This window comes from Zonotrichia leucophrys, chromosome 11, assembly GCF_028769735.1.
Source record: "Zonotrichia leucophrys gambelii isolate GWCS_2022_RI chromosome 11, RI_Zleu_2.0, whole genome shotgun sequence".
Classification (NCBI taxonomy): Eukaryota; Metazoa; Chordata; class Aves; order Passeriformes; family Passerellidae; genus Zonotrichia; species Zonotrichia leucophrys.
The window spans coordinates 4,431,603-4,563,187 of record NC_088181.1 but is presented as its reverse complement, the minus strand read 5'-3'; the positions used below and the strand labels follow the sequence as shown (position 1 = coordinate 4,563,187).

General features: G+C 43.6%; 6 protein-coding genes and 1 long non-coding RNA gene across 12 annotated transcripts; 6 read left to right on the top strand and 1 right to left on the bottom strand.

The window, feature by feature from the left end:
* Positions 1-12,281: 12,281 nt before the first annotated feature.
* On the top strand, positions 12,282-25,899 carry HSD17B2 (hydroxysteroid 17-beta dehydrogenase 2). 2 transcript variants are annotated; one of them, XM_064723148.1, is made up of 5 exons: positions 12,282-12,718; positions 18,868-19,080; positions 19,388-19,573; positions 22,086-22,223; positions 23,839-25,899. In XM_064723148.1, the coding sequence occupies exons 1-5, from the start codon at positions 12,637-12,639 to the stop codon at positions 24,195-24,197; spliced, it is 978 nt and encodes a 325-aa protein (XP_064579218.1). In that variant the 5' UTR covers positions 12,282-12,636; the 3' UTR covers positions 24,198-25,899. The 2 variants fall into 2 exon arrangements, with proteins under 2 accessions (XP_064579218.1, XP_064579217.1); XM_064723147.1 differs by lacking the exon at positions 12,282-12,718 and adding an exon at positions 12,879-13,159.
* Positions 25,900-35,598: 9,699 nt separating this feature from the next.
* LOC135452841 (uncharacterized) lies at positions 35,599-44,123 on the top strand. Its single transcript, XR_010441714.1, has 7 exons — positions 35,599-35,864; positions 37,076-37,282; positions 37,590-37,661; positions 40,389-40,443; positions 42,060-42,144; positions 42,558-42,611; positions 43,875-44,123. It is a non-coding gene; the product is annotated as an uncharacterized LOC135452841 (long non-coding RNA).
* Positions 44,124-55,320: 11,197 nt separating this feature from the next.
* LOC135452954 (arylamine N-acetyltransferase, pineal gland isozyme NAT-3-like) lies at positions 55,321-59,329 on the top strand. Its single transcript, XM_064723495.1, has 2 exons — positions 55,321-55,457; positions 57,299-59,329. The coding sequence occupies exon 2, from the start codon at positions 57,306-57,308 to the stop codon at positions 58,176-58,178; it is 873 nt and encodes a 290-aa protein (XP_064579565.1). The 5' UTR covers positions 55,321-55,457; positions 57,299-57,305; the 3' UTR covers positions 58,179-59,329.
* Positions 55,351-73,385, top strand: LOC135452956 (arylamine N-acetyltransferase, liver isozyme-like). Of its 4 annotated transcripts, none has more exons than XM_064723501.1 (2): positions 55,351-55,457; positions 70,968-71,866. In XM_064723501.1, exon 2 carries the CDS (start codon positions 70,973-70,975, stop codon positions 71,861-71,863), a length of 891 nt encoding a protein of 296 aa, XP_064579571.1. In that variant the 5' UTR covers positions 55,351-55,457; positions 70,968-70,972; the 3' UTR covers positions 71,864-71,866. The 4 variants fall into 4 exon arrangements, with proteins under 4 accessions (XP_064579571.1, XP_064579568.1, XP_064579569.1 ...); XM_064723498.1 differs by lacking the exon at positions 55,351-55,457 and adding an exon at positions 63,255-63,391; XM_064723499.1 differs by lacking the exon at positions 55,351-55,457 and adding an exon at positions 67,723-68,361 and having other exon boundaries at positions 70,968-73,385.
* On the top strand, positions 63,252-66,699 carry LOC135452955 (arylamine N-acetyltransferase, pineal gland isozyme NAT-3-like). The gene is made up of 2 exons (XM_064723497.1): positions 63,252-63,391; positions 64,709-66,699. Exon 2 carries the CDS (start codon positions 64,716-64,718, stop codon positions 65,577-65,579), a length of 864 nt encoding a protein of 287 aa, XP_064579567.1. The 5' UTR covers positions 63,252-63,391; positions 64,709-64,715; the 3' UTR covers positions 65,580-66,699.
* A 177-nt stretch (positions 73,386-73,562) lies between the features above and the next one.
* LOC135452957 (arylamine N-acetyltransferase, pineal gland isozyme NAT-10) lies at positions 73,563-77,149 on the top strand. Its single transcript, XM_064723502.1, has 2 exons — positions 73,563-73,699; positions 75,611-77,149. The coding sequence occupies exon 2, from the start codon at positions 75,616-75,618 to the stop codon at positions 76,486-76,488; it is 873 nt and encodes a 290-aa protein (XP_064579572.1). The 5' UTR covers positions 73,563-73,699; positions 75,611-75,615; the 3' UTR covers positions 76,489-77,149.
* A 4,837-nt stretch (positions 77,150-81,986) lies between these two features.
* Positions 81,987-89,635, bottom strand: MPHOSPH6 (M-phase phosphoprotein 6). 2 transcript variants are annotated; one of them, XM_064723503.1, is made up of 5 exons: positions 89,502-89,635; positions 86,093-86,205; positions 84,446-84,536; positions 83,412-83,509; positions 81,987-82,953 (listed from the first exon to the last, which is right to left on the bottom strand). In XM_064723503.1, the coding sequence occupies exons 1-5, from the start codon at positions 89,550-89,552 to the stop codon at positions 82,788-82,790; spliced, it is 519 nt and encodes a 172-aa protein (XP_064579573.1). In that variant the 5' UTR covers positions 89,553-89,635; the 3' UTR covers positions 81,987-82,787. The 2 variants fall into 2 exon arrangements, with proteins under 2 accessions (XP_064579573.1, XP_064579574.1); XM_064723504.1 differs by lacking the exon at positions 89,502-89,635 and adding an exon at positions 88,734-88,937.
* Positions 89,636-131,585: the final 41,950 nt, after the last annotated feature.

Below are 131,585 nucleotides of genomic sequence, written 5' to 3'. Positions count from 1 at the left end.
CATTAATCCAAATCTTGTACTGTGCTAATTTTCTGTGTGTGTGTAGGAAGTCTGCAGACACTGGTGGTGAGGATGAGATGTGTCAGCAGGAACACCGGGGCCTCAATTTGTTGGAGCTTTTCTGTGGGTTTCTCAGTGGAAAATGCACTTGATGAGGGGGAAAGGAAGCGTATTTGCTGAAGAAATGTTTTCTGTCTTCACACTCCTGGTGCTTTCATATTCCTGGTTCTGTGTTCAGGGTCTAGGCAGTGGTCTCCCATTTTCAGGCACTGAGAGCTGCATGAAATCAGGACACTGACTGTTATGTTACTGCCATTTAGTTCTGTGATGACCTTGAAAACATTCCAAAAATTACATAATTTTGCAGAGGAAAGATTAGGTAAGAGTAGGGGAAGTAGGGGAAAACAAACTCAAAAGAAGACAAAATCTCTTGCTTCAGCTGTGCTTGAGCAAGATAACCTCCATAAGGCTTCCTTAATGTCATATTTGTGTTTGCAAGAGCACCACACTCTTGTGGTGTATCTTTGATACTGATTTATTCTGTTCCACAAAACTGATGATTGCAGAATTCAGAAGCGTTTTATCATGGCCTGATGGGTGACTCTATTCTGAGCTATTTCAAGATAAGAGATTCTGACACAAGCCTGAGTTTTCCTTTAAAAGGGATTTGTTCTGAACCAAAAATTTTGAAGGTTCAAAGCACTTAGTCAAAACAAAATAAATCCAATAACTCTAAAAGAGGGAAAAATGACTGATGTTACAAAGATGAGATAGTTATAACATGCATTTTCTTCTGTTCAAAAGCCTTATTTGGACATGTTTTAACCTGGAATGATAACACAAGGAAGGTGGGATCTATTCAACTGGAGGTGTGCTATAACTTACAGTAATTTACTGCAAGTTATTCTTGCTCCTAATTTTCACTCCTTGTGGCAGAAGTTGTGGGTGCAGCATCTGGTTATAACTAATTTTGATTTTTTGCATCTTTTGAAGGAGAAGCAAGATCTGAATAATGAGGGAATTGAAATATCTGATTTTTTCTTTGATTCTTATGGTAAAACAGTTCTGAAGGAGCTTTGCATTTGAAGTGCTGCTTCAATGTCTTTCAGAGAGTATCCAGCCCATAGAAACAGAATTTGTGCCAGTGGAAAACACTGGATTAATTCCAGTCATACATCAGCTTAATTCTTCATTCATCATAGGATCATGGAAGAATCAAACATCAAACACATTATGGACAAACTGCATAAGCTGAAATGTTCTTCAAGATGACTTAGAGGAACAACATGTTCTAGTAATTGACTTTCTTGTATAATGAAGGTTTCTCAAGTTGAATACGTAATCTTCAAGTTACCAAAAAAGAAAAAAAAACAAAACAAAACAAGGAAAGCCTGGTTTAGCAGTTGTTGTTTTAACACTTTCCAAGAGAAAACATTATCTGGTGCAGTTCTTTCCCCAAGTGTTTGACTTTACATTGCCTGAACTCCTTTGCCCTTTTAAAAATTGCTCTGTGAAGGCCTGTGACAGCAGTTTGAGTGGCCACTGAGAATCCCTTCAGTGCCATGTTGTTAATGGCAAGCCAGCAGATTTCACCATTTGTGTTTCCTGTGGAGTTTTGGTCCTGGCTCCTTTCCCTTGTGCTCTAAATAAAGGTAATCTGTGCTAGGAACAGGCATCAGCTCAAGCAGGCAGTTAATCACCCTTCAGCAGCATGCACATTATTAGCTTATCAGGCACAACCATCCCACCTCCCATCATGTTTTATCTGTTTATGAAGAAAATGCTTTCCATAATTGTAATTGAGAAACCAAAGTGACTCAGAGTTTGGAGGTGTCAGTAAGAATATCCTGTGCAGCCAAACTCCCTGTGTCTTGTGTGCAAATGGGTCACTCTGCTTTTGCCATGGCAGCAAGGGTTTTGTTCATGATAGGCTGCCCCTGGTGTCCTGAAGTTTATTAGCTTGATGAAAATTTCAAATTTGGGATGTCCCTAGTGAGAACAGGCTACAGTCACTCTTCTTCTTTTGGAAACTCCCTCATTATCTCTGGTACAAAAAGAAGCAGTCCAAGCAGGGCTGAACAAGGAGGCAGGGCTCCATCTCCTGTAGATTACACTTTAACAAGGGCTCTCAGTTAACATCTGCTGCCACCAAATCCAGTTTTCCTAGATATTCCTGGTGCAATATTACATCATTATGGAGTTCCATAATTCAGACTTCTTCAAATTAGAATTATTAGATTATTTGGGTTACTGAATTTCTTGAACAAGTTGGCTCCTTGGTGCTTCTGGCCATACTAGCTGAAGTGATTATCAGCACTGATATCTTGGGGTGAAGGTGCTGTATGATACAAACTTTCAATTTACTTTCTTCCTTTATGGAATAAATAGGGAAATATTTAGAGTATAAATCAAGGCTAAATTAAACATATGTATGTGAGTACTACAGAGAATAGTTCACATGGAGTAGCTGGAGCTTGTTTTGTGCCTCATGTGGAATGCTTCACAACAGCACTCTAAGAAAAGTTGTCAGAGTAATTTTTTCCCCTCTGGTGTTCTGTGGCTGCATCTGCAGCCTTTGAGTTATGACTGTTGTATTTCAGCTGCACTCTCTGAAGTCTCTGGGTGATGGAGCTGTCCAATTTTGACTCTTTTAGTAGTCGAACTGTTCTCTTGCAGGTGAGGTATCAAATGTAAACCTTTAACACCATTCATCTACAGTCTTTAGAATCCTTTACTGTAAATAATGATTTTATAAAAGCTTTCTGTGCTCTCTGGCATTTTATAGATTTTAGAGATTACAGAAGGACATATTTATAGCAGCACAAATCCAAACATGTGATGACATTCAGAAGAATGGATGAAAATAATTGTTGCCACCTCCCCTTTTCATTAGAAGACTGTATTTCTCTCTTTATTTTTTGTCTTGCATTACTGTAAATTGAACTTTTACATTCATGGATAATTTGTTGAATGCATTCCTGTTTGTACAGGTGTGTACAAGGCTGGATTGTGCTTTAGCCTCATGAGGTTGCAGAAGCTGTTTAACATGCTCACAAAATTTCACAGAGTGTAAAGTTCCAGTTTTAAAGACTCCAGTGTTACCAATTTCTGTCACGAATCCAATGATCCTAGGGGGTCTTTTCCAACCTAAATGATTCTATGGTTCTTAGCCCTTAAAAATACTCATCTGAGACTCAGGTTTGTACTTTTTCCATCTGTGAGGTATCTCCACTCTGACCTCTGTTGGTTAAATCCAGAGTTTCTCATGGAACTCCCGTTCTCAGGAGGGACACGGTGGGTGGCTCCTTCCTGCTAGACTTGGAGCAATGCAGGTGTGTGAAAGGCGATGGGAGAGGTAAGAGTGGGGTGCAAAGAATCCTTCCAGAATTGTGAAACTGAGGCAGTGTTCAGGACAGAACCTGCAGCAATTCTGCAGAACAGCACTCTTAGGAGCCTTGCCTGGATTAGCATCTCACTGCTGCTTTGTCCATAAATTCCAGCTCAATGTGTCTCTGCTGCAATGCAGGTACAGTTTGTGCCTCACTGAAGATCTTGGATTTCACACTTGTTTTGTTGGCAAGTTGGTTCAAGTTTGAACTATCTGTGCCTTCAAAGGAGTAGGAAGAGCCTCACCTTCAGCATTTTAAAACTCCTGTAATTTTTAAAATTTAGTTTATTTATCTTCAGTAACTGTGCTTGGATTTATCAATGCTGAAATTTAGTTTCTGATAACAGACATGAACCAAGTGAGGATGATAACATCACTTAAGTAGATAGAAGAGGATTATCTTGTGTGGAAGAAACACTTTGTGAGTTACAACACTGAGGCCAGGTGTGTCATAGTTACAGTTGGCCATGGGCAGAATCTTCATACAATAACATTTGTATTCATGCTTTGGCATGATTCCGATGGATTAATAATATCTTCTTTCCTTGTCTTTCTTCTGAAAGCAAGTTTTCCCCCACCTGTATCTGCCCATTTGCATATGTAGACATTTCTTCCACTTCTCTCTGACACATTTCTGGTGAGCCCTTCCAGTCTCCACTGCCCACTTTGGATTTTCTCAGCTGGCCATCTTCTTGCTTTTTCTCATTCTCCAGAGAAATTCTGTATCAGCATCTCCAACAATGTAATTGTGGGGACAGAAGACTGAGGATGAATCAGTTATTAGCAGTTAAACATATGAAGGGAAAATCATACTCTTAAGGATACAAACATACTCCATATAAATTTTTTTATTTAGTTTGAATTTTGCTAGTTAAGTTTGATCAATATCTCCTGATTTGCCTCAGTACTTCCTGTGGTCCAGTTTTAAAAGCTGCTTGGAAAACCTCCCCACTGTCTCTGCTTCAGTCATTGAGTGGCTTTCTCTGGGACCATCTCTCATTATTTGGCACATCTCATTTTCAAGCTGCATTATTTTATCAAATGGAATGGTAACCAACTCTTCTTTGTAACCAGTTATAATGGTAAGAACTTTGAAACTTTGAACTTTTAAATGACATTGAAATTCTTATTTTATCAGCACGAAGATGTGTTTGATGTGATCTTTTACTTTCTTTAAAAACCCAGTTTGAAGGAAGCAAAAATTACTCCTAGGGTCTTTTAAATCCTAGCTTCAGTCCATAAATTTGACTGTAGACTTAAATTGAAAAAACATAATATTTAACAGGTAACATAAAATCCTTAAGAATTGGATATGCTCTCTGCTTTAAAATATTAGAAGTCAGAAAAAAGGAATGAAACCCACATAAGAGCTCATTGTTAAAAGTAATTGAAAACTAAAAGCCTCCTTGGATACTTGTGTGTATCCTTTTAAAGTTGATAGAAACTGTCTGAGAACTTTCCTGAAAGCACGTGCCTGGAATAGCTCTTGGGCACGAGCTATTTAATGATACTCCAGCCTGTTAGAATGGAGCTCCTGTAATCTGGAAGACCTTTATGTTGTTTCAGAACACTCCCAATGTGTTTACAGAATTTTTTTGCCCCTCAGTTAAAAGTGCTGAGCAAAAGTTTTTCCACCACAAAAGGTGCCCATTTGCATCCCATATTTCAGCTCAGTTCCATTTGCTCACTGCTGAGGTCCTATCCTGGCTTGCATCCCTAACAGAGAGAGAAAAACTCCACCACATTATAGAGAAGGGGTTAAGAATTGTAAAGGGTTATTAATTTTAATATCTGTGTTCTGAATCTGCCCATATATGTAGATATAAATATAAAAATCCCAGGGACAAGACACAGAACCTGTCTGCCATCTGACATTTTTGACAAGCTCTCCAGAATTAATCTGTCTAGGAGCCACAATGCTCAACTTAATTATGGAAAGGCTGCATCTGTGTTCAAAGCTGTTGAGAGAGAAAGAAGAAAGTAAAAATGTCCACTAGGTTTGATTAACTGCTTTCAGCCTGATGAATAAAGACAGATGGTTACTAGTTATTTTTCCTTAATGGATTTTGGAGCTCCATTTGGTGGATGAATTAATGTTATAGGTCCCAAATCTGCCTTTGAAGCTACGCCTGCCTAACCCTTAGTGATTCCAGCAGAGTTTCCATGCCTCCAAGAGAGACGTTTGCCCTCAGGCTGCCATATATATTGTTAAAAACAGTTTTGAAATTAAAAAATAAAAGTGAAGCGATAATTTACACTATTAATAAAACAAGTTACGAGCTCTGCACAGCTCAGGAAGGGATCTCTTACAAGGGATGATTATTTTGAAGTGTCTGTGCAGACTTATCCCCATAGAATCTGTGCCTGTTTGGGAATGACCTCCACCTGGAGCCTGACAATATTTTAATGTCAACTTTAAAAGTTGGAGAAGTTAATTTTAAAGTTGCACTTGCTAGTTGTGTCACCTGGAAAGTAGAAATCAATAGTTTTATGGTGTAGGTTCATTTGCATGAATCTGTTATCATATCTCAAATCCAGGTGGGGAAGGTTTTTAAGGCAGGCTCTAATTCTGCAGGTGTGCATGTTTAAAAACATAGCTGGGAATATTTCTTTCTTTACTTGCATGTGAATATCTCTGTTTATTTTTAAGAATGTGCATAAGTGTCTGTGAGTTTGGGCTCTTGGGGATCATTTAGGCCTAATTTAGTGTCTCAGGACTGTCATTCAGCAGCCTATTAAATCATCTGTATAGTTTTATGAGTGGATAGTCATGGTGATTTTAATGGGATTAAATTTGCTTACATCCAAACAGTTTTTGAGTCAGGGTAAAGGTTACTGCATGATAAAAAAATGTTTAAGATGGGCAATATAATAAAGGGAAGCAAACCAACAAAAAATTACATTGAATACACAGATTTTCCATAGTCAGTGGATTGCCCAGAGGAAAAACACCATTTAACTAAAATGCTGCCTGCCACAGAACCATCAAACCCCCCAGATCCTGAAAGGGACCTTGAGGGGTCCTTGCTCCTCCTGCCCCATGGCAGGATCATCTGTCACTGAGTCATTCCTGACAGTGTTTGAACACATTTGCAGCACAAAAACAGCTGAAAAACGCCAGGAATGGGAACGTCCTTCAGATCTCAGCACTGAAGGGGAAATCAGGGACATCCAGTGTACACAGCATTCAATCACAGCAGTAATGTAAGCCATTGCTTACACACAGAGTGAGGTCACAATTCCTCAGCAGGGAAAATCCATGGCTGCAGCCTGTGGAAGTGAGGGGCTTGTCCTTCAGGTGACAGCAGACAGAGAGCGCTGGGGGCAGGTGACACTTTGTCATGGCTGATTGCTTCATGCTTTTTGAGTCAGGGCTCGTTTTTCATTGCGAAGGCTGCCTGATGGAACTCTCAGGAAAATCTGAAAATAAGCAAATTCCACTGCTGGGAGGAGGAGATGTTTTTAAGGGTTTGCAGGTGGAGGGAAGGCACGTGGCAGATGTGCTCGGTTAATAACCCAAGTGACAACGGGGAGATGCTGCCACCCATTTCCTTTCATCCCTTTTGCAGAGCCAAAGCTCAGACATGTTCTGGGGCTCTCAGTTGTGTGAGATTAATTTTAAATGTTGTCACTGTCTACAGTGAATGACAAGTTATGCTGGTGATGTTGTAAATCCCCCCACTTCAAAGGGACTCTTTAAGAGAGTCTCTGTTTGTCCACACGTGCTTTCATCAAACTTTTGATTACCATGCTTGCCTAATTTTCTGGGTTTACCTGTATGTTTAAAATTGCTATTCATAAATTCAACTGCACCAAAGTTATGAGATTTTTGCGTAGATAATACCTAAATGTTTGAAAACATTTTGTGGTCTGATATTAAGATGGAATGGAAAAGGCTGGATGTAAACCAGATGTGTCTCCAACCTGCCAATGTTTGAAGGCATGCAGGAGGAACAGTTACAGAAATTATCTGATGTAGATATGGTTGGTATGACTTGTGGTTAGGGCAGAGCATCAGATGTAAGGCAGGCAAAACTGCATTTGCTTTTCAGGAAGCACCTGCAAAGAAATGATCAGGCTGTGGGCTATGAAAATGTGGAAATCCTTTGTGTTCTAAGCACAGAGATGCTGCCATTAACTTCAGAGAGGCAAAGCTGCAGAGAAGGGAAGGGAATAGGGAGATGTAATGAAAATCTGGTTGGAAAAACAAACTAAACTTCCTGTTGAGAGTACAGCTTATGTCTTTATTTCTCATTTATTGAGGCAGCACTGTCTGTGCTCTGTCCTAGGCAGGGCTGGGATGTTACTCTGAATATACCAGAGGAAATTTTAGGGAACAGTCTGTGCTGTCAGAGAAGTGCACTACAATAAAGTGGTATCTTTTCTTCTCTCACTGATGGTTTTCTGAAAATGGTTTCATGTTACTGGATGACAGAAAAAAGGCAAGCAAGTGTAATTTCTCATGAGGATAACCTGGAGATGATTCTTGGCTAACTTCCTAAAGAGTGCCTAATTGCCTTTAGGTTTTCTGATTCTATCTTCTTGGAAAATAATCACAGTTGGGTTGATAAAAATGACTTATTTTGGAAAGAGTGCAATCCCCTTTTAGCTCTTCCTGAAAGCCCAGAGATACATGGATGTCTGGAGAGTTCAGGGGGAAAACCTCCCTTGCACATACGAAGGAGTGCTCATAATTTTAATGATTTCTCTGATGTTTTGTCTATTGCAGGAAATTAACAAAGGGTGATTGGAGTTCTTGTAAAGGCTGAGGCAGAACTTACAGCCCTTGGCTTAATTTACAGGTCCAAATTTGCCATCAGTACAGACATTCTTCACTCTGAGGTTCTTTTTTCCATTTGAGAAAATAATGGGAGATTTAGCTGAGGAAATTGTTGTTATTGTTGCTGTTGTTATTATTATTGTCTTTTGCTGGTATTGAATTTGAGGAATGATGTGCTACAGTTTTTTGTTCACTGCCAAGAGATGATCTTCAGGATCTATTGTCTATCTCTGAATTTACAATATTTACCATTATTATATTTTTAAAAACAAAATCTCCACCAGCTTAGAGGTAAAAGATATTTCTTACTTTTCTTTAATAAGTATACACTTTATTTGACAGGAATTATTTTCCCTAAAGGTCTATTAAACAAACAGTTTGATGACAAAGGAGAGGTTGCACAGCTTCATTTTCACTTGTACATAATCCTTTTTTGCTTTAATTCAGTTTATGCCTGTGAGTTCAGAGACCTTAATTCACAAAGATACTTGGCTGCATTTCTAGCTTTAGGCAGAGTAATGGTTTTGTTGTCTTTACTGGGACAATTCTCGTGCTTCAAGTAGAGTGCATGAAGAGAGAACAGGCTGGAAGAAGAGGATTATCTTGACCTTTGTACAGGAGCTCTGCAGAATTTATAAGAGGAAAATCTGTTTGCCCAAATGAATTTTGTTTAAGCAAGTTCAACACTTTCTGCATCCACAAGTGACATCTTGACAAATGTTCATGTAGCCATTAAGTCCAAATGTATGACGGTGTTTACGTTCTCTCAGAAGCTGAGGCAATAAAAGTAAGTAATTTTTTTTCCCTACAGGTCCTATATGTCCTTAATCACTAGAATACTGTTTCTGTCTTGCTTAATGACTCATTTGTTGAAACAGATTCCGACCTGTTTTATGCTGAAATGATTTTCCAGGAAAAACCTCGTAGGGCAGAACCTCCCTACAGAACCTGAAACACAGAGCCCTGACCCAAGCCACAAAAGAACAAGAAGCACAGGGAGCAGGAGCTCTCAGGAGCCACAGCTGAAAAAGCCTGAATCAGCAGGCAAAACAAAACAGTAAATTGAAGAGTTCTGTGGGAAATTATGACCTGAAATGAAAAACAGATCTGTGACCAGCAGAGAAAGCTGAAACAGAAATTGGAAGTGTAGAAAAAGTGCTTCATGCTTCTAGACAGTGAAATTGATGTTCCACTTGGGACAGAAGGATATCACTTGTATCCAGTTGGGACAGCAGCTATTGGATGTGACACATGGCACTTCTGGCTGAAGGAAAGTGCTGAAAGGAAAAAATACTGACTAGTAAATTACTGGAAAGTGCAAAGAAAGCCCATGGGAAAAGTGCCAAAGAATTGAAAAACAATGCAGGCTGAGGTAACAGAGACATGCCTGAAAACCTCGTGGTAGAACTGGAAGCTTCTACTATGCTGGAAAGTCAGAGAGGCTTGAAAAAATTATAAACATCAGGAAAATCACTGAACTCCAAAGGGAGCCATGAAAAGCAATGACAAAAGAGATCTCATTACCAAGGAAAAACCAAGAAAGAGCTTGGTGGTGTATTTCAAAGAAATTGTGACCAGGCTCAGCTTCACCACATTTCAAAGGAACTGGGGAACCTGAACCTTTCTTCTGCCCTTTTTTTTTTGTGTTAAGAAAGCAATCCAAAGCACAGGCTGCATCCATCATGCTGAAAAACAGTATGAGAGGACAAAAGCTTCAAAAAGTAGGGAGGAAGTAAGAGAATGTCTGTGAAGAAGTGATTTTGCTCCAGAATGGGAGTGTGGAGCCAACAATTTGAGGTCTGTGATGAAGGTCCCACACACTGGAGGGATGTCCTTGCTGTGTCCTGGGAACAGGGACACTGCAGCAGGTGAAAGGTGCTGTGAGTGTAGGATTTGGAGGGAGATAAGCTGAATTTTTAGAGACTGGCTGTTCGTGTTGCTGATTACCATGGGGTCATTGTTCTCCAGGAGAGCCCTCTTCTTTTGCCATTGAATTTTGACTGTGCAGAGTCACCACGTATCATGAAGAGATTCAGGTGGTAGTGCACATGTGAGATCTGCAAAATCCCCAGGAGAAACATCAGGAACATCAGTGAGGGCCAGCAATGGCCCAGCTGCCAGGAGGATGCTCAGGATCATTTCTCTGTTGCTGTTTGCCACTGGCATGGGCTGACTCTGGAATCAGGGTCCACATTCAGTGCAGACTCTGTACTTGCCATGGAATAAAAGGACAGGGCACTGAGTTATTGTGAGGTGGCTCTGAAAAGCTATCCCTCTTCTCCTGGAAGAAAGAACTGTCCTGGCAAGGGTAGGGTGAGCTTAGCCCCGCATCAATTAACTTAATCCATTCTTGTTGGAACACAGATGTCATGGTGATGCAAAATCCTGACAGTTTGGAGGAGCCTTCCTTTTTCCAGGAAACTATAAGGAGAAGGTGAGATAATGGTGTATATTCACAGCATGAGTAAGCATGGCAGAGAGAAATAGCAAATAATGTAAACTCAATGGCAATCCTGGGTAACTGTACAGCTTTTAGAGCTGGAGACATCTCAAAAGTGTAAAGAGAAAAGTGGGTGTTTTTCAAGATGAGTAGTTGGCACAGGATGATAGAAGTTACCTTGTGGCAAAATTGTGCTGAAAAATCCTCAAGCAGCAATCTGTCATTGCGGGTGCCAGGGAAGTGCAGAGGCACTGTGAAGTGGGTACTCCATGCTAGCATTTTTAGATCAGAACCTCCTTTTTGGTGTGTATCATCTACACATTTACATGGAATTTTACTCACCCACCTGGGTGAACACATGGTCACCTTCTCATTAAAGGATGCTTCAGTAGTTGTATTTTATTTCAAAGTGATAAAGTGAGCATTGATTCAGGCAGAATCAGTCCCCACAGCTGTTCTGCAGGGGTGTGGGTGCAGACAGGTGCCGTGTCCCTGCACCACAGTGGGTGGGTGTATAAGGAATGCATGTGGCACCCTCAGCTTTCCAAATATTCCCCACCCTGCCAGCTGGGTCTGAGGGAGGGGCTGTGCATGAGCACAAAGCACATTTCAGTGGGACTGGAGCAGAGGGGGAATCTCACGGAGCTTGCTCTGCAGCCCCCAGCCATGGTGGCCACCCCTTGCCCAGCTCTGCCTCATCCCCACAGGCTGAGGGCAGCCAGGGCAAACATCAGGCTGGGGTGATCACTTCTGGCCCTCCTCACACTATGGAAAAGCTCCAGCTCTCTGTAGTGTGAGAGCTCATGCTCTAAATACCAGCACATTTGTGGTCATCTAAGTGTGACAAAGACCAATAAGGGAGAGAGCAAAATTCTCCAGGAAAATATTTAAGAAGATTCCTTAATGGACAGCAAGGTATAGCTGACCTCAAGAGCAACATGCTAATAAAAGCAGAAGTAAATGGCAAAGAGAAAAGAAAAATATTTTTCCTTTTGTGCACTGGTGGGAGGATGGGTGGGTGAGTGTCCACAAGAGTAATGAATGATGGGCAGACCTTCAGGGTGATGTTGCTTTAAGACATTGGTGTAATCTCTGGTGTAAACTACCTGCAGAGCTATGTAAACATTTTCACTGTCTGGAAAAGTGTATATTCAAGAGATCTGTAATCCCTTAAAGCCCCAAAGGCATAATGGAATGGGAATGTGCTCTGTTTCATGTCAGGTTTGCACCAGGCGCTTCCATTTCTCGTGTCTGAAATCAGATAGAGCAGCACCACGTTGTCTTAGCAAACCAGCTACATCATGTTAGCTGGGGCTGTGGAAGGCTTGTCTCCCGAATCACTCACCAGGGATTTTTAAACAGGGTTAAATATGCATGGCTAATTTGTATCTTAATCCCTTTGGCTGGCTGGCTTTTAATTTTTTATTTATTGTTTTAATAACTTCCAGAACACAGCACAGTAGGTATTAAATCTCTTTAATATATTTAATTGATTGCTTCCCCCCCCACACAAACTGCTGTGGCTATCAAGCCAGTGATTGCAGCCAAAACCAAGGTGAGTGTCATCACTGGAGATTAGCTGAAGACTCAATCTCAGGTGTGCCACCTTTGTTCACCTAACAAAGTGCCCCTCATGCAAACCAGCAATCATCTGCTCCCAGCACCCCCTGAATGTCAATTTATTGTGGGTACTTACTGAATGTGGAGTAGGTAAATAGGCAAAGGTGGGCACTAAAGCAGAGAAGGTAATTTGGGGCTTTTTGTTGAAAGAGGAGGGTTACCCATAAGTGATAAAGCCCCAGACAGTTTGTGTTCCAGAGATTAAATAACCCTGGCCTGACTCATTTTTGTCACTGCCCATCATAAACCAGTTCCACTGAAACTACACCCTAAGTTTTTTAAGCTGGAAAGCCCAACTATTCCTCATAAAAGAAACTGCTGCTTTTCTCACTGTCGAGGAAAGTGTACTTTAAAGATATATAAAAAAAAAGCAGTTAATCTTTTCCTGGAGCCAGTGCCTGCTACATCATGTCCATTCCTGGGGCTGTCAATCATTATCCAGGCAGCACATTGTTCAGAAGGTGGAGCTGTCAGGCAGGAAGAATGAAAGGTAAGGAAAGGAAGGCTCCTGCTCCTTGCTGATGCCAAGGGTAAGTGAGATTATGTCAAAGCTTTAAACAGAGTCCCCTTTCTCTGCCCCACCCCCTGCTCCTATATAACACACACTGCATTTAGCAATACCTGCTTCCACCCGGGCACGGTGGGCTGAGTGCTGCCTGCTCCCCCCTGCTGATGGATGCTGCAGCCAGCAGCCCCCTTGGCTGGCTCTGGGCAGGTGCCACCAGGCTTTTTGGGGTCACCATGGCCCACAGGAGCCCCCTGCACAAAGCCAAGGTGCTGCTCTGCAGCCTCCTGCCTGCCTTGCTGTGCGTGGCCACGCTGGGGGCTGCCCAGGGGCTGGGGGTGTTTGTGGCCATGTGCCTGCTCTGCTCCGTGTGCCTGGGGGACGGGGAGCTGCTGCCCGTGGGGGACAGAGCCGTGCTCATCACAGGTAAGCTGCTGCCAGGGCGCAGGAATGGGCAAAAACCTGCCTTTTCTCCCAGGAATGGGCAAAAACCTGCCTTTTCTCCCAGGAATGGGCAAACCCTGCCTTTTCTCCCAGGAATGGGCAAACCCTGCCTTTTCTCCCAGGAATGGGCAAAAACCTGCCTTTTCTCCTAGGAATGGGCAAAACCTGCCTTTTCTCCCAGGAATGGGCAAAACCCTGCCTTTTCTCACAGGAATGGGCAAAAACCTGCCTTTTCTCCCAGGAATGGGCAAAAACCTGCCTTTTCTCCCAGGAATGGGCAAAACCTGCCTTTTCTCACAAGTGAGCTGGAAAACTTCTTGTCCTCGGGTTAGTGCATGCTTGTGAGGGTTCCTTTTATCCTTTTATCTTTTGCTGCTTGTTTTATTTGTTTTGGCAGAGATGTTTTTTTTTTTTTCCAGGTAAATAAGTGCTCTGAAATTAAGTAGGAAAGCATCTTAATAGATGCTATTATTTTTTAGTGTCTCATTTAATCTTTACAAGTAGCTTTTTAGACATACTTGTGAAATTAACTGGTGCAAGAAGCATAGGAATACTTATGATGGTTTAATTTTTTAGGAGAGACAGTAATTCCCAGGAGCCCTCAGAACACTACATTCATTCATTGCTTTTGTTTACTTGAATTAATTGTGCTGGTTATGGATGCAGAGTTGTCTTTTGGGGATGTGTGTGTACATACTGCACACTGTGTCTATCATGCACATATTTCAATGCTGAGGTTTGGTGCCATCTCTTTGAAACCCTCTGTGAAATCATTTAGGAGGGAGTAATTCACCAGCAGAGAAAGTTCAGAGCTAATTAATTCAGTCTCTATCACCACTCTGATCTACTCAAACCCCACTTTTATTTTGCAGGCATGGCACTTTTGTAGTTTTATGGCTTTTCTCCTGCTTCCTCTAAAACTTTAGGTGTTGTTTATTTAGATGTTGCTTATTTGTGTTAATCAAACCTTTAAGCTGGAGTGCCTGCTGACTGCTTTTTGCACTCTAATTTGCTGGGTTTTGTTTTATTTTCTGTGTTTTTTGCCCCCTCTGGAATGCTGAATTAACTTGCTTTGGTTTATATATAGCAATTTCTAGCAGAATTTCATTTTGTTTTATAGGGACACCTGGAAATAATTTAGATTTGCCTAGCAAGCTTTAATACAGGGATTAAATCTAAAAGTTGAGAGAGGACCAGATCAGCAGCAAGTGCTCCCCTTGCAGTTTGTCTGCCAGCTGGGTTTCTCCCTGTGTCAGATGAGGATGGATGTTGGTGTGGGCAATAGGGAGCAATCCTTTCCCACCCCTGCAGGCTCAGGGGATGTGCTTGCACTTGGGCATCTCCTTGCTCTTTGTAAGACTGCAAATCTTCAGGAAAAAGCACTCTCTGGGAGCTTATCTGCTCTGGAATCTGAATTAGAGCAATATAAGGGAGTTAGGAACATTCTGGGCATAGTCCAGTCAGGGAATGTCCTTTCCTTGTACCTGTGCTGCAACTGTCCTGAAGAAATGCAAGTTGGGACATCTCTGACAGCTGCTTAATTTGAGGAGACTCTTTGTCTTTATTGGCGTCCTATGCAATCTATCAAACCCTCCAGCAACTGAAACAGAAGTTTTACTCAACCTATATTTTGGTAAAATTGCTCTGATTTTGGTATTTTCCCCATACCAACTACAGAATGTTTGTCCCTGTTCATTTGCAGGTGCAAGGTGCCTTTAAGTAGATTTTGGTGTCATTTTCTCCAGTTTAGACAAGACCTCAGGCAGGCACTTGGTGTAAACTGGTGACTTTAATTATTTTTTCATTTTCCCTCTGCCTTTCAGCCCCACAGGGCTGAGGAATGTGGCTGTGTCCTGAGCCAGGTGTTTGTTGAGAGCCTTTGGCCAGAGGCTGGAGCAAGCTCTGCTGCTCTCCCTGGATCCTGCCATGCGTTGTTCTGGTCCTTTTTGGATTTTCCTTCTACCAGTGCTGCTCTGCATTATTTATTTCATAAATACTCCAGCAGCTCACTGGAGTACCAGGATAAGGGGAAAACTGTGCCCAGTGGTCAAAATGCTTTTTCACATGGATGAGTGTGGGCATGTGAGCAAACTCAAAAAATTGCTGCAGCTCTGCTGTGGATCCTCTTGCTGGGAGCATGAAAGCACTTTAGTGGTGAATGCAACAGCCACCTTCCCTCAAAATTAAATTATTACCAAGATCTGAAGGAACAGGAGTTGTGAAATTCTGTCCCTGGTTAGTCTGTGTGCTTTGGGATGAATTTCTCCAGTTAATTTGGTCTTTCCATTCTTGGGGTGTGATTTGGTGCATGTTCAGCATGAGTTAATTGTAAATTCTCAGTAAAGGGTCAGTCACAGTCAGTGTGACTGCTTTCCTTAAAATAAGGCTTTTCATAACCCACAAATTATTTTTGGCATAGAAGCAGGAGTGGGATTAGGAGAGAATTATCTTTTTTTTTTTCCCTATGGAGACTCTTTGAATTCTAGGAGTTGGAAGAGTAAAGCTTCTCTGGACTTCAATAACAGGTCTGAAACTCAAATCATATTTGTTTTGGAATAAAAAAAGCAGGGACAAACCCAGCATCAGGCAATGATCAAAACAACTTTTATTGCTTTCTTGGAATTGCTGTGCCCATCCCAAGTTTGAGTTTCCTTTTATTCTGCCCATTTTCAAGTTAAAGCTGCATCATAAAAGTGAGGTAATATGTAGCTGTGGCTGTGTACTTTATGGGAATGGTGAAAGAGGAAAGATTTGATCTAAAAGTGTGGTTTTTCAGTAAGAGAAACAGAAGGAAAGTCACCCGACCCCCAAACTTAGAAATCTGTCGTGTCTGGGATATTTGCAGGCTTCTTCACGTCTGTCTGGGGAATTCAAAGAATGCAGGTTTATTTAGTCAGGTCAGGACTGGAGAAACTTCATGTGATATTTGTAGTGTTCTGGTGCATCTTCAGCAAATTGCAGACTTGTAAAATGCCAAAAAGCTGATTTTTTTTCTTCCTAGGAATTAAATAGAGCATGAGTAATTATTTTCTACTTTTTCAAGATGCACTGATTGATCCAGACATTTAGTACATGTTTTCTTCAGGCCACCTGGAATTAATATTTTTCACCAGTCAGAAATAAAGCCCCAGTTATAAGACAGAACCCAGAAAAGAGGATCTAACATGCTTATGATGAGTCTCTTTGGCAGCCTAATTCTATTGACCACATATTTTGGATGTAGGAGCAGACCTGTGAATAACTCCTATTTTTCTTGGTGTGCCAAAATTAGAGACTAACCCTCAGAAGTTTGTAGTAGGGTTAAGTAGGGAGTATTGCAGCTCTTCCACAAACAAGAAAATAGTGAAATATCTGGCAGGAGTTGCAGTCCTTTGTCTCACATTCAGATTTTCAAGGTTTGGGAACTGAACATTGATGTAGTGAATTGTTATTGCAGGAGATGCTGGATCCCAGTGCCCAGCAGCTTCCAGGAGCTCTCTCTGCTGTAGTTACAGTGGAGGATCTGGTGCAGTAATGTGGAACAGGCTGATGCTTTACAGTGTAAAAACTGTATTAATTTATTAAACTCCTAATTTTCCTCCTAATCTTGTCCTCTGCAAAGCCCCTGTGAACTCCTTCCCTGTCACTGCCTGTGTCACTTCACTGGGAGGCTTGGTGGGGACATGGGTGATGTGTTTCTTTCCTTAAGGAGTAAGTTTCACTGCAGGTGAGAAGAATGAAAAATAGAATTTAAAAATGGAGAGAAAACACTTAAAATTAACTTATAATACTTAAGGGTGTTGGTTGATGAGGAGCTGAATGTGCCCCAGCACCATGTCAGCCCAGACATCCAACTGTGTCCTGGGCTCCTTCCAAAAACACGGGGGCAGCAGAGGAGGGGGGATTCTGATGTGGACCTGCTCAAGTGAGTCCAGAGAAGGCTAAAAAATGATCCCTACACCTGTATTCACAGGAGAGGTGTTCCAAGAGGACTTGGAACACCTCTCCTGTGAATACAGATGTAGGGAGCTGGGATGGCTCTGGGGAGACCTTGGCTCCAAGAGAGCTGGTGACAAGGGCGTGAAAGTGACAGGACAAGGAGAACAGCTTCAAACTAAAAGAAAGCAGGTCTGGATCAGATATTAGGAAGAAATTCTTCCCTGTGAGGGTGGGCAGGCCCTGGCACAGGGTGCCCAGAGCAGCTGTGGCTGCCCCTGGATCCCTGGCAGTGCCCAAGGCCAGGTTGGATGGAGCTTGGAGCCACCTGGGATAGTGGAAATGTCCCTGCCCATGGCAGGGGGTTGGAATGAGATGATTTCCAGGTCCTTTCCAACCCAAACCATTCTGTCTTTTATTCTGTAGCAATAGCAAAATACTCTGTCACAGGGAGAGACTTGTAAATCAAATTATTTGTGAAATATCCCTCACTGGTAACTGAGGTAGAACTACACAATTGTGATCCCAAAGACCATTGTTTGTTTGCTCTAATAGTGCTTCCTGCAGCTGCTAGGTAATTCCTTTATATGGACAAAATTTGGGAATAGGTTTGGAAGAGGATAGAGAGGATAAGAGAAATTCTGATGCAAATTTACATGAGTGCAATAGCTGACTTAGCACAAAAATGTCATTTGGAAGCTTTCTTATGTTCTGAAAGCATTGGAATGCTTTGCAGGTAAAGCTACAGTTGCTCAGTTTTGGCTTGGTTACAGTCTGTAATAATTAGTGCTTATCTGAGGGATCTTGTGTGGTAGATGTGTAAATGACATAATGCTACTTTTTGGAAGGTAGAAATAGAATCCAAGAATTTGAATCTGAGAGCCCCATAATTGCTTTGCCCATTGGAGATTTCAAATTAAATCATTACTGTGGTGGTTTTTTTTGCTGTTTGTTTTTTTCTCTTATATACTTTTGTTTTCAGAGTTCAGCCTGAATATTTGTATAAAACCAAAGTAGGGCTTTATTTCTTCTCTATGTATAAAGTCAGAGAATCTGTCAGTGGCAGAGAGTGAGCTGATTCCACCAGCTCTGAGTCAGGAGAACATGACCTGTCAATCTTTGAGGAACATTTAAAGGCCCAGCTCCTCAATCTGAACCTTTCTTTCTACTAATATATGTATTTCAGGGACTTTGTCATCATATTTCTGCTTATATTTGCATGTCTTTCCAATGTGTGTATTTATTTTATTTATTTATTTTTTTAAATGATGGTGTAGTGTTGAAGTGAAGGGAGACGACCCATCTTCCTTGATCAGCATCGACTCCAATTTATTGATCAAACCAGGCACCTTTTATAACAGTGTTAATTCACTTCATGCATATTGCAAAATCTGAGCTCCCGATAGGCTGTAGAGAAAACTTCAGCTCCTCCTTTTGTTTTACAATACCTGAGGTTTGTTTATTGAAACCAAGATCAGTGTTCTCACCATGATATGAAAAGTTCTCTAAACCTTTATATCTGTTCCCAGAGCAGCCAAGGACAGAATATTTGCCTGTTTTTGAGAAAACGGTCTGAGAATCTTGTTGTTTATATAAAAGGTGGCTGAGAACCTTAATTATTTACAGAATCAAGCCTGGGAACTGCTGCTTTACAGTGGCCTTTTATTTTTCCCTTAGCTGAATACCTTCATGGCCTCTTTCTTTAAGCCATGCTTGAACCAGGCTCTCCACAGTGTAGGACAGACCTACTTTCCAAGTTTTTTTGATGTTTTCAGGTAGTGACACTGGGATTGGACATGCCCTGGCTAAGCACCTGGACAGCCTGGGGTTCGTTGTGTTTGCTGGGGTTTTGGACAAGGATGGCCCTGGGGCTGCGGAGCTGCGGCGCTCCTGCTCCCAGAGGCTCTGTGTCCTGCAGCTGGACATCACCAACACCACCCAGGTCAAGGAGGCCTACCTGACAGTCTCTGAGAAGGTGCAGAATGCAGGTACAGCTTTTTCTCCTCCCTTTACAATGGTGTAACAGCCTAACGGGTGCATGTCTTTGCTGTTGGCTGCGCCACGGCTTAGGTGTGTAGAACATTTCCAGGGTGAAGTCTGGGGCAGTCAGGGCATTTCCATCCATGACTTCTGTTTTCTGAGATATGGGAAGATATGGTAGTGACCAAGGAGTGGGGAATGTGGCTCTGCAGATGATCTCTGTTTTGGCCTGGAGTCACCATCCAGCTCACTGGTGTAATCCTTATGGATCCTTTTCCTGGTGTGTTGCAGCCTTGTGCTTTCTCCTCTTCCCAGGGCTCTGGGGTGTCGTGAACAACGCAGGAATCCTGGGCTTCCCTGCTGATGGGGAGCTGCTCCCCATGAGCACCTACAGGCACTGCATGGAGGTGAACTTCTTTGGGGCTGTGGAGGTGTCCAAGACCTTCTTGCCATTGCTGAGGAAATCGCAGGGGAGGCTGGTGAACATGTCCAGCATGGCAGGTGAGTGGGCTAAAGCACCAAATAAAGTCCTGGAGCAAATGCCAACCAAGGTGTCTGTCAGTCTGGGCTGTCAGTGCGACCAGGGAATAAATGTTAAGGTAATAAATCCAGGTTTTTCTTTAGTTTGGGACACTACGCCCAGAAAGCAGCATTAAACAAGAGTTTAATGTGGCTAAAAATATGCTCTGACAAAAAAAACCCAGTAAAATTCAGATAATGTGTTCCAGATGGCATGGGAGATAACCTTGTGAGCTAACATAAAGATGGGTGGTACATCACAGGTATTTCTATAACATGTTCAGGCAGAAGTCTGTGACCACCTCAGGTTGCGATATCTGCTGATAACTTGGGAGCTGTGTGTCTATATATCTCTAAAAATATTTTGGATGTCTTAGAAATACTTAGGCCTAACTTATTAGCAAAGTGGTATTTTGCCATGAAAAAAAAATTAAAAATGTTTTGGATTTTAACATATGTTTTTCATGTATTTCCCCATAAATTTATATATATATATATATATATATATATATATATGTCTTTATAACATGACCTTCTATTCCAGGAGAACAGCTGAGATGCTAAGATGTAGGAACTAATGTAATACAGTAATGCAGTATCTGGTAGCCAACAGCTGAGGGGCAAGAATGCTCCTTTGGAAATGAGACCTGCTAGAGGCAGGAGGTCATGCTGCTGGAAAGTATTTTGGAGTAAGAGCTCTTAGGGATTTGCTGGATCATGTGCTCCCCACATTTTCCTTTGCCCTTCTGCATAGCCAGAGTCCCCTTGCATGCTGCTGCATTGCTGGGGTGACTTGTGTAGGTGTTACCTGTGTTCCCCTTATGCTGAGGATGGGGCTCTGGAGCTGTTTTATCTTTATAATCCCAGATATGCTCTGTATCTGCATGTCTGTGTTCATGGTTTATTGCTGACACTCAGAAATCAGGACTGAATTGTCAGAACCTTTCTGCGGCTGCTCTGAGGCCAGAGTTTCCTCTGTGCACCCAAGTGAAGCTCTCACTGTGGGTGTTTTGGGGCAGATATCTCAATTCCTGGTGAGAATCCCTGAACTGCCTTTAAGGAATAAATGCATTTATCCCTGTGCTGAGTAGTTTGGCCTTACAGGAGCTGAAAATGACCCTGTTTAAACTCAGCTGTCTGCAGAGATGTTGCTGCACACAGGCTGGTGTGGGTGAAGAGTTTCCCCTTAGCTCAGGGTCTGGGGGTCCTTTGGTAAAACATTAGTGGAGAAGTTAGTGAGGTCTCATTGTGCTGAATCTGTTCCTGTCTGTGTAGGGCTCATTTAACTGGGCTCAGGTTAGCCTGACCTCAGAGGGAAAAGTCAGTGATTCAATTGGCTCAAACCAATCCAGCTTGTTCAGATGCATACAGAAGAATAATTAACATCTAATTGGCCTGACTTCTTCAAGGGAATGGCTCTGTGTAAACAGCTCCTGTCATACCTTGGTCATCCCAGTACCCAGCAGCACCAGTGGCTTCCCTGAAAATCCCCTGGATCTGAGCTATTTTCCTTTGAATACTCAAGCACATTGAAATGAGTGTGTGGCATGTGAAACAGAGGCAGGATGTGCCCAAGTGCCCATGCAGGCAGGAGAAGGAGGGATGTGCCCCAAGGAAAGGATTCTCCATTCTGTTCCTTCCTCACAACTTGTGGTGGCTGTGGTGATCTTAAACCTGTGTGGTGATAACACCAACCTTGTGGGGGAAATGGGAGGGCTGAAGAAGATAAATCAAAGCATGTTTGTATTTTTCCAGCATGGAAGAAGTGACAACCTGCCAGTTTTTGGGACAGAGGAAATCTCTGCATTTGGAAGATACTGTTTTCTGGAAGCTTGCTTTTGTAAATGTACTGGGTGTTCTCTTAGCTTTCCCCTCTGAACAAATGTTTCTGGGATTGGAAAAAATGGGATATAACTATAGGCAGGGGATCTGCTTCTATGCTGGGAAGTGGGAGTCCAGTCACTCATGGGATGTGATTCCAGCTTTAGGTTTTCCCCACTCTTGCATTATTATTTCTCTGGTTTTTCTGGAAAAAGCAGGAAAGAAAGTTGGCTTTATGAAGCTAGAATTGAGATGACTTACCTGGTTCTAACTGTGGTTTATTGTAGGGGCTTGAAATTTGTGTTACAGTGACAAGAACAGGAGTCTAAAACTACTGCTTCACTATTTATATGAACTAAATCATTCTGTGTTTCTCAAATCAACAGTCATAACTTTCAGCAGTTTTTACCCTTAAATGCAGTCCAGTTTATTTTTCCTGCCCTACAAGGTGTCTTACCAGGTGTTACTGAGCATAACTGCTGTAAGCAACTGTTCATTTACAACATTCACTCTTTTTTAACCTCTAACAAGAAGTGATTCCCTCACTGCCTTGTCTTTAACCACAGGGAGAGAGGCATAACTTTGGTTGTGCTATAATCTCCCTTCTAAATCATGGAAATAAAGGCTGGGAAGAGCCACTGTTGAGGTTTATCAGTTTCTATTGCTCCTGCAGGAGGCATTCCACTACCGAGGTACGCAGCGTACGGGGCATCCAAAGCAGCTCTGTCCATGTTTTCTGGAGTAATGAGGCAAGAGCTTTCCAAATGGGGCATTAAAGTCATGGCAATTCATCCATCAGGCTTCAGAACAGGTTGGTGCTTGGCATTTCGGGTTGTTCTTTCTGCCTCTCCTCTATCCCCATAGCTCAGCAGCCTCAAACAGAGCCCTGTGTGATTCTCAGGGGTTGGATGTTTCCCCCCATTATTTATGTGGGTTATGGAAATACGCTCAATGTTTTTTTGTGGAAGATGTTCCCTCCAGCTCTGCACACAGCCTGCCTGCCCTCTCCTGGGCAGAGCTGTCTTTGCTTTGAGGCGGGGCAGCGTTCAGGCAGTTGGTGCCTTCCCTTTGCCCCAGCTTTGATGGAGCTGATGAATGGAGCAGCACTGTGTGCCCAGTTTGAGTGCTGTGGCTCCCTTGTCCTGCTTGGGAGCTTCAGGTCCCCCATCTCTCCTCCCCTCCTCAATATCAGAGCTCTCTTTATTGGGCTGCTCTGGCATGGCAGTCTCTGCAGCTATACCTGTCACCCTGCTTGCTTGCTGTCAGTATCCTCTGGTCTTTCCTATCCACTCCTTCCCCCTGTGCTCCTGCTGCTTTCTGTTCCAAATTCTCCTCCTCCTTCAACTGAGCCTGTCCAGGTTCCAGACTCATCTCCTGCTGCACATGCCTGCCCAGAGAATTTTTTATGTCAGTGTAAATCAAGTTGGTCTTTTCCATAAAATGCTACTTCCCTGAATGCTTCCCCTCCTGGGAAGGGGCTCTGGGCTCTGACAGCTTTGTGTGGTCAGTGGAACCTGCCTGAGGCTTCACCTTCAGGGCCCTGCTTAGCTGTCCTCAGGTTTATGGGTAAAATTGAGTCCTGGGATTTGAGATTTAAATATTTTTAAAAGGATTTTTCTTTCTTGTAATGCTTAATTTTTGGTAGTTAGGCAATAATTCCATTGGAGAAGCCCCTGCTTTCATTCCTACATTATGCAGATGGGGTGGACAAATAGATTAAATTTCAGTTCTAAATCTGTCCTAATAGAATGCTAATCCTTCAGGAAACTGGTTATTGAAATACTAATGTCTCCTGTGAAAGGGCAGCTTAGCACTTGGCCAACCCAAGGGAATCCTGCTCATCTTAATTTGCCTGTCCTCAGTTGTTTATAATCAACACTGATTGGAAACCTCCACAAAATGAATCAGGACAGAATGGCAGAGTGGGGAGGAGGGGGAAAGAAAAAAATGCTGATTTGGCTGTGAGAGAGCATTTTTAGGTAGAGCAGGGAGCCAAATGGGGCATGAACTTTGTGCTTTTTGTGTAGCACAAAGCACTCGTGCTTTTCCTCCTCTTCCAGCTGAAAGCACTGGCTGCTGACCAGCTGTGGTGTTTGTTCTTCACTGCCCCATCTTGACATCTTCATTGTCATGCTTTTTATAAGCTACAAGAACGTAAAATTTGGTGGGTGGATGGTTGATGATTTATGATTATGGTTTGTATTTTTGTTTGGTTTTTTTGGGGGAGGGAAAGTTCTGGGGTTAATTCTGTGGTTTTTTGGGGGTGGTTATGGAGTGATGATGACAGTTGGTTATTGTTTTTGATATTAGGAAATATAGAGGAAGGTTAATTGAAAGTTTAGATCAACTCTGCCCATGAATTACAGATCCATTTCTTTAAATCCAGCCCCAAACCCACTTGCTGTGCTGTGCTGTTGCTCCTGCAGGTATCGAAGGCACAGCAGAGCAGTGGGACAGGCAGGAGAAGGAGCTGATGGAGAATCTCCCTGCAGACACCAGGCAGGCCTATGGCGAGGAATATCTCCTGGGGCTGAGGAATTACCTGCTCCACCTGCCCTCTCACTGTGCTCCCGACCTGTCCCCAGTGCTGGGCTCTGTCCTGCATGCTCTGCTGGCCAGGAGACCCCAGGGCCTCTACACCCCTGGCAAGGGAGCCTACGCCCCCCTCTGCATCTTCTGCTGCTTCCCCCTCTGGTTCTACGACTTCTTCATCAGCAAGGTGCTGAGTGCTGGCTCTGTCCCAAGGCAGCTGAGGACATCAGGAGATGAAGGCAAGAACCTCTGAGGTGTCCATGGTGTTTATCTCACTGGATGAGGGAGCTGGGAAGAGCTCTGGACAGACACTGCTGCTTATTGTGTTTTGTTAATTGCATTAACATTAAACCTTTGTGTTAAGAGTCATGTTTGGGAAAAGCAGTGCATAAGCATAAATAGAAAGCTATTCCCAGATGGGGCATTTTTTGAGGAATTTCATTGTTTTCTTGTCATTGTATCCTGCCTTCTGTGTCTCTGTATTACCTCATGATATTATATAGTTCCTGTCTGCATCTAAGGGCATCACCAACATGCAGAGATGCAGAACATGTTTTGTTAAAGCAAAACAAAAACCTCTGGAGAGTCACCAGCCTTAAATCTTGTAAAAAGTTAAATATATTCCTGTTATTGAAGAGACTTAGAACTGTGTAATGCAAGTCTTTTTCTCTACAGCTTCAGCCTAATGTGTTTGGGGTCTGGTGTTTTCATTCTGTTGCTGTTGAACCTGAGAAATGATTGTCCTTTCCCCCAAGTTTTGTAATGTATATATTCAGTTTCAATGCATAATGTATAGTTTTAAAGTTTGTAATGTGTTCTCTTTGCTAGAATAAGCAACATAAATTGGTTGGGGGGGAATGAATGCAGACAGATCAAGATCTTTATGAAGAGAGAAACAATTTCCTTCCTACAGTACTAAAAATAGTCATGGTGGGTGTATCAGCTGCTATTTTGATCTGTCTGGTCATTCTGTGCATTGCCTGTATATGCCTGTGCTTATCTAATTGTGAGTAAACTCTGATGTCACTTCTGTTTTTTCTACAATTCCTTACTCAAGTCTGGGTTTACAAAAATTCATGTTTTTGCCCACTTCTTGTGTCTCCCTCTGCTTTGGGGGGAGTTTGTGCTCACTTGTATAAGATCAGTCAATCTTCATGTGGCTTTGCTGGAGTCTTGTGCCCAACTTCTGATAGACTGGGGTCCTTCCCCTTCCCTAATTTCATCCCAGGAGCACCAGGTGCCCTCCCTCCACTCGCCCATGGCAAGTGGTTGGGCAACTCACCTGTGTTTTTCCTGCCTTATTCCCTTTTTGCATTGTCTGTCACATCCTTGGGCTTTGAAAGGCTGTGTTATTTGAAAGAAATCCTCATTCCCCCTGACTCCCATGGTTTGGCCATGTGTCCTGCCTTTGACAAGATGCATTTCCTTTCCAGTGATGAAGAACTGAAAGTGATCACACTCTGAGCTTTAAATGTAGCCACACTTTTTTCCTTTCCTTCATGAGCAATTTCTGTCATAACTCTATTTTTTGTGATGTGCTCTTGCATCCAACTGGACAAAATCCCTGTTTAATTTGCAATTATGGCATTTATTCCATCACTGTCCTGGGTCTGTCACATCAGTGCCAGCCTCCTGTAGGTGCACAGAGGATGCTCAGAGGGCTGGGGCCATCATTTGAATCTGTGAGGGATTTCCCAGTGGGGGAACCCTCCTGTCCTGTCCTCTCTGTCTCAATAGCTGCTTTTGCTACTGAGGTTTATCACCTGGTTTGTATCAGTGCCCTGCTTGCAGAGTTTTGCTTTCCTTGGAGGAAGTATACTCATTGTTTTGAACTCAGGAAATCTGAGATTATTTCTCTCTCTCTCTCTCTCCCTCCCAATTTCACCCTTTATCTATTTCCCTCATTTTTTTACATGTCAACAAAACTGTGTAATAAAACAATATCATATTTAGTAACCAGATGGTTGTGCCTCTCTGTCTCATCTCACCTTTTGTGTTTTTGGGGCTCAGTGCTCCATCCCCTGCCTTGTTCCCTCATCAGGAGAGCACTGAGGGGAAGGGTGGGAGCTTTTCCAGGGAAGGGGACAAATGGCAGCTGATGGCTGTTTGTTTGGGGCAGGCTGTGATCCCAGCTGGCCCAAAGGCAGCTCTGAGCAGAGGGAGAGGGGAATGGGGAGCTGGGGCTGTGCTGGTGCCAGCCTGGGAGGTTTGGCTGCCCCAGGCTGAGGGAGCTGCTGCCAGGGCGCCCATCTCCGTCTCCATCTCCATCGTGGATGCAGCTGGCTGTTTTTCCCTTCACACCCAATTTGGGTGTAAATTCTGAGGGCTGGAATTTTGCCCTTGGGCACACTATACAACTGAAATTTGTCTTAGCAGTCACTCAGCTCCTTTGCCTAGCAATCTCCATAACAATCTTTAATTGTTGCTTTGTTATTTGGCTCTGGTTATAAAATGTAATTTTTTTTTCTCCCATTGGCTTTCCTAATAGGAATATTATCTTGCACGTTGCAGACATATTAAATTAGCCATTTGCTTGGAAGTTTTGACTTCATTTTAATTTTTTAAACTTTTATTTCCCAGGAAATTTCTGTTCTAAATAGTCATTTTATGTTTCTTCACCTAACTACAAAGATATTTTAGCAGGTCTCTAATAATTGCAATATCAAAGATTGCTATTGTTTTGTTCCTACAGGGATCTTGCTTTGTGTTTTAAAGATAATTCTGTTGTAACACATTATTGAATTATGTGTCATTTAATGGGCTGTAGTATTAGAAGTAAATTTCTTTTGCTAATGGCTTGCATTGCAAATAATCCCAACTGTGAGAGTGGCAGAACTGCAGAATAAATTGTGGGTGTTTGTGGCCAGCAAGCCCATGTGGATGTTGGTGCTGACACTGGTTCATGGTGTCAGGGACAAATGTCTGAGTGTGATGGTGCTTTGCTTGCCATAAAGGCTGATCTGATACAAAATAATTGGGCAGTAGGAAGAGAGGATGTTGAGTTTTAGCAGTGGAAACTGTTGTATTAAAAACCCCAAATGAATTCTTGTGATTTGGGTCTATTCAAAGATAAGATTTTTTTAAAGAAAAAGAGGCCTATTTTGGGCTTCTTTCAAAGATACGATTTTTTAAAAAATACACATGGTGTGAGGAAAAGCATCTGAGAAACTGAAGAAATTGGCAGTGGCCCTAAGAAAGGATGATGAATAATAGACTAAAACATCACATAATGCCCCACAGAAATCAAGTGTGACTATATTACAAACACATGTGTACAGAGTAAAAAGGGGTTGTAAAGTATGGAAATCATGATTAAAGAGCAGGTTTTATACACACCCCTCTGATTCAGCCTCTGGAATGAAGTTTGTGAGCAAGAAGTAAATGCTCTTGGATGCTTTTGACAAAGGAATTCCCTGGCTGGAGTCCTGGGGTCCTGCATTCGTCCCTTCCCTCATGAGAGGAGCTGATTTGAGGATATGCAACTCTGGGGACACACAAGGTGAGTTACAAAGCAAATTGTTTTTATAAATTATTTTATTCTGGCTCAATTTCCCCTCTTTGTGGGGCCCCTGCAGACAGCCCTGCCTGATGCATCACTGCAGGCTGGGGAAGATGGGTGAAATATTGTGAATTTTGTGGTTGTGTCACTGACTGGCTGTGGTGGGGGTGTTTTGGTGCCTACTTGCCAAAGGACCAGCCCTGCATTTCAAGGAGTGTTAATATGTAAGAGTGCCCACGTGGCTGGGGCTGAGGAAGTTTAAAGTGTGCTCAAATGAGAGCTCTGAGAGGGGATTTGGGTTGGGTAGAAGAGGTGGTGTAGGAGAATGGGGAGCTCCAGGTCACTGGGGGCCATGGACTCATGCAGGGACAAGGATTAATCCTAAAATTACTTTCAAGCTCTGTGTGAACTTGGTCAGACCCATTTTTCACTAGGAGGGGCCAAAACCAGCAATTGAGAGAAAGGTAATAGTTGCTTTGTCTAATTTAATGAGCATGAACAGAAATGTAGTTATTTCTAAATGAAAGTATTTCAGATTTTGCCAGTTTGAGTCCCTGCTATCTTCAGACAAGAGGAAAACATTTCCATGTTCCTCTGGTGTGTGTGAGGGTTTTTTTGTCCTATGAAAAGTGTTTAGAATTTTTGTATGCATTCTCTGTTTCAAGAGGATGCTTCCAGGGGGCTTTCAGGTCTCAGTGATGTCAAAGCACTCTGATTTTGCTGTAAATTTACTCTCCTGGGCACAGCATTGCAGAGGTGCAACCAAAATGGGTCACATTTCATTTGCTTGAAGCCAAGAGTCCACATGTAGCCACCAGCACCCATCTGGGCACCAATCATATTTGCAGCATGTTTAGGACAAATGTGTGAATTTGGATATTTTTCCTAAAGAGACTGATTCTGGAATCTTTTCTGGGTCACAGTGTTGTCTGTTTTATCCTGTTTGTTCTCTGTTTTGAAAGTCAACTGGATTCCTAAAATGATGCAACCCCTGAGGGCATTGTGCATCAGAGAGTCACCACATTTCTAGGAACTCTCAGAGAAATTAATTTGAAATCCAATTCATGCAGGCTTCAAAGGAAAAACATTCAAACAAAAAAATCTTGGCACTTGTGTGGAAATGGGGTGTGGAATTTTTACTTTTTTTTCCTCCTCCCAAAAATCTGAGGATACATAAATGGAAATTATTGCCACTGTAGGAAACACTCTGCACAAATGCATCCTGGGCTGCAATCACTCCTGACAGAATCTGTCAGCTGCTGCAGGAGATGCAGACACCTTTGTGGCAGGATTTCTGTAGCCAATGCTTTTGTCAGTCAGGCTGAACATCAGAGCTGCTGCTGCTCAATTATAGATGAATTCTGGCGACCTTGAGGCAGTGGGCTTTTACCATAGCAAGAGAGGTAATTGCTTTTACTTTTAAAGCATGACCGAACCATAAATCAAGAATCACTGACATCTCATGAAAGGAGGAGAGTTTTAAATCCCTTTAATAGGATAAATGGGTTGTAAGCATGTTGTATAGGTCATTGTAACCTAAGCTAATGAATCTGATTTTAACAACCTGTATGAAAGTAATTACAGAGATATAAACAGTCTCCACAGGTTTCATGCCTGGAATATGTAGGTTAAATGATCCAAGCTTATATCCCTGTTCCTGTTGTTGCCTGTGGCTCTGGAAAGAGCTCTGAACAAGCTGGAAACTAATCCTGGGAGCTGAGAATCTGGATCTCAGCATCTGCCATGGGTGAGAAAAGGGGGCATAGCTCAGTGGTCAGAGGATGGCTCTCAAATTTTGGTGGCCTTCCCTGCCAGTCTGTTAAATCAGGAGAGGTCTGGAGGTGCAGAGTGTGTGGCTCTTTCCACAGAGCCTTTCAGAATTGGCCTGTTATTGGACTGGTTTTTTTCCTATGAGTTGTACATTCTGGCCATGTTTCCCTGATTTGGGACTTTTCCCTTGTGGTATCGAAGGACACATTGCAAAATAAGAGGCAGGATATGTTGTTTTCTTTATGTCTTTCATGCTCACACCCCAGCAAAGATCAAGGGGTGTGAGCACGAAAGACGTGAAGAAAACAAAATTATAATGACTGGTACAAAGGGAGGGAAGGAAGGAAGGAAGAAGGATGATTCTCAGGAAATGGGTTTGGGCAGGTCCCCCTCCAGTGACATCTCACACTCTGGGTCAGGCTGACCTACCCACTATCTTCCACCACCTCCTTCAACACCTGACTTTTTAAAGTGCCATTTGAGAGGCTGTGGCCTGTGATAAATTTATTTACTTTGAAGTCCCACATTTCTTGCTCTTGTAGCACCCCAGCCCATGAAGAAAGAGGACGTGGGGTGTTGTGGTGAGGACAACGGTGGATACTCCTGCTCTGGGTGTAATGGGAGACACAAGTCTTGTATTTCCCCATTCCTGTGAAAGGGGAGATGTTGGTGCAGCATTGCACTCCCACACCCAGCCCACACAAGCCTGGCAGCGCTGACTTCTTTGCTTGCTTTCTTTGGGGGAGAGAATATCGCGGTGTACTTGGTTTCATAATGGAAAAAGAGACATTTTTGGCCTTTGGCCATAGTAATTAACATGTCAGCAATCTGTGAGAGAAGGCACTGCTGTCTGTCTGTCTGTCTGGGCTTCCTGTGGGCCTGCACTGTCACCCATCCACTGGTGTGTGTGTAAATCTCTGGCGCTTGCATGGCACAGCCAACAAAGCCTTCAGGGTGAGGATGATGTGTCAGAGCATGGCCCAAGGGTGATTATTCCCCTGCTCTGTGGGCAAGATTTCTCTCTTTAGACAAAGGGATAGAAATCAGTGTTATGGCTTCTGTGTATCTCAGAAAGCATCTCTTTGCCTTTAGTTTCTCAGAAGAACTCAGCTGATAGAATCACAGGATGGTTTGGGTCAGAAAGGACCTTTACAGCCCATCTCATTCCAGCCCGGCCATGAGCAGGGACAGCTCCCATTAACCAGGTTCCTCAGAGCCCCATCCAGGAACGGGCACCCACAGCTTCTGTGCACAACCTGCTCCATTCCCTGCCTGGAGAGCAAAATCCTAAAGGACTAATTGAATTAAAAGGATGAACTGGGGAAAGCTGAGCTAACAGTCTTAATTAACAGTGCTCTAATGTATAGGCAGCAATGGAGTCATGTTGTGTGCTTGGCATAGAAGAGTTAAGGGAGTGATAGGCTTTAAAACCAACATTTTTGAAAATATTTTATCATGTAGAAATGTGTTAGAAGTTCATGTTGGGAGCTGGCTGTTTCATGGTGTGATTTGAATTGAATCATGCAATAGTACAGTGTGCTTTATATCCCTTTTTCCCTAATGTTGCCACTATGGTTGCAAATGTGTTGCCTTAGAGCAGGAAGCACTGCTCTCAAAGGTTAAGAAACCCCAACCAACCAACCAAAACCTCACAAAAATATCTCCAAACCAGGATCCAGGCACCAGCAGTGATCCCAACCCATGACTTTGGGCCATGCCACTGCTCCCTCTGCATTTTCCAAGTGTCCTTAAGGGTAGGAAAAGGCTAACTGCAATATTAAAAAAGGAATGATGCTAAAAACAAGAAGATAAATGATTGTGCTCAGCCTCCAGGTTTAACATATGGTGTGGAGAAGCAAATGGGTCGTGGTGACAGCCCCACGTGCCCTGTAACGGATGGTGGTGTCCAAGGGGAGCTGCACACAGCCCAGCTCCACTGGAACCAGCTGAATTTGGGCACCAGGGAGGAAAGGGTGCCTCAGCCTCAATGAGGGCAACGTGATGGATGTGCCATGTCCCAGCCAGAGCTGAAAGCTGAAATCTATCCAGGTGGTTCTGTGCAAGGAGACACAGGAACTCCTGCTCTGGGAGAGGTTGTGTCCTTGCTGAGGGGCAGGGGCCGAGTGAAGTGGATTTTTTGGTTTTGTTTGTGTTGGTAGTTGCTTTAAAGCCTCCTGAAAGCATTTTCAAGTATCACAGACTTACTGTGTGAGGAAGGAAGGAATTATGGGCTTTCACCCTAATGCTGTCTGAGACTTCTAACTGTAGGATGTGGTGCTTGCACACCACTGACTGTGTTTTAGGGGATTCATGACTGAAGATGTGAATCTTTGTGGTTGGAAGGAAAAGCTTTGGGCTTCCTGACTCTGTGAGCTGAAAGGCAGCTCTTGAAACCTTCTGCGTACCTGACTCCAAAAAATATCCAGTGCCCACAGAAAATAGTCCCAAACATTTTGAGGGAATTGGCTTAGAGAAACACAATTCCCCTGAAAGGGTTAATCTTCCCCATGGAGTTTGCACAACCTCCTGGTCTCCACTGAGTGTGTAGCCCTGCTTTTGGTTTTCTCCTGTTTCTCCATAGTGCCTGCTCAGCCTGTAGGATGCTCTGTTGTGGGTGAGGAGGGGAAGCAGGGCTGATGGAAAAGGGTTTGTCCATCTGTTAATGTGTGGTGGTCTCGTGTTACCGAGGTCACTTTTGCCACCATGGCTCCCCAGAGCTGCTGCCTGCTCTGCATTTGGGCTGCCCTTGAGGAATCCTTGCTGCTGTGCTGTCCAGCCTGCAGCTGTGCGTCTGGAGCAGGGTTACTGTGCAGAACAAGGAGGGACAGCCCCTGTGAGGCTGATCCTGCTCCATCCCAGCTGGGGCAGCCCTGAGGGGCCTGCCAGGATCCCACCTGGATGTGTGAAACACCTGCAGAGGCCTTTCCCTTTCCAGAGTGACACCAGAGCTGTTTGCACAAGCAGGGCAGCATTTGCACATCAGTCTCCATCTGAGTGTATTCATTGCTGGGAGCGGGGTCACTGGAATGGAGACTAATGCTGGCTTTCCTCTGGGAACGGGCAGTTATTTCACATCCATTAGCTTGCTGCTGGCACAGTACAGCTTGGCAGGAATGCTGCCAGAGCACCAGTAGAGCCTGCAGGATGGCCAGGGCACCATCCCAGGCCCTGGACATAAAGCAAATGCTTCCACAGAGAACTGGAAGCTCTTCAGGCTTGGTTTCCTTCACCTTCTGAAGCCCAGTTGTAGCTTGAGTTGTTCCTGGTTCTTAATGGATGTTTCTACATCTAACAAATTCCTGGTGCAGTAATTAGTTTTTCAATACCAAAGCATTTAAGTGTCTCAATTTTTACACTAATGAGCTGGGATTCCCCACGGGTTTTCTCACAAGCTGTTTCAGCATCACAGAATTTCTCTGTGCCAAATATCACTGGTATCTTCTGGGAAGAAGGAGTTTCTGTGACCCCTCTGTGCCATTAAGCTGGTTGCTTTCTGCCTGTGTCAAGGGTGACTTTGACAATCCAATCTATTCCAGGCAGCGGAGCTGCTCACTGATCTTTCAAATGAGCAGATTTCTGCTCACTTCCAACCTCAACCAGCTGAAGCTGCTCCTTCTCCTTGGTCTGATTTATTCAGCAGCTTCAGTGTGACTTGGGACCAGCAATAAAAGCAGATGTTGCTGGGGCACAACCCATCTCTTGTGTGCAATATTGGGAGGAATGTTGCTGGCACCTTTGTGCCAGTGCTCACAGGGACCTGGGGGTGGCATTCAGGTAAAGGTATAGGTAAAATCAGCATTGGTAAAATCCCCCTTTCCCAAAATCCAGACAGCAGGACAGGCTGCTGCCTGCTCAGCTGCAAGCATCCCAAAATCGGCTCAGGCTGAGTCTCTCTGCCAGCATGTTAATGAGACAATTGACTACACTTTGCTAAATAGTTACAGCATATTTACACCTGAATTTGAGCAATAAATCCTCTCACCCACAGCTTTGGGCTGTGAGAATGGTGCAACATACTGAAACAGAATAATCCCAAGAATTCCTAGATGCCAGTTTTACCCAACAAACACAGCTCTGCTGCTGAGCTGTCATCTCCTGAACTCCAGCAATGCAACTCTTGGAAGGTTTAATAGGGAGACAGGCAGATGATTTAGCTGTTTGTCTGTGGTAGATGAAGAGGAAAATCATGCTGGAGTGGAGGTAGCACCTGGAGAATGTGAAGGAAAGCAGGGATTTCCATGGCTGAGATGGGATTTTTGAGGATGTTTCATTAGACGTGTGCTGCCAAGAGGGACGGGGGAACAGCGCCTGTGCCTGGATGACAGTGAAAATGTGAGAAGGTAGTGAAAAATTTTCACAGAGGTGAAAATGATGAGAAGCAGAGCAATGGTGCTGTGAGGGGCCATCAGGAGCAGGTAATGAGGCATCCTGAGTGCCAGGAGCAGGAAATCTGGAGTTGGCTGCAGGACATCAAACCCTGCAGAGGGGTCACGTGTGCTGAGCACAGCCCATGGAGGCAGAGGGGTACCAAAGGCTGCTCCTGGCAGCACTGACTGCACCCAGACAGACTGGTTCTCACTGTGCAGTGACCTTACAGCTCTAGAAAACACAGGAAGGACTCTGGATCTACCTTTGAGGTCGTGTGTTTTGTAGAAAGTTTTTGGTTTTGCTGCCTTCATAAAAATATCATTGCCCTCACATACATTTTTGGACTGAACACGTCCATGGATGTTTCTACATCTAACAAATTCCTGGTGCAGTAATTAGTTTTTCAATACCAAAGCATTTAAGTGTCTGAATTTTTACACTGATGAGCTGGCCAGTTGCGGTTGTTACAGTGGTGGAACTGCAGCAGGTAATTCTCACTGCTTGCAATGAACAAGTCTGGGCTGCATTTTCTTGTTAAAAAAATGATGTTTGTGCACTCGATGAGCGTAAACCTAATGATAAAAACAGTGGGAACCAATCTGGAGGTGGTTTGCAATAAAGAGCACAGTACACACTGTCCCAGCCTAGAGCCTTAATTACTTTGAACAGCAACTAACTGCAAATTTTCCTCCCAGGTTAAGGAAAGAGAAGTGCCAACCATTTCAGCTCCTTGCAGACACACAGTGTCCCCTTCTTTAGCTAAATGCACTAAACTGAAGAATCTGATATTCTCATTCTGAGTAAATGCTTACTGCCAAGAATATGCAGAGTGAGATTCACAGGATGTTCTCATTAAAATCTAGATCCTTGTAAACAGCAAAAGCCAAGGGGAAAAAAAAAATATAGGGCTTGAATTTACAAATGAAATCATATTTCATGCATAATTAAGAAGAAATTGTGAAATCTGCCCAGGCATGGGAAGCACTGCAGTTTGCTGCAGATGCAGCTGGCTGCCCAGGGCCTTGCCAGGGCTCCCAACTTGTTTATCCTAAACAAAAAGCATTGCGAGGGGAGGAGGCTAAGCCCCAGCACCAGCAGTCTTCTCTTGTGGTGATCTCTGTTGAATTGGAAAAGCATGAAGGGTTTGAAACCCATCAGCCCCTTAGCAGGAGTTAGGTCTTTTTTTGTAATGTCTAAATAAGTAACACAGGTAGGAATTAAACAAAACCAAAATGAAACATGAAGAAATGAGAAAAACTGTCTCTGCTTACTGCACTAAAATGAAACTGCAGAGAACTCTCTCCTGCTCACCCATCCTTTCCTGTTTCTTCCTTTGTGCCCCTGGTTCCCCTCAGGCTGTATCTGGTAGAGATTCTCACCAGACAGCATTAATTAAAGAGCACCTCTCTCTCCAGAGCCCTTACACTCCTCTCTTGGGTCCATCCAGGCAGATTCAATTTTTCACCTTGAAACTTCTTTTTCTTCTTCTTAATCTGTGTGACTGCCTGGCCGTGCTTCTTAATTAGATGAGTTTTATTCTTTTAAATCTCATCCAGAAATACAATTTTATCAATTCTGCAGAGGTTCAGAGAAATATGAACGGCAGCTTCTTCCTATTCCACGATTTCCCAGCAGCTGCCACCAAGGGCTTGTGCAGTGGTGGAGTTTATGAAGCCAGGAGGGAAAGCTGTTCTGCAGTTAAACAGGAGATGCTGTGGTTGTGTCACAATCTGCCAGCTGTCATGAAGATACAGCTGAGAAGGCAGCAAGGGTGGAACTTGGAGCACCTGGAGTGCTCTTTGTCCTGCAGAAACCCTCCCTGGCCTCAGTGGGGTGAGGCTGGGGCTCAGCAGTGGTGGATGAATGTGACAGTGGCCATGGGGGACTCAGTGAGGGGTGTTGGCCCTGTGGGCTCAGAATTCCTATGGGATTCCTTAAATTAACTCCTGAACTCCTCCTGCAGGTCCTGCCCATGGCAGCAGGAGAGGCTCAGCCATGGTCCTGCCATGGATCAGCTGGGCTGGTATGGAGGGAAGGCCAAAGAGAGCACCGAGATAATCCTGTCAGACTGAGCAGTTCCTGCTTAGCCACTGGTGTCAGGGAGTGTCTTGGATTTCAGAGCAAAGCCATCTTTGCCTTGTCTCATGCAGAGACCCTCAGCTGGATCAGGGGTGTAAATTTTGGGTGTCAATAGAGATTCCTCAAACACCTGCTTAGAAAAACCAGACCCAGGAAAGCTCCCAGAAGGGCTGTCAGAGCCAAGCTGTGTCTCCTATCCTGAAGGTGAGATTCAAAAAGTGAATTTCAGCTCCAGTGTTTCCCTTTCAAGGTGTCAGGTGTGGGATTTGGGATTTTTTTCCTTTCTGGGACATCCCAGGAGCTGCCACGGACACTGAGGCCTCCTGAGGGGCCCTGTTTGCCCTGGGACACTCTGGGCTCCTTGCACCTGATCCTCTGAAGTGCTCCTCTAATTAAATTTAAGATCCAATTATTTAAAAGGTCTGTGCATGCCAAAAGTTTGATATTAATATGACTTGGGAGCCTGCAGTTCAGCACTTTAGCACAGACAATGGCCCAGGGGCTCCTGTGACTGCTGGTCTGCATCAGCAGTGGCTGCCTCTAAAATGTGTCTGTACCTGACACCCTGAGCTCACTCATCTTCCACCCATGGAGGGTGGAACTGGGTGTCCCTCTCCAAATCCCATTAATGTCCCCACCACCAGGCTGCTCTCACCTCCAGCTCAGCAACAATTCTGGTTTTTAGCAGTCAGATTTGCTGTTTTCAAGCATGGAGCCAGAAGGAAGCTGGAGAATGCAGTTAATTTAAATGGACTTGTTCACTTAGAAAATCCTCTGCTAATTCCTGCTGTTTTCCAAGCTGCTAAAAAATTTAAGAAGACAATAATGTATGTCACTGTAGACAAGTAAAATAGCACAATTACTTGTGTTTTAATTTTTTTAACCTCCTTTGTCTTGCAAACTTGCTAGAAGGTTGAAAACTAGGATGTAAAGAGAATAATTAAGAATAATAAGAGGTAGGATTTGTATCAGAATGGTTTTAGAGTGGGATAAATCGAATATCTGCATGTAGGAACATGCAGACCATTTACTTTTTGCTTGTCTAGGAGCAGCCTGAGCCTGTGTTGTTTCCCTGAGACAACCTCCAGGTACAAGAAGTACAGCACTGTGGCTGTACCTGTTCTTTTGTGCAAGCCAGCTCCAGCTGGGATGTGGAGGCAAAAGGAAAATATTGTTTCACCTGGCTTCTCCAGTAAATCTGTCTCCTGGATGTGACTGGAAATCTGATGATGCACTTCAATTATTCCGCTAATTGGGAGACGAGTTAATTTTTGGGTCAAGCTGTGCAAATAAGTCAATGGGTTTAAAATCCTCCCAGCCCAATACAACTCTTTTTGACATGCCTCTGAAAGCCCTTTCCTTTTTATGCTTTCCTCTACACTAAAAGAGAGGTTAATATTATTTATTTTTTCCAGAAAGAAATAAAACATAATATCAAGTGTTTTGAAAGCTGTGACCTGGAGGCTTTCATTGTGCTGTGCAGTCAAGGGCAAGGCTCATATTCAGAATAGCAGAGAGACAGACAACAACATGGATCAACATTATTAAAGTTATTCAGCTGAAAGAGAAAAAAAAAAAAAAACAACAACCACACCAATACCCCAGACATCAAATATTTACTGGTAAGTGCAGTGAAACAGGTATAAAGAGGTGGTTGTGTTCTGAGTTTTAAAGACCAAATTACCTTCCCAGCAAAAGGGCTGCTGAGTGAGGTTTCCATCCCACCAGCAGCTGTGGCTTTTCTGTGAAATAATGGGGCAATTATGCCTTGTTGACCTCAGGAGTGTTTGTAGGGAACAGGAGGAGAAGCAGGAGCTGGTCAGGGCACACTGGCCCAGAAGGGGGAGCATCACCCACCAGCAGCAGCTCTGCACTGTCTCTGGGACAGCAAAGATGGATTTTAGTTTGTTTTCTTTTTTTTCCTTGCAGATAATGCCCTGTGCTGCTCTGGCTGCTGGAACAGTTCAGTCCCACACATCAGCTTTGCCTGGTGCCAAAAGGGTGAGTGGGTGCCCAGGCTGAGCAGGGGACAGGGAGGAAGCTCATGTCCTGATGTCCCCAGCTGGGTGCTGCCCAATCTCCCTTCCCCAGCTCAAAGGGCAGCCTAAGGTGGGAGCACTGCAGCAGCACAGATGGGCTGAGCTGCAGAAGGGAACAGAGCACTTCCCCAGATTTTCCCTCCAGTGCCTGAGCTTCTGAGGCTAATGAAGCTTTAAGGGATAATGTGAATTGCTGCATAAATTGATATCCTTTGCTAATTGCATCAGCATTTTGCTTTGATGATATTCTAGTATAAGGTGCCAAGAAACTAATAACATACAACAGCAATAGCTATGTTACAAAAAACAAAAGTTGATGATTGACTGATTGATTGATTGATTGAGCATCTGATGATTCATGGAGCTGTGAGTCAGGTCACCAGGACAGGTTTTGAAAAGTTCAATGGAAAAGTATTTCAACATAGTAAAGGATCATCACTTTAAAAAAAAAACAACCCCCAAACACTGTCAGAACATGATTCAGGCTACTCAGAGGAAGGTCACCTTGTTCTGCTGGCTGACACGAGACTTCTCACCACCCACAAGTTGCTTCAATCCTCTCTTGCTTTTCCCCCTCTCTGCCTGCCAGCCAGTCATCCTGGCCCAGCTGCAGGAAATCAGGTGGCCAGAAAACCCTGCTGAAGGTCTCCAGAGCCAAATGGCTCCCAGGCCAGGGCTGCTGTGAATACCTCACCAGCGTTTTCATGCCAAATTGGACAGAGGCACACTGGCTCTCTTTAGCTCAGGGTCTGACAGAAGGAAAAGCCCTGGTACTCCTGCACTCTGCTGCCTCTGTGTCAGATGGTTGATGGCAAACAAATTGTTATTACCTTGGCAGTTGGTTGGAAAGAGAAACTCATTCACTCCATCTTTTTAAGGACATAAAAAAGCTCATTGAAGTGATGCCATTCCCTGAGAGCCAGGGGCTGTGTCCTGCATGGCTGTGACCTCATTGCTGCTCCTGGCCACCCTGTTCATCCTTATTTTGGACACTTCTGCCTCGACCTTGTGGCAACCTCCTCTCACTGCTGTGGTGTTGACAAATGCATTTCATCTTTCCATCTTCTGTGCTCCCTCCCCATCTCCACTGTGTGAACCAGAGGTGTTTGCAGGGACAGCAGGGTCACAACGGTGGCACCAAAGCCAAGAGCTGAGTTTGCTGTCCTGCTGAAGGCAAGGATTCTGTGCCTTTATTTTCTTGGGTGTAATTAGTGATGGAAGCTGTTTGTGATGGCTGAGGAAGTGGCTGGCTGGCCGTGGTGTGGGAGGTGGGTGCTCAGCCAGCAGGGCAGGGACAAACCCAAACATCCCAAACCCAAACATCCTGACAGATCCTGGGAACACAAAACCCCTGTAAACCATGGACAGAAGCACTGCTGCCTCCTGAAAAGATATAAAGTTTGAATGAGGAGAGAGTAGAGGTGAGCCCAAAGGTGCAGGGCCATGGGATGTGTTTGGGGATGTGCACACACCCACCTCCTTGTCAGGGGTTAAATCACACCTCAGTGGTCGACAAAAATCATCCAAGTTGCATGAAAGCATTGCTAATTTCCAAATGAAGGAAGAACTGAAGAATTCCATTGAAACCACCTGGGTTATCCACCAGGATTTCCTCACTTTTCAGCTCCTGCCCCTCTGCTTCACCTGCATTATTTTTATTCCCATGTATTCCTTTTTTCATTGACACCAAGCATGTCACTGGAAAGTCTTATTGAATAATATAGAAATGTCTACAGGAAAATACATTGCTAAAGAGATTTCTGCAAGCAAATAATTTCAAGCCAAACTAATTTATTTCTGAGATGGAGCTACATATGCATAGATCTGTGTTTATCCTCACAGGACTTTAGATGTTGTGCCTGAGCCATTCCTTTAAACCAGTGGAGGAAATACAGGCTAAAAAAATGTATGTATTAAAATGGGAAGGATGAGAAGAACTCTCATGATCTCAGCTCTGCATCCCTGAAAACTATCCAGAAAAAAATTATGGGTGTTTTGTCCAGGTGCTCAGGCTGATTGTACTGGAAGAAGTCAGTCCTCACTTGGATAAAGGATAAGATGATTAAACTAAGGATAAAATGATTAAGTTTATTTGAAGTTTCTGTGGTCATGGGCAGCAATGTCTAAATCACACCAACAATTGCTATTAAGTCCTGCCAACATGAAGAATTTCTTGTTTAATCTGATTCCACTTTTCACATTAATTTAGCTAAATGAATGCAAGTCACAGTGTATTGAGAGAGTGGCTTACTTTAATTAATCTTAAACCAGTTCCAGGTCAAATGCAATAACTAGGAAGAAGTCACTAAAACTGATATTAGTGTGTCTGTATAGGGATTTCCCTGTTTAATTAAATGGGGTTTAAGTCTTGCTTTTATATAACGTGATGCAACTTTCATGTGCAAAGATTTGGATCAGTTAACCAACCTTAAAAATTTAACTCTAAAAAGTTACAAATTAATGAAATAATCAGAGATGCCAGCAGGAAAAACAAATGAGAGAGATCCAGGACATAATTTTCATTACTCTGTTGGTTTAACCATTGGATTTCCCTGTCCCTGCTGGCCCTGCAAGCTGTGGCCCTGTGCTGCTGCATGAGGTAGGTGTGAAGCAGCTGAAATCTGGTCTTGAGCTTCTCCTTTCCTGCACATTCCTGACACATAATGAATTTCTCTTGCTTTTTAAGCAGGGTGGTGAAAGCAGGGGCACTGCAGCACTTGGGTTTGGTCCAGCTGGGGGCTGAGGTAAGTGTGGAGCTCTGATGGATCATTTGCTGATTCAGGATGGGGGCTCTGTGCCACAATTCCCAAATGAGTGGATCCCAGACCTTGTTGCCCCACAGCCAATTATACAGCTCTTATCAATTTTATGCTTTGTTGAGTATTTTTAAACCAGCCCAAAGGAGCTGTGTAAGTATGGAAAATAATTGCTAACAGCACCGTTCATAACTCTTCCTCTGCTCCCAGTTTATGCCTCCACACTTGATGTTACCCATTATGCAGAGATCAATGTGTCAAAATGAGGTAGATTTACAGTGAAGATAATTCTGCTTCTGAGTTTGAAAAAAAAAGAGTGTGATATTTTCACTGAGTTAATCAAAGGAATTCAAAGGGGGTTTAAATCTTTCAATTTTCCATGGCTCATGGAGGAGATGAAAAGGGTTTGACCTCTAGTAAACCAGCTGAATTCATGTGGTGGCTCTGTAGATAAATAAAATGTCCACCCAGACAGAATATTGATTACTTAGGTGCCATTTGCTGAATCCCAAACAGGACCATCAAACACAGCGGCAAGGAAGTGTCATAAAATACATCAGGGCATCCCAAGTGTTGGGCTTAATGCAGAAAGACAAGTTAAATAAGTGGTATTACACTAACAGGGCTGAGGAGTGGCAAGATGCATTGTTCCAGTGCATTATTCATGGCACTGGCAGGAGCCCCACTCACACTGGCATCTGCTTTAGGGGCAGCTTGATAAAGGCACTGAGGTTGTGATGGCAAATTTGGCCTCCCAATGCTCTCACCTGGCACTGAGACAGGGGCTTTGGCCAGGTGATTTACCTGAGAAAGAATTTCCCATCTGTGCCATTTGCAGCTGCTTTTTTCAAAGTGTTGGTTGTGGATCAGAGCTCACAGGCTGCTGAGGTGACCAACTGGGGACACTGGAAGTGCCATTGCTGGGGACAGTGGCCACTCTCACACAATGGTGGGATCAACACACAGGGGAGGATCCATCACCTCTTTAGACATTAGGAATGAAAGAGTTGGGTTTTTTCACTTCCTAAGAGACCAAAACCCTGGATGGATATATCCACCTGATTTAAACAAAAAACCCCAAAAAACCCAAACCAAACAAAAAAAAAAATCCAAAACCCCCCAAAAAACCCCAAAAACAAAGAAACAAACCCACAAAACAGAACCAAAGCCAAACAAGCGAACAAAAGGAGGCAAATCTGGGGAGTTTGAGTAGTTGTCTGATTTCTGAGCAGAGGCCTTGTGCCTCTGATCCTGTGAGGGATTATCACAAGCGGGCAGAGGGTACAGAATCACCCTCCCCACCTGTCAGGGATCTCTTCCATGCTGAGCAGTGGTGTGGGAAGCAAGAGAAGAGGATTATGGAAAATGTGGAATGAAAGATTCACTTTTCTTTGACTTCCTTATGGAAGTGAGCTCTGGTCAGTCCTTCTGGGTGTTACATTGGTTTTACTATCAGAAAAAACTGAACCAGTAGCAGGGTACAAAGAGACAAAGTTACAGATATTCTCCATGAAAGAAATTAAAATCAGTAACTTCTGCTCTTTTATATATTTGTGCAAGAAGTCACCATGAAATCCATATCCTGTTTCACCTTTTTTCTGCAGAAAATACAAAAACTGCAATTAATTTCGAGTGTAGCAGCACTGCTGGAAGAAGTGCTCATAAGCCAAACCTCAGACTAACAATCTGGTTAGTAATATTTCCAAGTTGAGATAATTTTGGACTTGTCATCTTTGGCCAAAGTTCCAAGCCAGGCATATTTTGTATTAAATATTTTATGTGTCATGAGGCAAAAATGAAAATAAACCTGGACTTATTTCATAGAGCTGCCTTCAGACAGAGCTGTAAGGACTGTTTGTTTGTTTGGCTTTTCTTGGATGACAGTGGACTCAGATTGAAAGAATATGTGCAGAATAATCCTTTCAGCAGATGTGGGTATCTCCAGTAATTCTTGTAGCAGGGCATGAACCTCTGGATCTGAGCAGAGCAATGGGGTGGGTCTGGGTCTGATGGGGGTATGGACACTTTCACCCTGCTATGGAAATGTTGAAGGGAATGAATTCAGAAAGAGAGCCCTATTTACAGCAATTTGTGCCTTTCAGGGTTCATCCAAAGCCAGGCTCCCAGGGGTCTGCTGAATTACTGCATGAGCTGAGGTCAGTGCCTCAGTTCCTTCTAAAGGGCTTTTTTATTGCTGGGATTTGGTGTAAATGGGGGGATGGACTTGCTCAAACATCTCCTTGGACCCAAGGAAGCAGAAGAGCAGGACAAGGATGGCTGGATGAGAATCTGCCAGCCAAAGAGGAACCTGCAGGTGTTATGGTTTGTGCTAGTATTTGGCCATAGGGGGAGAATTATGAAAATTTCTGAGATAAAAACCCCAACAGTTGAAGACCAGGGTTTTTGAGAAAAAACCCAAAAGAATTCTGTCCAATTCTGTTCAATTCAGTATCTAAATATCTTAGAAGTCAGACTGTAGGTTCTATGTCTGATGGCACACCTGAACTAGCACCAGCTCTTTGGTGTTAATGAGGGAAAAACCCCCAAAAGCAGAGAGGGGTTTTATGCTTTGGCATGGGCTGTGCTGCTGGAGGGACCTGGTAGGGTTTGCACACAGCCCTTGCTCTGTACATCCTGTGTTTGAGGACATATCTGGGAGGTTTCCTGCATTTTAACAGGCACAGGTTTGGAATTTGGGACACAGGAATAGGCTCCAGTGCTCACTGAGCTGGTGCTGGATTGCCAAAATCCCATTTCTGCCTGGGCTGACTTAACGTGATTTTGTGCCTGTGAGGTGAGAGATAAAGTGGATTTTCCTGGGGCTATGAGCACAATATCTAATCTCTATCCCCTGGATTTTGAATGGTGTGATTTCAGGTTAATAATTAACAGTGCAGGCTAATGGAAATAAATGTGTCAGCTGCACTGATTGCTGGGGCCCTTTGTTTTCTTATGGCTGCCCATGTTTTGGAAATGGAGGAATTCCCAGAAGAGGCTTTGCTGATTTGTTTGTACAAGGAGCCATTTGGTCCATCCCATCCTCAAATCTTCCCTTGTCCACTTTGATGCCCTGGTGGTGCTGCTCTCCCTCAGCTGCTTCTTTCCAGGCAGGAATATCAAACAGGGGGGATACAATTTTACAGATAAGAAGGTTGTATAATTAAACAGAGCTTCTATAAGTGCATTAAAGTTTAGCCTGATGCCTGGTTGCAGAAACTTGATTTTAAGATACCAGACTATCCTCCTGCCATAAAAAGACAAAAGTCATGTCCATCCTAGAGATGGGAGACACAAAAGTGGGATTCTGTGTCACTTCTCCCTTCTCTGAGCTCAGTGTTCATTGTAACAGGGGGATAATTTTTTATTATTAATGATTACTTATTTTCCTCTTCTTTTCTTATGGTCCTGGCTGGGCACAGACTACCAAGGAAATAAAATCCTGGTGACATCTAGTGGCAGCTGGGGCTTCTCTGAGGCATTAGAGGTGAGAGTGCCTCTGCTCTGGGCATTTCAGCAGGCTGTGCACACAACAGAGATGGAAATGAACCTTTCAAGACCAACAGACTCCCACAACCTGAATTTAGAGACTTCCCCATCTTGCTCAAGGACAATATTGCTGGAATGGCTTTGATTTGTGCAGCAGCCTAAGCAGTCCTGTCCTACCTTCCTGGTCACACCCAGCACCTGTGATGCTTTGGAGGCACCAGAAATAGGTGATGTCACCAAAGTAAATAAATCCAGATTTCCTTTAGAACAGTCCCTGATGTCCTACTGCCTGGCTGTGTGCTCAAATGTATCACAGGAAAATCGGTTTGCAGATGCCTGGTGAGAGAAATTTGGGCCAATTACAGAAATATTTTGAAAAGCCAATTTGCAAGGAACATAACGTGGCACTACGTGTTAATTAGCAAATCCAAAAGGAAATACTGAGTGAAGCTGGGAGATTTGGGGTGGGTGGTAGAACACAGGCTGCTTTCATGCCAAGGAAAGCTGGTGCTTAGACAAGGAACATTGATGTGATTTGAGTTTGGACACGAAGTTTGGGCAGCCTGCAAGAACAGGCTCCTGCCAGTGTGCATCAGCAATTGGAGGTGAGTGTGGCTGAGGAGAGGCTTGGAAAACAACGACTGCAGAAAGGAAGCAACACCTGTGTGCTGCAGGGCTCCTGGCAGCTGTTTCCCCCAGGGCAGCCTCAGGGAAGGGTTACCCTCATTAAGGCAGAGCGCAGATGCCAGCTTGGTCTTTTCCCATTGCTCTGTGCCTGGAATGGGGAAAACAAGCTTTGATTTTGTGATGAATGAGTGAAATTGTATTTGGGTTGTGCTCGAACAAATCAGCAGTAATTTCAGAGTGCCTGAGCCAGGGACAAGGCTGGCACGTGGGGCAGCACTGTGTTTCTGTGTGTTTCTGCTGTTTCTGTGTGTTTCTGCTCTCTCAAGCAGCCACAGCCTGGCATGAGCTGGGCACTGCCTCACCCAGCCAGGACTGTCAGATCCAAACACAGAATCAGCACACACACACACAGACACACACACACTCACACAGACCCACATTCAATGAAATAAAAAATACCAGAGGTGCACAGCCAGGCAGTTCATCCCTGCCACTCACCATCTGCCCCTGCAGTCCCACATCTCCCCTGGTCATCCAGCTGGCCTGGCTGCTGCTGTGGGCAGCTGGGCAGAAGCCTGCACATGTCCTGCACTCATGGATTGCTGGGGAGGCTTGAAAGAGAGAGATTATAAAGGAAACTGAGGCTCTTGATGGTGCAGTTGACAGGTTTCATCATGGCCAGTCAACACAGCACGTGTCCAGCTAGGAGTGGGGGTGGCCCATCATGTATAATTCATCAGGAAATGAGAGCTGCAATTATGATGTGTTTGCACAGCAATGTGCCTGTAATTACTGGATATATTTACACCCATTACAGCTCAGTACAGAGAAAATGAACCCCTTCCCCTTTCATGCTGCAGTGATTCGAATCCTCAGAGTAGTCAGGGCTCAGACCACCAGCACTCTCCTAGGAGGAAAAAGCAAGCAGTCTCCTTTTTAACAGGAACCCAGGTTAAAAATGATTATTGGGTACCAATCAGGCTGCAGGTAAGCTGTGGGAATACAAGAACCCTACAAATAAAGAGGCAGAAAGAAAACCCCTGGAGGGAGCAGGCTGCAGAGGGGGGAATGCAGCACATCCCAGGCTCCAGATGTGGCTGCAGAAGGCTCCTGTCTGCCTTCCCTGGCTCTGTGCTGCAGGACAGGAGTGGCAATCCCATGGGAAGCTGTCTCCTTCCTCTGCTGCACCCCAGGTGAGAGCTGAACCCAGTGCAGGTGAGCAGAACAGCATCCTGCAGCCCATTCAGCCTGGGCTGCACAGAACCTTCAGTAGCTCAGATCTGTTAGTGGGGACTTCACTCAAGGCCACGTGCATAAAGTGCCAGCCAGAGTGAATTATGGAGGCAAGGTCTGACCATGGATAAATGTTTCCAGACTGGGGATTCACTTTTGTTTATAAACACCTAATGCTATTTTTTCATTCAAGTCCAATTTGCAAAATGGAGTTGAGAGCCCAGCTCCCTGCAAACCCCAACCTCGGGGCTTGTCTGCAGGAGGAACTCTACCTGCATTTCTCCTGTAGTCAAAATGTAAGTGAATTAAAATAAATCCAATTATGGCCATGTTTTCTCTGATGGAGCACATCCACACAGGCTCACCATCTGCTTTAACTAATCTCTGCTCTGAATTCATAGCCCTGTGTTGTTCAAGTTAGTCTTCTGGGGTATTTTTGGGTAAACAAAGATTAAATCTGTTCAAAAATATGATTTACAGCAATGTTTATGTAAGGGTGTTCTACATAACTTCAGTCTTGTTTTGAGCTGTTTTCCATGCAATATTAATCTGTTTTGCAACTGATGAAATGAAATGTGTGCTAACTCTTAATGTGCAATCCCTCACCTTGGACTGACAATGGTTTATGCTGGCTTTTGTTGAAAGGGTTCCTGATTGAGTTGAATTATGTTGAAGTAAGTCAATGACCTGGAGAGCCATTCTATGTTTAGGAGTTGCCTGTGTTTAAATGGGGCTTAAAGTTGTCACACCTGTAACTGAACTGTTTCAATGCATTTTATGTATGCACAATCAGGTTCCAGGTAATCTATGGTCCTTCAAGACAAGTCAGAAAGTGCATGCAATTTCTTAAGAGGAGCCTGCTGTATACATGAAAGCAGATTCAAGATGTTATTTTCATTACTTACTTGCTTTAGACCTTTGTTTTCTCTCTCCCTCCTTACATTTTTTACCGGTTGTTTCCAGGAAAGACCTTCCAGTGCTGCTCCTGGCAGAGGAGAGCTGGCATGATTTCATGTGCCACCACAGACATGGACCTTCAGGACCCTGAGTGTGACCAGAGTTGTGTGCAAATCCCAATCCCACTCCTCCTGCCCCAGGTAAACCACCAGTGGCTCTATATCAGCTTTTTCCCAGGGCTAATGAGTCTCCAGTTCACAATTTCTTCTGTCTGTTGGGCACCAATCTAACAGAGATGTGGTTACAGTGATCTAACAAGGCTCCAAGTCATGTTGATAAGTGAGATCTGTTTATGGGTACTATAATTTCATTCAAGGCCTGTTGCATAAAGTGCCAGTCAGAATGAATTAAGCACAAAAATCCTAATGTTTGCCTAAATTCAGTGGCAAAACTTTTAATATTCTCTTAACCTTTGAATTTCTCTGTTGCTGTTGCTCATCAAAATGTGGTGGTGTGCTGTTGTGTGGAGGAGAGCTTCTAAAGAGGGGACTGTGCCACTTCAACTAAATAACAGAACCCAAAGGAAATTTAGGACTTTTGATGCTGTGGCTGACCCAGAAGACAAAAGATGTGTGACAAATCTCCTCTGGTGGCTCCAGAGAAAAATAAAATGCTGGTCCAGAAGCATTATTGCTCATGAGTCCTGGATGGCTCATCAAAACTGAGCTGGTGCTGGTACCAGGGGTATCAGGCAGCCAAAATGTTGGGGTTACTGGAGGAGGGCAGGCCGTGGGATTTGGGTGGAAGTAGCAGGAGGTGCCTTTATTTGTGGCATTTCCCCCTGCCCAGGCAGCCCATCCCTGGCTTGTGGCAGCACCCCCAGGAGCCTTTAAAATCCTGTTGTCACCCTGGCAGAAGGTGACAAAGTCAACATGGATGAGTTCAAAGGTAAGAAGTTGTTTCAGAAATCTGGTTTGTACCCACACACATCCCTCTCACACCATCCTGACTCCCTGGAACTGCTTCACAGGAAATTCCTTTTCCTGGCTCTGAAGCTCTCCTGGAGGTGCCCAGGCCCTGCCACTGTGTCCCATGGCACTGCAGGGACAGGGACAGCCCCTTGGTCCTTTCTCCCTGCTCACCAAAAGGTGCCAGCAAAGAGCTTTGGTTCCTCGGGCTCAGCTGCCAGTGCTGCACACCCGGGAGCTGATTTTCCTTGAAAGGTCTGATTTTGGCATATTCCCCAGTGGGACTGGAGTGCAGAGTGAAGCCTTATTCTGCTGATCTGGATAATGTCATCAGATGGAGAAAAATGATTTTTAAGCAGGCATTTTCACTAATTTTAATGGTGGATTTTTTTCCAATAAAAGGGGGAAAAAAAAGAGATAAATCCCATGTGTGCCCATGCAGGAGTGTGGTCTATAATATTTAAATTGCTATATCCCAAGGGCTGAGTACAATGGAGAAATCAACAATTCAGGAAATAGGGAGTGTGGATTTGCATAGGCCTTGAAGAAATGTATTCTGTAACATCTTTTAAGATAAGGAAAAGATGCTTCTGTAGAGTTTTCTGAGTTCTAAAACTTGTGGTTTTAACTGAAGTTACAGTAGGAATGGTATGACTGGATGGAAAAAAAGGAGATGGGAGTGCTTAGATGATGGTGAGAGAACCTGGGCTCTGTGTTTGAGAGAGAAGTGAGGTGATTATTGAGGAAAAATAACAACATTTTCAGGGCATTTGGTCATTAAAGCTACAGGGAAATCTGCAGAAGAGCCCTACAAATGTCCCAGCCCCAGTGACCCACACACAGCCAGAGCTCTGCAGGGCTGCCCACACCTGAGGGATCCAATAACTCACAGAAAATTAACAGGAATTTCAGGTGTGGAGCTGTTTCAGTGGAAACCGTGTGAGTGCAGCCACACATCACATGCACACACACGTGTGAGTGTTTGGCCCCAAAGCTGCCTGGTTTTGCATTATTCACACACCAGAGCCAACAAAAAACTCAAAAAAACTGCCCCAAAAAACTCAGCCAAAGCTGGTTCTCAGCCCAGGAAACCCTCTGTCAGGACAGCAGCTGGGTAATTTTCTGATCACTAAAAAATTCTCCAGAAGCATTTTAAAGCAAGCTCTCTAAAGCCCAGGGATCACAAAGGTTCAGCAGGGCTGGACTGCAGACAGAATAAAATCACAGTGACATCTAGTGATCACTGATGTTTCACAAAGGGGTTACTAGTGGAAACAATAAACATTCATTAAAAAATTAAAAAAAAAAATCAGCATTTTAAGCACTTAGCACAAAAAATCAGAAGCCAGGGAAAGAGGTGGGCTAGAAGTGAGGGTAGATTATGTGACTTAAAGTGCTGCAGGGCTGACAGAGAGCACAGTGCCACAGCTGTGCAAGGGCTGGGGGATGATTTCTGCAGGGATCTTTCCTGGCTCTGCATTTCTCCCTGTTTCAGCAGAGTTTGCTGATGGTACTAAATTGCAGCACATTCATATAAAAGAAACTTGACGTTTTGGAGCCTGGGAATAGAACTAATAAAATGATGTGCAGCTTTGGAAGTGTGAGCTGGTCCCCAGGGAGGGGAGAGCAAAATGAACCTTGTTTCAGGGCTGGGATATGTGGTGTGGCAGCAGCTCTGCCTCAGTGCCAGGCACACACAGGGAAAGGGCAATAAAGAGGCAATGCCAGCTGGGCAGCAGAGCTGCAATTCAGGTTTGCATCTTGAACCAAAGAGGGATTTGGGTTTGTGCTTGGCAGCAGGAGGAACTAACTGGTTTTGTGATGTTGATTGAGGGTTTTCCACTCCAGGTTAGTGATGGCAGTTAAAAAAAAAAAGGGTTTTTCTTTTGGTTGTATCGGCCAGGCAATCTGGCTGATTGCCTGGTTGGATTCCAATTCTGCTGCCCTGTCCTGTTCTGCTGGGGCTGAACCCCATTAATGGTGCATTAATGAGCAAAGGATCAAGAGAAACTCTTCCTCCAAGGAGGATGGGGCAGGACAATGCCTGTTTATGTCTTCATTGTGCAGAGTGATGAAAGCCCAGTCAGACAGCTTGGCTGGAGTTACAGTGGCCATGGAGAACTGATGCAGTGGGTGAATTGATTTTGCAGCTTTAACCCAGGAGTCTTCGTGGCCACATAAATATGCAGGCAAATTTTCATATGATGAAACATTCAGGAGCTGCTTTGACAAAAGTTGAGAAGGAAGCTCTCAGCCAATTTCCAAGCCCTTCCCTCGAGTCCCCAGCAGCCAGGCAGGTTTAGTCTCTCAATTATTAGCTGAAAGCAGAATATACATTCTCACTGTCTGATTGTGGATGCCACTGGAGGATATCTCTCAGATAGATGCATAAGGGGAGAGACAGATTCAGGCACTTCAGATGCTGTGGCTGCCTCTGACTGTTGTGAGCAATAGCCACAGAATGGGAGTTTATTAAAAATGGTAGCACAAATTAACTACTGGGTTTCTATGATTAGGTATGAGATTTTCTAGGAGGAAGAAATGTGTAGTGGGACTTCAGGTGCTGAATTTCAGAAACGATTTTGATATTATTCTGTCTGGAAAGTCATTAGCTATGCTGACATAGACAGGAATTGGAGGAGTAATTGCAAATTGGGTAAGGACCTGGCAAAAGACAGATGATTTGGTGAGGTTGCTTAGTGCTTTCATGGGGATGTAGGGGAAGGGTTTCACTTGCTGAAGGATTTACAGACCTGCTCACCCCATCTTCCCTGCAGAGCTGGGGAGCACCTGGTGCCACCGATGGAGGCTGGAAAATGAGGAAAAAGGACATTGCAGCTGCTTTGCTGGCCTGGCTGGCTGCTGCATCTTGGAAATTTCCCAAAGGGTTTGCACAGCTCAGATCTTTTAGCAGAAAGCTGTCCTGACTTGGAGGCACTTTATTCCATCACCACCCCGGGTTCAGGGTCTCAGCCTCCAGCCCCAGAGCCAGCAATGGATTTGTCAACATCATGTTTGAGTCTGTTTGTGTGGCCCAGGGGATGGCAGGGGCTGCCCTGCAACACAAGGTGCAGAGCCTGGCACTGGGCAGGTCCAGCACAACTGCTGAGAAAGCAATTAAAAACAGCATTAGTGGGAATTGACAAATCTAGTGCTTGGTTTGGTCTCAGGGGGATGTGGCTGAACCACAGGCTTTTCTCCATGACAGCTCTATTTATTTTAAATAGAGGAGCAGAAGAGATGTGCCTCCAGATGCTTAAAAAGCAGGTGGTTACTTTTCAAGGACTATTTGACCAGAATTTCACAGCACAGCTCTATTTAAATAAGGATTTGGGAGGTGGATGACAATCTTCCATCATGACAGAATCCTGTGAGGAGACACTGCCCTGGGTGTAGCATTGATTTGCAATGGTATGATGAGGAAAAGGAAATACCATGACCACTGCAAGGAAATTAGCTGCCTTTTACCTTATGGGATGAAAATGCCCAGGGATGATGTCAAATTAATCAAGTTCATCATCTCACAGCAAAGGCCATTCAGTAGTTTGTATGATCAAGGATCAAATTGCTCCTTGCTAGGAAATAAAAAAAATTATGGGTAATGTGTGGGTTATCACAGCAGGTGTGGAGCTTTTTTTGGGGAAAGGGATGATTCTTGCATAGCTGGATTCCTGAGTGCTGGATTTCTGACTGGATTCAGCAACGTGAATTTTTTTTTACAGGATTCACTCAGATCCCAGGGCAGAGGTGGATGTGATTTTAGATCCCAGCAGCTATGAAAATTTACATGGAATTTCTTTCCCCACTCTGCACTCCAGAATATGACTCCCTGCACTGACCACATCTAAAATCTGTTTTAGATTTCAGCTTTCAGCCCCTCCCAATCTCCTGGAGGACTCACTCCTCCTCCCATTCCTGCCCAGGTACCTCAGTGCAGTGTGACAGTCAGCAAATCCATGGGCAATTCCTCCCACGCTGGGAGTGATGCCTGAAGTTTTAACTTTCATATTTTTCAGAATCTGTACTGCCTTAGTGTGTGACTCTGAACTTCTTATAAAGTGTTACTAAGTTCTCTTCACAGCTTAGTCAGACAGAACAATCCTTTTCCAGCTTGAGAACCAAGGACACCATTGCAGCTTCCGGCCCAAAAAGTAAAAAAACAGAGAACTGAGGAGACCAAACTGGGAGGATGGGACTTCATAACCTGAAGCTGTAATTGGACAATTGACCCCAATATGGAAATGGACCAAAATTTATAAAAGTGTGAAAACTTGTGACCTGTCATCCATCTTGGGCAGAGCCATGGCCTGCCTCTTGTGCTGCCCAAGGTGTATCCTTTGAAGGCCTTTTAATAAATCCCTACTTTATTCCTTTAACTCTGTCTAGCCTCTGTTCCAGGCCAGCCTCTTTAAGCATCAGGAGGAATTTGCTCCCCTCCTGTTCCAGGTGTGAAAATGTCCCCTCTCTTCTGTCCCATGCATGGTACACATGGCTTTGTGCTCTCCAGACCAGCTGGAAACATACAGGGCAGGCAGAAAAAACCTGTGAAAAGGACATTTAAGTGTGCACTCCCACTTGGAAGTCACACCAGTGTGTCCCTCCCAGCACATTGCAGGGCAGAAAACCAAAAAAATCCCACTAAAGGTAAGTCTGGGAGAGCATTTTTAATCCAGAGCATCTCTCCTTTCTTTTCTCTGCTTGTATACCAAATTCAGCAGTGGAGTGATGGGAATACTTTGTCATCACAAACATATATTATTTCTGTGATGTGTGTTAGTACATTGTAATGAAAATGTGTTTTCCAAAGGCACAGTTGCTTTTTTCCCCCTTTGCTGTCACTATAACACTCTTTGCCAAGATAAAAGGTTTCCTTCCCACCTACCTCAAAAAACAAAAACCAAAAAACCCCTGAGTAATGGGAATGACAGAACTTGTGTAATTGTTCTGCTTTGCATGCTTCCAGGCTGATTGCCTGAACTGTGACTGATCCAGATTCCCACTGAAATCCAGGAAGGTTTTTGCACTGAAACAGCAGTTTGGTTTTAGAGGAGCTTTTCTGAGGAGCAGACCCAAAGCCAGGGAGTGGAAGCAGCATTACCACGTGGCTGTGGTGGAATGTGAACAATTTAACCCTGCTGAGGATGAGGCTTGTAGTTTCATGGCTCATAAATGGTGACTCCTGCTGTATTAGGGCATATTTATGCCCCAAATTAAGACTTTTTTTCTTTAGAGGTTAAAAGAAAATATCTATGTCTATAGAGATATCTATAGATAGATATCTCTATCCATATCTCTATAGATTATAATATTATAAATATAATATAATATAATATAATATAATATAATATAATATAATATAATATAATATAATATAATATAATATAATATAATATAATATAATATAATATAATATAATATAATATACCTTCATACAGTGTGCCAGAGAGCTGAATATAGAAGGGAGCGTACACTTGGCTTTTACCTCAAATAGGGCACCCAATGCTTTTATTTTCCCCAAATATTGCAGCATCAAATGCTCCATTACAGCAGGGAGGGAGAGATATATGATGAGGCCTCTCAGGAGAGTCAGGATGATAGAAAGATTTCAGTATTAAATTTAATGCTGTCAGCAGTTTAAATTTATATAAAAGTAAGTGCAATTACATTGAGGAACTTCTGGAAAAATCTCAGCCAGCTCCTGCCAAGGTTGGGAAATGGCATTTCAGTGTCCAGGTGGACAGCAATGTCCTGTCCAAGGACATTCCTGTGGTTGTGTTCCCCATCCTTTGTGGCTCTTGGGGGCAGGTGGGGGCACCTTGTGGCCATTGCCCACAGCTGTGATTTCAGTTTATTGCCCCACCTGCAATTAGCCCTGCTGATCTGGCATGGCACTGAGCAGACCTCAGCAAATCTTGGGGCTCAAGATCAGCCTTTGCTTACCTTCAGCACTCCCTGACTGAGCTTTGCCCTGTGCTGGCCTTGGGCCTGCCTGGGGAGGGTGGGAGCTCATGGTTTCAATGGCTTGGCTGTAAAATGTGCCTGAAGAAAAAGGGGAGGGGTTCTGGAGCTGCAGGCTCATCCTCTGGCTGGGGGGATGGACAAAACCCAAGTGCACGTGGTGGATGTTGAGGATACAAATCCAGGAAGACATGTAGGCACAGCTTTGATAGCTGGAATTACAAAAGGAAAAGAATGAATGTAGTGGGCTGGGATGAGAATTTGAAAGGCATGGAAGAAAATGCTCAGTAGCAGAAAGGTTTTAGGGAGAGGAGTTGAGAAAAGCTGAGTATAAAACTACCAGGGAAAATGGATTTTGCTCCTTCTGGGTGAGAAAACACCTGTGTTTAAAAAGGGACCCCAGATTTCTCTGGAAGTGACCCTGAGCCAGTTCACATAAGAGAACTGGTAAGGGTTCAGTTCTGGCACGTTCTTTGGTCCCAGTAACTCTGAACAATGAGCATGGATGGCTCTCCTCACACATTATACAGAGAGGGGTCCACAGAATTTCAGGATGGTTTCCATCAGGACTGGGATCTGCCTGCTTGACTTCTGGCTTCCCCTGTCAAAATGAGGATCTGTGGGAAGAGAACACCAGCAAGATCCAGACAGGAGTATGAACTTTCTCTTTGTACTGATTTGGACCTGCCCAGATGAGCCTGATGAGAGCAGGTTCTCCTTTCCCTTCAGCATCTTGTGGCTTGGGCATGGGTTCTGTCTTGTGGGGTCACAGACAGGGCACTGATGGGATGATAAAGAGCCAAATTTGGATATGGGAGTGGAGCTAGTAATGGGTTATCACAGACATCTTAGTTTGATCTGATTTATTAGCTCTGCTAATTATCCCAATAAATCAGTGTTTGAATGGAACTTGGCATTGACACTACATGTGAGGGACTGGAACTGCTGTGGGGAGCTAACAGGGAAGATCCAGCTGCAGATGTCAGGGAATGAATGAGACTTGACAAACTGCAATGACAGTTGGGAGATACAAAAGCAATATGAAATACTGTGAGAGGATGGAGCTCCCTGTGGGTTAATACTTTGTAGTCATCTCTGTGCCAAGAGCATCTTCACCATCAGCAACATCTGCAGGTGATTCCTGTGGGCAAAGAGCAAAGGAGACACACACACTGCTGGCCCAGTGCTTTCTTACATTCTATGAAATTTGCTGCAATAAAAACCACATGAAATCACACAGAGAGCAAAGGAAGCAAAGGCAGCAGTGAAGTGCCTGTGCTGCAGACTGGGGTAAGCAGGTTGCAGATGCAGGTTACTGTGCAGAAATCTTGGTGTTCCTCAGAAACAGTGAAAAACCTTCTTGGACTGAATGCATGCAAACTTTCCTTCCCCACATTTCCAAACAAATAGTAATCTAATGACTGGGAGTAACAAACTACATCACCTGAGCACCTCCTGCAAGCTACAGAAACCAAAATATTTTGGTGGCAGCCTGAACAGGCTCCTGCAGAGAGCATCAAACAGGTGAAAAAGTGAAGCAGCCTCTGCTCTGACAACAGGCAGGTTTGCACTGCTGCTGGCTGTGCCGGCTCACTCCAGCTCTCATGCTCCACCCTTCGGGGTTTGGTTTGTTTTTTTTTCAGTTTTGCAATCTGAGAGGCGGGTGAAAGCACGTTGAGGGAAAGGACATTCCCCTGAAGAGCAGCTGGAGAGCAGTCCTCAAGCCCTGTCTGCCTGTCTGTGCTGAGTAAAGCACAGCCCCAAACCTTCTAGGCTTTAGCCTAGAACCACCCCAAGCCCCGGAGCACACTGGCACTTGAACTGAATTTCCAGGTAAGCCCTTTTTTTAACTCCTGGATCTTGGCAGCTGAGTGCTCTCTAACCAGGAAGTTAAATCTGTCTGGGGACAGAACACAGCAGGAATGGTGTAAGGGCAGAGCAGGGAGCTCAGCTGCTCGGTGTTGTAGCTACGCTGCTTTATTTACTCAGAGGTGAGCCTCAAGCTACTCGGGCATTTGTGCCATCTGCCTCATTTCAGCAACCCCCATGAAAACAGCCCTGTAAACACCCTCAAGAGATGGACAGACAGACAAATCCTCACTAACATTTTCCTTGTGAGTAAAAAAGTTACTGCACCTGTTCTGCTTGCTGTGGCAGAGGGAAAGGAAGGGAGAAAAAGGGGAAAACTGCTTTAACTGGGATGTTAAAATTCACCCAAGAAGAACTAAGCTTGTGCCAAGTTTTCAGAAATGAATGGAACTGTAGTTCTGGGAAAATCCTGGGAACAGCCAAAAGCTGAACAAAGAGAACCTCCTGACTCTGATGCTCTTAACCCCATCGTGGATCACTCAGGCCTGCTTGGATGTTGAGACAGTGGTGGCCATGATCAATAGTCAGAGTTCTGTAAAGCCTCTGTCCTAAAGATTGTGTGGGGACCCAAACCATGGCACCCTCTGTTTCTGCCGGGATATTACACCAAATGGGAACTTTTCATTATCTTTGTTTTATGTCCTGAAAGTACCTTTCCAAAATTCCCATACAATTGTTGGTTTACCAGTTTTCATGAGATTGGGAATATAATCCTGTTGAACAGTTGGATATTTTTCTTTTGATTTTACTTTGGGAGTTGCACACAGGAACGTGAGAGCATTTTTGAACCTCTTGCATCAATAATGGGAACCAGATTGCTCCATATTTACAGATGTCTGAAATTTAGCAGTGCCTGGGGAGAAATAAACAAAAATACTTGGCTCCATCAAAATCCCATTCCATCCATCAAGGGCTGGGTAGGCTTGAGCTGCTTTCCACCCCTGTGTTTGTGCAACAGCCTTGCACTGAGCCCTCTGCCATCCCAGAGGAGGGAAATGCCTGCTCCCTCACCCATGGGCAGCCACCCACCACTGGGAAGACCCTGAACAGAAAGAGGAACTGCATCCCAAAACATGATTTTAGAAAATGTGAGGCCTCTGATCCTTGTGGTTTAGGCCCAAACCTTGGTTTCCTCCTGGTGCTAGAGAAGGGCTGTGGTTATCAGGACTGGGGAGCTAAGATGTGCTATGGGGAGGCAGCTCCCAGCAGATGCAGAAAATGCTCTCACAGCATTTTCTGCCCTAAAAACCCTTCTGCTCTCCAGGTCATGTCTGTTACTGCTGGCACAAAGAGCCGGAGCAGGTGAGACCAGCTCGTGCCTGGCTGCCTAATAATGGATGAAACACCATGGCAGGACAGACTTCAGATTTGGTTGCAGAAGAGGTTCTGGATCACAGTGCAAGAGTGGGAGGGTTTGTTTTCTGCTTCTGCTTTGCTGAAATCACGAGCAAACCAGTTCAGATCTGGAGAGTCTCAGTTCCTATAATTTCTAGCAGGGTAACATTGCTGCTACTGCTTTTGTTCCTTCCTACAGAGATTTGTAGCTTTGCTGGGCAGGAACGCTGCTGAAATGTGCTTAGCACAGCTGGAGCCTCTCGTCACAGCTGTAAGAGAGGCAAATAAAAATAACATTTGTGCTTGTCAGCAGTGTCCCATTAGATTCTCTCAGCATTATTACTCAGCTGCCTTTGATTCAGATATTAGTCAAATCCTGCTCTTTTTATGAGCACCCCAATATAAGGGATGGGGAAGAGCCTTCCACCACTTCTGACACAGTCTATTATTTTTTCCCACCCTTCTCTCAGAGGCAGCATGGACATCAAGGAGTATTTTGGCAGGATTTCTTACCAGGGCTCCCACAGTAAGCCAGACCTGGCTACCATGTCAGATATAGTCCAGCACCACATCCAAGCTGTTCCTTTTGAAAACCTGAGCATCCACTGTGGAGAAAGAATTGAGCTGGACCTGGAAGCGACATACAACAAGATAGTGAGGAAGAATCGTGGGGGCTGGTGCATGGAAAACAACTACCTTCTGTCTTGGGTCCTGAAAACTCTTGGCTATGATGTCACCCTTCTGGGAGCAAAAGTTTTTGTCCCGGAGCTCGACGGCTATCCAGAAGATATTGATCATTTGCTGCTACGAGTGGATCTTGATGGCAAATCCTACATTGCAGATGTGGGATTTGGGATGGCCTACCAGCTGTGGCAACCAATGGAGCTGATTTCAGGGACAGATCAGCCTCAGACTCCTGGGGTCTTTCGTTTTCAGGAGGAGAATGGGACATGGTACTTGGAGAAAGTGAAAAGGAAGCAGTGGGTTCTGAACCCGAGCACCTCGACTTCCCCAAATGTGGAAGATGAAGTTTGCCGTCGGATTTATCTCTTTACTCTTCAGCCACGAGACATTGAGGAGTTCAGGGGCTGCAATGCCCATCTGCAGACAGCACCTGACTCCCTCTTTGTGACCAAATCCATCTGCAGCCTGCAGACCGCCGATGGCGTCCGGGCACTGGTGGGGTGGAAACTCACAGAGATAAAGTACAATTATAGGGACAATATGGATCTTGTGGAAATCAGAATGCTTGCAGATGAAGAAATAGAGAAAACACTGAGGGAGAAATTCAATGTAACACTAGACAAGAAATTTGTACCTGCCAATACGAGCAAGTTATCTCTGTTCTAACTCACTGCCTGGATTACAATTCAATTCAGTGGCATTACAGGCAATTCTTCCCTCTCTTTCTGACAAGCATCCAAAGGTTAATCTTTCTCCTTCCAGCTACACCTGTGTAAGGCAGAACATACTATCATGAATCTGGAAAACAAATGGATTTTCACAACTATTCCTGCCTTTCTTTCTAGGTTGGGTACCAATAATTTCTGCTAAGTTTAATCAAATCATTACTCTTGTTTTTGTGCTTAGTGGGAAGCAGACTCAGCTCATTCCCTACTCCTTCCATCTCTTAAAAGCTTTTCTAAACACACCCAGTGTAGCTGGGCAGAATGGTGGAGCTGTATGTCTTTGTCTTTTCTACCTGGTGCTGCCACCTGGGGAAAATGATACCTGCCTCTAAAATGAACACTATATCATTTTGGGAGTGTAATAGCCAAAACCACAATGACATCCTGGGCCTGTTCTCTTTGTTCTCACATCCACAACAGCCTCTCACATGGCACTCAGGCCATCCCACACCTGTGCAAATTCACCATGTGAGTACTTGAGGACAGGTTATTTATGACTCAGAACTGATGATAAGAAATGCTCTTGACAATGCTTTGCTGTTTCAGACTTTGCACAGCTCCTGCTCTCTCAGTGACATAACCAGTGACATAACCTTTCTTTGAACTGAAAGCATCTCCTGAGCATTTTGTTTGCTCACCCTCAGCAGAAGACTGCTGGCAGTACATGGTCCTCTCCTCAGATTACTCTGGGTGCTATTGCACATTAATTATTATAACAGAACCCAAACACATGCACAGAATTCTTTTTGTGAAGCAGATCTGTTCTACTGAGGATGTGTTTGTAGTGACACTAATTATATTGATATAAGGAGATGTGATGAATCTTAATCACATACCTAAGGGCTAAGATTCCTAGTAGGAGAAACAACTCAAATGTGACCCCTTTGCCCTTTAAAAGATGCTTGATGTTCCTTTATGTACAAATCTTGGAAGCATTACAACTACGCACTTATAATTAAGCAAATTATATTAGTGAATTACAATTAAATAAAAAAATCAAGCACTGTGAACTAGAATTATTCAGACATTTCCCCCCCGTCAAATTACAGCATGTATTCCCTTAGTAAAAAATAAATGTCATTAATCACCTAAGTTGTCCTGATTATTTGTACGTGCTAATTTTTGCCAGCTATGGCTTGTAAAAGGAGAATATCTCACTGAACCTTTTTCACTTGTTATGCAGGCAGTACAGGTTTCTAGAACTAGCAGTTCAGATTTAATAAAAGCTGCTGTTCGGCATGTTCATAATGTATTTCTTAGAGGCACAGCAAGTTTCTGAAGCCGCTGTCTTCCCAGAGTCATATTCACTTACATACGCTTGGCCGTAGGAGTGCAATAGCTCCTTATAGTCCATGTGGCCCACCCATCCTATGAGAAAATTAAATGTAGCTGTAAAAGAAGGAGAGGCTTGTTAATGTGTGGACCAGGAGCTTGCAACACAAATGATCAGAAGAAATTGTCCCAGGATCTGCCTTGGTTTCGACCTCACTTTTTCTGTGGCCTGAAATTAATGGGGGATCTAAGGGAGCTAAACTCAGTGGGACAGCAGGGAGAAAGCATTGGGATGAGGTGAAAGTCAAGGCAGGTCTTGCAAAACTGTGGAGCAGGAGAAAATCCACAGAGAGCCAAGATTCTCCATCCTCTGTGGGAACAAACATAGGAAACACCCAGAAAGGGCTGTGCCCACTCCTCTGTCCCTGTGTCAGGGTGTTTCCTGCACTTTGTGCTGGCCCATGGGCTTGGGGAATGAGTCCAGAGCTATAAAATCACAGACCTTTAAAATCAGAGTAGGGAGTTATGTCCATTGGCCCTGAGATGCAGCGTGTGGAGGGCAGGAACAGGGAAAGGCACTTTTCTTTCTGCTGAATCATCTGGAGTGTGTGCCCGGAGCTGCCCGGGTGCTGCCCCTGCAGGGCACAGCTCAGAGCTCCTGCCTCCTGCTCACCACAGAGGCACAGTGCACTGCTCAACAATGCAATAGAACTTGCTGTTGAAAGGATAAAAAGAAGAAAAAAAAAAGAAAAAAAAAAAGAAAAGACAAAGTTTTCATTTCAGATAGCACTTGCTTGTTTTTTCCTTATCACTAACCTTGGGGGCAGATACTTAAAGGCACAGCAGGTTCAGGGAGCTCAGAGTTCTCTGGGGGCAGCATCTTCCCTTTCAAAGGACAGAGCTTCTCTTTGAACCCTGGGGAATTGAGACAACTCTGTGACTTGGCAAATCTGACCCTGATGCTTGTTGGGGCTGGTGTCAGCCATGAGGAACAGCTCAGTGTGCTGTGATGAGTTCAACAGCTTCCATCCCCACCAATAAATCAGTGACTTCCTGCCCTGGATTGCTCTCTAATCCTCAGTCACTTTCCTCTAGGGATCCACACCACATCAGTGTCAACAATGTAAAATCTGCATCATTTTTGCACCAGTGCTTTGCTGCTTTAGCATGGGTGCACCCACCAAGGTGCCCCAGACACTGAAGCCCCTGGGTGACCTGCAGGGTGGAGGATGGGTTTATAGGTTATAGCCACTTACAGAAGTTGCTGATGATACTTTGCACTCCAGGAGAGTTCAGCTGTCATTCAGTGATGTGGAAGGTTAAAATCACCTCAATACTGTAAGCAGTTTGGGGACTGGATCATTTCCAGGCTCTCTATGCAGCACCCAACACAACAAATTGCTTGACAGGGATTTCCACACATATGCCAATACAAATAAAGCAATAAAACCATCGAATATAAACTACTATTAAAGAAGAAACTCTGCCCTCTTTGGCTGCTGTGCTGGAGGATAAGGCAGTCCCTGACAGGCACTAAAGGCTGCCTGGACCTTTAAGAGCTGCTGTTGCCAGTTCAGCTCTTCCTGGGACCTTTGGAGCAGCGCAGGGTGGAAAGCCTGAGCTGACTGCGTGCGAGGTGAGCTCTGCATGCCTGATCCTCAACTGCATCCTGCAGCTCTGGGTCAGCCCCTCTGGGAAAGCTCCCCCTGTGAGCCTGCACAGCCTGTGCACAGCCCTGCAGGTGTATTAGCAAAGCACAAACTGCCAGAAACAGGGAAAATGGGTTTTGCTCCTTCTGGGTCAGAAAACACCTGTATTTAAAAAGGGTCCCCAAATTTCCATGGAACTGACCCCGAGCCAGTTCACATAAGAGAACTGGTAAGGGTTCTGTTCTGGCACCCTATAGAACAATAAAAATTTTTATTTGTCCCAAGAACTCTGGACAAAGAGCATGGATGGCTCTCATCACACATTATACAGAGATGGGTCCACAGAATTTCAGGATGGTTTCCATCAGGACTGGGATCTGCCTGCTTGACTTCTGGCTTCCCCTGTCAAAATGAGGATCTGTGGGAAGAGAACACCAGCAAGATCCAGACAGGAGTATGAACTTTCTCTTTGTACTGATTTGGAGCTGCCCAGATGAGCCTGATGAGGGCAGGTTCTCCTTTCCCTTCAGCATCTTGTGGCTTGGGCATGGGTTCTGTCTTGTGGGGTCACAGACAGGGCACTGATGGGATGATAAAGAGCCAAATTTGGATATGGGAGTGGAGCTAGTAATGGGTTATCACAGACATCTTAGTTTGATCTGATTTATTAGCTCTGCTAATTATCCCAATAAATCAGTGTTTGAATGGAACTTGGCATTGACACTACATGTGAGGGACTGGAACTGCTGTTGGGGAGCTAACAGGGAAGATCCAGCTGCAGATGTCAGGGAATGACTGAGACTTGACAAACTGCAATGACAGTTGGGAGATACAAAAGCAATATGAAATACTGTGAGAGGATGGAGCTCCCTGTGTGTTAATACTTTGTAGTCATCTCTGTGCCAAGAGCATCTTCACCATCACCAATATCTGCAGGTGATTCCTGTGGGCAAAGAGCAAAGGAGACACACACACTGCTGGCCCAGTGCTTTCTTACATTCTGTGAAATTTGCTGCAATAAAAACCACATGAAGTCACTCAGAGGAAAGGAAGCAAAACCAGCACTGGATTTCCTGTGCTGCAGACGGGTAACCAGGTGTAGGTTATCATGCTGAAATCTTGCTGTTCTTCAGAAACAGTGCAAACTTTCCTTCCCCACATTTCCAAATAAATAGTAATCTAATGTTAAAAACGACAACACCTGAGAAAAAAGAAACACCTGAGAAAAAAAATGACATCACCTGACCACATCCAGCAAGCTACTGAAACAAAAATATTTTGGTGACAGCCTGAGCAGGCCCCTGCAGACAGCATCAAACCAGTGAAAATGTGAAGCAGCCTGTGCTCTAACAACACCTAGGTTTGTACTTGTGAAAAACAGGGTTCAGTCTCCTGTAAAAATTTAAAAATTTAATAAAGGACAATGGGAGACAAAGACCATAGAGCAAAGGTTATTACGGCCGGGTGCATCTTCGCACTGAGGCAAGAGTTTGGATACACCCTTTATATACCATTTCTATTGCATTGCCCTGTTACACATTCATAATAATTATGCACACTAAACTTTTCCCTGAATTAGTTTATCTTTTCTAAGAAGTGTTTAGCATAGCTCCTCCTTTGTCCCTCCTTTTTGGTGCATGCCCATTCCTTGGCTGTGGTTTTAGTCCGTTCCTATTACCTCCAGTTTTTGGGCCCTTGTCCACACTGTCTTCACACAGTGAGTGCTGATAGTTGGCATATCTGTAGCAGGGTCCTCATCCTCTGCTCATTGGATGTTGTCCTATCCAAGCAGGCATTTTAACACAAGCATACTTATATCAGCTATTTCACAACTATGTCTAAGCTTAATTAACAACCGAAACAAAAACTATACTTTTATAGCAAAGTCACTTCAACACCACACATACAAAATCCATTGAATATTTGCAAAAAGCCAATATTATAATATGTATCTATAACACACACTGCTGCTGGCGTGGCTGGCTCACAGCAGCTCTCAGGCACCACCCTTCCGGGTTTCCTTTTCTGTTTGGCCTTTTTTTTTTTTTTCAGCCTTAGCTATCTGGCAGAGGCGGGTGACAGCACGTTGAGGGAAAGGACATTCCCCGGAAGAGCAGCTGGAGAGCAGTCCTCAAGCCTTGTCTGTGCTAAATATAGGACAGCCAGCTATGCCACTTTAGCCTAGAACCACCCCAAGCCCTGGAGCACACTGGCACTTGAACTGAATTTCCAGGTAAGCCCTTTTTTTAACTCCTGGATCTTGGCAGCTGAGTGCTCTCTAACCAGGAAGTTAAATGTCTGGGGACAGAACACAGCAGGATTGGTGTAAGGGCAGAGCAGGGAGCTCAGCTGCTCGGTGTTGTAGCTACGCTGCTTTATTTACTCAGAGGTGAGCCTCAAGCTACTCGGGCATTTGTGCCATCTGCCTCATTTCAGTAACCCCCATGAAAACAGCCCTGTAAACACCCTCAAGAGATGGACAGACAGACAAAACCACAGTAACATTTTCCTTGTGAGTAAAAAAAGTTACTGCACCTGTTCTGCTTGCTGTGGCAGAGGGAAAGGAAGGGAGAAAAAGGGGAAAACTGCTTTAACTGGGATGTTAAAATTCACCCAAGAAGAACTAAGCTTGTGCCAAGTTTTCAGAAATGAATGGAACTGTAGTTCTGGGAAAATCCTGGGAACAGCCAAAAGCTGAACAAAGAGAACCTCCTGACTCTGATGCTCTTAACCCCATCGTGGATCACTCAGGCCTGCTTGGATGTTGAGACAGTGGTGGCCATGATCAATAGTCAGAGTTCTGTAAAGCCTCTGTCCTAAAGGTTGTGTGGGGACCCAAACCATGGCACCCTCTGTTTCTGCCGGGATATTACACCAAATGGGAATTTTTCATTATCATAGTTTTGTTTATGTCCTGAAAGTACCTTTCCAAAATTCCCATACAATTGTTGGTTTACCAGTTTTCATGAGATTGGGAATATAATCCTGTTGAACAGTTGGATATTTTTCTTTTGATTTTACTTTGGGAGTTGCATACAGAAATGTGAGAGCATTTTGGACACATGGGTCCAATAATGGGAACCAGATTGCTCCATATTTACAGATGTCTGAAATTTAGCAGTGCCTGTCTCAGGATCCCACTGCAAGAGTGGGAGGGTTTGTTTTCTGCTTCTGCTTTGCTGAAAGCACGAGCAAAGCAGTTCAGATCTGGATAGTGTCAGCACCCATAATTTCTAGCAGGGTAACATTGCTGCTACTGCTTTTTGTTCCTTCCTACAGAGATTTGTAGCTTTGCTGGGCAGGAACGCTGCTGAAATGTGCTTAGCACAGCTGGAGCCTCTCGTCACAGCTGTAAGAGAGGCAAATAAAAATAACATTGGTTCTTGTCAGCAGTGTCCAATTGGCTTCTCTCAGCATTATTACTCAGCTGCCTTTGATTCAGATATTAGTAAAATCCTGCTCCTCTTCTGAGCACCCCAATATAAGGGATGGGGAAGAGCCTTCCACCACTTCTGACACAGCCTATTATTTTTTCCCACCCTTGTCTCAGAGGCAGCATGGACATCAAGGAGTATTTTGCCAGAATTTCTTACCAGGGCTCCCACAATAAACTAGACCTGGCTACCATGTCAGATATATTCCTGCACCACATCCGAGCTATCCCCTATGAAAACCTGAGCATCCACTGTGGAGAAAGAATTGAGCTGGACCTGGAACCAATCTACAACAAGATAGTGAGGAAGAAACGTGGGGGTTGGTGCATGGAAAACAACTACCTTCTGTTTTGGGTCCTGAAAACTCTTGGCTACAACATCACCCTTCTGGGAGCAAAAGTTTATGTCCCAGAACGTGACGCTTACCCAGAAGATATCAATCATCTGCTGCTACGAGTGGATCTCGATGGCAAATCCTATATTATGGATGCAGGATTTGGGATGGCCTACCAGATGTGGCAACCAATGGAGCTGATTTCAGGGACAGATCAGCCTCAGACTCCTGGGGTCTTTCGTTTTCAGGAGGAGAATGGGATCTGGTATTTTGAGAAGGTGAGAAGGAAGCAGTGGGTTCTGAACCCGAGCACCTCGACTTCCCCAAATGTGGAAGATGAAGTTTGCCGTCGAGTTTATCTCTTTACTCTTCAGCCACGAGACATTGAGGAGTTCAGGGGCTGCAATGCCCACCTGCAGACAGCACCCACCTCAAAGTTTGTGTTGAAGTCCATGTGCAGTATGCAGACTGCTGACGGCATCTGGGAACTGGTGGGGTGGAAACTCACAGAGATAAAGTACAATTATAGGGACAATATGGATCATGTGGAAATCAGAATGCTTGCAGAGGAAGAATTAGAGAAAACACTGAGGGAGAAATTCAGTCTAACACTAGACAAGAAATTTGTACCTGTTGATAACAAGTTGTTCTAACTCACTGCCTGGATTACAATTCAATTCAGTGGCATTACAGGCAATTCTTCCCTCTCTTTCTGACAAGCATCCAAAGGTTAATCTTTCTCCTTCCAGCTACACCTGTGTAAGGCAGAACATGCTATCATGAATCTGGAAAACAAATGGATTTTCACAACTATTCCTGCCTTTCTTTCTAGGTTGGGTACCAATAATTTCTGCCAAGCTCAATCAAATCATTACTCTTGTGTTTGTGCTTAGTGGGAAGCAGACTCAACTCATTCCCTACACACCCAGTGTAGCTGGGCAGAATGCTGGAGCTGTATGTGTTTGTCTTTACTACCTGGTGCTGCCACCTGGGGAAAATGATACCTGCCTCTAAAATGAACACTGTATCATTTTGGGAGTGTAATAGCCAAAACCACAATGACATCCTGGGCCTGTTCTCTTTGTTCTCACATCCACTACAGCCTCTCACATGGCACTCAGGCCATCCCACACCTGTGCAAATTCACCATGTGAGTACTTGAGGACAGGTTATTTATGACTCAGAACTGATGATAAGAAATGCTCTTGACAATGCTTTGCTGTTTCAGACTTTGCACAGCTCCTGCTCTCTCAGTGACATAACCAGTGACATAACCTTTCTTTGAACTGAAAGCATCTCCTGAGCATTTTGTTTGCTCACCCTCAGCAGCAGGTTGCTGGCAATACATGGTCCTCTCCTCAGACTACTCTGGGTGCTATTGCACATTAATTATTACAGCAGAACCCAAACACATGCACAGAATTCTTTTTGTGAAACAGATCTGTACTACTGAGGATGTGTTTGCAGTGACACTAATTATATTGATATAAGGAGATGTGATGAATCTTAATCACATACCTAAGGGCTAAGATTCCTAGTAGGAGAAACAACTCAAATGTGACCCCTTTGCCCTTTAAAAGATGCTTGATGTTCCTTTATGTACAAATCTTGGAGGCATTGCAACTACGCACTTATAATTAAGCAAATTATATTAGTGAATTACAATTAAATAAAAAAAATCAAGCACTGTGAACTAGAATTATTCAGACATTTCCCCCCCCCCTCAAATTACAGCATGTATTCCCATAGTAAAAAATAAATGTCATTAATCACCTAAGTTGTCCTGATTATTTGTACGTGCTAATTTCTGCCAGCTATGGCTTGTAAAAGGAGAATATCTCACTGAACCTTTTTCACTTGTTATGCAGGCAGTACAGGTTTCTAGAACTAGCAGTTCAGATTTAATAAAAGCTGCTGTTCGGCATGTTCATAATGTATTTCTTAGAGGCACAGCAAGCTCCTGAAACTCTGGTCTTCCCAGAGTCATATTCACTTACATGTGCTTGGCTGCAATTGTTCTTCATAGTTCATCACATGAGGCCCTCCCATCCTTTGAGAAAATGAAATGTGGTTGTAAAAGAAGGAGAGGCTTCTTATGGCTTCTTATGGTGTGGACCAGGAGCTTGCAACACAAATGATCAGAAGCAATTGTCCCAGGATCTGTCTTGGTTTTGACCCAAGTTTTTCTGTGGCCTGAAATTAATGGGGGATCTAAGGGAGCTAAAGTCAGTGGGACAGCAGGGGAAAGCATTGGGATGAGGTAAAAGTCCAGGCAGATCTTGCAAAGCTGTGGAGCAGAAGATCCACACAGAACCAAGAATCACAGCTCAGAACTCCGGCCTCCTGCTCACCACAGAGGCACAGCACATCCCTCAGCAGTGCAATGGAACTTACTGTTGGAGGAAGGATAAAAAGAAGAAAAGAGTTTTTAATTTCAGATTGTGCTAGTTTGTTTTTTTCCTTATCACTAACCATGGAGGCAGATACTTAAAGGCACAGCAGGTTCAGGGAGCTCAGAGTTCTCTGGGGGCAGCATCTTCCCTTTCAAAGGACAAAGCTTCTCTTTCAACCCTGGGGAATTGAGACAACTCTGTGACTTGGCAAATCTGACCCTGATGCTTGTTGGGGCTGGTGTCAGCCACGAGGAACAGCTCAGTGTGCTGAGTTCAACAGCTGCCATCCCCACCAATAAATCAGTGACTTCCTGCCCTGGATTACTCTCTGTCTATCATAAGTCCCTTCCCACGAGGATCCAGACCACATCAGTGTCAACAATGTAAAATCTGCATCATTTTTGCACCAGTGCTTTGCTGCTTTAGCATGGGGGCACCCACCAAGGTGCCCCAGACACTGAAGCCCCTGGGTGACCTGCAGGGTGGAGGATGGGTTTATAGGTTATAGCCACTTACAGAAGTTGCTGATGATACTTTGCACTCCAGGAGAGTTCAGCTGTCATTCAGTGATATGGAAGGTTAAAATCACCTCAATACTGTAAGCAGTTTGGGGACTGGATCATTTCCATGCTCTCTGTGCAGCACCCAACAAAACAAATTGCTTGACAGGGATTTCCACACATATGCCAATACAAATAAAGCAATAAAACCATCGAATATAAACTACTATTAAAGAAGAAACTCTGCCCTCTTTGGCTGCTGTGCTGGAGGATAAGGCAGTCCCTGACAGGCACTAAAGGCTGCCTGGACCTTTAAGAGCTGCTGTTGCCAGTTCAGCTCTTCCTGGGACCTTTGGAGCAGCGCAGGGTGGAAAGCCTGAGCTGACTGCGTGCGAGGTGAGCTCTGCATGCCTGATCCTCAACTGCATCCTGCAGCTCTGGGTCAGCCCCTCTGGGAAAGCTCCCCCTGTGAGTCTGCACAGCCTGTGCACAGCACTGCAGGTGTATTAGCAAAGCACAGACTACAGGAACTGAGGCTGATGGTGAGTGAAGGGCATTTCTAAGTGCAACACCGAGTGTTTGAGAGTGAAACTAACCCTTTATTTTGAGCCAGAGTGTGTGAAAAATGCAGGTATTGACTCACAGTGTAACTTTGAATCAAAGAAACAATGTGGGCATGTACAAGAGGATCCAACCTTGTAACTCGCTCCTGATTCTCAGCAGAGAAGAACTTATCCTAATATTCAGCCTAATTACAAAAGGACCCAGTGATCCCGAGGGACATGTGCAGACAGGCAGAACCAACATCTGAATCTCGAAGCTGCAGGAACACTGAGCAAAGCTCAGCTGCTGCAGGGGCAGAAGCAAACAAGGCTGAGATCTGGACTGAGGCTTGGGATATTTGGCAACTCAGTTTTGGAATGCAAATTATCCCCTGGGAGAGGGCTTGCTCACTGCTGCAGCCTCCTGGCTCACACAGCAGCAATGGCTGTGCCAAGGAAAAATCTGCCTGCAGGAAAGGGAGTAAACACTGATTTATGTGGATGCTCCCTAATGTCAATGATGTTGTAGTGCAGCTTTATTGTACTTAAACCTCTTTAAGTATTCATTGAGATTAGAGCACATGTTGTCAGCCACTGCAAGGCTGTCTCTGAAGCAGACTTTAAATTGATGAGGCCAGAGAAGGGGCAGCTGGGGAAACTGAGGCATGGAAGGGAATTTTCCAAAAGGCTTTCCCAATATATTTTCCCAAAGCCTCACTGGCAGCGCCCCATGGGGGCTCTCCATGGCTGGATGAAGGGAGCTGGTTTTATTCTGTGCTTTCACCATATAATGGGGCACTCGAGACCCTGGAGATGGGTTACAGGGGGAGCATTAGGCCTTCTGCTCTGACCCAGGGCAGGGACTGATCTGGTTTTGCTTGAAGGTAAATTCCAAGCGTGTCAGACCCACAAAGCTGATGCACTTCTCTGGACTCCTGCAGGTCACAGAGATTCAGCTCCACACCCTCATGGGGTAAAGATGTTTCTATCTTCCTATGTAAAACAGCTGAAAGTGGGAGGAGAAGGAAAAATGAGGCAGAGGCCCATAGGGTGAGCCTGCCCACCACGTGTGCTGTGTGTTGGGGGAAATGGCTTTTTACAAGTGTTTCCAAGGAGATCCTGCTACAGATGAGGCCCTTGTCCTAAAAAAGGGATGGAAAAAAATCATAAAATGCAGTATCAAAGAGACATTACTGTTTTTTCATGTAGACTCTTTGGTTCCTTTTGAAGTGATAATGTTTATTTGTTATTCCCTTACTGGGATGATCTTCTATTCTATCAAATTTTCCTGTGGTTTGCATTAGCCAGTCTGAATGTTGGTACTAGTGCAGATCAGGAACAACACAACCAAATCATGTGAGTTGTGCTGCTGGCATCAAGATTGGGGTTAAAGTCTAGAGATTAGGCCATTGGATGTGCTCATCTGCTTGGATGGGGGCATTTCCACCCATGGATTTGAGGTGGGATTTTCACAGGCTTCTGGCATGGACATGGGGTCAAACTGCTGGGAGGAAACAGTTGGAGCAAAGCTGAGAATATTCAGTGGAAGGGAGTTTGTCCCATCTCATCCACATCAAAGGGTTTTTGGAAAATCCTACCAGGGAATATTCAACCAGTTGAAGGAAGCAAGAAATCCTCAGACTTTCTGGAAATTAACACAGCCCTTAACAGATTGTGAATTGTTCTGGACAACAAATATCCTTGCATGGAAAAAAGCCAAATTAAATCTAAACTAAGGGCAAAAGAAATCCTTGCAGAGAGAAGATGAGTCACTGAATTAAAAGTCTTACAGGGAACCTTTTGCATCTTGGCCACACAACCAGTGCCAATGACAGTGTCTTTCTGCTAATGAAAGGGGATCAGAGATACAGACAGAAAAACACAAAATATTTCCAATAATTTGATCTGAAACTAAAGCCTTTAGTTTGTAAAAGATGATCAAAGAAAAGAAAAGATTATGACTTGCTTTGTATGTACTTTTAGATCAATTCCTTTGATCCTTAGGTTAGAAAAATTGAAGTCCTTTCCTTTCACAGTCAAAGCCCTGTCTAAACTCCTCAGGGAAATTTAAGAGATTAAGAAAACAATGATCTACTTCACATGGAAACCTGTCTGAAATGGTGGCACACTGAGATGTTAATCCCAGTTAACTTAATCCATGAATGCAAAACCTTCCAGTTAAATTACGTGTGGGATAAAGAAAGAATTGCTTACCTGGTACAGTAAAAGAAACAGTAAGATCTTGCTGCGACTTTTATGCTGGTATGGTGTGGCAGCTTTTCTGCAAACCTGTTGTTTTTAGATTTTGGAAAAATTTTGTTATGTGCTATCCTCCTCTGTGGCCATAGATTCTGTTATGGCATGTGCTGTGTCTTCCCATGGGAAAAACATCCTCCTGGTTTGAAGGCAGCCCCTAAGAGAGGGGAAGCATTATTGCCACCGGCTCCTGTCCCTGTCTCTTTTTAAAGAAATACTCAAAATTCTTTTAAATCCTCAATAAAACAGCCCAGATTACATTTGCAGGCTGGTTAACCTGTGCTACAGAAACAGGAGTGAACCCCTTGTCAGCTGCACAGCAGTAACTGGCTACTTTTCTGCTCCCACAGGCAAAATGAACATTCAGGAGTATTTTGGAAGAATATCTTACAACAAGCCCCATAAGGATGCAGACTTGCAAACCCTGACAGCCATCTTCCAGCATCACATCCACAGCATTCCTTTTGAGAACCTCAGCATGCACTGTGGGGAGCCCATTGAACTGGATTTGCAGGCTATTTACAATAAGATTGTGAGAAAGAAACGTGGTGGGTGGTGCCTGGAAACCAACTATCTCCTCTTCTGGGCCTTGCAAGAATTAGGGTATGATGTCTGTATTCTTGGTGCAAACAGCTATGAACCAGCACAGAAGGGATATGGTGCTCAGATGAACCATATCCTGCTGAAGGTGGTGGTGAAGGGAGAGCCCTACATAGTAGATGCAGGGTTTGGTGGGGCCTACCAGATGTGGCAGCCGCTGATGCTGATTTCTGGGAAGGACCAACCCCAGGTTCCTGGCATTTTCCGCTTCATGGAAGACAACGGCACCTGGTACTTGGAGAAAGTCAAAAGGAAGCATTGCATTGCTGAGCACAGCAAGGATGACTTCCCTCATACTCCAGAGCTGGGGAATATCCGAAAAATACATAAATTTACCCTCGAGCCACGGCATATAGATGACTTCCAGGAGCTAAATGCATACCTCCAAGTGTCTCCAGATAACCTCCTTCGGAAGAAGTCAATCTGCAGTCTCCAAACCACCAATGGGGTCCTTGCCTTGGTTGGATGGACCCTCAGTGAGATGAAGTACAACTACACAGAGGACATGGACATGGTGACCATCACAACCCTTACAGATGAAGAGGTTGAGAAGACACTGAAAGATAAATTCAGTATAGAATTGGAGAACAAGCTCGTCCCAGTAAATGTTCGTGGCTTGCCACCTAATTTAGTGGATAAGATCTAACTGTAACACTGTGCTAGATGGATCTTTAAATAGCCAAGAGGAAAATTCTAAAATTAACATTAATTACAATAATCTCATTTTTAACTTGAGCTAGTCACAAAGCTTGGTAAATTCCAGTACATTGCTAATTAACTGCATATATCAATTGTGTATTTTTTTATTAAACCTCTCCTTCTTTAGAAACCAAGACATCTTACTAGCTCTCTTTTGCTCATATGGAAGTTGGTTTTTGACTCCTTAACTTTTTTTTCACCTTCTCAAGAACTCATTTTATTGCAGATATATTTTGTGGCAAATGAGACCAAAATTATGCAGAAGGAGAGGTTGTGTTACCATTTTACACAAAAGACCTCTAACCTTTTTTGGCATTATTTCCAATCTTTTACAAATTATTCACTTCTCTTAACAGTCTTAAAGTTGAGCTGAATTTGGCTTTTAAATACTGTAGAAAAAAGAAAGGTTAAGACTTTCTCAAAACAAGCCACCATTAGGTGCTGATTAGCTTATGAAAAGTTGAAAGACTTTAGTCCTGTTCCCTTTGCAGAAACTGACTTAAAGTTAAGATATTTATCCAAGGGTACCTAAACCCTCCACAAAATCTCTCTAATTTTGAGTACCCACTTTTTCTGATTTATCTGTGTCTCTGAATTCAAAATAAAATCTGTAGAAGATGAGATGATTCAACAGTTATTAAAAATCAGGCTTTTGGTATCAAAACTGGAAAAAATTTAGATCAATCTTTGCACACTATAATCTAAACTTTTGGGACCGTGCCTTCATGTGATGTCAAGAGGAGATGATAGTATTATAGATAAAATCTTCATATTTATTACAAACAGTATTCTGCACAAAAGCTACCTTAAAAAGTGTGGATGCAAAAGAAAGCCCTGGGAAGTGAGGATGTGCCACCAGTGTGGTGTCACAGCAAGACACCCATGACAGAGAAGCCTTTTCCCTGATGATACCTGTGGTACTGTACAGGACGTGCCATGAAAGAGGGTGACAGAAGAACATCAGCCAAGGAGAAGTCTTTGATTCTTGTCTTAATCAACCACACAGACCTACCTGATGTGCCTAAAACTCAGGTGCTTCCCCAGGTGCAGTCTAATGTGCTCTTTGCCTTTCCCAGAGGCCTCCTCTGATATTCCACCTCCATCCAATGAAGAAGGGACGGGCTTGACCGGGGAGAATTAAAGGAACAGCAATTAAATAAACAGCACTGCAACACTGTGAGGGTGCAGGAGGCCAGGTTTTAGAGCAGAAATGCATTACTTGATGCAAATAAATATTTGCCATGGCATTCATTAGCTCCACAATAACTCCCTGCTACAGCTGAGGAGTTGAACAGCTTGAAACAGTTCCTGTGTGGGCAAAGAAGGGCCATTTGTGCATCCATGGAGCTCAGCCTGAAACACCTTGGCACCTCAGTGTACCCACCAGGGCACAGATGAACACCCTCCACTGCAAAGTGCTGGTTTACAAAATAACAATATTTAATTAAAAAAAGTTATAACGCCATCTGCAGCTGCCTACTGTAATTATTTTACATAGAAAATGAGTTAATTCTGGTCTTAACTAGGGGAAGGCATAAACATCTACTGATAGGAAGAAACAAAGTTTAATTTGCTCACGGATCAGTGAAGTCCAAAAATGTGAATTCTATTTGGGTGGACTCTGCCCTTTCTTGGAATTTAAGATTCAGGAGCGAGGACCAGCAGAGCTTAGAAAGACAACCCTCACAGTCTGTATCCACTCCTGGCTTCACTGACTGCTGCCCCTGTAATAAACCCCCCAGAAACTGAATACCTCAATAAATAAAAAGGGATCTCCGAAGAGGTAAGTTTATTTTCTTAAAAATCCCCTCCAAAGAAAGATACAAAACTCTGGTTTCTTTATGATGGTAAAGGTCATGGACAATAACGTAAGCAACATACTCTAGGAAAAATGTTCTAAAACTGTGTGGATATAGAGCTAAAGTATCACCTGCTAAACAGGGGCTGTTAAAGAGGGCAAAACAGGGATGTGCAGTTTCAATTCTTCTACCTTTCACTCTTCAGGAGAAGCTTCACTATAAAATAGATTCCTTTGTTTAGGTACAATAGTAGATATAAATTTAGAACTGCAACTTCTTGTTGGAAATCGTGCTTTTAGATACTTGAATTTATTTAGAAGCATTGCAAGTGCAAAGGAAGCAAAAGTTTAGTCTAATAATCAATAGATTCTGCTTTAAGGGAATAAAATTACAGCTTTTTAAAAACAACATAAAAAATTACAGACTCTGGGTTGTACAACCCAGGACATTCATGTGCTGATGTATTAGGATAAAGAAGATAACATATTTTCAACAGTGGAATTGCGGATACTGTGTACAATCCTGGTAAGGAATAGTTTTGTATGAACACCTTCATTTGCACCTTTAATATTCTTCTCCTGATGTTTTTCTGTACATAAATCATAACCACATTTGTGGGACGACCTTTTCAGTACCTGCCTTTTCATCTGGTCTGCTCACATTTCAAAAGAACAGTGGCTTTCATCTCCTGCAGTCCAGATCTAGTGCTGATCAAGCATATTATGGAGCTGCACAAAGAAATTACAAATAATACAAACTTGAGAACCAGCTTTATACTGGTGTGATCTATTTAGCATTCACAGTCAGAGTGATAGGATCAGATATGCTCAGATTCTGCAAATCAAAAGTGCCATGACTTTCATGTTACACTTAAAAAATATTATTACATTGAATGTATCCTCCAACAATATACCTAGATATCACTGGAAGTTAATTCCTCTCTGTAGCAGGTAATGTGTAGTTTTTGCTGGTACTCTCTGTTCACTTGGGACAGCTGCCTCCACACCATGAATATGCACAGCATCAATCTGCCACTGAGAATCATTGTGAGAAATTCCAGTTTGCAGTAAACATTCAATAGTTCACTGCTGACTTAAAGGATTGATGGGCTTTGAGAAAGCTCAGGACCAGAGAGAGTAAAACCCCCCCTGTTCATTTTCAGAGTGGCCTGTGAGACAGAGGGCACAGGAGGGAATGGAGATGTGCTCCTTGTCTTTTAGGCCACTCACTTCCCTCCATTCAGATCCATTATTCCAACACCAAAATGAGTTTCTACAACACTGAGCAGACACAAGACTCAGTGTCTGTGACTTTCAAAAGTCAGACTTTTTTCAGTTATCTGAATAAAGCCTGTCACTTACTTTTCATGTTAACTTTTTGTAAGTGGTGGAAGAGTGTACTGAACAAGCGATTCATTTACTGTCACGTCCATCAGTGGCAGACTCATGAAAAGAACATGTGAATCCTGGCTCAGAATGTCCTCCCTCCCACTGGCAGATGACACTGCCTCCCCCAGTGACAGTCCTGTCACTGAGCAGTGGCTTTAGACCACTTCTCATGAACCCTTGTACACACTCCCCAGCAAGACCTTGAATTTCTTCTTAACCCTGCTGTTACAATGCAAGTACAGCAAATCCTCATCTCGCAGCTGCCTCGTATGAAAGTGAAATGGCATCAGCTGTTTGCCAGAGGGATGACTCTAAGACAAAAGCAAATCTCGTGTGCACTGCTCTTTGCTCAGGGAACCATTTGATAGGAATGCTTGTTTCCTTTAAAAGCTGTTCTGATGAGGTTCAGTAGATTAAAGAATCTTTGCTGGCAGAGCCAAGGCAGCTTTTCACAGCATCATAAATCACTGATGTAAAGAAACCAAAACACAATTCCTTCCTTTACAGGTGAGATGAACCTTGAAGAGTATTTTGCAAGAACTGGCTATAAAGGCTCCACTGAAAAACAAGATTTGGAAACCTTAACCGATATATTCCAGCATCACATCCGTGCTGTTCCCTTCGAAAACCTCAGCATCCACTGCGGGGAGAAAATTACTTTGGAGTTGGAGCACGTTTACAACAAGATTGTGAGGAGGAAGAGGGGTGGATGGTGCATGGAAAACAACCAGCTGCTGGGCTGGGTGCTGAAGGGCCTGGGCTATGACACCAGCTTCCTGGGAGCCTATGTGTTCAACCCCCAGCAGAACGCCTACGCCACCCTCATGACCCACCTGGTGGTAAAGGTGGTCATCAATGGCAAAGCCTACATCGTTGATGGAGGCTTTGGGGTGTCCTACCAGATGTGGCAGCCCATGGAGCTCGTGTCAGGGAAAGACCAGCCCCAGGCTCCCGGCGTGTTCCGCTTCACGGAGAAAAACGGCGTCTGGTACCTGGAGAAAATGAGACGGAAACAATACATCCCCAACCAGAGCTTCTCCAACTCTGACCTGCTGGAGAAGAAGGAGTGTCGCAAGGTTTATATGTTCAGCCTGGAGCCACGGACAGTGGAAGATTTCCGTTTCCAGTGCACATACCTCCAGACCTCTCCAGATTCCCTCTTCACAAAGAAGTCCATCTGTACCCTGCAGACCACCGAGGGATTCCGGGCGCTGATTGGGTGGACGCTCACTGAGACCACGTACAACTACAAGGAAAACATGGATCTGGTGGAATTTGTAACTCTTGAAGATGAAGAGGTGGAAAAAACCCTCAAAGAGAAATTTAACGTCACCCTAGAGAGAAAACTTGTCCCTATTAATGTTAAAGGGTCTTACACAATCTAGATGGCCAGGAAAACCTACAGTAATGCTATGTGGGTACAGCAGCTTCCACTGTCTGTGCAGTCTCTACTGCAAGGTTATGGGATTCTTTTGCAGGTGACTGAAGGATATATACATTAGTATGAGATTAATGTGAATTTCACTTTGGGAAAAATCAGGGATTTAAGACTCTTGAGTCAGTTAGGTAAAATTATTTGCTGGGAGATGACTGCCGTTCAATTTTTGGCACAAATGTAGGATTTGATTTGAATCTGGTTATAAGCTTGGGTAAGAAATATGTCTGGGGAATTTTGGACTGCCTGTAGCACATGAGTATGGATTATTAATTGTGATATGCTGCCAACACATTTTCTAAGGTTATTATAGGGAGACAAGTAATCTGTGAGCATTTAGACAAGAAAGCACACATTTAAAACTTCATTTTTCACAAGATCAAACCATTCACAGCTCATCTCATCCCTCTACCTTTAATATGAGTAAAACATTGTCATCTTGGAAAAGAGCATTAGGAGGCATAATTCTTTCACCATCATCCTTAGACAAACCATAGTACAAAATGAAAATCGTCATCATGTGCATCCCTCTGGCCATTACTGCAGGAAACTGCCCCAAGTAATTTTTGGTATGTACTGTTCTTCTGGTGATGAAAATTCTATATATTGCAGTGTATTGTGGCTGATGGGCTCTAAGGAGATAACTACTAAGCTTTGTTTCTGAGATATAATCATCCTGTAAACTGCGATTAGTACTTAAATGTCACAGCTGGCTTAGATTTACTTCTGTCCCAAAAGGGGTGGAAATTCTGTACTTTTAGGACTGCATTATATTTGTATATGAAGCTAAGCCAACTATGCCCTTAATTTTGTCCTGCAAACATGAGTGTCTGCATGGCTGTCCTGAATGGGTACCACTTAGCACAGGAGCTTTAATGCCCTTAGTGTTTGTTCATCTGTATCAAAGTGAAAAAACAACCCAAGAAGCCAGCCAAATCTAAAGGAAACCTTTTCTTTTTTCACAGTCATGCTTCCCCATTTTCCAGAAAATGTTGTTCCTCCTACCATGCTTCTCTGCAAAATGCCCAACCAAGAAAACCACTAAGAAAGAGGAAACATTCTTAAATGATTTAAAAAATAGCAAAAACACCGAAAAACCCTCTTTCTCCTCAGTCTGTAATAAGCCTGAGTATCAGTCAAAGGTTGATTCCTCCCACTGAACAGTCTTTCTGCTCAAAGACACGATCTGATCATTAATCTCACAAATGCTGTAAGTGTATACCTGAAAATAAATAAAAGGAAAATAAAGACATTATGAGTTGTTTTAGGAACAGCTGCCCCCAGCTGCACTGACTCCTGCACACCCCATCTGCCAAGTGAGGGCTGTTCACTCATGCTGCTGATCTGCTGACCACCCTTTCCCACCTCAGACTTCTTAGGATCACAGGATCACTGAGGCTGGAAAAGCCCTTTAAGATCATTGAGTTCAACAATCAACCCAACATCACAACCATGTTCACCATTAAACTCTGCCCTTCAGGTGCCACGTCCAGGGATGGTGATCCACCACTGCCCTTGACATTCTTCCAGTCCTTTCCAACCCTGTGAAAAGATTTTCCTAGTACCTAATCAAAACTTTCCCTGGCATAACTGGAGGCCATTTCCTGATATCCCGTCCCTTGTTACCTGTTCCTTGGAACCTGTTATCTGATACTTCTTGAACTAAACAGGCCAATATTGAACAAATGCAGCAGTGGTGCTGGAGATGGTGAGTTCCTACAGGTAGCTGGAGGAAAAGGTCACAGGCTGAGGAAGATGACCACTGAAGAGGAGGCCCAGGAGCCATCTCTGCTGGGCTTGGTGTGTGCCAGCTCCTTGTGTGACCACCCATGGTGGCAGCTCATGGCCTAGGTGCACACATGGTTGCACAGGGATAAGGAACTGAGAGCCAAGAAGAGGTGACAGGGGACACTGAAAGATCTTACTGAGGTCAGAACACAGCTTCTCTGTTAATAATAGAATTATGGAATTTGTTCAGTAATTTGTGTTCTGTTATTCCCTCACATTCATGTCCCATTAAGGGTTTTTGCCCCTTTCTAAATAATTGAACATGACAAGGTGTTCCCTGCAGACCTCAGGGCACATTACAAGCTTCAAAACACTGACCACCTCCATTCCATCTGATGGGATTCTCATTTACTCAGCTCACCAAACCACATTTCTCTGTGCCATCAACCCCAGCTGTTTTCTTGTCTTGAGGACAGCCATTTACAGGGTGGTAATTTTGCCTCCCAACTTCCCTAGGGGTTTTCCTGCTGTTTCTCCCAGGTAATTGTTTGGATTTTGGTACACAAGGGTTTCTTGGGGATCAGTGGGCTCCTGTCAGCATTTAACTGGGCCTGCAGTGATGGGACTCACCCAGCTACCCCTTCCACTGCTTGGTTCTTACCAAAGATCTACAGAGCTGCTGGTGATTGAGGCTCCAACCATCTCCCTGACTCCCATCTGTTAATTTTTCATCTTGACGTGACAATTACAAGCAGGTCCTCACTGAGAAACATGAAATCACACAAAGAAATGTCAACACATGCAGCTAAGGAACAGTTTCACAGTTTAGCTAAAGCTTCCCAAAAGCTGATGAAAGCAGGTTATTGAGGTGTGAATGCCAGGCCTGAAACCCTCAGAGGTTTGAGATGAGAATGGTGCAAAACCAAACAAAACCAAACAAACTCTGAGGCCTCATGCTGGGGTTCCATTAGCAAGGCAGTATTGTGGAAGCTGATGTTCTCCCAGACTGGAAAGAAAACAAACCACCAAGTCCTTAAAGCATCAGCTCTCACAGAAACTTGAATTCACATGTGGTTGGGAGCTGTGGGATGGCTGCCATCCTTCCCTACCATGATGCTTCATTAGCATTCTCAGAGAAGGGTTTAATGAGAGCCTAAATGATTTTGCAGTTTTAGTTGGGGACTGTTGTTCAAATGAAGCAAAACAAATGCTGAGAAACCGCCCCCCTCCACCCCCAGACGCATCTAATTCCAAATACAATTTAAAAGCATGGTATTCCAATCAAGAGAGAGACAAACAATTTCTTTTAAAGCCTGAATACTGGATGAAGTCCCAGAATCCCAGCCCAGCTGCCCATCACACACACAGGCAATGGCAATGACAGTCACCCGTGGCTGGAGCATTGCATCATGGAGTCTCATTAGAGAACAAGGCAGAGCACAAGAAACATGGTTCAAACTCCACAGCACCACTGAACATCCTGCCCCTCCCCAAGAACCAAAGTTTAATCAGCTCAAGCATTACTAAATTCACACTGGATGGCTCACTTCTGTTGGACTCTGTCCTGGACTTTTTAAGATTCAATACTAAGCAAAATAGAAGCAAAAGAGAAACATCAGCAAGAAAGACAAAGTTGTTCAATACTTCCATATTTTCAAGCCCAGCAGTTATTACAAAATAAGCACCAAGAGCCTGCCAAAGGGAGGGACCAAACTTCACATGACAAGGGACAGACATACAAGAGCTGTCAGTGACCACTACTCAAAACCACACTTCACTTCTGGTGTCTGGTAACACTTTACCAGTTTGCAGGTAGCCATTTTCTGTAACAAAACCACAACTTACCCAACTTGCTTCTGTTTCCAGAGAAGAAACACTTTCATTTAGAAACATGACCACGTGGGAAAGTGCTACAGCTTAGGAGCTCGCACATAAAATGTACTGGAGCCTGTGTCAGAGCCAAGAAAGTCCTAATCAATGCAGGTTTGCTTTATGAATATTTCACTGCTATGCTTACACCTCTGTCAAGAGTAGTTCAAGCACAGATTTTATACAGCACAATGTTTCTACCTCAGGTAGGAAGCTCAAGTCAGACTTAAATCCATCCATAAATGTATTTATACCATTGGAAATGCAGACAGGTATTTCAGAACATCCCACCATGTCTGCTTGTAACTCTGTACTTAAAGTATATTTAAAAAGTCACACAGGACTGAGTTTTGGTTTTGTCTTGCTCACAAAAACACACTATGGATGGTGCTTTTAAAGGCACATTTTGCAAATGCCCCATGAATAAAAGATTGTGCTAAAAATAGTAGCTGATTTTACTGTAGCACTGAGCCACCAGCTGAATGTGAACAGCAAAGCTTCCAGATTTAAAGACAATAAACTAAAATCTACCTTTTCTTCACAGTTTGTTCAACACAGTTCTGTTGAAACAGAACCAACCTTCCTCTGTCCCAATTCCAAAATCGTGGATTTTCTAGGAAGCTGTTTAGCTTCTCATGTGCTTATCCATGCACTGTGCCACTCTCATGTCCAGCTATCCCTCAGGGAATGATGTGAAATTAAGGAGGCAGAATGCCCTTAATCAGAATTACTCCCCACTGGACTGAACAGATCCTGCAATGCAGGAGAGCTCTCTGCAGAAGCCTGAAAAAGGAAGACTCCACATAGAATCCATCTCAGCCACTGCTGTTACCAAAATAACCCAAAAGCTTCTTTCCATGGCACCACTGGACACTTGCCCAACCCACAGCCCCTCAGGACATGCAATTGCAGTGACATCTCCTGGCTGCTGGTGGCTCACCAGAACACACCTCACCCCTCAATTATTCAGCACAGCTATGCAGAAATTCACTCTCCATTCAAGAAATCCATTCAGAGGAATCATTTTCCTACTAATAAGCAAGAAGAATAATGGGATGTATTCCAAGTTTTTCTTGTGATGACCAACAATAAATCATTTCATAGCTCAGGTCACATCTTCCATGGGAAGAAAAATGTCTTGCCATCATTAACTCCTTTTCAGCTAGCAGTAATATATGATCAAGTTTTAAGTAATTGAACCAGTAGCATTTAATTAGCTCTGAAAAACTATCTCAGATCATGAATCACAGCCTTTCCACCTGCACAAAGTCCCCTTACTAGGTTAAAAGTATATTTCTCTTTCCATGTGTGATCCATCTTGAATATCTAATTAGGTGCTCCTGATATATGGATCATAGTTCATGTATCACAAGCAAAATACAGCAGACACAGTGTCCTTCTTTAAATAATTGAGTTTCACATCTTGTTTCACTGAGCTGTTAAAAAAAGACCAAAAAAAAAGCCTTGTGCCCATGGCAAAATGGCCACTCCTCACTTCAATTAACAAATTCCTTTCTGCAGAAAGCCAGCATTAAGGATGAGTAGCTTGGGCATCCTGAGGAAATGTAGCAACAGCAATATTTCTCGTTGAAAGGCTGTGCACAAAGAATTGCTGTGATTTTAGACAAGAACACACTGATGTTTTTCAAAAAACCCAGAGCACCAACTGACCAAAGAGAACTGTGTTTCTATCCTAATATTACTTCAGATGGCTTCATCACATGCTAAATAAATCAGTGCACTCAGCTAAATGTTGGGGGACATCTGTGGCCAGCACAAAAACAGGATCTCTCCTTGTATCAGACTGTATTAAGCATAATTTTTTACACTAAATAAACTAATCCACAATCATTAACACAAAACCCCACAGTTTTTATTCTGCTTTCAAGTGTGTTTCTGAAACTGTTATTATGCTTTTATTACAAGACTTACATAATTATAAGATTGGATTTTTTTGCTGAAAAAGAGGCAAAATTAGCAAATTTCTTTTGGAAGGCAGAAACTAAGATTCACAATCTGCTAAGATGTCAAACTGTAAACGTTGCCCAATATTTGGCTTGCTGTATATAAAAAAAGTTTCACTACAAAATCCTCTATTTTTAAATAAACTTTATAAAAAATAAAATTCAATACAGTGGATTTTATCTCTCTGTTCTTCTCTCATCTTATTTTCAGCACAGTAAAAAAGATCACAAACCAAGCATGTTTCTGCTGACTTTTTTCAATTTGAAGAGAGCGCAGGTTTCATTTTCATAATAAAGCAAGCAGTGAAAGCTGAACTGCCTTACTGAATTGGACACAGCTCATCTTTACTCCAAATACTTCTTTCAGATGTTATCCTAAACTGTAAATAACATTGCTTTTGATTGCATGCAACACTCAATTTAACTATGCAGAACATTTAAAGAGACTGATGGGATGAGCGCCCCACTCATGAAAAGCTGCTGAGAGAGGAAAGGATGTACAACATCCATTATATAAACACCCACTTTGGAAAGTGTCTGTCCTGTGGATGGTAGAAATTTCAATGAGAATAGAACAGATTTACAAATCCACACTTTACATTAAATAGCAAAAACTCCAAACAATCTCCAGTTCTTGGTACTCTGTTTGGTAGGCATTAGGTAACAAGCTCCACTTGTGCAGTTGACATTAATCCTGAGGTTTTAAGAACATTTTCTTAGCTCTTTTACTAGGTCTTGCATTACTATTCCCCTCTTCAACTTCATCATCTTCATCTTCATCATCATCCTTGAGTACACGTTGGTCCCTTTTTCTCAAAAATTTCTTCCCTATTGTTCCCACTAATGTTTCATATCTGTAGAGAATAAAAAAAAAAAAATACACCTTCAACTAAAATCAGGGGAAAAATTGTGGTGCGTCTCCTAAACATAATCAACAATTCAAGGGGTGCAAAAAACCTGGTCATTAAAAGGCTTGGAGAAACACAAGTACTGCATGACTTATTACATTATTATTCACTCATAGTTTCAATTTGTTAGTAGCTGGTAACAAGGAGGGAATTAGCATGGAATACCTCGATATCAAAGGGCAAAAAACCCCACAAGTGATGCAGAATTTACCCCCAAATGCATTGGATATTCAAGTGAAAATACACCAACATTCCTGGAAAATCAATCTGGTACAGTTCCATATCTATTGTGGGCTTTTTTAAAATTTTGTTTGTTTCATTTTTGGGTTTTATTTCCCCACACATAATACACTAACACATCATATTCCTAGCTAGTACTGATTATGTCATAAAATGTAACTTACCTTCTGGCCATTTCTTCATCTGACACATCAGCCTCCATTTTATCATCCTCTTCAATTTTTTCCTCCTTGCACTTGGAGTTCATTTGGATCATTAACTTCTGAAAATGAAGTGAGAAACAGCTTAAGCATGTAACCATGACACAATGGCAACAGTGCTGAAATTCACTGGTAGAAGAGCATAAGAGGTAAGAACCAAATTTAGTAATTATTTTCTGTTCCTGGTTAGGCTAGAGCCCATCATTATGAAAACTCATGAAGAAAAGGCAACAGAGACAGTGTTTCAGTGTATTGTACTACTCAAACATCCTAAAGGGCACTCCAGGAGACCAGATCATAATTAATTTTTCATTGTGATGTTAGCACACAGACCTTGAAATGGTTTTGTTAAAAAGAAAGAATATCTTCAAGCATTTACAGTAAAAGCCATGAAGCAATCATATGCTCTGTCACAGGGACAGCAAGTTCAAAGTAACTAAAAGAATTCTCTAGTAAATTACCTTACACGGCCTTCTGCAAATCTCTCTTTACACCTTCATCCTCCTGCTTCAGGTTCAGTGCTAACTTTTTTATTCCTGTCCCTGTGTACTTCTATCAGCATGAATCATGCCAGAAAGAAATTAAAGACTCTTGCCCAGCATTTTTACTTTGGAACTCTAAGCCCTTATTGATACAAGTAAGTATTGAATAAATAGAGTTGAATGTTTGTAGATTGGACTCTGCATTCTATGTCAGGAGGAAAAGTGAGCTTTTGTTTTGGTGAGCAGCATGTGGGATGGCTTCCTCACTTCAGGGAGGGAAAGCCTGCAGGAGTCTGCAATTACTGACCAACAACACAGGGAGCTAAAAAGATTCCATTTACCAGATGCTGCACTGATCAACATTTAGGGTTGAATGATGGAGTTTTGGGACATGGGAGGGTTCATGGAAGGTGCTGCAAAGGCCAATAAGGCTGCAGTGTGAACACTCAAATCCCCATCCCCAAGGGCTTCAATCCTAATGTGAGACAACCTCAAAGCAGGACACTGAAATGGTACCTCAATTTCAGGATTGAATCCTTTGAAGGACATTCTGCCATAAACGAGATCCTCACATCGCAGAAAGCTTCTCTCTTCTATTATACAGCTCCTGAAACCCCAAACCCAGCATTCTGTCAAACCATGCACTTTAAAATAATCAAATTAAACAAATGCAAAAAGGATGTGCTGTCTTCCCCCCACACAAATAAACAAAACCACAGTGTATTTTAAACCATCAACTGCTTTCTGCTCAATTGCCCTGATAAATCTTTCAGTACAAAGAGCTTGGAGTGCAAAGGAATCTTCTTTGCCAGCAAAGCTGTGCCAGTTCCACGAGCAAAATTAACTCTTCTGACAAAAAGCACTCTTTGCTGGTATGGTTCTGCCTACATTAATACTTTTACCAGAATAAAAATACCACATAAATATCACTCCCCAGGTGGCACTACTATACCAGCAAAAGCTCCTAATTAATTTTTCATTGTGCTGTTGGACCTGGCATTAGTTGAGTCTGTCAGGGTATAAAACACTGTGTCACTCTCTGTTCAGCAGATAGATTTCCCCCTTCTTCCTCCTTTTTTTCCTCTTTTAATGAGCGTGGAGTGAAAAAAGAAACATGACCCTGAGGCATTCATAATACACGTGCCAGATAAAAGTACTTTGGTGGATTGTTCCATCCTTTTCCTCACACACATGTACCTGCTCCCTCATCCTCTTCATCTCCCATGTAAATCAAACCCTCATGATCACAGAACTCAGGCTGAAGAGATTGAGCTCATTGTCCTGCCTTGAGGCAATATGAGTCACACATGTGCCATGAACAGCAGAGGTCCAGCTAACCTGTCCTCAAAACTCTTCTCATGATGAAGAATCCAGTGTCTCCTCAGGCAATTCACTCCAGAGCTTCAATAGCCTTATTGTTACAAAAGTTCTCCCAATGTCCAGCTTGAACACTCCTTGCTGCAGCTGAAGCTCAAATACCTTTTTGTCATATCCACCAAGAGTAATGGAAAAGAGTTATCAATGGCCTTATTCAGCTACAGTCAATTCCTTGGGTCCCAGCTTTTTCAAAACTATGTATGTTCTCCCTCAGTGGAATTTTTTTTTCACTTTAGAAAGGATGAAACCCAAGCAATTTCAAAAGTAGTTCTCCTGTTATTTAAGGCACCTTTCTAAAGAGCAGGACACATTTCCTTATTAGCTAAGCCTTCCTTTATTTTTGCCATTAGCCCTCCTATTTCAAAACCAGGATTTGAAGTGAGCTGGGCACAAGAGGACAGAACTGTCCTGAATCAACTTAACCATGTGTCTGGAGCTGAATTTATTAACACAAGGTTCCAAACTTTGTTTCTAATGAAGGGGAAAAGCAACAATGAATGAATTGCACCCTGACTGAAAGAAACTAATTGCAAGCATCTAGAAGAATGTGTGAGTGAAAGAAAACAACATACACAAGAATTGAAAGTAGGTCAAACTACACTAGGGAACCTCAAGAACAGCCCTAAAAATAAGTAATAAAAAAGTTGTAATGCCAGTCTGTCACTATTTTTGCTTCTGTTAACTGGTTATTTATAATACTTATCTTACAGGAAAAAATATGAATCTGCTATTTCCATTTCAAAACAATCCAATGACGATAAGAAGTACAAAAGATTACAAGCTTACTCTTTTTCCTTTAGATCTGGTACATCAAGATACCAGTGTTCTTCACTAATTATCTTCTTTTCTTCTTCCTCTAGTTGTTTTTTAGTTTGTGAATCCAAACCCCTTTGCATGAACTACAAAGAAAGACACAAACATACAGTTCAGTTTTCTGCATCATGAGTATCTTCTGAACATGCAGTAATTACATGATAGCAATTATCCATTACATAATGTTTAGCAGTTGATACAAAGTAAATGTTTCTTGTGATTTTTTTTCTCTGAGTTTGGTCAAAGTTTGTGCAAACAGGCAATGGAAAATTAAAACAGCTGCTGATCACAGCTATCCACTGAAAGTTAACAGTCAGTCACACCTGGACTTACATACAAAGAAACAGAGCTGTCCTAGCTAGTTTTGATGGATTGGAGTCGTCACAATTCCCTAATTTTACTAAAGTTTTTCTAATGTTTCAGTAAAGGCCAGAAAGAAGATAATGGTGTTGAAGTTATTGCTGCACATCAGGAACCAACTCCACCCATACAAACAGCACTGGAGCTCAGAGCTGGAAGTGGTTCATACCAGGCTGGCCTTTTTTTGAAACATCTGTACTTTCAACCATCCTCTTCTTTTCTCAGATTTAATGAACTGGATTGTGTTTAGCTCTGAAGGTACAAACCTGCCTTTGGAAGTGGAAAAATGTCAGAGTTTGAAAGCAGACTATGAGGAAAACTCCTCTGTATCCAGCTGTGCTAAAGGAAGATGTTCCCAGCTCCTCAGTTCTCACTGACCCACTGGGTGGATTTGTAAAGTTCTGGTCCAGCACTGTATTCAAGGACCTGCTAACCCTCTGCAGGAACAGTTTGCCAAAATAGCTGAGCCTAATAATCAAGTTTAGGGCAAGTTTCTATTTTTTCCTAACACAAGGACACTCCTGTCACTGGCTTCCTTGGTGATAACCTCTGTCAGAGGATGGGAACAGGCAGGTAGGAACAGCAACCTCTCAACAGCTGGGAGCAGAAAAAGACATCTGTCAGAGCCTATAAAAAACTGCTGAGAGCACAGAACTACAGACCTGAGGCCTGTGAAACAGCATTTTAATTTCCATTTGTCTTAAGTCAGGTGCCTGAACTGAGTGACAATGAAGTCTAAACAATGTCAATGAAACATGGTAGGAAAAAGCAGAACTCTTCAAAATTTTATAGTGATAACCCATATAGTCACACCTCCCTAAAAGTTGGGACCTTCCTGAGGATCTACAGAAAGTGTTTGGATAACTGTACCTGTCAGAAGTCTACATTTATACCAAGCTAACTCCCAGACAGAGGCAAATCTAACAGTACAGTTCACACACAGTCCTGTAAAAATATACAGGTGTGCAATGTATGTATTACAAACAACCCACACATCTCCAGTCTTTACAAAATGCCCAACCAAACCAAACTCAGAAGCCAACAGAGCTAGTGCTTCATTTTCTGTTTCTATTTGCATCCACTGTACAAGATCTTTAATGAAAGAAAAATTGACTTCTGTTTTCTGAGTCGATTCAGAATATGTCAAAGCTTTCCAATTAAAATTACAGTATCTTCTTGAGGAAAATAAGTGAATCTGTCATGTGGAAAAACATATTGCTCAAGGAAATTGGTTAGCCAGTTGAAAATCTCAACACAAGAAATTCTGCTACAAGAACCCAATTAAATAATCATTTCACACTCCATTTTAAAGATTATGTTCCTGAAGATTACTACAGGAAAAACCTAGATAGAAATTATGTGATCAGGTTTCTCTCGAATGTAAACACACACTGATGAATTAAAAATATATCAGTTGTGGTAGGCACAGAATGTGCAAGTCAGGAGGAGCTGTTTGGGTGAGCTTCCCCAAGCTATGAGATCTGGATCAAATGGTGCAAAATCTAAAAGTGTGTCTCCATGTGGCCCAGAATTTACTGCAAAGGTCCTTCCAACACCACTCACCACCTCTGGGTGCCACTGCACCCACCTGCTGAATGCTGCCAATACATTGGATCACTACCTGCAGAGGCAGCTGCTAAAGGCTTCATTAAAACACAAGATCTGCGTATGACCTTTTCTAAACCTACTGATCTCTTCAAAGCTGGTTATTACTGCCTGGACTGTGAACCTGCAAATGTCATGGCAGCATATTCACATGCCTGGTTCTCCATGGCCTTCCAGAGGAAAACAATCCAAAAACCTGCTTTTGAAATCTCCAGGGGGTTAGTATACTGGCAAACGAGAGAAAGAAAAATTTCATTTTAAAAGTGTATTATATAAAAATAAGAAAAAATAATGCTGCTGCCATCCAGGTTATGGGAGTCTGTATCACACATTGCTGGCTGACTCAGTTCAACACCTACTCCCTTTAGAGAGAGAGGCAAGATGTATTTTGTTCCTTATGTGCACAAGTTTTAGATTTAGAAGCATCTGTTAATTAGGGTAAATATTCCATCATCCAACTGTAGCAGAGTGCACTTTATGTGAAAAATTGAACTGAAGTCAGCTAACTCTTTTCAGCCAGAATGTGAAATATAAGCCCATATACGTGGGGAAAAAAATGGCTAAATAAAGCACCACAAGCAAGAAGCCACAAAGGCCCCATCATGTTCAGTTAAAAAATTGAATATTAACATAAAAAAAAGTACTCAACTTTTCCTGGTTGTTTTCCAGCAATAAAGGACCATCAATCAGAGAACGTACACGGTGTGAAGCAGAATCCATTAGCCAGTGAGCAGAGACTAATTTCACACTGGTGACATGAGATTCACAATTCCAAGGGTAATAAGTACATCGGGATGTTCCTAAGATCCCCGGCTTTTATGAGTTGGGAAAGCTGGTTAATATTAGATGTTAATCCCCATTCAGGCTAGGATTTCCTTAGCCAGCAATGCAAACAGGGTAAAAATGAACACACCAAAACTTTCTTTTCTCAACACCAAAAGCCCCACCCCCAAGCAAAGCAAATAGCATTGATATTTTAATTTCAATGTCCCGTTGAAATATTTTTATTTACATTCACAACAAACAACCCAGCAGCAGAGGAGCGAGCTGGAACCAAAGCACTCCCAAAAGGTGCGCTGGAGATGGGGCCAGGCTTTAGCTGGAACCATGAGGCTGCACCGAACCCTGCAGTTTGTAACCCCCGCGTTCGAGCAGCTCGGTGCCGCCATCAGTGATTTACTGCCGGGGGAGCAGCCCATCGATAAACACATCTGTTTATCCAGAGCGTGGCTGGCCGGCAATGGGCACGGCAATGCCCCACACCAGGCTCCGGAACGGCCGCGTGTGGCCGGGGACGCGCAGCCCGGCCGCGTCTCACAGCGCCGGGCCCCGCTCACCATCGGTGCCCGGCCCTGCTGTCCCCGCTTCCAGCCCCCCTGCAGGCCTCCAGCTCGCCCTCCCCTCCTTCCCCCGTCACCTTCATGCGCAGCAGGTTCTTGGACAGCTTGGTTTTCACCTCCCCGGCCATGGCGGCCCGCAGGCCGCGGCGGATCCCCGCGCTCGCGTAGCGCCGAGGCCGCGCACGCCGCGGGAGGAGCGGGGCGAGGCGGCGGCGCGGCTCCACCCTCCGGCCGGGGGCGGCCGCGGGCACGGCACCCTGCCCACAGCACCCTGCCCGCAGCCCCGGGAGCTGCCGGGGCCGGGGTGTGCGCTGTGGTGGTGCAAAACCAGCTATAAAAATAAACTCTACGGCTGTGCGGGGTGAGGGAGATCGGGGGTGTGAGCAGGACATAAATCCGCTCGGTACGAAATGGCAAATCAGTATGTGAACCTGACATGCCTTACCCATGCTTGTGTGTTGTGTAGTACTGGCGGCTTACAGCTTCATCCATTATTTTCTGGTGTTTCTAAAAGAGAATAAAATACTTCCCACACTGACATTTGGAGATTGCTTGACTTCATAAGCACTTATTTTTTTACAATCAGCACTGACTTTTATTTAAAAAAAAATTTCAAACTGGTCAGATGTGATTAAAACCGGAAAGCACACAGAGTCAAAGAGTCTCAAAGCTTTGTTAGCCCTGAATTGTGATTTATGAATTCAGTATTGGCAGTGCTGGTGTTGGACTGCCCCACTGGGCACTGGGAGCTGAGGAGGAAATCCTGATAGGGAATTGCCAGCTGACTCCCAGTCAGAAGCATGTACCACAATTTCTCTATATATCCTCATAAATCAGATTTCTGATGCCTGTTTTGACATTTGGCACATAAACTGGGTGATAAAGCAATAAGAGTGAGGGCTCAGTGTTCAAAACTTTAATGAACTGGTGTGCTCCAAAAGACAATTTAGGGAGAAAAGTTCTCATATATGCAAGATGTAGGTCAAAGCTTGAAGAACTCTAAAGATTTATGTTCTAATAGACTCCACAGAAAGGTATAATGAAGGACAAAACCTGATTGCAGTGGGAAAGGAGGGAGAATTATCCACATCCAGGCATCCTTATTACACATTTAAGCTCAGTGGACTAAAATGACCACAAATGCCAATGAAACATGGAGCCACAAATGCTTCAAGGCAAAGTCATAACACTGCATGAAAATATTTAATTTTCATGCAGGGAAGGCACCTTCATTCCCAGGCTCTGTAAATGAGTTGAAGCTGCTCTGAAGTTCAAGGCCCCAGTGAGAAAGTCACATTGTGAGTGTGCCAGCTAAGTTGTTTTGCTCCTTCTCTGTTCCCTTTCTCATTAACAGCTATCGTCCCTTTGCAACAAAAGAAGGCTGGGAAGAAATTTGCCATTTTCTGAATACAAATGTTCATCAAAGATTGAATATGTTTGAATCTTAGCAAGCAAACCAATAGGGGAAAGCTGTTAATTAATGTAATGGCAGAGTACAGCCAGAATCTGTCCATTTTTGGTGTTTTGTTCTATTTGCCACGCATTTTAATAATGCATTTACTTTTTGTTGATCATTGCAAATCAGAGCCCTGTGTTCAATTGCATGACCTTCAACGTCAGGGCTTTTCTGAGCAGTTTCGGTTCATTTACAGTGCAGGAATGTACTTTGAATGATTCCTTCTAAATACTGTGCTCTCCTCAGCACTCCTGCAGCCACTGAGCTGTGGTAGTGCGTGCCTTTGCTTGGTGGCCTTTCCAAGAGCTGGTTCTGTCCCTCCATCCTGCAGAACAGTCCAGCCCAACAATTCCTCAGCAGACTCTGCTCACAGCCTGTTTGGGATTTGGGCACTGCACACAACAGCTCCTCTCTGCTTCTGTTGAGAAGCAGCATCCTGCCCCCAAATTCTCTGGGAGCTACAATCTAATAATTTACATCACCATGCAGTGATGTATGAGATGAGGAGAATGCAAGGAATTTTCACTTTATCTAACCATGAAGATTATTCCTGGCGCTCCCTGCTCCAGGAATAATCTGCACCCCATGACTTGGTGCTGCACCCCAGGCTTGCACAGAGTTTCTCTCACTGTCTGTTGGCACATCAGCTAAAATCCTGCCTTGATACAGGCAGGGAGAAGCATTTTGCAGTAAAAGCAGTATAGGTTCTGTGATGTTTATTTAGAAATGTGGGGATTGTAAAAAGGCTGCCAAAAAATTTGATCTATTTTGGCAGTAAAAAAGCCCAAAGGAAATTTTTGGGTTGCATCTCCCATCACTTGAATTGGATAGGGAGGTTATAGATAACAATCAGCTGCCTTGTGGACCAGATTATACTGTCTGGTAAATGTGAAGACACTCCATTGATTGCAGGAGAAATTTTTATGATTTACTGGTGGTGGTGGAGGTAACTCAGAGAAGAATCCAGCCCTGTAAATACGCCTGCTTGTGGAGTGAGGGAGAGGAGAGTTAGGAGAGAAAAAGAAGCTCTCTATGTTTAGAGAAGAATTGAGGGTCATTGTAAATGACAATTAGACTCTCTCCCACAGCTGAGTGCTTCACAGCAGCTCCATTTTCAACCTAGAAATCAATTTCTTTTTCAAAACAAAAATACTCAGGAAATAACTTGGGGGAAAGGAGTTCCATCTCATCAAAGATTGTACATTAAACAAGCAGATAAAAGATTTTTCTTCCTAGGAAATGTGGTCCCTTCTCCCCCTAGTAATTACTGAAGTCAAATCGAAGTTGTCATTAACATTATTTAAGGAGTAATCTCTCTTGGAGCAACACATGTGGCAGCTGTGAAGTAATTTCACGCCAATGGGATCTAATTTGAGGGAACTCGTGGCTTACTTTTCCCATAATCTTTTATTTATTCATATTATTGTAGTAGTGTGATTTTAGTGCAAAACAGGTATCTCAAACCTTACAGCAACCTATCAGTTGATTTGATTTCTTATGAACTGTCTTTGAATTCCAAGGCAGCTTTTTAGAGCCCTCGGAATACCTGAAGCCCTTTTCCCCTCCTTGCAAATATCAAAATTCTTAAATTATGACAGACGAATCATTAATTTGTGTCAAACTCCTCCACTGTGTTTTAAATAAGCACATTAAGTGTTTTTCTCTATGAATGACGAAAAGAACATGAGAAGTGGAGCTGCCGGAGGTCTGTTTGCAAACCTGAAGGAAGGTGTGAAGTGCCCTGGGGCTGGGTGCGATCAGGAAAGCAGTTTTGTCCCCTGTGCTCCCCATGGAGAGAGTGTGAAACTCTCCGCGTGGCAAAGGTGCTGTTCTCATGGGGAGGACTCGTTTCTCATCCCTGCTGCTCCCACCCCGCTCCGAGGCGCTAATGCATGCGGGGCTTTGGCAGCTGCCGGGGGTTTGTTACAATATTCATCACCTTTGATGTGCTCATGTACAACCCGTGCTGCTCATCCTCACCTCATCCACGGAGGAGCCAGGGTAGCTCCAGCTCTCCTTCACACTGCACTGATCCAGCCTCTTTTGCTTTTTTGCTTTTCTGGCATTGACACTGGTTTAGGTGGCAGCTTGTAGCAGTGTATCTGAACTTAAGCTCCATTGTGCACCAGCCATACTGCTTGTAGCTACTCTTATCAGAGTTCTCTCAGCGCCCTCTGGAATGCATCAAGGTTACTAAGACATAAACTGTGTTAAATTAAGAAAGAAGAGGCTGAGAAACAGAATACCAAGACCACAAGGACTAGATAACAGAGGGCTGTGAAGCACCTGGACTGTAACCAGTCACTACTCTGAGAAGTGCAAGCAGAACACCTGGACAAGAAACAGGCACCAATGAAGAGGAGTATGATCAGCATGTGCAGTAGAGCTAGAATGTATAAATAAGTGTGTAATATAAACAATAAACATCTTCTGCCTAATCATATTGGTTAGTTGTACAGGAGTCCTGTTTCCTGCAGCAAATCACACACAGAGGGTGTTTTAAATCCCTGCCCCACGTTCTTCAGCTGACCATGGGTTTTCCTGTGGATGGGAATGATGTGGAAAGAATTACAGCCAGTTGGGTAACACGGATATGTGAGCACAGTTTACGTTGCTGACTCTTTCCTTTTAATAGCCTTTAGTAGTTCACAATTTGTGCAGCATGGAAAGGTGTGTTTTAAAATTGTGCTCGTGGCAAAACAGTTACAAAATCTCCAGAACAATTAAGATGTGTCTTTGGAGAAAATGCCTGATGTCAGTTTGGGAGAGGACAGTTTGTTCTGAGTGCTTTTGGCTGGTCCAGTGACAGGGTGAGCTTTGTATGAATAAATAGAGTAATTCCTTTTTGATTACAGAAAGAGCCAGCCTCATAATGGCAGCTCTCTATATTCTGCCATCAGCTGAAGTGGTGGAGAGAACTCATGCTGGTCTGTCATTCTGCTGGCATGTGGAGAAGCCTAAATATTCGAAATTATTTGATATATGCCCATGTTAGAAGCCAGAGCAAAGAGAATGACGGTAGAACGGTGTGGAGCATCCTTCTCTTTGCTTTTCCTTTAAAAATCAGGAGGCTTTTAACTTTTTGGATTTGAAGGAATCACAATTAAAAGAGAAAAAGAAAATATCACCCTCTGTTTGTTAACCATAAAAATGCAATCCAGCAGTGCTGCTGGTGCTTTGCTGTTTCCCAGGTCAATAAATGGCTCCCCTGACTTTAATAAACATTGATGCTGCAGGCTTGTTCTACCGTGATTGAACATTTTTATAGTTTCAACCACTCGCATTGCATGAAAGCTTTAAGATTTTTTTTTCCTTTTTTTCCACCCCTCTTTTCAGGAGGGTTGGTTCTGATTGATTAAATTGTCATTTTCAGAGTTAGTTGCTGAATTATAACTTGGCATTTTTAACCATGCGATTTGTTTAAAGAGACGGCGTTTTGATATAGCAAAGCAGCTGAGAATTTTTAAGCAGTAAAAGGAAATTTTGTTCACTTTGTTCTCAGCCTTTCATCACTGCCTGACAAAAATGCTCCTGAAAACAACATGAAGGCCATGATATGAAGAGAAGGTGCTTAGATCCATGCTCACTTCTTTATTCCATCACGGAGCTGATCTGTGCAGAGCTATATTGCTTTCGATTAGTAGTCGGATACCTCATTGTTGTTGACACGTTTATCTTTCTGAGGAGGGAGGAAGGGAGGAAGGGGGAATTAGAAACATAAAATGAGTGCCACCCAATGTGATATTAAGAGTAAGTGGCAGCTCTGTACTTTGGACCAGCCCCTTAATAGGCACGATGGATTTCTTTGCACCAAAATGATGGGTTCTGAGTCAAAAACCTGCAGAGGTTTCACCTAAATCCAGACTGAGCCTGATTCAAAGGGACAAAGACTTTGTAATTCTTTATAAACTGAGAAAATCACATCCACGTGATGATGCATTCATTTTTTTATTTAACCAGCTGCCACCTTCCTTCTCTGTGGAAAACTCCTGGGTTTCAAGGTCTGCTTTTTTTACTTTCCTTCACTCCCCCCAATTTAAATCTGTATTCAAGACAGTAAAGCTGAAGTAAATGAGACTCACATAAAAAACATGTGTGTTCAGATTGTGTTTGAAAAGAAAGGCCAACAAAACCGTCCTCTAGAACATAACAGGATATCTTTTGCTTTTGATTTACAGTGCCTGCCGGGGAAATGGGATAATCTAGTGGCCTGAATATGGGAGATCTTACACTGCAGTGTTACCCTGGTCAGACTCTGAAACAGTGCTTAGCAGTGGAAATCTCAGGGTATCAATATGAAATACTGAAGTCCAATTATACTTCTGCTTGTACACTTTCCCCTTTCTGGCCATTTCAGCTCCTGCTCTAAAATAATAACTTACAATGGTGCAAAGCTGAATTTCAGCAGTGAATTATATCCCTGGCCTCTAAATTTAATTGCATGGTACTGCAACTAACCCTCTATCCATCTTGGTCCCTGGAATTCTTTCTGCCTCTTTTCTTCTGCTTCTATACCATTCATTTGAGACCTTTAGAAAGCACAAAATAGATGCCCAGAAGGAAGGTGAATTGTGAAGGGAATGTTTTAACTTCTTACCTGCCACCAATTCTTGATGGTTTTTAACTAAAAAGGGAGGAAGGGCTCAGCAGCAGTGGGGTCAGGATGAGGTGCTGCAGGCTCTGGATGTTTTCCTGCAGTGCTGGGTACCTGGGTCAGGAGCACAATTTGCAAGCACCACTTTGGATTCCATCCAGCCAGCTGGGTGCTGTACAGAATGTCCTTTTCCCACCATGTAGTGCCTGGAAATGCAGCCAGGGCAGGTGTCAGACCAGGGCTCTGATTCAGCACAGCAAACCTGGTGCTCTGATCAGCTGAAGGTTTCACAGCAAGATGTTGATGCCTAAGCAAACCATTTATAGCAAAAGCAAAAAAGATTCTCTGCAGTTATCATAAATACAGTATGATTACATTTTTAGTACAGTTACTCATGTTTTTTCAAAGTCATATTAAGGCTACTTTATAAGTTGGGGAAATAAGCTGTAACATGAAAAAGAGTAAAATGTTCATTAATGCCGTAATGATTTATATCAAAACATTATGGGGTGGCACACTTTGCCTCGGACCAGTTCCTCAATGAATGTTTTTCTAATTTCCATAAGTAATTGACCTCTCATTAGCGACTCATTAGAAATATTGAGGTGATGTGACAAAAGCCAACCCACTGTAGAGAAACTTTGCATGTGCATAAATCACTGAAAACTCTAATGGATTCAAAATGAAGGACCACAAGAACCTTGCTTTCTCTGACTGAAAAAGGATTTTGTTTATGTCTGTGGAGTGAAACACTTTTCTCTGAATATATCTGTCTATATCCATATCTATCTATATCTAATCTATCTATATATCTATATCTATATCTATATCATCTATCTATATCTATATCTATATCTATATCTATATCTATATCTATATCTATATCTATATCTATATCTATATCTATATCTATATCTATATCTATATCTATATCTATATCTATATCTATATCTATATCTATATCTATATCTATATCATATGTATGTATGTATCTATTACTAACTAACTAACTATCTCCTTAAATCCATACTTTGGCTCATGGCTGATTTTCAAACACTGAACATTCACTTTTTTTCTCCTTGCATGTAACTTCATACGAAAACGAATTAGCCAAATAATTCAGGCACATGTGTAAGTGTAAGTCTATGTCAGGTCCTGGTACAACTATAGACACTGAGGTTGGAAAAATGGAGGACAAAATTTGGAATGTGGACTAAATACAAAACTTAATTTTGGAAGCAAATAAACTGATGCTTCTCACTGGCTCCGTGCTAGAAGGAGGTACCTTCCAGAACAGGCATTGTGCTGAATCCTGGCCTGTGAGCAGTTGTTTCAGAGGGGAGGGCTCTGCCTTTTCCTTTTTCTATCCACTGTTAACCAACACAGCAATGTTAGCAAGCCCAAGTAATAGATTTTTCACATATTGACATATTAACTTAATAACCTTATATATCTGTCTTTTTAGAGATCAATAAATCAATTTTGAGCTAGTTCTTCATCACTGCAATATTGTGAAAAGTGAAGCTGATATTTAATGTAGTTTTATGAGGACTGGAGGCTACTGGACAAACCTAGAAAAAATCTATTTCTTTTTAAAATGCCCTTTAAAGTCCTGATGCCCATCTGAAACTTATTTGAAAGTAACTGGATTTATGAGTTCCAAGTTAGTGTTTCATTATGAAGTTACCTGAGTATGAGAGAGGGAAAAAAATCACTGTCTGGAAGTTTTATACAGCAGAAAAGAGCTGAACTGATGAACTTCCTCTGACTTTATGGAATACTGGTTAAGAAACTGCAGGGTCTAAAAGGTGAATAAAAGCAGTGAAGTAATGCTGTAAAATAATGGGAAAAGCTACTGGCTTAGGCCTGCCCTGGTTCCTCATTTGGGAAATGTATCTATTGTCTAGCTACCCTTCTTACAGTTTATTTTTTATTTTTTCTTCCTGAATTCTCTTGCAATGGACCATTGCATATCACTGCTTTAATATGGGTGAATATCACTTTTGTTCTGCCAAAGGAAGCACAGGAGTGATCATGAAAAATTTCCTATTAAGGAAGAAAAATGCATTTTTGAAGGCTCACTCAGAAAAAACGGACTGCTTAACTTTCCATGACATTTAAAAGGAAAATATTGAAAAGAGATGATAGACAAACAGTGAAGTTTTGTGGTGTATTGATTGTTTAATGCCAAGTGACTAGTTTTGTGATGATGCTCCTGTATCTTTTTTTTTTTTTTCTGTGTTGGTGCAGGAACTGTGGTTGCATAGTTTAGTCCTGATGATTTCAGCCCAAATTTACAGAAAAATCCGATTTCCAATGCCTTTTAGCACCAGGGAGCATGACTGAACAGATAGGAAACCAAACCTGGTGCAACAGCAGAAAGCTGAGACTGAAATACCCAAAGATCTGAATTATGTCCAACATCTGCTCTGGGATTTCCAGAGCTGCTACAGAAATGGAGCTTTTAAACTCCTGGACAGCATTCCTACTGGAGTAAAGCATCCTCATAAAGTTATCCCTGCATCCCTGCACAGCACTGGCTGCTCCTTGGAGCCCACCCTGTCCCCCACAGTTACACTCTCCTACACTGCCAGGGTGTCAGATGGGCAGAGTTTCTTTGGGATTTAGGAGCACATTTGGATTTCAGCCAGGCATGGAAGATATACATACTTCCTCTTATACCCACGCACACACTCAATATATTCCTTTGCATATGGAATCTGAATCAGTAATACTAAAAGCCTGAAGTTGAAGGAAGGACAAATGCATTTTTAGTTGTTCTTCTTGATAAGGTTTTTATTTTTTTTAAAAAAACTCATTTATTCAATCATTTTGTGGGAGTGACATGCTTGATCCAACACACACAGAGGTAATTCTCCTTATATAGATTGACTTTAAAGAAGTGTAGTGCTAGGCTTAAAATTTATAATTTAACTGAACTAGTTAAAAACACTTCCTTTCCCTCCCTTGAAATGTAAGGAAAAAGCTCACTGTGGCAAATGTATCTTATTTGCAATATTTTGGGTGTTCCCCTGCACTGCCTGTTGGTGGTTACCAAGGACTGGCTGAATTTTGCTGCTTTATGCTGAAAGCTGCTAATGGGAAAAAGAGAGTGTTATGATTGGGGGCCCAAAGAGAATTTCCAAACCTGCAATATCATATCAGTATTCCCTGAGGCAAGGAGAGCTGTAGATATTCAGGAACCCAGCAGATTAGCTAGGAAGGGCATCCTTAATGACACCAGCAGAAGAAAATAGCAAGTTTTTTTTGTTGTTGCATCATGGTTTTGGTTGTTGTATGCAAAGTGGTTTAATATCACCTTAATCTCAGCTTGCCATGTGAAAAATGACCCTGTCAACTTGACACAGAAGCAGAATATTGAGAAGTGGAACATTTTGTCTAATGGGGAAGAGCTGACAAAGACAGACTGAATAATATTTAAATGGATAAAACTGACTTGATTTTGAATTCCAAATGAAATTAAAAATATTACACTAAGGTTTATAGGGTTTGTTTTCTGTCTTCTTTCTGTCTGTGTTTGCTGGGCTCTGCTCATGTTGCCAATATTTCAGTTTAGCAGCACCATTCCATTCTTTATTGATAAAAGCCAAAGGCTAAATATTGCAAGACATTTGGCAATGCCAGTATAAATGGGAATTCTCAGTTGTGTACAGCCCAGTTATTGATGTTTTTATTAGCAATCTTTGTAAGGCCACATTCTGCTTTCCTCCTCAGCGCTGCAATGTGGAAATGAGGAAAATGCCTGTTGGAATTAGCTAAGGATGAGCCAGTTTTGATTGAACACATCTGCCACAATTCCAGGGTGTCTCAGCAATGCCTTTTGCCCCTTTGCCCATCCATGACTCTTCTGCTGTCCAGGATATGGGGACAAAGCAGACAAATCTTCATCTGATGCAGAATAAATCCTTTATTTCTCTACTGCTTTAAAAGTTCTCCACAACCCACTGATTTCCTGCAAAATGCATTATCATATCTATTCAGGGCCAGGATTTGGTCTGAGGACACTATAGGGAAATTCTTTGAGAAAATGAATTTCTGAGAATTTTCACTAGCCACTATAAAAAGTTTTATCTGTGTTATTTTTTTCCCCCGCTCTGCTGTATAAACAAACATGACACTTTATTCTACAAAGTGATTTCTTTCTGAATTATAGAACCATGGAAAAAGCATATAAAACCCACAAACCTTATTATTTTTGTATTCTTGAAACTCAAAATTGATTTAAACCAAGTTCAGCCAGCAATATTTCCTCCCCATCTGAGAAACTATATCCTGAGCTTCAGACTAAAGTAAATTTTTACAGGCATGTCGTAATTATAAACCCTGGAGAAACAGATTTTGTAACAGGGACATGGGCACAAAGCTCCCCTGCAGTTACTCTGCTGAGCACTGGTGTGAGGAGGCTGAACATCCATCCTCCTTATTAAAATTCTGCAGTGGTTTTAATGACATTTCTTGTGACATCAAAATTATTTCACTCAGAATCACAGAGCATCTCTGTTTCTGCATTTTTGAAGGTCCAGGGGGGAAAGTTCTGCTGCATCCTCATGGTGACTGAGGGAAGCAGTCCAGAGGGATAAATCTGCTCTGCTGCTCATGTCCTCTCACAATGGGAGATGTAAATTAAGCTGTTTAATTAGAACAGCATATAGTAGTCATCACCAGGAAGGCAGGAGAAGTGTTTGGAAAATACTCTGGGTTCAGCTTTTCCCCTTAAATTGATGAATAATGGCTGAAAGGTCAGTGATGACTGAACTCAGAATGAGGGGATTTGGCTCACATCAGGTGTTTGTGGTAACTTGTGTTCTTATTAAAGTCTATAGAGATCCTGGATTGATTTTCTTGCAATATTTCAAGCCAAGTGGGTATTTTCAAGCAATATACATTTTTGATTGGACTGAGCATTGTATTATTTATATCATGTCGTTTGTGCACATGAATTCAAATCAAATGATGGCAGGGTGCTTGGCCCAGACATATCATATAAGAGATTAAATCCTTCTCACTTCATCAACGCTACATTTCACCTCTTAGCTAGACAGGTATGCAGATACTTTGCAAAGATGGATAAATAGCTTTATTGCCATTTTAGAGGCGTTCAAAGACAAGAATTGCCCCAAAACAGGCACTAGCTAAGGGGCAGAGGTCTGAACTGCACCATCCCTCATCCTACATCCACTGAAGCCTAACAACAACATTTTCACCTACAATTTCCAGCCTCTGGCAGTAAGTTTGCTTGGCTTTCTTCTGATCTCCCAGAGTTTACTCACAGGAGGAAGGGGCTAAAGTCTGACATGTTCTCAAAGGAGATGTGTAAAACAAATGGTGGCAACAGCATTCAGAGAAGGAGAGTTTGGTCAGGCTGCTGGACTGCTGCAGGCTGGTGAATGTGAAATGGCACAGGCTGTGTTACAGCCCTTGAATTTCAGGGATTTTTGGAGTTGGCTCTTTGATCAGTCAGACAGTGAAGTGGGAAATGGAAAACCACAGAGAACTCAACTTCATCCACAGTGCATGGGAGTAGCCAAAAATAGCTGATGGAATTGAATAGCAGGGCTGGGGAAGTTTTCCAAAGTTTTTCAGGATCTCCAAGGAATTTTTGGCCCATATTCTGAGAGAAAAATCATGTTAGACTCCCTTTCCCTGAGCCAGTTCTCTCATCCATGCACAGCTAGCCCAGACACGTGGGACTGAGCCCAGCTCCTTCTGAAGCCAGGGGAAAGCTCCTACAGGCTTTGGTGGAGGCAGGATTCATCCCTTTGTGAGACAATCATATTTATATTCAATACCCTGCAACTTAAACTGAGGATTAGCAGAATTAAACTCTCCTAATTTGTATATCTCAGCCTGCCAAGCCGCAATTAACTTTTGTACGTTTGAATTAATACGGAAAATTATTAACCACCCTTTCCTCGTGCAATTATCATTATACACTTCTGGAAAAAAATTTCTTCCAAATATGAAAAGTAGCCGGCACCCCTGTGACCTTATTCCTTTTAATATACTTTAGGCAGTAGAGTAGAAAACAATTTTTCACCCCGCTGCTCCCATGTGCAGGCGATGCTTTCCCAGTGCCACTGCCAGGCTGGGCACTCTGTGGATCCAGTGCTTTGTGTGGGGCTCTCCTTACAGGGGACAGGAATCAGAGCTTTAAACTCACCCAAGAACAACACCTGTGTGTGCTGCCCTTGGCAAAGTTTACATCCAGCTGCTTTTTTTGGGTTGTTTTTAATTGTAGAATGTGCAGGATCAACATTGTCCCTTTTCTCCCATACAAGTCCAAGCAGGACATTCTTTTTTTTTTCCCCCTACAGGTTGGCAGGGCAGGGTGAAGGCAGCCTGGTGCAAACAGAGATTTCTGCATTATTTTCTGCCCTTCTCTTGCATGGGATGCCTGGGCTCTGCCCTTACACAGCTCTGGGAGCGCCCAGGTTGTTCCCAAAGCTGGCAGAGCATCTGTTGTCCCATGGGTTTTCCTTATGCTGCACCATCCCTCTTTCAGGTTCTCATTTCCTTACATTTAGTTTCTTTAGAAAAGTTCAGTTTTAAGCTTTTTTTTTTTATTAAGTGTAGGGGGAGATTTGCAAGGCCAGGTATATTTTAATTGGTGTATCCCCCTTTTATAATAAATACGTTTGTAACAACATAATGAAATTGTTGAGCAAAAGTTCTTTTCCAGAAGAATAATCTTTAACTGGTGCAAAATGTCTCGCTGGGATTTTCTCAGGTTTTAATTTCAGTTTGAATAAATAGTGTGAGACACCAGGCTGCAGAAGATAAAGGTGAATTTCATCTGCTTCCAGCTTGTCATAATGGAAATAATAACTACTTTAGCTAAAAACAAATTTCCAATTAGTTTCTCTAAAATAATATTATCCCCTTTTTTAATAGATACTGCAGCTCATTTTGGAACCTAATTTTGATAATATATAAACAGTTCTAAAATAGCTATTTCCACCAAAAAAGTGACAAGCACAGATTTTGGCAGCACATGTTGGGAGCCTGTCTACATTGAAAAGCAGTATTTGCTTTTTTTTGGGTGGTGAATCTTAATGAAAAATAGAAAAATAAATTTAAAATATTCTTTAGGAGGAAGACATTTTTCCTGAAAGGCTTTATTTTAAATGTCTGGATAATGGTCATTAAACAAGACATTCTGAAATTATAAAAAACATGTGTTTGAGAAAATACCTAGGCTATTAATTTTATAATTGTTGTTATTTTAAGAATAATTAATGTGTTTTATGGTGGGTTTCAAGACACAGGAAAAGTGAAATAGCACTGGCTTTAAATGCAGCTGAAATTGGCTGATTTATATCTAACCCTAAATTCAGAAAGCAGCAATAACCTGGCTCAGAAAAAAGTGATTTCAGATAATTGTGAGGATTCTTTGCAGGAATGTGACAGGACTATATTCTGTCCAGTCCCACCCTGGAATCTCTGGGACAATTGTCATCTTAAATGCCAGTTAAGTGTAAATAAATAGACTTTTTCTATTTAGGAGGGTGCTTTTTAATACAACAAGAAACCAAAACCCAAGCTCTGGCATCCAATGCCATGTCCAGCACTTACAGAGAGAATGTGACTCTGTCAAAGAAGCCAAGATGAGTGGCCCTGTTGATTTATCCATCCCTGCCTAAGCAAAGAAAATAAATTTCACCAAAAAATTCCCAGAATGACACAGAATTTCAAAGACTTTGTATGACAAGACAACATGAAGTAAAACAGCTATGTTAAAACCCCCACATCTAATTTAAAAACTGAATTTCATAATGCATAAACCTCTCATCATCACATGTACATATGTGTGCAAAACTGTGGGGGAGCAGATCCAGGAGACACTGATAGTTCCAGGGATGGTTTTCTAAATGTTGACATTTTGCAGTGTATTTTAGCTGTGGTTATGGAGCTGCATGGAGAATTATCTCCTGATGAAAGAATGAAAGACCAGACAAATAACCAGGATCTATTTTTGATGAATGTGGCTGTCAAGCTGGCTTGGATGAGGGTCCTTCCAACCCACTGTGCTGCCTCTGCCAGCAGCTGCCAGGAAATGCTGTGCATGAAAGAGTAAAGATCACGCTGGAAACAATTGTAAAATAATTCACCCTTCACACCATCTTTCAGTCTTTCAATTTTGTAAATTCTTACTACTCATCTTTAATATCACTAAGTGATTTCAGCAAGTAAACCTCGGGCTTCTGGTATGACATGGTGCTAACAGGAGACTCTTTCAACTTTTGTGATGATACAAGAAAAGTCTGTCATAAACTGTCATCAAAGAGCTGCTTGGTAACACCCAGGCTGGTGCCTGCATGGAAAATCCTTCAAACAATTGTGAAATAAAACATTTGCAAGCATCGTGTGCTCTTTGCAGATGCAGATCTCAGACAATACCTCACCACCACACAAGTTGCAATAATTAGGTCAGCACAGGTAATTTTCTGTGAAAACAGGTTAAGAAAACAGTAGCAAAGCGGGGCAGAAGCTGGAGGTAGCAACATGCAAAATATCCCAGTTCACCTGGAGAAGAAAACCTCATTTGCATTTGCTTCCTGCTCTGTTGTAAATGGAAAATACATTATCTCTGTGATTTACAGAAGTATGGTTTACATAAATGAAAATATGGCTCTGATTTGGCCAAGCTGAGCATAGTAATTTTTGCAGTGAAATGTGGAAGATTTTGTGAAACCTCTGAGATGCCAACTCATAGCTCATAGCCAGGCTGTGAGTGACTTTTTGTGGCTGGTTTGATTTTTACTACTTGCGTAAATGGACATTAGAGGGGAATTCTCTAATGCAGGTAGCAGAAACCGATGTAAAATGGTGTTGCAAGGGACATTCACGACTCTTCGGAGGCTTTTGACACCTAATCAGCTCCTTAATCACAGATCTGAGCTTGTTCCTTGACGAGACCAAATTCAGCAAGAGCAGCACCTTTCCCAGATGGGATTAGCTCCTGGGTTTGGCGTGCTGAAATCTCATCCTGTCCAGCAGAAAAAGAAGGTATTGTTTTAGAGAGCTGTGTGTTAGTCGGTGCAGGGAAAAAGGAATCTGTTACTCGAGAGCTGGAATATGAAGTTTATATTCCATGAAAACTGTCTCATGAAACTGTGCATTAAATAGGTTCTTAGAAATGTGCAGCCCAGTAAATAAACCCAGTAATTCTACCTGTACAATGAGGAAATGAGTCAGTAAAGGTGTGGAAAAATGAAGGAATGACAGGGAAGCTTCATCACGGTTACGCTGAGGGTGTTCCCAATTTGGGCAGGGAAGGGAGATGTCGTTTTTTCAAGCTTGCAAGCAGAAATCATTGGCTGGAGAGACAGGAAAACTTATGCTTGATGAAATGGAAACTTAATACCAGCATAAACAGACCCACTCAAAAATAATGAAATGAAGTTTTAACAGGCTTTATGGCGCTCCAGGTTCAGCCCCAGCAGCTGGATTTACATAACTGCAGAGAAGAAGCTGCAGAGGTGAAAGCTAAACAAGTTCTGTTAGAGATGGGAGTGCAGAGCCAAAGGCTCCCAGGAGAGTGATAGCAAATTCAGAGTTGCTGCATGTTTCAGGATAATCCTTGAAAATTTTGAGTTTCTCTCAGTCCCTTCCATGCAGAAAGAGTTAATAAATATTGTCAGTGCCTGGGGAATTGTTCACAAGGGATCTTTTGGAAGAGTAATCTTCATATTTAGAAGTATTTTTTCATTATGGGTAATAGGATGATGAACTGAGAAATGATCCCAGCCACTTATGATTCTAAAAGCCCCTAGCCTGAATAATCTATGCTGATTTAGAGATAATAGCATCAAAGGCAGAACTCATTTAGCACAATGTCCATTTACTTACTCCAAAGACTTTTACTATCCTGCACCTATTTTATAGACACTTATAAAAGTTGATAATGATGTGAAACGAAAAATGTAATCAAAACAAAAATGTCAGTGTGCAGCGAGAACTACTCTGTCCCAACCTGTTCCTCAGACCTACCAAAATTCCTCCTCATGAAGAGTGGTACCAATGCTAAGAGAGAGAAAAACCAGAGAGCATTCCCACAGTGGTGGGTCACAGCCTCCTTTGGGCATCCAGCTGCTCTCATGAGTTCTCCAGGCTTTCAGGTGGATCTCTGCTCCTGCAGGGGATGCAGGGCACAGCTGCCTCACCATGAGCTGCACCACCAGGGGATCTCTGCTCTGATTGCTGGAGCAACTTTTCCTCCTCCTTCTGCACTGATCTCAGTGTCTGCAGAGCTGTTTCTCTAACAAATTCTCATTCCTTTCTTCAGCTGCTGTTATACAACAGCTTTTTCCCCTGCTTAAATGTGTTATCTCAAAATTGGTACCAACCATCCCTCAGCCTTGGCCAGCAGCAGGTCTGCCTTGGCCACCGTTGGCTCTGTGGGACACAGGGAGTTGCTGGCAGCTTCTCCCAGAAGTGACCCCTGCAGCACCCCTGTACCAGAACCTCACCATGCAAACCCAGTGCTGCACTCATTAAACAGAGCAAACTGATGGAGAGGATGGTTTTGTGTGCTGCATGCTGCAGCAGCGTTTGGAGGGTGACAGTCACAATCTCAGACCAGCATTTGCTGCTTCACTGCTGGGCTTCTCTTTGGTGAGCAAGTCTTGACTCCACTGCTGCACCAGCTTGGACTTTTGTGGGCAGAATTCCTCTTGGATCCCCTGTCTGTGCAGATTCAGAGCTGCCTCTCTGCAGCAGGCTCTGCATTCTCCTCCAGCACACGTTAGCCCACCAGCACAGGCAGCTGTCCCTAATTGCTCCGGATCACAGCCAACACTTTCCCCATTTTGGTTCCAAGTCCTCATGACTGTAACATCTTATTTGCAGCCAGAGTGGTTTCCCACGCATGGGACAACAAATGTTCAGGCTGACCCGAGGAACTCTTTTTTTCCTACATTTTTTGGGTTCTCTCTTCTTCAAAAGGCGACGATGAGCTCTTTCAAATGCCGATTAGATCACCATAATTAAGATTTCACTTTGTTTTCTCACATGACAGAGATTGTGCTTGCACATGTCACTGGTTTTAGGCAGTTTTGTACTTCCTGAGGTGATCCCTGCAGGGGTTTCTGAGAGACTGGTCATCCTGGGTGATTTGGGCTCAGGCATTTGGACAGTGGAGACAACATTTCCAGCACTGCAGCAACAAAGGACAAGTGTTGGACAAGTGTTTGGCTCGAGACAGGAGGATATTAAGAAAGGAGAGTATAATTTATGCCTCTGCATTTTTTAGGGCAGAGCTGATGATACAGCTGAACCAGGACAACAGTGGTTGTCTTTTAAATACAGCACTCCTCATCCCTTCTCCTGCACTCCCAAATGCACTATTCCCAGAGGAAATAATAATTTTTGACATCACACTTGAAGAATGCTATTTTCTTTTCTAACTGGTTCTTTCAGTGGAGATTTTTTGTGTATTTCTTTCCTCTAACCAACTCTTCTCTTGTCCAAACACAGCCTTACCTTGCAGATCAGAGGTGGTGTGGTGTGTGTGAGGGCAGCTGTCCACCTCTCCCTCACCTCATACCCTGAAAGTTCACAATATTTCATCTTTCCCTTTCCTGCTTCCTCTTGTGCTGAGACCTCCTGCAGTTGGATTCCTGTTTGATTGTGTAATAAACCCATGAATTATTAACAGTATATAAAATATTGACAAACTGTTCTCTGAGATAGAACAGCTTTAAAGTATTGATTACGAATCCAGAGAATTATAATTAGTTTCTGCATAAGAGATAATTAAGTTATTATTGTTTCTCTTTTTTCTAATATAGTGATGGATAGAAGGCATTTATACCAAACTGTATGTAATCTTATTAAAATTAAGACAATAGGTTTATGAGCACTCAAGATAATGGGAAAATAAAGCATGATGGAGGAGCGTTTACAATTCCAAAGAGCTCTGTTGGCAACATGTTGTTGTGCAAAGAAATAATTTCAGGTTTGCTCTGAGGAAACTCCTGGGCACAGAGATGTGATTGACTTCAGCAGAGTCAAAATCTCATTTCCATTTGGTTTTAGCAGGAATCAAACCAACACTGCAGTGCTTTGTGTGCTTGTGAGCATTTTGAACCCAGGGGCTGACTTAGGTCAAATTTTGGCTGAGGGGGACACTCGTAGATATATTTTGTTTCTGCAGTTTTTATACCAGCTTGCTAGCAAAGCCTTTGAAGTGTTAGTTTAGCTCTCATTAGGCATCAGAAAACTCATGCCAGAGCTCAATTTCCAGACAACAGGACACTGGTAACGAGTTTTTATGGATTCTGCTGCTCCAAAGTGATTTGTGCATCCTTTAAGTGAGATGCTTTTGCCACGAGGCTGTGCCTTATGGAAATCTGATTTTATTCCATGGATTGCAAAGCATTCCCAGGCAGAACTGGGCAGCAGGGACCCATCCTGCCTGCCTTAGTGTGCCCTCCAGAGCTGTGCTGTGCAGCCCTTGGCTCTATTCTCTCCATAGCAAACAGGGAGAAGGGTTTTCTTCCAAGGTATAATTCATCTGCGCAAGTGTGGGAAGAGAAAAATCCTTGTAGGCATTTAAAGTAAGACAGGGTGAATCCCATGCTCAGTGGAGCCAATATAAATGTCAGGAATGAGAAGCTGTGGGCTCTGCCAGAGGAATGTGGCCTTCAGTGCCTGCCTGCTCCTGCTTCTGCTGCCTCTTCCTCTGCTGCTCACAAGGAAAGGAAATGCTCCAGTGATGTGCAGAGTGCCAAATCCAAGAACTGGGGGAGAGCAAAATTAACACATTCTGGGACACATTCTCTTTGAATACTGAGGAACTCCTGGTGCTCTTTAAATACATATTACTTATTCCTGGAAGTCCCCTCTTAGGCTGGTGTGTGGTTGGCCACTGAGAGAAAATAAGGTAGAAAGAGAATTTAGGAAGGTGATCCTCCACCCCTGTGTACCAGGATCAGCAATGCCAGAAACCTTCCTCATTAGACCATTTGCTCCTCACCCTCTCAGAGGTGATGGTTCCCTACCTCCCCTCAATCATGGATTTAATGAGTTATCCTTATGGTTACATTTCCTAATGTATAACCTTTCACAGCCAGGAACCTCAAGCAAAGAGAAATTTCAGACAAGTTAAATTCACAGGGTGAATGAGTGCTACAGTTGATCTTATGAGAAAGCACAAAAACTATATAACATACCAGGATACCTGCAGCATCACTTTGGACAAACACTTGCAAATCCTGGAACTTTTGTGCTTTTTCAGTTGCTTTTCATCATTTTGAGGTTGTGAACCTCTTGTGTTTTCTTGCAGAGCATCATTGGATGATTCTCACAACCAAAGAAGGCCTAAAGGCAGAGCAGAAGTGCCTTCCTTCAAGACACACATTTTTCTCCATAAAAAGAAAGGAATCTCAGGCAGCAACAGGCAGACAGTGCTGTCCTGACCCTGGCATGGTGCTTGGTTTTGCTGAATGGCCACTTTCCAAAGCCTCTCACCCCAGCAGCTCATCCAGCTCTGTCCAGCAGCTGCCTGACCTGCTCTCCTGCTGGGCTGGAGCCCAGAACCACACTCAAATAGCTGCTTTTAACAGCTTCTCATCTCCCAGCTTTCCCATGGCATCTGGTGGGAGCAAATTGCCTTGCTAGACTTCTGCAATCAGCAGGAGCTGCACTGCCAAGCCATGTGGGTGACAAAGCCACATTCAGCCATGCTGCCCAATTTAATCCAAAGAAATACTGCATTGCATTAAAGAGTAGAACAGAAGCAGGTAAGGAATTTATTTGCAGATCTCAGCTGTGTTGAACAACTCATAAAACATGTGAAGTCTATGAGGGAATGTGCTGTTAGAATTTCCAAGTTTGTTACAGCCAACTCTTAAATCCCACCTTCCAGGCCAAATCCACTCTAAATCTGTGGTATCTATGTGCTAATTGCAAACAAGCCTTGGATCCGGGTGCTGCTAATGCCAGAGGAGTCTGGGGGAGCTCTGAGTGATGAGCAGCTCCTGAATTGTGAAGCGAAGTTGAAAGTGCAGCTGTCGGTCGGGAAAGCGGACGCGACAGCGCTCCCTCAGACTTTAATAGGCTGCTTGTGTGGCTGCTTTCATGATTTAACATTTGTTTGATAGTCCCTCTCTCTTTCACTTTCGGGTGGAGATGTGAGCATCCTCGCAGAGGGCACTGGTCCTGATAATCACTGTCTGCCTACGGAGCGGATGAAAACGTCCCCCACCCTTGCCAACAAAATAGGGCACCTAATTGAAAGCCACGCCACGAGGGCTTCTCTATCCCCCTCCCTCCCTCCCCAGCACTACATCCTCATTGCATCTTTTGTCTGCTCTACATCAGATGCACCTTTCTTGCTTGCTCAGAGTGAAAACAATCCCTGCCTCCCCGCGGGGAGGATGGCAGCCTCTTCCCCGAGCGCTAAATGAGAGCCGCGCTCGCTCTGTGTACTTTGGGAAGGCAGGAATATTTCCAGGGACTAAATTAATCCCTCACATTTCCAAAGTGCGTGGCACAGATCTGATCTTCAGCTCCCACAGTGGTTAAAGCATAGGAGAGGAGATGGGGTCCCCTGGGTTTGATTCCCACCGAGCCGCGGCGCGACGAGCACAGCTCGGCTCTGCTGTGCTCAGTGCTGCAGGCAGGGGTGGCAGATGTCTGTCCTGTGGGATCTGTCCTCCCAGTTTCACTTTGGGGAAAGCTTTCTCCCCATCCTCCAGCTGAAACATCCAAGCTGTTGGGAGAAGGGTACAGGGGAAAAGGAGGAATTGTGCAGTATGACACTTTGAGAGCACACAGTGGCTCTGGCTCCTCCAAAATGTGTCGCGTAGGCAAAGCGTGCAGCTGTGCAGGGCTGGGGACAGGCTCTCAGTGCTCCTGCCTTTGAGCCAGCAGCATTTATGGGCTCAAAGGACAGAAGAGCAGGGGCTGCCTTGGCTCTGGGAGAGCAGCAGCCAAGAGATAGAGACATGACTGCAAAAAGCAGCTGTGTCCTGGCTTTGCCAGGCAGTAGGTGCCTGTGTGGAGGCCAGGAGAGAGCTGGAAAGCCACCAGTTCAGCAGGGCAGGGCTTGCCAGGATGCCTCTTATGCAGGCTCTGTTTGCAGATGTGCCAGCCTGGCTCCCTTCCTCTCTGCCACGGGTAGAGCCAGCAGCCCTCATCCATGGTTTGGTGCCATCAGGAGTGTGTGGTGACCCAGCTCAAATGCCATCCCCAGGGAGGACCTGGCTTTAGAGTTTCTCCCCAGCTTTACTTTCTCTGGCAGCTTTTTCTTACATGATTTTCCCTGCCCCTTCTTTCACAGCAAAGAAATGGCAAAGTTCTGGCCATATAGTTAGACCAAGAAATTCTAGCTCCCCACTCCCAAATGGTCTGAGTCTACTGAAATCTACTGAAAATCAATGTCCCTTATCAGCTGCAAAATTGTTGTTGCAGGAGGAAAGTCATGCACAGCTGCTGGTTTTGATGAGTCCCTCATACCTGGCTGTTCACCTGCTGGGCTCAACTCCTCACTGAGGGCAAACAATTTTACCCAAAACAGAAGTGAGAGCGCCGAGTGCTGGTTCAGGGAAGGTCACCTTGGAAAAGAGAGAGAAAACCTTCTCCTCCAAAGAAAAAGAGGGAGTTTTTGATCCACCAAAGACTTCTCCCCAGGCTGTCACAACAAGCAGCTTCTAATCGAGGTTGCCCTGGCAGAGTGCAAAGTCTCCTGACAGCAAAAAGGCAGAGATGTGCTGCTTCAGGACAGCTGTTATTTGAAGGCAGCAGGTAACTGCGTGTCTTGCTGTGTTTTTCCCAGTTTGGATCCAAGCAGGGCTTCTTCTGTGTCTGTAGGCAGAGGACACCCTTGAAGAGAAGCCCTTGCACCCCACAGTGCTGCACCATGTGCCTCAGATCATTGGGAAGCCCCCCAGCTCTCACTCTAATTGCAGTTGTCTCTCTGGGTGTGAGTGATGTGAGTCACTGGTATTTCCCCAAGGCTGCAATGTGCAAGGGGCACATGCACTCACTTTAATTTCAGAATTGAAATTCCAAGTGTGTCACTCGTCCCTTGGACCAGAAAAAATTGTCCGGGGCAGACTTGGCTACGTTGGAAGGAACAAGGATTTGGCCACACTTTTTTTTAATCACGTTGTACAAATGAATAGATTCCTATCTTCTCTTCCTTTTCAAAGATACACAGATCCATTTGTCTTGATGCTGTAGAGCCAGAGCTCAGTTAATTATTTGCCTAACAAATAATGCATTTTTGATGAGCTGATTTTTTATCAGATTACTCACCTCATGGAGCTTTACCATGTCTAAATTTCTTTAAAAAACATTCTTGTGCTCTTCTTTAAAGAAGGATAGAACAGCCACAGTTACCACCTGTGTTTTACCACAAGTTCTTTTTCCTCTCTTCTTTTCAAATGTTTGACACAACTGGGCAGAGTCAACTTCCCATTTTCTCTGTGTGTGACATTGCTCAGTGGCAGCTGCTGAAAGAAAAGCCCCATCATAATCAGTGTGTTTTGCCTGTAGCACAAGGCATTTCAGCAACATTGAAAAGCTGAAAGGAAATAGGAGATAAGTTGGAAATCATGAGCTGAAATGCGCATTTCCATTTTAGAGATTAAATTAGAAAAATATATTATCGCGAATTTCAAACAGCATCATCAGCCGGCTTGACAGCTCATCTGGGCTCATGCTGGGCTGTTATTGAGGGAGCTTGGGCTAACATCCAGCCTCAGGATGCTGCTCTCCCTGGTGTTCAGAGGCTGGATGGAGCTCTGGGGCTGTGCTGCTCGGTGGGGAGCAGGGAGGTTTCTGCTGGAGTCAGAAGCTGCTGACTGAAGCACTCTGTGAACTCAGTGACCTGCCAGCAGAGCCACGGGAGAGTGCTGCTGACCCATCCACAGCGAGGAGGAAAAGGGACATAATGGGGAAAAAAATTGCACAGCTGGAAGAGCTGAGATCAAATAAAACAGTCCTGTAGAGAATGTAACAGGCAGGTAAATGAACAACCATTTCCTGGCCACCAGGAGCACTGCAGTCCTGCTGCACAGGTGACCCAGCTGCAGTTGCACAGTTTGGATGACATTCAGACAATCCCCAAGTGACAGCACACAGGAAGAAAACTGGAGCACATTTCCAACACCTCAGCTGATGTATTTTCAGAACTAAACCAGGGATCAAACATAAGGCTCCCTGTGGAACATGTGCACCTCTCCAGAAGGTTGGGAGCTCTCTCACCTGTGCTCCTGGCATTGCTCTTTTGGTGGCTCCAAGGCAGGGACTCTCAAAACAGATCTGTAGAAAAGATTTGGGAAACGTTCTGTGTCCTAGTGGGAAAATTAGGAGTGAATCTGTTACCCGTTGTCATTGTAAGCTGTTCTGCTGCCCATAATCCTGCCCAGCAGGAATTCATATCGTTTCCTCCTCTGACCATTTTCTCCACGTAGGCATTGGAGTGAGTGAATAGACTGCTATGTGATACCAAGCTCAACCCCTCTTTATGGTGAAAGAAGAGGAAAAGATGCAGAAAAGCTCCATTATGAACCAGTATAGAGAGATGTGTGCATTTAATCATCTCTAAAATGTGGGAAAGGGTCCAGCTTTGACTGAAAGGACATCTTCTCTATGCAATGCTGTTTCACTGGACCTTTTGAAATACCCAGTGTTCATGTGGAGTGCTGAAAGTCCTCAGGAAAAGTTAAATTCTGCATTATTTAAGCAATCAAGCCGCAAACTGTGTGAAGAAGGAAGGTGACACTTTCAAAGACAGTTGAAGCATCAGATTGAGGGGTTGGAAGCACAATTTATTTACCATGGCTCAACAAGTTGTTACAGTGCACCAGTAGGAAGAGCTGAGCCAGCCACACTCTTTGGCTACTGTGTGTGTAAGATAAAATATGTGAGCTTAAACCTCTCATTTCTGAGAGTCCTTTCCTCCAAGCAGAGAATTAACGCAGGCAGAATATCAAAATAACTTCTACAAGTTGAGCCAGAACAAAGAAGTGTTACCCAGGGAAGAAGCTGCTTCACAGCTTTTTTGGAATGAGATCTGCTCTTCAAGATGGTTTAATGAAGAGGGAAAGGCAGGAGATGTCAGCAGGCTGTGCATATGGAATAGGGTTAGTTGTCTTGAGAGAAATTAAAAATAGGTAGATTATTGTGCCAGTTTTTCCTGTCTTCTGTCATAAATCAAAATCTAGCAGGGAAATCACTGGGAAGATGCACAAACTGGAGGAGCCAAGCAGCACGAAAGGGACAGCAGGGTCACTGGGTGACAGCCACACTGAAGGTCTGAACCTCTGACCATGGACAGGGACCAGAACCTGGGTCTGTCAGGGTCTGTCAGAGAACAGGCAGGGTTTGGGTTCCATTTCTCTATTCAACCACAGCAGGAGGAAATCCTTCAGGAGTAAGACTTTGCCTCCATGGTGTAGAACCATGAGAGGTGCCACTCCTGTCCCTGCAGGTCTGGTGGTGGCCCCTGGGTGACATTCCCAGGGGCAGTGTGGCACCTGCCAGGTGTACAATGCTGAAACAGGCACTGAAGTGTCTGTGCAGGAGGCAGGGTCACACACCAGCTCCTGGACAATAAACTGAGGTTCAGCTCCCACAGAAGTGTCACTGTCATATTTTCTGAAAAATCCCTTTGCCAGGATTTCCTCTCCTGGGAAGCTGAGAAGCCTCAGAGAAAAAAATGAAAACAATGATTATCTGATTGCTTCTCCTGTGTTTTGCTGCTTTGGAATGTGGTTTGGACGTTGTTTACCAACTGGTCATTGTTTCATTGGTTTCATGTGAATTGTTTTGACTTAATGACCAAGCACAACCAGCTGTGTCAAAGCTCTGGAGAGAGTCACGAGTTTTTCATTATTATCTTTTAGCCTTCTGTCTGTATCCTTTCTCTATTCTTCAGTACAGTTTTAGCATAGCATTCTTTACTATAGATCATAAAATAATAAATTACCCTTCTAAGAACATGCAGTCAGATTCATCATTTCCTCCCCTCGACAGGGGACTCTGAAAATATCACACAGTAGAGCCAAGTAGAAGGTGAGATTCATGTGTGGTGTGAAAGAAGAGAAGGCTGCAGTGCTGTAAGGTCATTTACAGCCAGAGAGGGGAATGCATTCCCAGAGACTTACCTGCTGAGAGCTCATTCTCTTTTTATTTCATTGGTCCCACCAAAGCCAGTGTCAAGACTTACAGTTTCAAAACAAGTTGTGATGCCATGTTAGCATGAACAGCTGAATTTTGGCTTTTCACAACCAGAAGGAAAAGTCACTGAAGGTCTGTTTTCATCAAGAAAACACATGGAAAATCTACAGAATGTTCAACCAGTAGCAAGACCCACTGAAAGAATCCTGTAGGAGAAGATTCTGGCCTTGCCAGGCTTTTGGTTGGCAGCCTGTGTTGTCTGGCTCCATCACTAAATGGAGATTGGGACTTTACAGCTGGAAAATATCACCAGTTCCTGCCCATGTGTACCACCCTGTGCAGGACACGTGCTTTTGGGCACAGTTAGAATCCAGGATACAGGGGAAGTGGAGCTTAGATGAACTCTTCTCCTGCATCAGAATAAACACACAGTTTGCATTAATTTGTGCTGATCTCTGCATGTCTCCATTATATGGCTGCATACATCTATAATTATTTCTATATAAATGAATGAGGGGACATTTCTCTCAGAACTGCACATTGCCATCAAGATGAGCTTGGCTGGAACCACCCACACAGCCCAGAAATGAAGTGTTTTCTCCTGTCAGCTGTCTCCTGAGTAAAACCAGCACCACATCTTTGGACGTGCTGATCCAAGCTGGGGGTCTGGCATTCAACAGAGAGAAGGGCAAAGCAGGGGGTTGGTGCACAGGCTTGATTTCACCAATTCTGGTGCTCTAGAGCAGGGAGTCTGGTCCCTGCCATCCTCTCTGGTGGGCTGTAGAGTGAGGCAGCACGAGGAGAGGGATGAGGTCTGGCACAGCTCATACTGTGCACACCAGGTGTCCTCATGGGCCTCCTTGCAAGCAGCTCCCACAGACTCATTACAGCTGTCATCTGACTGATTTTTTTTCTTTGACCATTTCATATATTTCCAGTTGTACTTTTAAGATGATAAACCCCCCTGGCTCTTTGAATTTCCTGATTCAGGTGCATCCTGGGCTGTATTCAAAATTATGGTACAATTTCCAAAGCTTGAATGTGAGCCAGACTCTCTCTTTCCCAAGCTGGCAAGCTGCAAGGAAAGCAATGAACATATTTTTCACAGTTATGCATCTTGCATCTGACTCAGGTTGTTGTTATTATGCAGTAAGTGTTTCAGTCTGAACATTAAAGAAAAGAAAAAATGTTCGGGTCCTAAGGGGGGAACAAAAATCCACTAATCCAACACAGGCTTTATTTGCTTGTTGACTACCAACTGATGTTGAGAACGGCGGGACTCCCAGAGCTTCAAACAAGATTAGAGACTAGGAAATAGGACATTTATTTCAACTCAGATACTTATTTAAGTCTTCATTCTAGCTACACAGCTACGTATTTGGACATCTGGCAAAAACACTTGGCAGTGCTGAGGTTCTGAAAATGTTGTTAATCTTTAAAATCAATATTTCACTTAGGAAATTGCTCACCTACCTGCGTGTTTGTGAGAGCTAATTCATCCAAATGCCGTTTCTAAAGTTACTAATTATGCTGGAAAAGGCATTTCTTTATCACTCTTGGACAACTTGTATCCCCCTATAACCATTAATGTAAAAAATACATTATTATTACTAATTATTTAGTAGTAATATTTACTACTATTACATTATTTACTAATTATTATTAATATTTATTAATATCAGTTGGAAGTCTGATTTCCATAACTGGGACCCAAGTGCTGGTTAAAAGTTTGGATACACCAAACTCATGTGGATGGATGTTGGGCATCCACAAATTGCACTTTGGTCCCTCTGACCACAAAAGACCATTATAATTAATGCTCTGAATCTCACACTATTAAAATACTAAGCTGAATCCTGCTTTGCTTAATAACCAGGTGGCTTGAAATAGAGAGAGTGGAAGTCAAACAATGGGGTGGTTGTAATTTCCTGAAGCTGCTCTATTTGATTTGCCTTTAACTCAGTTAAGTGTCTTGGCAAACCTTTAATTTGAAATCTGTACAGGCTGAGCATCACACCCTGCTAGGCCTATCAACAGATGGAGGAATTACTGGAGGCAAAATGTATATCTTTATGCTACTTTTTTTATTTTTTTTCCCCATCATTATACTAATCATGCACTGAAATGATCAGTAACCCCAGAGAGCGACAGATTTGTTTGCAGCAGAGGGTGACCCTGGGAAAGCGTGGGACTGACAGACACACAGGTGGTAGGGGCTTTCCCAACATGGGCTGACTTTTGTTGTGGGAAACTTGGAAGCTGATGGTAAACAAGGAAATCAGGTTTGCATCCCGGGGAGTTTGGGAAACGTGAGGGTGTTTGGATTGCCAGGGTGGAGTTGTGACCTGAGTTCTGTGGGCAGGACCAGGCACAGGTTTCATCTCCTGCCCTTTTTGGAGGAGATGGAACCTGTCCCATCCTTGGGATGCTCCAGCACTGACCCTCTGAGCCTGGAGCACTGTGGCAGCCCTTCCCCTTCACACTTAGAGGATTTCCTGAACACAGCAGGCTCAGTTAAAGTTTTGCAAAGACACAGGAAAAAAATCCCTTAAATTGACTCAGCTCACCTCCAGTGTGCACATTCTGCCCAAACGAACTGGAGGGAAATAAATAAAGACCCCCCTGCATTTTCTCTTTACTGATCTTGCTAACATTTTCTTAATTTATCATTAATCATGGAGTTAACTCAATTACTGTGGGAGTGAGCTTTCATTATTCCCCCCACACCCCCAGACAGTGCTGTTTTGGGCAGGTGCTCACACATTTCTGGAGTGCCCAGTGCCAGCACTAAGTGGGGTTTGTGGCTGCACCCTCAGGGAAGCTGTCAGGACTGCAAAGTCCCCTGGCTTCCCTCTCACAAACTGCATTTCATCTGTCATCCCCAAAAGGACAATTTTATTTACAAGAAAAGCTCTTCAACAGAAGGCACATCCCAGAGAGCTGTCTGCTCCAGCTGCCCTCAGGGTGATACTATTTTATTAAAAAAAGAAAACAAAACACCAAACGTTTCAAAATAATCTGTGGACTAATAAAAAAAACCAAACCAGGTGCAAGTGAACTTTACTATACAACCTAGATATGAAATGAAATTCAATCATGCAGAAATTGCCAACAACTTATTATAGATGAATGGGGTGGGAAGTGCATTTTGTCTAATCCCAAGGCATTTTAAAATAACTATTCAGCATCCTCTCACCTGAAATGTATCATCTTATTGATTTTGAGCTGACTTTTGCAGATTGACTCTGGCTGCCTGTTTGGCTTTTATGCTTTCAAGTCCTCAACTGCCCAGAAAATGGTGCCACTGCCATTCTCAAAGATGTTTTTAGTGAAACAGGCTTAAGGTGAACTAGAACAATAGCTGGGAATGAGAAAAGCTGAATAATAACTTCAGCCAGCTGGGAATAATGAGCACACAGCCACAGCTGAGCTCCTCTGTGATGGGATGGAAAATCTGAGTGTTTTTAAGGATTAACCAGCTACACAAGCAGGAGAAAATATTTTCAATTGGAACAGGATTTTGTCAATTTTCACTGTGCAACATGGTCAAAAGTGAAGGAAATGTCAGGTCACTTGTTACAGTGATTTATCTGCCAGCTAAATTGTTCCTCCTCAGGCCTTCTGGTAATGTTCAAGACCTCCTAACATATCTTCCAGGTTTCCCCTGATGTTCTTTTGTCAATATAGAACTCTTTGCAATGGAGAAGGAGCCCAGTCAGGGCATAAACACCAGGGCAGAAAATGTTAAAAAAGGATAAAAAAAAAAAAGAAAAAGAAAGCTCTGCAGATATGGGAGTGAAATGAGAGCATATCTCACTTTCAGAGTTGAAATTGTGTTTCAGGGCTGGTTCACTGAATCATGAACTTGGACTGAAAGGGCTCCTGGCCTGAGCACTTAGCAAGTCCATTCGAGTGTGCACGGCTGGGAGATTTCCCACTGAGTTTCTGGTTAATATAATCTTCAGTCCTGACAAATTTATGCAGAGTCAGAACATTTCCAACACAGCAAACTCAAATGCTACCCAAATGCCTTGCTGTTGGACAAACACCATGGGCAGAGTTCAAATATATCTTGGAGAAACAGGGAAGTGTGAGGGAGCAGCAGACACCAGAGCTTGTATGGGGCATCCCTGGAGCCCCCAAAACTGGTGGGAAACTCCTAAAACTGCCCAGCATGCCCAAGAACCATGGAAATGTGGTTGGAGAGCAGGATAAAGAGCTCAGCCTCCTTCCAGCTCCCCCCTTTGCTGGGGCACTCTCTGGGGTACCCATGTGCCCAAGGGAAAGCGCTCTCAAAAACGGCCAAAATTCACTTTCAGTCTGAAGGTGCAAATTGGCCCCAGATTGTTGCTGCTCTGGAAATATCCAGAGTAGAATTTAAGTCAAATAAAGCTGGGTTAGGGCAACTCTCCTACAGAATTGTGTCTGGGATCCTGCTCAGTGGTTTGGTGGGTGGAGGGAAGATGGGTCCAGCTGTGTGTTAGGACAGGTCAGGATTTGGGGTGGCTGTGTAGCTAAAGTGGTTTTGGCTGACCTGGCCATCCCTTCCCATCTGTAACCTCTCAGTGAACATTCAGAACAGTGGAGGAGGCAGAAACAATTTTAGCACCTCTCAAAACAAAGCAGGTGACTCTGAGAGCTCGAGCAGCGAAATCTCCAGTACAGATTCCCCAGTTGTAGCTCCTCTGGTACTTCCTTCCATCCCTGCTGGAGAGAATCTAGAGCTGCCCAGCAGCTCCTGCAGCTCAGCAAAATGACAGAACAGCACGCCAGTAATTCTGACATTACAAGAATGACACATTAATCTCACAGCTGGGCATCACCAGCAACCACCAAAGCTGTGCAGACAGAAATCAAAGGAGAGCTGCACCGTTTCTAGGTCTCACCATTCAAGGGAACCCAGGGTACCCATCCCTCAAAGGGGAGCAGTGGTTTTGAGCACAATGTGGTTCATGGGATGCAGAGATTAAAAATGGAGCGTTTCTTTAGTCTAAATTGTAGCTTTGGGTTTTGAAAATTAAGCACAGCGGGTTAGAGGGCCCAACACATTTTCAGAAAGATACAAAAGCCTGGTAATCTTTGTTAAAAAAAAAAAAGAAAAAAGAAAATAGTGTGTTGTAACAGCAACACTGCCAGAATTACATCTAATGTGGAACAACAGGGGCTCTACTAAGCAGACATAACTTCACCTTAAGCATTCTGCTAATTCCCAGGTACCATCAGGAGACAGCTTCCCTGTCAATCACTTCTGGGTGCATGACAGCTTATGGCTTAACTGCTCCTATCTTGTATCATTTAACCAGATATTATCTGTTTTGACATTCATGACTGAGGTACTTGGCTCGTAATTGGGAATGAGTACAACAGAGCAGAACAGAGTGATTTCCTTCCCCAAGGATGGTTGTTAGGGTGATGTGGCACTCTGGTGCTTGACTCACTGTGTGACAGGAACCCTGCCAGCAAGGCTGCAGAGCAGAGCCAGGGAAGGCTCTCCTGAAGCCAGGGAGCTGTCCTGGGGGTGCACAAGCACACAGGGACACTGTGTGCAGTGTCCTTGTCCACGCCTGTGTGCTGGGCTCTGCATCAGCAGGGCTGGCACAGCCCTGGCCCCACACCAGGGCACCCGTGGGTGTGGGGATGCCAGAGAGGTGCCCCATGCAGGGCAAAGCAACAGCACACCATAGCCTGAGCTGTGTCCTCTGCTTGAGCAGTGTCATTTGGGTTTGTTTTAGACATTTAGGAGGATTTTGGACTATGGAAATATGGTATCTCCTGCCTGGGTTGTTGCTTCACTTCCATTTACTTAATGCAGGGCAATCTGCAGACACCACCATGAAAATGAGGGTGTGGATTCTGCTGCTTCTCTCTCAAGGGGGAAAGTGTCCAGTGCTCAAACAAGGGCAGCCAGTGCTGCTCTGTTTCACACCCACCAGACCTCTGGATTTTTCCCTAATTCAAAGAAGTCCACACAAACAAACCCTGATGCTGATTATCACTTAGATCAGAACCAAGATGCAGAAAGAAACAATATTTTTCTTCCTGAATATGTATGGCAGAAAAAAACTGATAAAGATATTGATAGCACAAACCAGAAAGAAATATGAGATGAGAGGAGATTGAGCTCCTTGATCTGTTTGATGTAACCATTACTGTCAGGTGAGTATCCTAATTAATGCAGGTATCTCATTCTAACTGCATGGATCAGGCCACTTTGTCTTTTCAATAATCCATAGAGCTGTACCTGGCATTAATCTTATTAATGGAACTATTTTACTGCTTACAAATTAATTTCCATCTTGAGATTATCTCCTGGATGTGCTCATGTGCCGAGGGATGTCTTTCCTCTGAACTGTGAGAATGGGAATCCCCCAAAGTTCTCTGGATTTGAAGATTTCAGAATTGATGTTGAGACTTCAAATATAGATTTTAAGTGTCCAGATGCAGGAAATGTAATCTTTCATTTATGTTCTTTAAAACAGTGCTGCTGTTTGTATCACATGGAAGCAATCTTGTAGATTATAGTGTGATGATTTCAGATTAAATTTTAATAATGCTGCTGGGTGGAAAGGATTTATCGACAGATATCTCTGAAAAGAGGAAAACAGCCTGTGGGGACCATTCATTGAAGCAAAAAAAGATTTTGGTTTTTAGTCTAAGAAAAAGGAGTCCAAATGGGAGTGAAATTTAGGCCTCCCACCTCTATTTAGTCACCTTCCTCAGTACGGTCCACATTTGTCAAGATTGTTTCCTTTGATGAAGTTTCCCCCTTCTCAAAAGAAGACTCTTGAAGTGCAAGTGGCTCTCAAGGGGCCAGAAAGGAGGAGAAAGAGCTCTGGAGCTGAATGTCACAGCTGAGAGGAAAAGGACACATGAAAATGCAATTAAGAGAATGAAGGAAAGCTCAGCAAATGACTGATGATGTCTCCTGAGCGTGTTTGAATGCATGCACCCAGGTATCTTCTTTTCAAAAAACAAACAGAAAATAGAAAATTGAGCTCCGCTATGCATTTGCTAATTGAAAAATGAAAAATCCCTTCAGCTGTCAAGCGTATTCCTGCATCCTTACAAGTCTGTGTTTAGATAGGCTATGTGTCTTTTCAGGCTTTATTAAAATTTTTTGATGTAAATTTTATATGACAGACATTATTTTTCTGGAGGGATTACACCCCAGATGCTGTTCCTCTCTGTAGATTCCTGTGTGCCTTGCACACTTGGTGGCACCCTGTTCCTGCAGGTTCTCACCTCCCTCTGCCTGGAAGTAAAGTCTGCACTGGGCTCTCCTCCATGTAACTTGGGAGGTTAAGTTTAGGAAGACCCTCTCCTCACACATTCTGTACTCACCAGGCTGCAGGAAGGGAAAGAGAGCAGGAATTAGGGTGTAAACTCACTCAGAGGCAAACTCACAGCTCAGCCTTGCTGGGCTGGGCTGCACAAGGGCACAGTGCTGGCGTAAACTGAATATTCACCCCAAAACAGAATAATAATCCATCCTTCCTGCTCTGGAGATGATCTGCCCAGGGAATGGGAGGCCCATCTCAGCCAGGGTGAGGAAAAGTTATTTAACCCAACAGCTGAGAGACAATCCCCTTTCCCAAAGGGCCCTTCCCAGAGTGCTAGACCTTAATATAGGCAGCTGTATTTTTTCTGCCTCATGTTGATAGAGCATGAAAGTTAAACACCTAATCATTTAGATTTCTATTAGAAACACAGGCAAAAATGGAAGTGACAATATTATAATAGTACTATGTTGTAGCTACTCTTACCAGCTATGTTTGAAGCTTAAAGCTGTCAGGAACTCCAATAAAATGAAATTGAAGTGACAAAAAGAAACAATTCCTTGTTCAAAGCCTTAATTCCTGCACACCTGCTTGGCTGCAGCTGCTGTGTGCCAAAAAATGAGAGGAGACAGGGAATGTCCTGGCCCAGATGTGCTGAGACCCCTGTGCTTGGGGCAGCTGCTGCCTCTGCGTGACCAAAGCACGCTGAGCTGCAAAAACCCCCATGAACAAACCCATGTGTCTCTGCAAAAACCCCCATGAACAAACCCATGTGTCTCCAAGCCCATCAAGCAGAGGTGGACACAGCCTGAGGAAGTGCAGGCACTTGATTTCAGCCTGAAAGTCACCGTGCAGTTACGGCACGTATTGATCTGCGTCCTGTGCGGGCACTTTATGAGTGATTTCTTATGTAAGTGTCAGGTGAGAGGCATGAATAGAGACCTAATTAAATTGTATACAAAGTACACGCAGTAAATCTCCCTGGCAATGTCAGCCTGCCTTGGAGCAGCCCAGGAGAGCAGGCAAGATGGCATAAATGAAAGATAAAGAAATACTAACAGTCTGCAACAGCTTGGCTCATGAGGCACTAATGTGTTGCAGCTGGGGATATCAAAGGAGAAAATGTGCTATTCCTGGGACATGTTCCACAGTCCTAAACCACAAAACAATGGGAATTTTGCTCTTAAATAAAATTTTGCTCTTAAATAACAGCTTTGTGTTTTTCTCCTGTGTCATAGCCATTATTCCATCGCTGTTTTAAGTTAATGCAGTGTCTATCTGTGATCCATCCCGATAGGCTTTTATACCACTGCAACATTGCAGAGACAAGGAGAGTGCAGAAATAATAGGGAAGTGAAAAATTTTTTATTTCTTTTGTATTAGAGAACCATCAATATTAGGACAATGAGATATTGGGGTTTTTATGACAGTGCTACTGTCCTTTGAGGAGAAGTGGTCCCTGCTCATGATGAGCTGGGTGAGATCAGGATCTTCACATTCAGCTTTTGGATGGGCTGAATATCTCACACCTACAATGAATTAGTAGCTTTATGACAACAATTTCAAAAGCAAAATTATTTTGTATGTGTCTATCAGGATGGATGAAAGCAGATGCAAGTTTTTCTGCTTTCAGTCCTGGCTAGTTGAAAATTCTGGTGTGGAAGTTAGACACAGCTGCTTTCTGCTTTGGGGAAATACCAGAGCCAAGGTAATAAATATAGTGGAAATAAATACTACACTATATTGGCTTGGGCGTAGCATGGCACTAACTTATCTCTACAGCTTTTTGGACTGGAGCTGGCTTGTGTTTCTGCACAAAGGAGCTAAGGTCCAGGTCAAGGTATTAAACACTGATTCCCCCAAATGACTACCCAGAGCTGAATTACAGCTGGCTTGGTTTGGGGATTTGGGGTTGTTGCTTTCCTTAGCTTCTCCTGAAGATGGGACCCGAGAGTTTTTCCAAAAGATACCACTTCTTTCCTATAAAAACCTGGTCCAGAATCTGCACTGCATTCCCTCCAAACTCCTGCAGTGGTCCTTGGACAAGGAGAAAGCTATTCCAGCCTTTTATCTTGGCCGTGTGGCCTGGGACCTATTTAAATTTTACTCATCTGTTCTCTTTATTAAGTCTGCACTGGGGTGAGAGTCTTCTCTTTCACCTCTGGGTTTCCTTACATTGTGCCCGTGCCCCTCCTGGATAATGTGATGGAGCAGGGCACGCTGAGGAAATCTGCTCATTTGTAAAGCCAGTCATTAATAAGAATCAAGATGGCTTTACCACAGGGGTGCCAGCATCACTTGGCTGACAATGTCCCTTATGATCCTGGAGAGATTTTAATGGATTGAGCAGGTTGATGTTGTCATTTCCAATTTGCTGAACCATCTGACAGCGTTCCCAACAATTAGCACGTACAAAACACGGAAATGTGTTATCTTTGGCATTCAAAAAAGAAGACGGGAAGCTGCCTGGTCTCTGGAGTTGTATAACAACTTGTTATTCTGAAGTGCTTGCTTTGACTTTAAATAGATTTCAGTACAGCAGAGTCACCCTAACCTTGGGATAAATTTAGCTGTCGCCTGAGTCAGTAGCGGGGTTTGGGATCATTAAAAGCCGATCAGGAATTAGCACGCGCTTCCTGCGGTCGGAACTGCTGGAGGTGCTGCTTCTGCTCCTGCAGCCCAGAGATGGCAGTGCTGGCTGTGAGGGGACAGGGGACACTGCTGAGAGCCCCACACACAGTGCCAGTCACTGCTGAGACCCCCATGCACAGTGCCAGCCACTGCTGAGACCCCCTCACACAGTGCTGATCATTTCACCTCCTTCACCTCTGCAATCCCTGGCCCAGCACAGCAAAGAACAGGAGGGAGCAAAGGGACCCAGGCAAGGTCACACAGAGGGATGGCCCAAGCTCCAGGCACCTTTTGTCCTGGCTCCTGCAGGGGGACAGAGACAGAGGAGCAGGCCAGGAGAAATGTACGCTCATGAATCAGGAGGTGCTTCCAGGGAGGTCATCCACTCGTGGCTGTTGAGATGAAAAGGTTGTTTTTGTTTCTGGTGTGGACATGAGGCCATGAAATGCAGCTGTCAGCTAAGGAGAGACTGAAAGGAGCACCTCACATCAAAACCCTAAAGGCAGCAGATATATTTTTTAATGTGGTGGCAGTTGCAGTCATTCTAGACCCACCATATCTTGTGTTAAGAAGAAATCCATCTTCTGGCTCCTGACACTGTGCTCTTGCTTGTACTGCCTGTGACATGAAGTCACCTTCTCTGAGAGTGGGGCAGATTGAAGAGGTTTTTACATTGAATTCTGAGTGCAAAGCAGTAAGAGGTTGTACTCAGGAGAAGCAGGGTTCATCCCCAGGTTTTTCTTTCCCCACCCTCACTGAGCATCTTGCATAGCTGTGTGTTGGGACGTGCCTGTGCTTTTGGGCACATCCTTTCTTTCTTACTCTTCTATCCAAGGGATTTGGGGAGCCATAGGAGACTAATTCAGAGTGCATATGGCTTTTGTGGGAACCACAGAGGAGATCTGGCTTTAAATAAAGCAGCCAAGCTGGGCTCCATGATGTGTTCCCACCTAGGATGAGGGCAGGAGTTAGACCTTCCCCTGCCACCCCCTGTCAGCAGGGAAGTGACCCTTATTTGTCACTGTGTGGTAACAGATGATGAATAATGGCTCAGGTGCTGCTACCTGAGGTAAGGCAGGTCCTGTAACCCAGGAGGTCAAAGCCTTGGCAGGCTGCATCCATCTTGGCACAGAGAGCAGCACTTGGAAACCAGCACCAACCATCTCATCTCCTGGGTGTGCAACCAGGGCAGGGGGACAAAAACAGGAGAGGGGAGCCCCAAAACTGCTACCTGATCTTCATGTGTGCATTCAGCAATGCTTTGGTGGCTGTAGCCTTCCATGCTTCAGATTTCCGTATTTTTAACCTCTAGTGACTCTTCCAGGACTTTGATGCACCAAGTCATGGCCTGTAGGAAAAACAGCTACCAAACATTCGAGCATTTGAGCATCAGCCTCATAACCATGTAGGAAATGAAGATCTCCTCCTCAACCAACCAAACCCCAAGCCAGGAGCGTAGGAAGATTTTTGTTTCTTTGCAGGTTTTCATGCTGCTTTTCCTAGAGACAGTTTTGAGAAAGACTGTCAGAATATCTTCAACAAAATACTAAAGAAACACACTGGGAACTGCAAAAGCTCAGAATTGAATATAAATATGAACTGACAAGCTGCTTCATTTGGTATCATTAAACTTCACAGTTAGACTTTTTTTGAAGACCAAATTATCATGTAAAAATATGCCTGTAGTGTTAAACTTGAGATGAAAACTGCTTATTTTTGTGTTTAGTGTGATAACTAGTAGAAGGAAAAGTTTCTGTGGTCTGATGTTTCATAGGGTTTTGATTTTTACATTCACAGCAGCTCAATTATGAATAATATTCATGATGCTGCAAACACATGGGGGTTATAAAAGTGAAGCAAACCAGGATGGTTTTAAGATTATCTGATACTCTGAGGTTTAACCCGAAAGCTGAAGGCACAGACTAATGCAGCTGAGTTAGAGCATCCCGAGCAGGAGGAAAGAGCTCTCTGCAGACTCAGCACCTGCCGATGCACAAACATCCCGACTTTTAAATAAGACTTTTCGAGGTTTCCCGGGCAGGCCGGTGTCAGAGGGACCCGAGTGACCGCTGGATGTCACTGTTAAGTCACAGAAGCACCCCGGGCACCCCGAGCGATGCCCCTCGCTCTGTCCCTGCCCCGGGCTGGGGCGCTCCGAGCCGGGCCCGCCCCGGGCTGCCCAAAGGGGAGCGGCGCTTTCGGTGGTTTCCCATTATTTTATTGTATATCAAAGTGCTGAGGCAAAGCTGTTCAGAGACAGGGTGAAATTCAGGACAGCGAGAAAACAAAATGAGCTCTGGCTTTCCCCTTCCTTTCAAACAAATCCCCGTACCCAAAGCAGCGCCGCCAGCACTACCTGGGACATGGCTTTGTTTGGATATTCAAGGTGTGGGGATTTGGAGGCTGCTTGATTTTCCTGCTATTAATGCAGCAGGAGTGAAAAAGAAAAGTGATGTAATTCACTGGCACAAACAACAGGACTGATGTTAAACCAGAGCAAGGAATCCTGCTATGACCTGGGTGCAGTCCTCAGACTTTTCTCCCTGTACGTGGATATGTGGATAAATTCCTTCCATATCAAAACACATGCTCAGTCTTAGAATCACAGAGCCACAGAATGATTTGGGTTGGAAAGGGACCTGAAAGCTCATCTTGTTCCAATCCCCCAGCCATGGCAGGGGCACCTTCCACTATCACAGGGTGCTCCAAGCCCTGTCCAACCTGGTCTTGGATCCAGGGGCAGCCACAGCTTCTCCAACCTGTGCCAGGGCCCCACCACCCTCACAGGGAACAATTTCTTCCTAATATCCAAGGCAAACCTGCTCTTTTTCAGTGTGAAGCCATTCCCCCTTGTTCTGTCTCTTTAGGTCCTTGTAAAAGTCCCTCTTAGCTCTTCTGTGGGCACCTTCAGGTTCTGAAAGGCCACAACTAGGTCAGCCTGAAGCCTCCTCCTCCTCAGGCTCAAGAATCCCAATTCTCTCAGCCTTTCCTCTTAGGAGAGAAGTTCAGTGGGTGTTCAGGTAGTGCTCTCCTAAAGGAGTCTAGAAATGCCTTTCTTCAGGTGTCTCCTATTTCCCTTTGTTCCCAGATATGACAACACGCCGGTTCTCTGTACAAACTGGGGACACTTTTTAATGCCAAAGCCATTGGAACATGTTATCAAAGCCTCACCTAAGAGCAGGCTCGCTTGATGGCCATTTTTACTAGAAAGTAGCCTGTTTTTTCTTAGTATGCCATCACAGAAATTTCCTTTGAAAGAAGGACTGTTCTTGAATTCACAAGGGGCCGTGACAAACTGTGAATTTCAAACAGCTCCACATTTCATTGCAGAAATTTGTCACCTTTTTTCATATGAGGAAGTCAGTGTAGATGTTTGCTTCAGGCCATTCTAGCTCCCCATTGGTCCCATGGGGTTGGCTCTTGAGCTGTTTCCACTGATGCCAGCCTGGGGCAGCTTTTGGGACCAGACTCAGAAGTGCTCAATCTTTTATGATGGACAAGGTCATGGTTTCTTTTGCTTTTTTCCCCCCATGACCTTGGCTGTGCCATGAAATCCCAGGAATGGTACCAAGCACTCATCCTGCCAGAGCAGCTTGCAGACAGTTCCTGGTAAAACAGCCCATTCTTCCCAAAGCTGGAGGTGTTGATAAGATAAACCCTTTCCTGGGACTTACTTACCACTTCCTTTGAGCTGTGAGTTCAAATTCAATTTACTTATTCCCCTCATTTCATGGATCCAAAATCAAAAATCTCACTTTTGTCCATTTGCCTTGATTGGTGTCAGCTGCAATGAAACATCACCGTGCCTCAACCCACAGAATGCTCAGCAAGGTGCTTGAGGCTAACCAAAGTGTTTCATTCTCCCCAATGGCTGTCAGCTAAAGGAAGGACAAAATAATTCTCCAGAAGGGAGAAAACAATCTCAAGCCCTGAAATGATTTGAGTGTATGTTTAAAAACAAAAGGTATGAGGAGGGCTCAGATTGCAGCTCATCTCGCTGTCATCTCACCAATTTCTTTTATCACTGAGCTTCCTCCCTATAGCCCTGGCTCAGCTCTGCTCATTTAAGCCTTCTTCTTTCTCCCTCTGATCTCTGACATTTCTATGGATTGTCCAGTCCATCATGCTGAAGGAAAAAAATAGTCATTTCATGCTATTTGGGCATTGAGAGCAGCAGTTACTAAAGCACAGAGAAATGGTTCATTTTAAGTGTAGGGTACAAATATCTGATCCAGAACATTTTCCAGACCTGTGTGAGAAACTGGGGAATTTCACCCTGTGGTGAAAACCACTCTGAGTGTGAGGTGAGCTGGGGAGGGAGCTGGCTTGGTGGCACTGCCTTGAAAACTGGGAGGAGGTGGGAAAGCAGCTTGCTAGGGAGACACCAGGAAACACAATTTTACTGCTAAAAGAGCAGGAGCACATGCTAAGCAATGGTGTCAATACTCCCCAAGAGGTGAAGAGGAGATGGAGAACAGAACTGTTGGCACTGTTTGTCAGTGACTGGAAATGCACTGTGATGAGAAAAGATGTGGTCACTCACAGGAGATGTTCAAGGGGAAGGCCAGGTCCCCTCATGTGTAGGTAATAATAAAAGTAGAGAAAAGGAGTGTCATGGGAACCAGAAACAGGACAAAAATCAACCCAGTGGTGGTGAAACATGAGCAAATCAAACTGAGGAACAGTAGACACACCAGAACAGGAGTGATCAAAGCAATCATCCAGTCCAGCTTGCCTCCACTGCAGAAGATGTGAGCTCAAAGTCTGACCCAGGGGAGTCTGTGTGACATCCTCCCTGCACCTGCAGCTGTGAGCTCCCCTCAGCAGCTAACACATGCAGACTTTCAGTGAGGGGCAAAACCCCACAACTGTAGGAAGGAGCCCTTGACTGGATGCATTCAACAGCAGAAAGACATTGCTCTGTTTCTATAGGAGTGAGCAAGAAAATAAACCAGAACAAAATCCCTGGTCTGGGGGGCAGCTGACTGTTGGCTCCAAATCTAGCACTCAGCTTGCTCCTGGGTGCCCAAAGACACACCAGACAGGGACCAGCTCACCATAACCTATTCTGACTGCAAGATTAAGAAAGACAAAGATATTCTTCAAATGAAGATTTCACAGATTGGGGAAAACACAGTGAAAGACAACTCAAGAGTAGCAATTTTGATGGCAGGTTAGCAGTGGAGAGGAAATCAGATAAAGGAGTCTCCATAGGTAGAGGCTATTCAGGGTCTTGCTGCTGCTGTAGAGGTTTGGGGAGGGACCTGCTGCCAGGCTGGTTTGTGTGTAATACCCTTGGGGGCCAGAGAGAAAAGCTGTGAATCCTTTAAGCACTCAAATGCTTTCAGCCATATAATGTTTGGATTAGGATCCACTCGAAGGTGCAGCGAGCTCACTTGCTGAGTTCAACACTGGCAGAGATGTGCTGGTGCTTATTATAAGGTAAGAAGGAAAGAGGGAGTGTTCTCAGCACTCAATCAGTTCCCCACAGGTAGAAGAGGAGATTCTGAATGGGGAAATGAAAATTATTATTATCTGTACAAAGCCATTCTTCCCCAAATGACACTAATGGGGATGTGATACGTCAGGCTGCCAGCAGGAGGAAAACAGACTTTGATTTTGCATTAGGAGGTGTCAGGGGGGAAGGAAAACACAACTCCCCGGGGCTGGGTGCTGAGCATCCCTCAGAGCAGGAGGCTGCACCACCTGCCAGGCTCCAGCCCTTGGGGCTGCTCGTTAGTGGCACAGGGACAGGAGGGAGCTGCTGGCAGAGCTCTGCACTGCCCTGATTAGGGGCAGGAGAGATTGATTGGTGTGCACGAATAAAGAGGGGAGATTAAAGCACGGCTAAATGGGGAGGAGAGGAAAGGGTCTGTAAGCATTTGAAGGGTGTTAGCAGAGAAAAGGGATGGATTAAGGTGGAACAGGGGCTTTTAGCTGTGAGCAACAGGGTGAAATCAAAAAGGGACATTTAGATTTTTATATAGAGGGGTTTACCTAAGTGAGGGAGCAGCCCAGAACAGCTGCTCCTCACTCGCTCCCGGGAGGGCACTTTGTGCTGCACAAAGACTGCTTTGAGCCCTCTGGATGTGATGGGAGCCATGTGAAATAAGAGGCATTTCTGCAGAATTGACAGTGCCCTTCGCACTCACTTCCATTTATTCCTCACCAGCCTCCCAGTGTAGACAACAAGTATTTATCAGTGTAACTTTCTTTTTTTAGGAGTGAGATTTAAGCCTGCGAAATAATCCCCTCATTGGACATGCAGAAGGAGCCGCAATACTTGGCAGATGTGAAAACAAATTGGATGGCAGAGAAAAGGATTTAAACAAGAGATCCTGAGGAAGGTCAGCTCGTGGGGTGGCAGCCCCAGATTTGCCGCCCTGGGGCAGGCCCCCAGGCAGCCTCGTGCCTGGACACGTGTGGGCACTGCCTGCACAGCTGCCTGCCAGGCTGGGGAGCTGCCCAGGAGCAGCTCATGGCATTTCCCCCAGCATCTCCCCACCAGGGTGAGGTTTTCCCTTGGAAGGGCAATATGCTTCTGCAGGAGCTGCAGAGAACAATCTTGTTAGGGATACACAGACTTAACTTCAACTCATCCATCTTAATAGGAATTATATCATTTTCCTTGATGGTTCTGATTTTCTATCCCATTAATAATAAAAAAGCTTCTCTGCTTATATATAATGCAATTCAACAATAAGTCTCAAAGGAGGATCAAGATCACTTTGGCTTTCCATCAATTTGGTACTGACGCCTCTCCAGTTAAATAACTCGAGTGTGAGGAGAGTGAAAGGGACCAGGGATGATCCCAGCACACACAGCTTTGAACCTGAGTCTTCCTGAAAGCAGCTGTTGTCAGTTCACCTCCCGAAGGGGGTACAGGGAGGGTAAAGCCTCTGTTTTTATCCAGAATAAATCAGGATGCCACACTGACTTTGCTGGAGTGAGGCTGATCTCAACCACCTGAGAAATGGGCTAGAAGACACCATGAGAAGGATCTGTGATTATTTTTTATTACTATTAGATTTCAAATTGGTGTCTGGAAAGGGGC

What these genes read in the sequence shown, in the direction of transcription:
- HSD17B2 (XM_064723147.1), top strand. Translation starts at nt 12,901, where the DNA reads ATGGATGCTGCAGCCAGCAGCCCCCTTGGCTGGCTCTGGGCAGGTGCC. An exon ending in CAGAGCCGTGCTCATCACAG is followed by an intron (nt 13,160 to 18,867) that starts GTAAGCTGCTGC and finishes TGATGTTTTCAG; the next exon opens with GTAGTGACACTGGGATTGGA. An exon ending in GAACATGTCCAGCATGGCAG is followed by an intron (nt 19,574 to 22,085) that starts GTGAGTGGGCTA and finishes TTGCTCCTGCAG; the next exon opens with GAGGCATTCCACTACCGAGG.
- LOC135452954 (XM_064723495.1), top strand. Translation starts at nt 57,306, where the DNA reads ATGGACATCAAGGAGTATTTTGGCAGGATTTCTTACCAGGGCTCCCAC.
- LOC135452955 (XM_064723497.1), top strand. Translation starts at nt 64,716, where the DNA reads ATGGACATCAAGGAGTATTTTGCCAGAATTTCTTACCAGGGCTCCCAC.
- LOC135452956 (XM_064723499.1), top strand. Translation starts at nt 70,973, where the DNA reads ATGAACATTCAGGAGTATTTTGGAAGAATATCTTACAACAAGCCCCAT.
- LOC135452957 (XM_064723502.1), top strand. Translation starts at nt 75,616, where the DNA reads ATGAACCTTGAAGAGTATTTTGCAAGAACTGGCTATAAAGGCTCCACT.
- MPHOSPH6 (XM_064723503.1), bottom strand. Translation starts at nt 89,552, where the DNA reads ATGGCCGGGGAGGTGAAAACCAAGCTGTCCAAGAACCTGCTGCGCATG. An exon ending in AGAACCTGCTGCGCATGAAG is followed by an intron (nt 86,206 to 89,501) that starts GTGACGGGGGAA and finishes CTTTCTTTGTAG; the next exon opens with TTCATGCAAAGGGGTTTGGA. An exon ending in GATGAAGAAATGGCCAGAAG is followed by an intron (nt 82,954 to 83,411) that starts GTAAGTTACATT and finishes TATTCTCTACAG; the next exon opens with ATATGAAACATTAGTGGGAA.